General features: G+C 32.2%; 14 protein-coding genes, 1 long non-coding RNA gene and 2 other non-coding genes across 23 annotated transcripts; 13 read left to right on the top strand and 4 right to left on the bottom strand.

Moving 5' to 3' along the window:
* The first annotated feature begins 5,168 nt into the window (after window positions 1–5,168).
* LOC126677830 (dirigent protein-like) lies at window positions 5,169–6,171 on the top strand. The gene has a single exon (XM_050372627.2). It carries the CDS (start codon window positions 5,204–5,206, stop codon window positions 5,768–5,770), a length of 567 nt encoding a protein of 188 aa, XP_050228584.1. The 5' UTR covers window positions 5,169–5,203; the 3' UTR covers window positions 5,771–6,171.
* A 2,133-nt stretch (window positions 6,172–8,304) lies between these two features.
* Window positions 8,305–13,153, top strand: LOC126677754 (inosine-5'-monophosphate dehydrogenase 2-like). Its single transcript, XM_050372523.2, has 6 exons — window positions 8,305–8,416; window positions 9,931–10,466; window positions 10,552–11,144; window positions 11,492–11,671; window positions 12,430–12,687; window positions 12,831–13,153. Exons 2-6 carry the CDS (start codon window positions 10,070–10,072, stop codon window positions 12,900–12,902), a joined length of 1,500 nt encoding a protein of 499 aa, XP_050228480.1. The 5' UTR covers window positions 8,305–8,416; window positions 9,931–10,069; the 3' UTR covers window positions 12,903–13,153.
* A 457-nt stretch (window positions 13,154–13,610) lies between these two features.
* Window positions 13,611–15,764, top strand: LOC126677755 (uncharacterized). Its single transcript, XR_008790581.1, has 2 exons — window positions 13,611–14,078; window positions 14,486–15,764. It is a non-coding gene; the product is annotated as an uncharacterized LOC126677755 (long non-coding RNA).
* A 6,539-nt stretch (window positions 15,765–22,303) lies between these two features.
* LOC126676942 (uncharacterized) lies at window positions 22,304–27,269 on the top strand. Of its 4 annotated transcripts, none has more exons than XM_050371318.2 (3): window positions 22,304–22,476; window positions 23,824–23,924; window positions 24,626–27,269. In XM_050371318.2, exon 3 carries the CDS (start codon window positions 24,892–24,894, stop codon window positions 26,917–26,919), a length of 2,028 nt encoding a protein of 675 aa, XP_050227275.1. In that variant the 5' UTR covers window positions 22,304–22,476; window positions 23,824–23,924; window positions 24,626–24,891; the 3' UTR covers window positions 26,920–27,269. The 4 variants fall into 4 exon arrangements, with proteins under 4 accessions (XP_050227275.1, XP_050227273.1, XP_050227276.1 ...); XM_050371316.2 differs by having other exon boundaries at window positions 22,304–22,532; XM_050371319.2 differs by lacking the exon at window positions 23,824–23,924.
* Window positions 27,270–27,973: 704 nt separating this feature from the next.
* LOC126679407 (aluminum-activated malate transporter 9-like) lies at window positions 27,974–31,245 on the bottom strand. Its single transcript, XM_050374426.2, has 6 exons — window positions 30,871–31,245; window positions 30,640–30,780; window positions 29,824–30,093; window positions 29,330–29,469; window positions 29,087–29,233; window positions 27,974–28,668 (listed from the first exon to the last, which is right to left on the bottom strand). Exons 1-6 carry the CDS (start codon window positions 31,139–31,141, stop codon window positions 28,075–28,077), a joined length of 1,563 nt encoding a protein of 520 aa, XP_050230383.1. The 5' UTR covers window positions 31,142–31,245; the 3' UTR covers window positions 27,974–28,074.
* Window positions 31,246–34,010: 2,765 nt separating this feature from the next.
* Window positions 34,011–34,082, top strand: TRNAG-UCC (transfer RNA glycine (anticodon UCC)). The gene has a single exon. It is a non-coding gene; the product is annotated as a tRNA-Gly (tRNA).
* A 2,175-nt stretch (window positions 34,083–36,257) lies between these two features.
* On the top strand, window positions 36,258–40,420 carry LOC126679408 (calcium-dependent protein kinase 1-like). 2 transcript variants are annotated; one of them, XM_050374427.2, is made up of 9 exons: window positions 36,258–36,760; window positions 37,115–37,401; window positions 37,828–37,971; window positions 38,232–38,384; window positions 38,762–38,877; window positions 39,200–39,367; window positions 39,689–39,816; window positions 39,917–40,016; window positions 40,108–40,420. In XM_050374427.2, the coding sequence occupies exons 1-9, from the start codon at window positions 36,348–36,350 to the stop codon at window positions 40,189–40,191; spliced, it is 1,593 nt and encodes a 530-aa protein (XP_050230384.1). In that variant the 5' UTR covers window positions 36,258–36,347; the 3' UTR covers window positions 40,192–40,420. The 2 variants fall into 2 exon arrangements, with proteins under 2 accessions (XP_050230384.1, XP_050230386.1); XM_050374429.2 differs by lacking the exon at window positions 36,258–36,760 and adding an exon at window positions 36,795–36,946.
* A 681-nt stretch (window positions 40,421–41,101) lies between these two features.
* LOC126679406 (potassium transporter 3) lies at window positions 41,102–45,690 on the top strand. The gene is made up of 9 exons (XM_050374425.1): window positions 41,102–41,321; window positions 41,407–41,650; window positions 41,735–41,980; window positions 42,090–42,134; window positions 42,867–43,127; window positions 43,207–43,259; window positions 43,629–43,743; window positions 43,974–44,228; window positions 44,314–45,690. The coding sequence occupies exons 1-9, from the start codon at window positions 41,319–41,321 to the stop codon at window positions 45,414–45,416; spliced, it is 2,325 nt and encodes a 774-aa protein (XP_050230382.1). The 5' UTR covers window positions 41,102–41,318; the 3' UTR covers window positions 45,417–45,690.
* An 816-nt stretch (window positions 45,691–46,506) lies between these two features.
* Window positions 46,507–49,438, top strand: LOC126678779 (uncharacterized). The gene is made up of 4 exons (XM_050373682.2): window positions 46,507–46,952; window positions 47,090–47,254; window positions 47,958–48,029; window positions 48,439–49,438. Exons 1-4 carry the CDS (start codon window positions 46,791–46,793, stop codon window positions 49,105–49,107), a joined length of 1,068 nt encoding a protein of 355 aa, XP_050229639.1. The 5' UTR covers window positions 46,507–46,790; the 3' UTR covers window positions 49,108–49,438.
* A 380-nt stretch (window positions 49,439–49,818) lies between these two features.
* Window positions 49,819–49,902, bottom strand: TRNAL-CAA (transfer RNA leucine (anticodon CAA)). Its single transcript has one exon. It is a non-coding gene; the product is annotated as a tRNA-Leu (tRNA).
* A 3,973-nt stretch (window positions 49,903–53,875) lies between these two features.
* Window positions 53,876–56,384, bottom strand: LOC126678198 (GDSL esterase/lipase At1g20120-like). The gene is made up of 5 exons (XM_050373096.2): window positions 56,078–56,384; window positions 55,823–55,956; window positions 55,418–55,654; window positions 54,603–54,843; window positions 53,876–54,257 (listed from the first exon to the last, which is right to left on the bottom strand). Exons 1-5 carry the CDS (start codon window positions 56,337–56,339, stop codon window positions 54,061–54,063), a joined length of 1,071 nt encoding a protein of 356 aa, XP_050229053.1. The 5' UTR covers window positions 56,340–56,384; the 3' UTR covers window positions 53,876–54,060.
* Window positions 56,385–59,871: 3,487 nt separating this feature from the next.
* LOC126678828 (uncharacterized) lies at window positions 59,872–65,714 on the top strand. 3 transcript variants are annotated; one of them, XM_050373737.2, is made up of 16 exons: window positions 59,872–60,614; window positions 61,357–61,478; window positions 61,591–61,679; window positions 61,773–61,808; window positions 61,943–62,036; window positions 62,263–62,305; window positions 62,405–62,505; window positions 62,604–62,668; window positions 62,780–63,276; window positions 63,498–63,585; window positions 63,681–63,779; window positions 63,898–64,466; window positions 64,826–64,964; window positions 65,045–65,113; window positions 65,203–65,310; window positions 65,387–65,714. In XM_050373737.2, the coding sequence occupies exons 1-16, from the start codon at window positions 60,391–60,393 to the stop codon at window positions 65,498–65,500; spliced, it is 2,457 nt and encodes an 818-aa protein (XP_050229694.1). In that variant the 5' UTR covers window positions 59,872–60,390; the 3' UTR covers window positions 65,501–65,714. The 3 variants fall into 3 exon arrangements, with proteins under 3 accessions (XP_050229694.1, XP_050229693.1, XP_050229692.1); XM_050373736.2 differs by having other exon boundaries at window positions 63,681–63,818; XM_050373735.2 differs by having other exon boundaries at window positions 59,874–60,614; window positions 63,681–63,824.
* A 1,125-nt stretch (window positions 65,715–66,839) lies between these two features.
* On the bottom strand, window positions 66,840–69,038 carry LOC126677670 (reticulon-like protein B1). The gene is made up of 5 exons (XM_050372411.2): window positions 68,702–69,038; window positions 68,021–68,201; window positions 67,778–67,919; window positions 67,287–67,356; window positions 66,840–67,189 (listed from the first exon to the last, which is right to left on the bottom strand). The coding sequence occupies exons 1-5, from the start codon at window positions 68,910–68,912 to the stop codon at window positions 67,020–67,022; spliced, it is 774 nt and encodes a 257-aa protein (XP_050228368.1). The 5' UTR covers window positions 68,913–69,038; the 3' UTR covers window positions 66,840–67,019.
* Window positions 69,039–75,360: 6,322 nt separating this feature from the next.
* On the top strand, window positions 75,361–79,011 carry LOC126678169 (glycosyl hydrolase 5 family protein-like). Its single transcript, XM_050373061.2, has 3 exons — window positions 75,361–76,010; window positions 77,551–78,154; window positions 78,465–79,011. The coding sequence occupies exons 1-3, from the start codon at window positions 75,429–75,431 to the stop codon at window positions 78,902–78,904; spliced, it is 1,626 nt and encodes a 541-aa protein (XP_050229018.1). The 5' UTR covers window positions 75,361–75,428; the 3' UTR covers window positions 78,905–79,011.
* A 474-nt stretch (window positions 79,012–79,485) lies between these two features.
* Window positions 79,486–82,915, top strand: LOC126676825 (glycosyl hydrolase 5 family protein-like). The gene is made up of 3 exons (XM_050371114.2): window positions 79,486–80,128; window positions 80,312–80,912; window positions 82,360–82,915. Exons 1-3 carry the CDS (start codon window positions 79,547–79,549, stop codon window positions 82,797–82,799), a joined length of 1,623 nt encoding a protein of 540 aa, XP_050227071.1. The 5' UTR covers window positions 79,486–79,546; the 3' UTR covers window positions 82,800–82,915.
* Window positions 82,916–83,844: 929 nt separating this feature from the next.
* Window positions 83,845–90,710, top strand: LOC126676314 (glycosyl hydrolase 5 family protein-like). The gene is made up of 3 exons (XM_050370492.1): window positions 83,845–84,410; window positions 85,690–86,287; window positions 90,102–90,710. Exons 1-3 carry the CDS (start codon window positions 84,000–84,002, stop codon window positions 90,581–90,583), a joined length of 1,491 nt encoding a protein of 496 aa, XP_050226449.1. The 5' UTR covers window positions 83,845–83,999; the 3' UTR covers window positions 90,584–90,710.
* Window positions 90,711–96,541: 5,831 nt separating this feature from the next.
* Window positions 96,542–98,482, top strand: LOC126679153 (probable membrane-associated kinase regulator 2). Its single transcript, XM_050374093.2, has 2 exons — window positions 96,542–98,061; window positions 98,150–98,482. Exons 1-2 carry the CDS (start codon window positions 96,822–96,824, stop codon window positions 98,260–98,262), a joined length of 1,353 nt encoding a protein of 450 aa, XP_050230050.1. The 5' UTR covers window positions 96,542–96,821; the 3' UTR covers window positions 98,263–98,482.
* Window positions 98,483–102,132: the final 3,650 nt, after the last annotated feature.

The raw sequence follows: 102,132 nt of genomic DNA, 5'->3' as shown, positions 1-102,132 counted from the left end.
ATTTAGTTATTTTTTACATACTAAAAGCTAAATTGGAGATAATTTAGCTACCTATACTAATTAGGACTTTAATTACAATAGTGATTAATTAAATAACTAATTAGTAAATGACTATTAAACCTTTATTTAGTAGAAACTTAAAAGGATTATTCAGTAAATTTGCCTGTCCCCCCCCCCCCTCATCCGTACTTTTATATATAGTATAGATATCTCTCTTTTCAACTTTCTGCGATTATATTACAAACTTTTAAAACCATCAATTTTACTTTAATTTTTAATTTTCAATTTCAATTGTTCTCATTTTTTCAAATTTGATTTTTCTATTCCAAAAAAGGTTTAAATATGTCCGTTATATTTGGCACGTAAACTAAAATAGCCCTTAATATAATAATTCAATTTCTTTTTAAGTAAAGTTTGGAGTTTAAAAATCAGAAAACAAATCCAAGTTATAGTATCTCAATTAGGTTGAGACTCTCTTAGCGCATGTATTTTTTTCTTGGTACCAATTAAAAAAAATAGAGAATTAAAATACGAGAATAACATAAACACAAACAAAATCAAAGTTTAAAGAAACTAAAGACTGCTATAAAAAAACAAGCAATAGATAACGCGCTTTTTTTAAAGAAAAAAGATGACCTCGTTTTGCACTGATGTTTGAAGAGTCGAATCTGACCATTTGGTTCAACCGAATTGATAAAAAATCGAAGGTTAATCCCGTTTGATCTTTCCCTATTGAAAAATAGAAAATGTGATTTAACTTTGAATAGAAAACCTGCAAAAATTGAAAATTATTGAATCCACTAAACTATAAAAAATCATTTCTTTTTTTGTTTACTATCTTTTTATTCCTCTTTCTCTCTACACATACACGCGCGCGCGTGCAAATATATATTTCGAGATTTAATGGCGGATCTAAGATTTTTTTCAGCCCGGACTAAACTATATATGAATAACAAGTAATTTTGTTCTAAAATTATGATGGGAGTACCTACTTGATCATAAGAGTTGGTATTTTTTTGATGTTCTAACAACGAATAGATCCATATCCTAAGTTAACTTATTTTGAATAATTTTCATCAAATATTTATATAAAAAAATCACACAAAAATTTGAAATATTATTTTGTCAACAATTAATAATATACAATGAATTTTCAACTTTATAAATCAATTTAAATAACATAAAAAAAGAAATTTAAATAATTATGTATAAATATATATATTAAATTAATTTTTTTAAATGAAAAACAAAAAAAGTGAAAGAAAAAAAAGTTATATAAAAATGGAGGTGGTTTGATTTTTAAAGAGAAATGTTAAAAAAATTATTAGAATCAATAATTATTATTGAAAAAAATAGTTTGATTTTGAAAGGTAAAATTAGAAATATTTATATTAAAGAATTAGATTAGGTTAGAGATTTGAAGGAGAATTTAAGTTAAGAATGACTTTCAAGTATAATTTTATTGATAAAAGATACTTGGAAACTTTTAGAAATTTTAAATTTTTTAGAAAATGAGTATATGAATTAAGAGGAGAACAATTAATTTGAAATAAAGGCTATTTGTCAAAAAATTAATATAAATGTTGTATCTTCATAAATAGGCATGACCCTTTTTTGTTTAATATTAGCTACATTCATTAGGCCTGGCCCTGGCCCATCTATTTTTTTCTTGAAAAGAGGAACCACTTTAGACCTAAAAAGTAGAAGTCTTCTTCTACCTTGTGCATCCGCAACTCCATATTCCACCGTCTTTTACCGTACAATTCATCATATTATGTCTAATTTTCTGTTGGCAGCCACGGATCTCCATCTGATGTGGTATGGGGGTCGAAACGAAGACAAAGACCGGTGAAGTAGCACAGGTCCCTCGTTTTTCTCCGGCGGCGAGGAGGGTCGGCCGACCCTCCTGACTCTCCCGTAGTTCCGCCACTGTATATATTTTAACGGGTCCAACTTCCGCTAGTTCGACTTCAAAATACAAGTTCAAAATTGAGATGATTAAGTTATTTAATGCTAGATCAAGTAAAAAATTAGTCTATTTTTAAAAAAATTGGATGCCACATTTCCGACAAACTCATCAACCTAAAATTTTGAAATATATAGACTATAGTAGATAACTAACTTTTGGTAGGATGGATATAGGGACCTTAAATTTATTTTGAGTGTTTGAAAATGAAATTTTTCTCTTCATAGAAATTGTTAAATAAATAAAAGAAAGAAGAAGCAAGTCAGCAAAGTGTGGTTGGTTGGGTACCATGTCTTCCACCAAAGTTGTTAACAACTAATCTCTATATTTGAATTTTGGGTAATTAATTCTGAAGATCACTGAACTTTCAAATTTCTTCATTTCAGTCATTAAAATATTTTTTTTTCATTTTGATCACTGAACTTTCATTTTTTTTTATTTTGGTATTTTCCGGCCAAAATGCTTAGGTGGTAGCCGGAATTATTTTTTTTTTAAACTGAAAAATTGCCATATATGCATTATTTGATTCAAAAAGTCATTTTCAAAGTGAAATTATGTATGTGTGATAAATTTTTAAAATAAAACTTATAAAATCCGGATGTCACATGTCAATTTTCGGCTGCCACCTAAGCATTTTTGGCCTGAAATACTAAAATGAAAGTTCAGTGATCAAAATGAAAAAAAAATAGTTTAGTGATTGAAATGAAAAAATTCGAAAGTTCAGTGATCTTCAGGATCAATTACCCTGAATTTTGCAGGGATCTATTGAGTGGTGTATAACCAAAGTCCACATATTTAATTAATGTAGCAGCACTTTTATTTTATTAATCAAACAATACAGCTAACCTACCCTAACAAAAATAAGAAGTTTTCCTAAAAACTTTATAATCAATAGAAGTGGTTAGTTTGCTTTGTAAAATCTAAATGATTCTCTGATTATTGCAGGTATTTTTAGAAGAAAAGAGAAATTAATTAGTTTATATTAAATACTTTTTAATTTTCACAAAATACTAGACTAAATATTAGTAGATAATAAAATTAACATTTAATTACATCAAATTAATTAATTCTTATTGAGTACCACTAGATTACTTTATTTTTTTTCTTAATTATTCATTTTATTTACATTTATTTGTCAATTGTAATTAGCCTACTATTCTTATTATGGATGAGTAACTTTTAACTTTTTGTTGAGATTGTTCTAATTAATGAATTTTTATTTTTATTGTGGATATTTAAATACTAGTACAAAACCACTGATAGCTAAATTATACATTATTTGACGCTATATAAAATTAACGGTCTTTGAAAGTGTTAGATCAAATGACAAATAATAAAATTTAATTTCATTCCAAACCGCATCAAATAGGCATATATCAAACGTTATTCATTTTTATTTATAAATTACTTTATATTTTTATTTCTTTAATATAGAACCTATTTTTTTTTTTTGAAGATAGAATAATAATTAAAGATGATTGTGTTTTATTAAAAAGAAGGTGCATAATTTACCAAAACAATATATGCATACAGCATATAAGAGGACATAACGTCACCTTTGGATTTAGTTTTGGACCATATAACTTTAGATCATAGATATATACATATATATGTAGTTTGGTAGTTTAGTTTTGTACTACTTTTTAATTTCCTGTTTTAAATTGTTAAAATCTGATATGTACATTCCACCATACAATTTTAACAAAAACGAAAATATAAAATTTCTGTGGTTTTTCCCTTTCTTTTATTAACATTTTATAAAAAAAAATACCCTTTTTCATTTTTGTTGTTTCTTACTGGAATCATATGCATTAATACTTATATTTCATATTATTTCTTAATTATTTTATGTAGCTTTCTATATAATATATCACGGTTGAAGAGGAATATAATAAGAATATGAATACGTAGATCGAAACGAATAGCATGAAAATTACTTCCCATATTACAAGATAAAGCAATTTTTCTTCTTCTCTTTCTTCTTCTTCTTCTTATTAATAATAATATCGTCGTTGTTGTTGTTGTTATTATTATTATTATTATTATTATTATAGAAAGAAATGTAATCAAATTTGAGACTTACACCTCTAAATACAATATTTTTATCAATCAAGTTATGTCTGTCAATAATGTTATAAAAATTGAACTGATCAATTAAATCATTATTTTTAGTTCAACTATCGATTCAACAAGATAAATAAAAATATATATATATGTGTGTGTGTTTACAAACACATATATTTTTTTTAGTACAAGTCTATATGCACACATAAAATTTTAACTAGCAAACTACCAAGCAGATTGAAAATTACAAAAAATTCTTGTGTTAACCTATTTCGCTGCGTAAGATTATGGATCATCCGTCGAATGCATGACAAGTGGCGTAAACAAATGTCATATCCAATCAATAAAGAGTATTTAATTCTAATTAAAATATTATTAATTAAAGTCATATTTATTGATTGGATATGACATTTGATTACGTCATGTATCATGCATTCATTATATGGTCCATAATTGTACGTAGCATAATTAAGTTCACACAAGAACTTTTTTAAAATTGCACTCTAAAAGTTGGATATGTTTTACGGTTTAACCGAGTTTTTTCAAAAAATTGACACGCATTTTAATATTTTAAAAAAAATGACATGGAATAGAATTTTCGATTAAACCAGTTGAACCGGCGATTCTGGCTTGGTTATGAATAGATCGTCAGTGGGGACGTAGCTACAGCTTTGCATCGCATGATCTGTACTGTAGTACATCCAATGATTTTATAAGTCGTGGATATGAAGTTAAATTAAAGGATAGGGACCAATTAAAATCCACCCATAAAAACTTTAAACCCAAGCATCAACTATTGCTTTATAAAAAACTTCAAATTAATAGAAGAACCATGGCTGTATTGTACATTCGGTTTAATTAAATTAAAATATTCTTTTTTCCACAATTAAATCGCATATCAAAATTTTAAATAATTATATTATATTAGTCAATTCGGTCAATATTGTTGGTTTGCTTCAATTATTATTAAAATAAAACATAAAAAATTAATATTTAAAATGAACCGGGAGAAAAAAAATTAAATTTCTATAATATTTAATCAAACTAAACTAAACTAAATTTATCCGTTTGATTTAATAATTCATTTTGATTCAGTTTGCATACCCCTAAGCCTTCTATATAAACTCATATCAGTTTGCCTTATTACCACACATAGTTTCCAAACCCTATCAAATGGAGACTAAAACCCTATATTTATCTCTCTTTCTTCTCTTCTTACTCTCAATTACATCAAACGCTTCACCCAATCGAAAAATCCGAACCCTAAAACCATGCAAAAGACTAATTTTTTACTTTCATGACACTATTTACAATGGCAAAAATTTCAAAAATGCCACTTCAGCAATTGTGGGTGCACCAGCTTGGGCAGACAAGACAACCTTAGCTAAATATAATCATTTTGGCGACATTGTAGTGTTTGATGATCCAATTACGCTAGACAATAATTTACATTCCACGCCCGTTGGTCGTGCGCAAGGTATTTACTTGTATGACAAGAAAGAAATTTACACTTCTTGGATGGGTTTTTCTTTTGTTTTCAATTCTACCGAGCATAAAGGAAGTTTAAATTTTGCTGGTGCTGATCCATTGATGAACAAGACTAGGGATATTTCGGTAATCGGCGGTACCGGAGATTTTCTTATGGCTCGAGGAGTAGCTACATTGATGACTGATGCTTTTGAAGGTGAAGTTTATTTTAGACTTCGAGTTGACATTAAGTTGTATGAGTGTTGGCGGTGATTCATTAATTGAGTTGTTACGGGCGTTCGCTGTCGGGGCGGATGCGGAGTCGAGGGCGGGTTGCCCTCTAGGAAGCAACCACCGTCCCCTTTTATTAATGGAACCTTTATATTATTTTTCAGTTGTATCATTTTTATAATTTTAATAATTTTATGTCGTTGGGACCATTTTTGAAAGAAAAAAATGGGACCAAACGACATGTCTTAATTGTAATCCCTAATACAAGGGTTTCAAATTTTTCTTTCTTATTTGTCATGAGTCCCTGAAAAAATAAACTTATACATTTCGCCTCCATGGGTCATAAATCTGACTCAATTACTGTTGGTGTTGTAGGTGTGTTCTTTTGTTTGAGATTGTTTTTCCATCTTTGGTTAAAGTTATTAAGTGTTTGATTTTAAATACTATTTTCTTTAATGTGATTAATGATTAGATTTTGTTCTCCTTGGTCCCTATTTGATTTTATTGAATCTATTTTTTTTACTATTTTCAATTGAATTTTGATTGGACGTGACATGACCAGTAATAATATGTAATAACATGTCAATATTCATAATAAAATACTCTCCCCGTCACATAAATATATAATTATTTTATTTTATACAGATTAAAAAACATTATTAATGCTATATATTTCTATAACAATATTTCTAAAATAATTTAAATTTATTATAATTAACAAATAATAATTACCAGAATTAGAAATTTATTGAAACCGCCAATATTAGTTCATATAAAAATAAGCAAGAATAGTTTTATTAAAAACCTAATTAGAGCATTTAAAATTTATTTTTGTATATTTTAAAACAACTCAAAATATATATATTTTTTATATTTATGACGGAGGGTGTAAGAAAATGATTGTTTACATGATACATTATAAATAAAATATTTTTATATTAATCGGAATGATAATAAAATCTTAATTTAATTTTAAAAATATAATTAAATGAATAAACAGTGCCGTGATATATTATATTCTCTGTGCGTTTTAAAAGTTCTATTTTTTAGATGTTCCATTTTAAACGTTTTATTTCTATTTTTAGATAAAATTCAAATCAACATTATATATTTATCTCTTATTTTACTTTTCAAATAAAGAGTCAACACTTTACACAATTTACAAAGACATTATTAATAGGGATAAATGAGTAAAAATAAAAAAAATAATAACATTTTTATAAATAATATGTAACTTAATTAGACGGAAGAAGTAGTATATAGTATAAATTAGAAAGAACTCTATTGTCTTTTTTAAGTCCTTAATTATAACGTTACCGATAGCATAAAAACACTAAAATAACCGCATTCTTTTTATAGAAGTGGAAGTAAAGGTAGTCTCACTAAGATATTTTGCCTTTGGGATGAAGATAATTAGTACTAATTAATTAATTATATATATAGCCCAAAATAGTGCTCCTTAAAAGTATTAGCTCACGAGGATAAATCATTCAGTAGTCAATCATAAGGTGTTAGCAACTAGCATTACTATAATTCAGACTAATTCTTAAATTATATTCATTGCCAATATAAAAATATTTGTATCAGTGCGTAGTTTGTTACTGCATCATCACGTACAAGCCAAGCTTTGACAACTATAAATTTCTTATTTAAATATGGAAATTTTTGGTGAACCCTGAAAAGTTGAAAAAAATCTTACATAAAACATGATCTATATTTCATTTATAAATACAAGTTAAATATTAAAAAATGACTATTTTTCTTAGGTCTCATTTATAATATTTTATTTTTTTAAGGTCTGTTGGTTTCTTCTCGCACATGCCGCGATCTCCGGTGGCCGGAGGTCGTTTTTTTATTTTTATTTTTTAAATTAAAAAAAAAGAAAAAATATCATTCGGATTTCTAATTTAATTTTTTTATTAATATAAGTCTTTTGAAAGATTAGATTAAAAGATATTATACATATTAAGGACATTTTTAAATCTTTTCCTTAAAGGCATGTGAAACCATTAACAGTCATTTTTTAACGGAATGGTTTATTTGTTCAATAAAAAATTTTAAAGAGTGTTTTTGTTCAATAAAAAAACTGGAAGTTTGAATTGTACTCTAAAAATCAAAAAGGGTTGAACTATTCTTTTAAAAAAACCTCAGGTGTTTTTTTGTATCTTATGCCTTTTATTGGTACTTAAACCAAATCTTTATGTTTTTTTTTTTTTTGAATAACCAAATCTTTATGTTTATGGGGCAGATTTAGTATTTTGTCATGTCCAATTCAGTTTATGCCATATCAATCAATACTTTTAATCATAATTTATGACAAAAAAAAAATTCCATACAAGATGATGCAGCTATTTAAATTTAAAAATAGTATAATCCTCTCATAAGTACAAATTGAATAAATGTCATAATCCTCTCATAAATAAAAATTGAATAAATGTCATATAATCCTCTCATAAATAAGGTGGACTAAAACCGGGCCATGGCGGGCTTGGAGAGTAAATGATTGGACTAGGTACAGATTCTGGTGGGCCGGAAAATATTTGAGGTGGGCTTGCAATAACACTGTATCGCTCAGGGTCTCTTCCTCACGGTATCGCTAGCTCAGATCAGCTGGTACGGCACTAGACCCTAGACTTTCACCCAATCTCCGGTCTCCTCACCACCGGCGGCGCCGATTCCGACATCAAGGTACTCTTTCTTTTCAAAATTTTCTGTTAGACACTCATCTGTTACTCAGTTTAAATTTTTTGTTAAGTTTCTTGGTTTTGATTCGGAACATTCAGATATGCTCAGAGGAAAATCCTAGAAGTAAACAAATTCGAATTAAACTATCAATTTAAATTGATTAATTTGTACAGGTAGTTGCATCCTAATAGTTTGCCTGCTCCTTTTAAGCATATATTCTTTAACAGTAGTTCTTTATAGTAGATATTAGTTTAGTTCAATTTTATTTAGCTCCTTAGTTTTTTTTTTAACTTAACTCCATGTGTTCGCGTCCGTTATCATGATTTAAATTCAAGATTGCACATATAAGTAAGCAAGTATTTGTCTCTGGACTTGGTCATTTAAAATCAAAACAAAAAAATCTAGTGGATTATATCTTTAATGGTATTCTTAATTCTTATGTCTGATGCTATCTGCACGTTTTATTGCTGTTCATGCTGCCAAGTTGCACTCTTGGCTTATAAATTATTTTGTTGCTTTGAATATTCTTTTGTTATAAAACATGTTTTTGTTCTTTTATATTTCATATGAAATGCATGGCTACAGTTATAGGCGTATCTCATTATTAAGGCATTTGAACTCTTCACTTCTATTATTTCTTGTCTTTTGGTACTTTGTATTTGTTATGTTCAATTCAACGATTGTTTTTCCGTGTGTTACATGCAGCTTGTAATGGTTGTTGAACTAATTACACTTTCTTTTCAGTTAATTACTTTAATAAAAATGCATCTTAAAACATGGGTTGTTATTGATCGTTTACTATGATTTGATCATTAAATTGTTAAGAATCTTTTATTGTTGATTATTGGCTTAATCATGTTGAAATAAAATAGAAGATGCAAAACAAATAAATGGTTGTCATGTTCAACTGAGACAGCTTTAATCTTGATCAATAAACAAAATCTGCGTATAATGTGATTATCTAAAATTGATTAATGCAAATTTCAGAGGTATCTGCGTAATAATTGTGGACCTGCTCTTCTCAACTTTTTAATGATACTTGCAAGATCCCTGTTATAATTTATAACCAGAGGAGCATAGGCAGTTTCATGTAAATTCTGTTAGTCTGTTTGAAATGCAGTTGAGTGTATTTTAAGTTGGTTTGGCTGATGATGTGTTATGTCGAAGTTAATGTGGCGGACTTGGTACGAAATGCTATATTGTTTCTATGACACTACGGTTTAATTTTTTTATTTTTTCTAAAAGAACTATTGTTTTGTGGTGTTAATCGTTTTATGCAACCGAGAGAAAGCACCATTCTGTGGAGTGAATAATTGGCTGATTGCTTTGCTACAAATCAAATCAAACTAATTTCCCTTTTTCTAATAATCGATTAATGCTAAAACTGCCATGTTTTTTGCACTTTGCCTTGATTGTTTATATACACATATGCTTATAATTGCCAACAAAAAACAAATCTAACCCTTAACAAATAGAGACCTAACGCCATCTCTCATCTTCTTCCTTTTACTCTTCAGCCAGGGCTGAAGTGTGCATCTGCTGCGTTCAGCGGTCGTCGGTTGATTTATACTCCAATAAACCATCTCTGAATCTCTAGCGGCAGGCCGGGTAGAAGCCTAACCAAGCTTTCAAGTAGATCCACCACTGGGCATAGAAATGGAAGAAGACGGATATTCAGCATCAAAGCTGTTCAACCAAGGTTATTCCTACACTTACGATGACCTTATCTTCCTTCCTCACTTTATCGACTTCCCAACCGAAGCAGTTTCCCTTTCTACTAAGCTTTCAAAGAATGTTCCTCTCCATATTCCTTGCGTTTCTTCTCCTATGGACACTGTTACTGAGTCTTACATGGCTTCCGCTATGGCCGCTCTCGGTGGTATCGGGATTATTCACTGTAATCTCTCTCCTTCTCTTCAAGCTCACTTGGTTACTTCCGCTAAGTCACGCCGTGTTCCTCTTTTATCAACTCCTGTTTTCAGCTCTCCTGATTCCAGGATTACCCATCACTTTGAAGATCACTCTCTGCCCTGTGTTTTAGTTACTCAGTCAGGTACTTTATTCTCTTTTTATTATTATTATTTGAAAGAATTCAATTTATATAGTAGCTAAATGAATTCAATTTTATTGGGAGTCAGGTACTGCTGACTCCAAGCTCATAGGCTATGTACTCAAGTCTGATTGGATGGGTTTAACTGATAAAGAAACTAAATTGATGGATTTTATGCATACCACCAATAACCCTAATGTTTGTGTTCCTTGGAGTTATGAGCTCCACGACATTGATGCCTTTCTCAAACAAGAAAACCAAGATTTTGCCATTCTTCAGAAGGAAGGAGGAGAGGCAGTGGATGTCATTTCCAAGGAAGAAGTCGAGAGGGTCAAAGGATATCCCAAGTTAACCAAAGGATCCGTGGGTTCCGATGGCAAGTGGATGGTCGGGGCATCTATTGGTACCCGGGAATCTGATAAGGAGAGATTGGAGCATTTGGTTAAAGCCGGGATAAACGCCGTGGTTTTGGATAGTTCACAAGGCAACTCCACTTACCAAATTGAAATGATCAAGTATATTAAGACAACATATTCTGAGTTGGATGTAATTGGTGGTAATGTGGTAACTGTAAATCAGGCACATAATCTGATCAAGGCAGGCGTAGATGGATTGAGAGTTGGAATGGGGTCTGGCTCTATTTGCACCACCCAGGAGGTTTGTGCAGTTGGTAGAGGACAGGTAAACAATCAACTTTCTCTGTTTTTCATTACTCATTATTTTAGCTTTTATAATTGAGATATATAAACGATAGTGAAGAGCTAAAACTATGATATTTGTGATGGCTCTAGCAGACTCATGCATCCTTGTATTTTAAAATAGTATTCTGCTATGCTATACTTGTATGAATAAAAAGAACAGCAGGTGTAGTTACTTTATACAGAAATTGCTCTAAATGTAGAAAGCAACAACCAAAATAAAAGTTTTTCATATCTGAGAAAATAATGCAAATATCGAGGGGCTTGAGTTCACATTTCTCGTTAAGAAACATGACTCAAAATTGTTTTGGTTGTATTTAAACTTTTCAGGCTACTGCTGTGTACAAGGTTTCATCTGTAGCGGCACAAAGTGGTGTTCCTGTTATTGCCGATGGCGGCATTTCAAATTCAGGTCATATTGTCAAGGCTTTATCACTGGGTGCATCTACTGTAATGATGGGAGGGTTTTTAGCAGGAAGCACTGAAGCCCCTGGAGCTTATGTGTGTCAGGTAATCTATTGCTTTGGCATCTAACTATTTTTCCTTCTTATGTTTTTCAAGCATACCACTTTTTTTTTGTGGGTAATTTCATTAGCTAATTCTCTTTTTTTGTGATAATTTCATTAGCTCATCCACTTGAGGAAATTGCTTCTTTTTAAACTGTTTTAAGCTTTAGTTGGGTTGAACCTATATTTTAGACATATTTATATTCTTTTCTTTTATGAGCAGCATGCTATTTCTTAACTCTCCTTCTTTTGTGTACTTAATTTTCATTTTTGTGTATTTTATTTTCCTTGGATAGGCGTGTTGGATCTCATGGCTACCTTTGTTTATGGGGATCATAGGGACTTTTTTTTACCTATTGCAATAAAGAATATAATCAACTGCTTTGAAATTTTTTCTTTAGTATACATGTTTTCCTTTTCAAAGCTGAAGAACTTAAGAGAGACTCGAGTCATAAAAAAATTGTATGCAACATGTGGATCATACTATATAGCAAAATCGAATTATATTTTCCCCGCGTAATAATAGATTAATAATTTAGCGAAGTGATACATTATATCTATAATGCAAGTTGGAGCTTAATTGATTGGGAAAATATTGGTTTATACAAGATTTAATAACCTTAGTTTTGCGGGTATACTTAATTATTTGTTGTATTTATGATTTATTGCTAGTGTATTTGGGTGAATTTAGTGTCAGTCAAATATTTTTGTTTCTTATGTTTTTCAAGCATACCACTGTTGATAATGAATTTGTAAAAGCAGAATGGTAGTCGGATAAAAACATATCGGGGCATGGGGTCTTTAGAAGCAATGACGAAAGGAAGTGATCAAAGATACTTAGGAGATACGTCTAAGCTGAAGATTGCACAGGGAGTTGTGGGAGCAGTTGCTGATAAGGGGTCAGTGTTGAGGCTTGTACCGTACACCATGCAAGCTGTGAAGCAAGGGTTCCAGGATATTGGTGCTTCTTCTTTGCAGTCCGCTCATGATTTATTAAGATCAAACACTCTGAGGCTTGAGGTATGTCTTTATCCCTGGAGCATTTTTATTATTGATATTCAGTCTGGTAGTGGTTTCTATGAGAAGTTTATCTTTAGTCTCTTCTATACTGCTTTTCTGCTAGCATAGAATTGTAGAGAATGAGTTGATTTTGGCTGTTACAGGTACGAACAGGTGCTGCACAAGTTGAAGGTGGAATACATGGCTTGGTTTCTTATGAGAAGAAAGCTTTTTAAATGCTAATTATCTTCACCAATTTTGACATTTTACAACCACTCTATCTTTGGATGCCAATTTTTCCATTTGTACTTCTATTGTTGTTTTTAGCAAATTAGTCAGTACTTCATTTTTTTTTTCAATTCATCAAATTTCATTAAAACATTTATGTTTGTAAGAAATTCGAAAAGAATTTGAAAATTTAATCTGATGACCTGATATGTAACAAACATTCTGTACTATTATGTGTCATGTTTTATTTGTAGATTTACTTATGGAAACAAAAAATAAATTATCAAATTGTTTGGCTGATAAAATGCTGTCTTTGATAAAAACTTCTTTAACAGAGAAAAATGATTTTTAATATCAAAATACGGTAAAAAAAAATAACTAAATGAAGCATGAAACATACTAATGAGCAATTTGATAAATTCATCCTTCTCCCTCTCCCTCCTTTCTCTCAATTTTAACATCCTAGCCGTTTATAATTTTTTGAAATTTATTTCAGATGTCGTCAGTGATTTATTCTTACGTTGATGGTAGCTATTAGGCAAGTCAAATGTGACTATGTGAGCATACTTTTTGCTTAGTCCTTTCCACTTAAGCTGTACCTGGATATGTTTCTATCAAAACTTGAGCTGTAGCTCTAATATGGTCCACTGCTACGCAGATTGGGTGAGAATGATTTGCCAATTGATGATATTGCTGTTGTCTGCCTTCTGGTAAATGTTTTTGTCCATTTTTGCTTCAAATGATGTAAATGTCTTAGAAACCTCTTCAAACACGAGCAGTGTATACTCTGGTCTAAGTTCAGTAAATTCAGGTGTATTTTGGGGTTTCAACGCTGATTGATGCCAGCTCGAGTGATGGTTTAAAAGCAGAGGATGAGCAAAAGGAGGCGAGTTTTCAATTTTCTCAATTATCTTTTCAGAGTGAACTTGCTATGGAAGTAGTATCTACTTTTTGGCTTAATTTTTCTTCATATTTTTATTTAATGTTTGACAATGTCTATTAGCTACTCATTTTCATGTTACGAGTTAATATGATTGCATTTTGTGGTTATGCCATGAACTAGGCAGAACTAGCAGTCTCAGGAGATGGTGCAGGGATATTAGGAGCTGCTAGCACCATTATCAGCACATTCGCCCTGGTATTTGTCGCTGAATGGGGTGACAATTCATTTTTCTCCACAGTAGGTAAGTCACACAAGGATTAATATTTATGAAGATTAGATTTCTTTTAACTAGATTGTCCAGTAACAGATTTGGGGAAAATGACTTATTTTTAACTCTTAATCATGCTTCCAAATACTAGAGATGATTGTGCCCTTTACAATTGTCTTACTCATTCTTTCATATAAACTTGCACCATTCATAAAATCTAACAACTGATAACTTTAAAGAAGCCGGCACTGTGGAACTTCATGATAACTAAAAGGAGGAGCTCATTTCTGTAAGGTAGATCAATCATAAGTTTGCTTTGTGAAATAGATAAAGCTTGTGAATGACAGCTTTAAAGTGGAAACAATATCGTTGTACTAATGCGAGCATGAATTTTATTTTCTTGTGTTACTTGATAATAAATATTTCCCCTTTGTATGCAGCACTTGCGGCAGCCTGTTCACCTCTTGGTGTCATTAGCGGAGCCCTGGCTGGTCATGGCACCGCAACTCTGGTAACTATTTCCCGAACCAGTAATTGGTTCTCACATAAGCATATATAGTTGCAAATTCTTTTTGAATTTTAGATTCAGAAAAAGATTTTGGCAGAAGCTATTATGTGCCAACTATATTGCACCATTCAGTAGATAATTATTGGTTGCACTTGCAGTATTTTTTTCTTTTTTCACCAACAAAAAGATATTTAATTTCAGATCTCTTGTTCATATGTTCATATGTCAATAAACCTCTGTGATTGTCTTTCTTCAAATTGCTGTTTTGGGCGGTTCTTTACTCGGAACATTCTTACCGGAAAAGGTAGATTCGAATTAACACCATTACATTACATACCAGCAAAATCGCATTTCTCCACCTTCTCAACTACTTGAAATATTTATGCAATCTTTTGGCTTTGATAGATCATTTTTCTTAGTCTCTCGAAGAAAACATTTTGAAATTATCTAGGGGCAATATAAGTCAGAACTTAAAACTCGAGTAGCTATCAAGTTTTCCAAGGCATAGTATAATAATCTGCTTTTCCGCATAATTTGTTCCGATAATTCAGTACAAACTTATTGTTTTAACCCACTTGTCTGTTCAAAAGATATCCTTAGTTGCCAAAACCATCTTAGCCTTTTAAGTTTTAAGAATCACCTATGTTTCTTGTTTGTATTTTAATTCTAGAAATGCATACTATCCAACTAGCATGATACAGAATCCTAATCTGTACATCTTTGATGTCTATGTGGTGCAATGAAAGTTGTTGTAAAGAAGCCAATTCGAATCCGACTAGTAATTTTCATTTCTGATATGACAAAAATTGCCTAGTCGAGCACGAAAAGTCAGCAACATATTGATATTTGTACCATAAAAATGTGCTTTAGTTGGACCAACATGATCAAGCAACAGCATAAAATAATATCCCATAGTATATCTTGAGGTTGTGGGGCTATGTATCTTTTTAGTTTATTTTCATAGTTTGATATGATTTCTTGTGCATTAAGGATACTAAACTCCCCTTCTTGGACAAGTTATTGCATACACCGGAGATGTTCTGTTCCTCGTCTTTGCCGCTATAACATTGGTCGCGATTGTGAGTTAAAGGTTAGGAGAAGATTCAAATTCATATGTTTATAGGATATATTGTACGGAAACTTATCGAATTTCAAGTTTGCCGCATTTCTAAAAACTCTGCAATTCTATTTATAATCATTCTTTTTAAGAATATCTTTCGCGATTTTTTTATATCAGCATTCCCCGCTTCCGCCATAACATGCTATTGGGTTGTTCTTGTTGTGGAAAAATATTGAATCAAAAATCTTGAAGTGAAACAAGAATGGATTCTCCTGTTTATGCTTAAAATGTTGAACTTTAACTAAATTTTTGATGTGGAGTGAGAATTGGTACAAAATCAAGGGTGTGTGTAGATTTGGGGAGGTTCGTGGCATAGCAATGGCCATCCATCAGAACTTTATGATAAGAGAATCAAATCATAAAGTGTAAGACTTTAAATAAAAAAAAGAGGACACGAACCCCACTTTTCATTTTCCAAATTTTATACTTTTTGTGAGTACATTTGGTGATCTGTCCAATGTTACTCCACTTTCTTTAATGGCTGCAACTATACTGCTAAGGAATTGGCTGAATCTAAATAAACATACTACCAAGTGGCAATGAGAACTTGGTGGTGCGTACAGTTTGATTTGGTTTTGCAAAATTTATAATCAAATTATTCCATTATTCCATAAAATCATCTAAAAAGAAAGGTCAAATGCTGTAAAAACGCTAAATCTTTCACAAAAGTTCCACAAAAATCCTAACCTTTCAATTTTGTCGATTTTGGCCAGAAATCGATTATTTAGTTTTAATTGTGTCCAACACTCAATTGACATTTAATTTTGCTGATGTGGCGCCTACGTTGCATGCCACACAATATGCCACTGTGGCAATTATCAGGTTAAAAGTGCATTTAAGTTTTTAATGTTTAAAAAAATTACCAATTTTATACTTGTAATTTTTTTTAACATATTTTACCAAATTAAATACCACCGGCACCGTTTTCGACCGCCTCTCCCGTTTTCCGACCGTCCCATTTTTTCCGATCGATCTATCACAGTCGCCGGAATTTTTTTCAACAAAACAAATTTTTAAAAAAAATTAATTGATTTCATAAAAAATGGAGGAGCTGCTGCTCCTCCTCGCCTGAGTAGGAGCAGCGGCTCCTCCGTTTTTAAAAAAAATAAATTAGTTTGTTTGAAAAATAAACTCCGGCAACTGTGATGGATCGGAAAAAAAAGTTGGGAAATTTTTTTAGACGGAATGGTTATTTAATTAGTTTTAATATATAATTTTATTTTTTAAAGATCAAATAAATAAAGAAGAGGGTGAAAATATATTAATAAATTTATAAACATAAAATTGGTAAATATTATAAAAGTTAAGTTGAACTAATTTTAAATTAGAGGATGTAAATAGTTTTTTAAAAACATTTAAGAATTTATTTGTACTTTAACCTGATAATTGTCACGGTGACAGATTGTGTGGCACGCCACATAGACGCCATATCAGTCATATTGAAATTCAATTGAGTGTTGGACACAATTGAAACAAAATAATCGATTTTTGGCCAAAATCGACGAAAATGAAAGGTCAGGACTTTTGTGAAATTTTGTGAAAGGTTTGGGAAAAAAAATATTCCATAAATAATAGAATTATAATCAAATCATACCAAATATTTTTTAAAATCTATAATAACTTTCAGTTTTCAATTTTATAGTATTGATTTGATTAATATAGATTTTAGATTATATATGATAACTAGGTGTGAGCGAAATTTTGAGCCGGCCGAGGTAATCGACTGAACCGATAATTTTTGGTGGGTTTGGTTTATGTAGATGTTGGTTCAGTTTTAGCCTTCAATTTTTTTCGGTTTGGTTTTAAATTTTGAAAATCATCAAAATTAACCGAATAGAGCGAATAACCAAATATTTTTTTTTTTTTTTTTAAAGTTTCTCCGGCCTTTTTATCGATTTTAACCAAATCGACAAAATTTTGATTTTTTAACTGAGTTTGGATTTAAAATTTTCGGTCAATGTCGGTTTTGAGCTTGGAGGAGTTCGACTTGGTCGATAATTAAGCTTATAACCTACCAAATAACGGAATTTTTTATATTAAGCTTATTTGGTTTTAATTTATTACTACTATAATAAATTTAACTAGTTTAACTGAATTTCGGTTATTTAGTTTGGCTTTTGCTTGGTTCAAGGGTGAAACATTATTTCAATGAGATTAAGAGTAACACTCAATGAATGAGAAAGCAAAAAAGGAACATCATTTCATTAAAATTGTCTCACATGAGGAATATAATTAGGAATCAAAAAAGAAAATTAGAATTTCTTGTGCGCCTTGAATGAATGAGAAAAAAAAACCTTTAGAGAGGAAGATCTTGTGGGTCCTTTAATAAATATTCAATTATTTTCTACTCTCTTTTTATACTTTCTTTTGCTTTTTGGTCCTTTTTGTTTTCCACAACGATTGTACTTATTAGTGCTAATTAATAATCTAGTACTATTAATTAGTTGGACACGTGAATTTGATCAACATTTGCACGTGCATGTTTAAACTAATCGAATGTGAAAAAGCATATTCTTCATCGAAATATTTAGGAAACATCACATCCACTCTTCAATTCTTCCCACTAACTTTATTTTTTGCTCTTACTAAAGAAAATAATTGCTTTTTAGAATAAAGTCTAGTACTATAACTTAAAATTTAGTTATAAATTTCTAAAATATTGTATTTTACTTTAAATTGATATTCAGTTTGGACGGATGAAATATTACTATTAAGTATTAACTACATTAGATGGATCGATATTTTTAATGTATATTTCACCCAAGAAGACTAAAATATAGTAACAAAATTTAAATATATAATCATCCAAATTATAATCTATCATGTATTTAAAAACAACAACAAACAATAATAAATATTAATCGAAGAAAAGAAGAAACAATTATGAATCTCGCTAAAGGTGTCTTCGGAACTTTTAATGATGAACAAAATTTCGAGTATGGTACTTAATTTAACATTCCTCCAATTAGATCAACTCTTTGATTTTGATAATTAGCGTTTTTGTTCTTTTTTTTTTGTAAGCCCTTCCTGTTTCCAAGGTTTCGCCCTGACTAATCTGGATCCGACCCGCGTCGCGCACCTGATATGGTGGGTGAGTCTGCCAGTGGAAATTTTATGCATTTACAAGGACTCAAACCCGAGACCTTGTTTAAGCGATACCAAGCCGCTTACCACTTGGACCAACTCCCATTGGTAGCGTTTTTGTTCTTTGATAAAGAGAAGAAATGGAGTCAAGATCGGGCGGCTGAGATGGAATAAGATTAAGAGACCTGGCAAAATCTAGTGGTGGGGGAAATCAAATGATAAGATTATATGAGCATTCGTGAGAATCAAATTCTTTGACTTTATTATATAGTCGGTATAAATTTGACCCTCTTTTTTTTGTAACATCAAATATAAGTTAGAATTTTTTGATAATTTATTTAGCTCACCACCACTACTTTTAATGCCTTTTTCATGTTCCTTAGTTTGGTTCAACTTTTCAAAAAATAAAATACGATTTAACTTTTCTGAGATGAAAAAAAAATTAAAAATTATCAAATCGACTAAGTCGTAAAATTATTCTTTATTGATTAGGTAGAGTGTTTTATTTAATACTTTATCAATTTAATATTTATTAAAAAGTTATATATGTGTGTATATTTTTTTATTTAATTGGTTGAGCTAGTATTTAAATTGGTTGAACCGTAAATTAATGACTACTCTATTTCGATTATTAAAACAGTTTTTAAACATTGCTTCTAAAAAATTTAGATTCTAAATTTTGAAATTTCTAAAGGTGTCTCCATTAAAAAAAATTACTATTCCTAAATATAATATTAGCGTCCTCTTTTCAAATTTGAAAATTATTATTTTTAATGTTTTTCTTATATCGGTTACTTTTATGAAAGAAAGTGATCTTTAAACATTAAAGTAAAGCGATTATTAAAAATTAAAATTTATTTAGAATAATTTAATTAAGAAATATAGTAAGTAATCACTACAAAAATAAGACCTAATTTTTTTTTTCATTTATTCTAACTTTTAAAACTGTCAATTATGATATTTTTAAAATTTTCACTTCAGCCATACCCGTTATCTAAAATGGAATTATTTTATTTTAAAAATATTTAAATATTCCATATATATTTAGTATGTAGTCTAAATTAATTTTTAATATTTTAAAAAATTATTAAAAATTGAAATTATATAGTAATTATAAAGGATATTTTAAATCTTCTATAAGAGAGATATTCAGCCTAAAAAAATAAATACAATTAAAATTTAAAATTAGGAAATGAAATAAAATTAACAATTTTAAAATTTAATATAAATGTAAAAGATATGGAAAAGACCATGTATTTTGAATGAGTAATTCCTAAAAATAAGTGGACTACTAAATAGTAAATACCGCCCTTAAATTACTAAGTACCGTCTTTTTTTTACCTAAATAACTTGTTATCTTTTTTTAATTCTAAAACTCACATTCAAATCATGTCAGCTCACATTTAAACACGAACACGTTTATATTAATTTTTATTACTAATTTTTTATTAAAAACTATAGACATATTAATTTTTTATTAAAATATATATTTATATTATTTTTAAATACAGATATATTAATTTTTAAATTAAACTTTTTATGTGGTACTACTATGTGTTGCGTTTGCAATTTTAAAGAAAGTAGAAAGTGTAGTGATAGGGGAAAACCGCTAACCGCCGCCGTGAAAAGAAAGATCGAGAACGTTACAGAGAGTTCGTGCCTTGCTGGACCCATTGACGGAAGCGGCTTCATTACCGATGTAATCACTAATTAAGCGCGTGAAAAGTGGGTCCATGTGAGCCCCACAGCAGAGCACAAAGAACGGTGACGATCCGCTACTCCACTTTTATTACCGTCATTTGTCTTGTGGATGCGTCAGATATGGGGCCCGTTACTCAGTGTCGCTTCGCCACGCGCTACCTAACTTAACCTCTCTTCATTCTTGATTTCATGAATTACTGTCTCATTGCTTTAATTGTACGAACAATGTCCAGTATTTAGTCTCAGTTCAGTCCTTAACTTTCCTTTTATATCTAATTATCAAAAAAAAAAAGGTGTGAACATAGTAGTTTTTTATTTGATTATTATTGAAAAAAAAAAATTAATTTGATTAATTCTTAAAATCTATTTTATTTTTAAATAAAGTTTAGAATACAAATTTATATTGGAGCTAAAATCTATATAACCTATTAATTGATTATTTTTAGAAAATACTAAAAATATATCATGACTTAAACAATTTTAATGAATTTTTGAACTAAATGTAACACCATCAAGTCTATATTTGTAGCATTTTTTCACTATTATAAATAGGATTTAACTATAGCAGTTGTTTTTACAATGTTTTTAGTTATTCATTTTAAGATTTAAAATATATTCAATAGTTTAATTACTCCCTCCGTCCCAATAGAGTTGTCCACTTTGCCTTTATCACATAGTTTAAGAAAAGCAATCATTGTTTATAGTTTTTGTAAAATTTTCCTTACTTTTCTTGTCATACCCCTATTTAATGTAGTGTCCACTTGCAATTTACTTTTATTAGTGGACTTTAAATAGGGGTAATGTAGAAAAATTAAGTGTAAAGTTAGTTACTTTTTGAAAGTGGACAAGAGTTTTGGGACAAAAAAATTCTCAAAGTGGACAACTCTATTGGGACGGAGGGAGTATTTTTAAACTATAACAGCATAGTTAGAACAAAAATAATACCATACAATCAAATTGAGTAATATTCAAATTTTATATAACTAAAATAATGTAAACAATCTCTCTTTTTGGTCCATCTTTTTCAGAATATTCAACCAAACCTATTTAAATCGATCATCGTTTAAATTTAGATGGTAAGAGAGTAATAAAATCTGATTTTTTAGCCGAAAAATCATTATATATCTGTTGTGAAGATTTATGCATGCTTTTGGTGTTTCTAGTAGTTTTGAGTCAATCGTTGATTCATTTAAGTCATTTGTGTTTGTTCGAACTACAAATGCACGTTATTTAGTGATTCGTTATCAAAAAAATAAAAATACTGTAAGTGTAGTGATGTTTAAATATTTTTAGCATTTAAACTCTTAAATTTTATCAGCGGATTAGGTTTAATTTTGATTAATTAGGTTAAATCAATTATTCGGTTATTTTATTTCCTGATATTGTGTAACAGTATTTTACGTTGTATTTTATTTTTTGAGAAGAGAATAATTTAAATTCAGATCAAATAATTTTAAATGGATTTATATCAAATTACACTACTTTTTTTTAAGGAAAACATTACTTTTGTTCAAATGTATTTTCTAAATAAAATTTTTGCAAAAATGGAAATTGAGCATTCGAAATTGCCAAATATACATTACTGAATATGACAGATCATGTTTATCAGATATATATTCATCAAAATAAAAATAACAAAAATCTGTGATGGGAAAAATCCTGAAAATGGAATTATTTTAATTTTCAGATACTATTTTTCTAAATAGTAAAAAAATAAAAAAGGGAAAAAACATTTAAAAAAATTAGAAAAAGTCTGCAGAGAAATATGAGCACGTGCAGGATCACTGTGTTAAACACGTGTAAAATCAGTCTCTTTGCCCCCATTCGTTATTTCCCACCCTACACATCATATTTCATACACACTCTCTCTCTCTCTCATCTTTTTTTGTTTTTCTTTCTCTCTCTATTTCCTGTCGTCATTACACTTGCCGCCTCTTTCCGTAACCGCCGCCGCCGCCCGTCACTGCCGCGTCTAAGCGTCGCTTTCAAAATCATTTCTCTCTTCCGTCTTAAGATCTGTACGATTCCATACCACCGTATAGTTCCTGGATTTTAATTTAATTTTATAATTAAGGTCAGCTCTTTAATTTTAAAATTTTAATTCTCCTTCTCTGCTGAATATCTAATTTTTGCTATTATTTTATGTCTGTCATACGAAATTCGAATTGCATATCTTCCTTTTATATGTTATTATCTGCAAGTAAACGATATTTTTTGGGTAAAATTGGCTATTTTTTTTGTTTGGAAGCTGAATTTTACATGGAGCTTAAGGGTTTATGGTTTTTAATCTATTTTTTTTTGAATTATTGGTCGTTTGCTTTTAATATTTATGCTTTTATAATTCTTATATTTGGTTTTGTGATATGCAGCTTATTGAGTTTTTATTGACTTAGATTTATGCATAGAAGATTAGACTCATGAATAGTGTTGACAATTCAATTAAACGGGATTTAAAATGCTCCTGTAGGTATTTTAAAAACCCAAATAAGAATTTTCCTGCTTTTATTAACTTCATAGATTCATTTATGCATCTAGTGTAATAGGGAAACGCTCTATATCAAATTCCCTTCACCCGAACACGAGGTCCAGTTTCGTTTTACTATTCTTTGGATGGTTTACTTCACAGTGTTAGTTGCTTTATATCTATTATTTAATTGCATCTGCTTGTTTTCCACTACTGTTTATTCAATTTTAATGAGTTCAAAGAAAAGGAAAGTTTAGAATGTTTCATATACCAACTAGATGCTTTGCCTTAATGGACTCTAGTGTTTCAAGCTTTTTCAAATGATTTTTTTGGTATTCTTTTCTTAGCTACAGATTTACTGAAAAATAGATATTTTTATCTGACTTGCTTTGAATAAGCCCCGTGTTTTGTAGCATCATACTTTTGCCTTACTAATAGCACCACTGGTGGTCATATGAAACGGAAAATCATAACCATAGACCTCATTTCCCTTGTGGAATCTTTGACTATTAATCTTTGAAGGAATCTCTATTTATTGATGGAATTTATTGTGCCATTTGTCATTCTCTTCTCGAATAGAGGGTTGGACAGAGACTTCCAATAGAGAAGGGAATATTTTTTCGGAATTTTCATACTCTTAGGAATATGTTTCTACAAGCAAGTTCTACATTTGGTAGGAAAGATATTGCCTGGATATAAAGGAGAGAATAGAAACTCATTCATTTTGTTCTAATAGTCTTTACAACCAAGAAATAGTTGTTCCTTCCTTTTCCCTCTTTTTTATTGCGCGTGGACAGATTTCCTTTATTTCTATTCAGGATGTATATATAGCTCGCTTGTTTTAATTGCCATATAATGTATAATGTTCTTATCTTCTGATGCTGTGGTTTTCTCCTCCTAGATTTGAGGCGCCTCTCTATTATTACTGGTGGTTGTCGTCAGTGCTTGCAAAAATCTGCTGTTTGAAGAAAAGCTTTTTCCACTTTTTTCTCGTTCAGTTTGGTATTATTTTCAATAATTCCTTGTATATTGTTTGCTCAGCTCACCTTTTTGGATATATGTCATCTATACTAGCTCTTTTCTATTTAAGTAAAAGCAATCAGATTATGTCGAATTAAATGACTCATGTATTGTTGACTGCTTAGGTAGTATTATTATGTTCCCATATCGTTCCTTTTTCGCCTTGCAGTTCCCTTGATTTCCCTAATTTTAGATCATGAAAATTATGAATAGCATGTTGAGTATTCAATAATCTTTCATGCTACGAGCTTTTGTTATTGTCTTTTTATGATATAGATCCGCTTCTATATTAATAGAAGGGTTTTCAGGTTTTCTGATAAAGATTCTCTCTATCACTGGTCAGGACTACCTTCTTCTATCATATTGTGTCTATTATCTAAGCCATCTATGGTTTGTTATATTTAGTGGTATGAGATATGCTTTATTATAAGATCATCTGTTCATCTTCTGATGCATATTCAGGATAATTTGTGCTGCATTTTCTATTATCTTGTTTTTGAACTTGAAGTGCCATCTATCTTGGAGAATCTTTAAAACTTGTGAAATTGATGGGTGGTTGATGATAGAGTCAAAAGTATGTCTTGAGCACTTGACTTTTTAGTGACGCTGAATGTGGCGGCTGCATTTTATTCTCTGGTTAGGCTTCATTTTATATTATTCTTACTGTATGAATTTTGAAACAGGATGGTAGGTTGCTGCAATGTTGTCATGAAGGAACACATGCTACTCAGCATCCTTTTCAGCTGTAGCTAATTTGCAAGTTTCTGTTAAATTTACAAGATAATGGATCGTGCTGATACATCTGGATTTGTTAGCGGGGGTTGTTCTCTACTAGAGACAGCTAACCCTATTTTTTTAGCTAATTTTTTTTAACCCCAGAAGTCAGGTGTACTGTTCAATAGCATTGGTCTTAGGTTTGGAAATCGATTTGGATTTTAATCTTTGCTTCATGGAGGACAATTTTCGGAACCTGGGTTTCTCCGCCGCCTATTCGTCAAATGGGTTCTTAATTTCGGGAAGTTCATTGCAAGTTGGAGGACCTGTGGCTGAATATTCTGCAGATACCGTCTTACGTCTTGATTCTCTTGGTGCTTCAGTCACTTGCACATCTCCTCAAAAAGGGATTAAGCGAAAATGGGATCTCATAGATAGATCCATGGGTCGGCATGTTGGGTCTTCTTTATCTCTTGGCCTAGGTCGCTCATCAAGCTCCTCTGACAGCAAGGGCAGTTCAGGAACTGCTTGCACTACAATGTCTTCCGCCAAAGAAACTGATGAGGAGTCCTCAATGGATTTTCAATTGGATTTTGCCCTCCATCTTGGCAATGAGAAGTCTAGTCCAAAGAATTCCTCTAGTTCTAATCTCAAAATGCTGGAATCGCAGCCCAAAGTTGATCTGGAGTTGAGTCTTTCTACAAAGCCTTCTGAATCTGATATTATTAGTGTCTATCCAAGCTCCACCGTGCTGGATTTTGGCATGGATATTCCACATATTATTGGTGGGGCTTCAAATGTGGATGAAGGATCAATATCATGTGGTTGGAAAACAGGGATCGCGTTGCTTGCTTCACAGGACAAACAGGCTAGTTTCTTTCTGAATCAGGTTTCAAAAATTTGTGATCCTATCTCCATTCCAGACCTCTCATCAAGTGTGATAACAGCACCTATAAGTTCAGTCACCTGCACTTCTGGGATAACACATTGGCAACAGCCACATCAGCGCAGCTCTAGTTCCAAACTGTGTCAGATTGAGGGATGTGGCAAGGGAGCCAGAGGTGCTTCTGGCCGTTGTATTTCTCATGGTGGTGGTAGAAGGTGCCAAAAACAAGGGTGCCACAAGGGAGCAGAAGGCCGGACGGTGTACTGTAAGGCCCATGGGGGTGGCCGGCGATGTGATTTCCTTGGATGCACAAAAAGTGCAGAAGGTCGCACTGATTTTTGTATTGCTCATGGTGGTGGGCGAAGATGCAGTCGTGAGGGTTGCACTCGTGCTGCAAGAGGGAAATCAGGACTGTGCATTAGGCATGGTGGTGGGAAGAGATGTCAGAAAGAAAATTGTACAAAAAGTGCAGAAGGTCTATCTGGCCTCTGCATTTCTCATGGAGGTGGTCGCCGATGCCAAGCTTCAGGGTGTTCAAAAGGGGCTCAAGGCAGCACTATGTTCTGCAAAGCACATGGTGGTGGGAAACGCTGCACAACTCCAGGGTGCACTAAGGGTGCTGAAGGGAGTACGCCTTTCTGTAAAGGCCATGGGGGAGGGAAAAGGTGCGCCTTTCAAGGTGGTGGTGTTTGTACAAAGAGTGTCCATGGAGGGACTAACTTCTGTGTTGCACATGGTGGTGGCAAGAGGTGTGCTGTATCTGAATGCACTAAGAGTGCAAGAGGGCGAACTGATTTTTGTGTCCGACATGGTGGGGGAAAGAGATGCAAGAATGAAGGATGCGGCAAAAGCGCACAGGGTAGCACTGATTTCTGCAAGGCACATGGGGGAGGGAAGAGATGCTCTTGGGGGCATCCTGGTTCAGAATATGGCGTTCAGCCTAGTGGTCCTTGTACTTCATTTGCAAGGGGTAAGACGGGTCTGTGTGCACTTCATAGTGGTCTGGTGCAGGATAAGAGGGTCCATGGTGGTGCCACCTTGGGACCTATCATCCAGGATACCAAAACTGGCCAGCCTAGGAAGATGAAAGAACTCGTCATCGCCGAGGACATGAATGATGATGTTGTGAATGTAGGCACTCAAATTGAGGCTTCATCATACAAAACTACTGACATGGAACATTTTGGAGGTCCAAATGCTCATTTATCTTCTGGGGAAGCAGGCTTCAGATCAGTACCAGTCTTTGTGCCAGAAGGCAGGGTCCATGGTGGCAGTTTGATGGCAATGCTGAGTATTGGCTCGAGCAGCAACCGAGTTGTAGCCGGTAATCCATCAGACCCCAGAATATCTTACATGATGCCGCGGAGCTGGATGTGAGGTTTCCTTTTCCCTATGTTCAATTTGGCGTCTGCAATTGGAGAAATATCTAGAATTGTCGTGTCCTCTTGTTCTATTTGGTCTAGTTGTGTCGGTGTTTTCTACTTGTTTCCATTCATTTGTTCAGGTGGCAAGAAGTAAACGCTCTTTGACCACCTTGTGCAATAATTTGGCTAAATCGAGTAGGAGTTAGTTAGTTAGTTAGCATTGTATCAGGTCTTCTGGTGTTTTTCCTTGTACATATCTGCATATGTTTTGGCAGGTGGTTGGGTATGCAGGTTGTTACCTGCAATGTCGGTCAGTCTGTCAAAATTCTGGCGATAATAAATCCTGTTTGGGTATTATCTTCACTGTTGCTATGCATTTGATTGTGTTGTGTTACAGGTTATAAACTGTTTTACCGAAATAGTAAATCTATATAAAATAAAAAAAATAAAATACATGCAGCGTTTCTTTTGTTCTTTGGATGAAGTGTACTTTTGCTTCTTGGATTTCCTGTTGAATTTATACTGTTATAAATTAAATCAGTTATCATTTCTTCTTATGTATAAGATGGATGCCTTAGCAGGAATATTCTGCTTAATGGACTGCCGTGGCTCTAATAAATTATTAAATAGGAAACACAAAAATAGTTAAGATTTTAGGTGTTCTTACCAGAAGAATATTTCTGTCCAACTTATTTATCCAGGAATCAGTAGCTAGCTACTTTCTGTGGTGCCACACACTTTTGTTATGAATAAAAGGTAATCGCTATCATTGGTCACATTTAGCAATTTTATTTAACAAAATCTCTAATTTTTTATTAACCAATCTTGAATTATACAAATGAGCGGGCCGCGATGACTTTAGAAAGTATTACTTTTTATTAATTGAAATGGTTAAATCTGAGTTAGTTGATCATGATGTACAAGTTTAGAAACTATGATGGCTCTATGTTCGTTTTGTTATCTAGTAGCTTCTCTGTGTTTTGTCAACTCTGCTACTGTTTATTTCTTATGTTCCTTTTGCTATTTAGAAGATAATGCAAAACTCTAATTTGATTCAACAAATCTGGTGAAATAGTGAATTATATTTAGCTGATTACTTTCAGCAGTAATTTGTTGTACATGAGTATCATATCAAAATCTGTATGTGCAGACAATTTTTGATTCCGTACTATACACTCTCTTCTTTAAACTTAGCCATCTTTGACAGCTCATCGACTGCTTCAACCAAGTGATCAAGCCTCGCTACAAATTCTATCAGCAATGAAGTAAATGTAGCAAGTGATAGTGCTGCAGTACTCTCCAATGCCCTCATTCTCGTAACAACCTCCGTATCAACACCTCCTTCTTCGTAAGCGTCCACCTCCCTCGACGGCCATGAATGCAGCCTCCTCGATTGCTTTCTCATCATCTCATGGTAAGACTCCACAGGTTGTCCTATTGCTAATGTTCCCGAAGGTACGTTTTGAGTCGTTGAATCCAAAAAATTTGTTAAGCCATTGCCGTCGATAACAGGCAATTGATTCGTTTGGTCACACGGAATGGCTTGAGGCAGCTTGAGAAGGTCAGATATAAGAAGGTAAGAGTGAGTGTCGATGGCGCGCTGGAGTCTCACCGTGGAATTGTGAAGTTTCTTGAGCAGCAAGGTATTGAGGCTATGCCTCATATTGCTAATATCTTGGCCTAGATTTCTGACAAGCTGTGCAGCTTGTGTTGTTGCTTCAAGAATTTCTGATTGGAATGTTATGCGGAGATTGTAAGGCGCCTGTAAAAGATATTACTAGTGTTTTAGTCAACATTTCACGTCATCCACTCCTTAATACAGCAAATTGATAGAATATATGCTTTGGTATAATAATTCAGATTCCTCAGTTGTTAGCATATTTTGGCGCAGTCAGGATCTGATTCTCTAAATCAAGGAATGTGAATATCCCAACTCATAATTCACATTTAGGAGTCAATTTATTTGGTTAGTTATTTTGGTTCAATTTATATCATAAAATAACTAAAAAAAATTACTTCCAAAATCAAACCGATCAGAACTTCTGGGTTTTGCAGAACCCCTAATTACAACTATACATTATTCTGCAATTAAACGCCGAAATATAAAAGTCGAGAAGTTTCCGTGCAATATATGCAAGACAAAATGACATCTTTAACAACAGAGTTGACGAAAAAAGTACCTGAATCTCAGAATGTAGGACCCCATGAAGAGCCATAACTTCATAAGCACAATATCTCAGAACTGCTCCAACTCTAACATACTCCGACCATGGATAGAAGAAATGTCGGAACCTGCCGTGTGGTGGCTCCCATTTTGCTGATACCGCCTTCATTTTCAGTCAAACCATTTTAAAAAAGTCAATATTTGGCATATAGATATAATTTTGATTTAGAATTATCAAAAACAGAATAAAATTAATTACCAAAGATTCAAGCTTTGCAGAGGAATTCAAGGTCTTTTTACATTTCTTGTATGCTGGCTCATCAGGAAATTCATCCATCACAGTGTTGGAGAACTCTGGATGCTCGAACCCTTCATCTTCCAAATACTTCTTTACACATTCTAAAAGCAGAGGAACTCACATTAGTTCCTTTTCGGATGGGTGTGCAAATTATAATTCGGTTCGGAAGTAAAAATATCAAAATAGATCGGTTTTTTTTAGAGATTACAAACTAAATAGGGGTGCGCATCAAACCAAACAAAAAATTTATTTTCTCACCGAATAAAAATTTCAATGTAGAATAATTCGAACCTAACTCAACTAGTCTATTCCGTTTGTACGAAAACTATATTAAACTTTTTTGATTTCGAAACTCGATAGAACCATATTTAAAAAAAAATTACTTATTAAATCAAATCAATCCTATATATATATATATATCCTATATTGTTGATAAGTTAAATGAATATAGTCACCTTCAAGAGAGTCAGCCACAGAGTTAAAGCTGGTAACTAGCTCATTATGCAGTTGCTCGCCGGCCCAAATCGGAAAAACTAGCACATTCACCAGAACAGCTACAAAGCCTCCGATGGCAATGGAATAAAGACGATCCATGGCAGTTGTGATGGGATTCCCCATTCTATATCCCGACACTATGATCAAGCAGTACGTAAATAGTATAACCCTGAACCCGTATTCATACGGCACCAACGAAGGCCATAGTTTCATAAATGATGTTATTGCCCCTGTAATATTTCAATTTTCCATCCATTAGTACATTAGTATATAATTTTTTTCTGAATATTGCATTCTAGAATATGTTGTAGGACTTTAATTTCATTCTATTAGATTAAAGCCTATAGGATAGTTATTATGGTCAAAATTACCTTTTTCTATAACTTTAAATGATATCACATATTTTGATATTTAATTCTATTTAACTAAAACGTCTTCTATACCTAAATAACAAAAAAAAAACACCATTTACTTTTTTAGACTATATGAGAAAACAATAACTTAGATTTGACCTAATTTCAGATGATAATAATATTATTTTTATTATTTTTCTGTGTGGCGCGGAAATAGAAATATAAAACATTTAAATGAAAAATGTTGAAATGTAATGATGAAACGGGAAACACGAGAATAATTTATATATACATATATATAATAGATTATAAAGATAGATTTTTAAAGTTTTAGAACCGTTTCGAAAATAAAAACAAAATGCCGAAATGTAAGATTGGAAAAATTTACTTTGTATGTTGGGAGTTTTAGAAGGGAAACAATACCAATGAAGAAGATGCTAATCCCAATGATAACAGGCTCAGCAACTTTGCCACTACTTAGAGCTAACTGAGCAACAACAATAGCCAAAATCCCCGCAAGTAAACTCCCAAGTGCTCGGTTAAATCCTCGATTAAAAGTCGCACCTTCAAAAAATAAAACCATATCATCAACCATAAACATAAATTTTTAATATCCAAAAAAATAAAAAACATATAATATAAATGATTACGTACCGACTGTATATTCGAACATGATCGCAACAGTAAGAATCGACCAAATAATATTTGTTCCGAAAATATCATACGGAGCTCTAAATAATATTAGCAACGACACTAGAAGAACAGCTAATCCTACTTTTAATGCAAATATAACTCTATTTTTATCTTCTTTACAAAACTCCCATATTTTCATCCATGCATTTCCAGTTTTTTTTCCTTCATCACCTTCAAATTTCTTACTAAGTTTCGAGACGTCGATTACGACACTGCCCTTTTTTCCGTTCATTCTCCAGTCGAGAAATATCAACTTATTTGCCGTATTGTTGAAATTAAACTGATGAAAATTAGAAGAAATGTTGCTCAAAGTGAGAGCAGATTTAGTGTAATTTAAAGAGAAGGAAATGAGAATATTAATAAGACAATAATGGTAAGTAAACATGCTTAAGATAAAAGATGCCTAACTCAATAATGGTGGTGCATGGATAGGGAATTAGAATCTATTAATTTTGCATGGCTGTGCAATTCTCAGGTCTATTTTCTAACATTAATCTTTAAGTTCATGATTCATCACTCTACTGCCACTTGAATTAATTTATGTTAAATGCATATATATTATGTTACCTAACTTTTTATTAACACTTTATATATTAATTATTTATATTTATATTTGGACTAAATTAAACTAAAAACAAGTCCAGCAATTAGATTGTACTTTATTTATGTTAAATAAATTATTTAACTGAATTTAATAGTATGCGTATATTTTTTGCTAAAAAATTATTTCACGTAATCTTTTGTGATGTCAAAATTTTCACAAATACTGAAACTGCATGATAGTTCAAATGAACTTATACTTTTTTTTGTATAACTATGTTAACCTAATCGTTAAATATATAACTAATTCATCGTAAAATTAGTATTATTGTTTCTATGCAATCTTACACGGTCTACTAATTAATATCCAAATTTGAACAAATAATATTGTCATGGATAGACTAAATCTGTGGAAACAGTGGCCTATATGTTAGTTTTTATTATGCAATAATAATTAATTTCTTTCTTTATATTACATGGGGATATTAATTAAGAATTGAACAGTTACTAAACAAACATCGACCACAAATTACAAATGAAATAGTATGTAATGTTTCATCTCATTAATTAGTTAAAATCTTCAGCCACTAATGAAATTCTCTCTAATATGTGGTCATGGTAGTTTTACTCGCAGCTACTCCTTAAAGTTGACTCAAAATAAGGAAACACAACATTAATTTATTACAAGTTGACTCTGAGAATCACTACTACAATAAGCAATTAAACAGTCTAGCGATGAAGTTTCTGATGAATATAAAATTTAGGATGGTTTAGATTTTATATGTAGTTTAATTCACCAATTTGTAACACATTCTATTTCTCCTTTTACGTGTCAAATTCTAATTTGTTGAGCTCCTTTCCAAAAAGTGCATATTTAAAAGAAAAAATCTCCACTTATTATCATGTTAGACACGGTATTAATATAAAAAAAGAGTTAAATAGTATTACTTTTTTAAAAATTACTGGTAACTAGATTTACAATAAATAGAAAAAAGAATAGTCGTCGAACTTATTATTTGAAAAATTTGACGTCAATCAGCGACGACTGTCTTAATAAAAAGTGGAAAGATGTCACTAGTCGGCCTGAAATTTTTGCTGGGCGCCCGCCAAATTAGATAATTTTTTCAACCATCGTAAAAACAAAATAAGCATATGTGTTTGTTTAATCACGCTTCAAATTTAATAGACATACAAATGAAAGAATATAAACAAATATTGTTATTGTTAACTCCCGCTAACCCCGCTAACAATTAGAATAGGCTATCTTTGAAAAAAAAATCTCATAATTTTAAAGAAATGTGATATCTTTCAATTCGTATACGTCAGCATTAATTCTCTTTACATGTTCGTTCCTCTCTTCTTGATCTTTTTTGCCCTAAATAAAAACCTTAGGTTATATCTATTCATTCACAGACACAAGTGGTATATGCCTTCATTACCTATTATTCTTTGATAATTCTGCTTCAATCACTTTCCTTTAATTTTGCATGGTTGCATAATTGCATGCATGTTTTATTCATACACAACGTCATTCATACCCGAATAGATGCCTCCAATTTTCAGCAGTGGTTGATTTCTGGCTTATGCAATTATTTATATTCATTCATGACACCTCATTAAATACGTCCATCCAAAAGTTTAGCAACTACCAAACCAAATGCATTATTGTCTAAGATATATACAAATTGAATAAGTTCAATATGTGAGGAATATATTCAATATGTATATAGTGATGGCTAGTATTTTTCTTCTTTTTTTTCATTTTTCGTTCTTGAGAAAAATAAATGACCACTTAATTTATTTATGAGAAAATTACATTTTTCTGGTTTCAATAATATGCTTTTGCTACTAGAGTGTTTGAAGATGCATGCCATTGGAATTTTGAATTTTGGGCTTGGTAGATTATATTCCATTACCATTAAATTAGAAAAGGCGAAGTGTTTATTTATAAAAAGATAGATTATTATGATTTCAGAATTTTATCAGTTTAATTTATTATAATTTCGAGTCATGTTTAGTTTGTAACTGAGATAATATAGGTATATTTTTGACATATATGGAAAAATAACAGACTAAATTGCACTGAAATTTTAAAATTATGATATATTACGTTAAAAGAAAAAATGTGTATTAATTATCATGAAAAAGGTTTTGCCTAACTTTTATAAAAAAATTAATACTTGAATACTGCTACTGTTAAGGGGAATATTTTATCTGATTTCTAATCACATATTTAACTATATAACAATTATTAAATTTTCTTAATATTTCATTTTGGTCATCAGATTTGCATAAAAATTCAACATTGTTATAATATTTTGTCTTAGACATGCTGTGTTTGGACCATTGTGTGATTATGGAATACACCCTGATTGATAGACATTGAATCCAACCATATATACTTCCCTGTTACGATTATCATAAAGTTTGCAAATACAAATTTGGACCATTGCCTGATTGGAATTACATCATAAGCTTCCTTCTTTAATCAATTTTAAAGTCCAAGAATGAGCTATGACATCTAATCTATATTTATGTATTTCATCAACTTTGTACAACAAGCGTTTGTAGTCCAACGGTTAGGATAATTGCCTTCCAAGCAATAGACCCGGGTTCGACTCCCGGCAGACGCAATCCTTTTATGTATTTTTTATGTATTTCCTTTTATGTATTTCTACTTTGTTTAAAAAAGTGTAATCGTGTAATTAAATTTTTCATTATTTGCCATCACTTTTTTTTCTCTTACGGACAATTTGTTTTTTTTTTTCAAAGATTAAATCTCATATAATAAAATGTGAAAATAATAAGTTGAATGATCCTTTTATGTATTTCCTTTTATGTATTTTTTATGTATTTCCTTTTATGCATTTCTACTTTGTTTAAAAAAGTGTAATCGTGTAATTAAATTTTGCATTATTTGCCATCACTTTTTTTTCTCTTACGGACAATTTGTTTTTTTTTTTCAAAGATTAAATCTCATATAATAAAATGTGAAAATAATAAGTTGAATGGCACCTCAACAATTTTGAGTGAGTTATTCCGGAAAAAGACGATGAATCGACAAGAGAATTTCTAGCAATCAAATGAGTCAATTACATTTGCGATTAATATATTCAAATCTAATTTTTGCAAATCGAGAAATTAGGCTAAGAGCGTCTTCTAATACTACTGACATTTTTATCAGAGGAAGAATTGACTACATTAATAAGAATTTGACATTTTCTTTCAAATATTAAATAACTATATTTTAAAGTCAAATTAAATATCCTTCATTGATGTTCAAAGCGTGAATGCCCTATAACAATTGGTTCAACAATGTCAATAAAACATCGAATCTAAATCAAGATAAAATTATCTATAAAATCATTGACTATAATGATAATAACTCTTATAAGTAAATTCATATCAATAGTGTCATCAAAATTAATTTTGTAAAAATCTATTGATTTGTGGAATAGTTTGCACAATTTAAAAAGCACTAGCATGTATTTATGTGAAGTTTTGTCTTTTTTAAAAGTATTTATTGGAATATTTATGTTGTACTTAATTGATTAGTCATTTAAGTTTGAGAGTATTCTTTATAAGTGTTAATTAGAGCACATATCCTAGTACTTAATTAACTAGTCTTTTTGCTAAAAAAATTAGTCTTTTAAATCATCTAAGTTGATTTTAGAATTAGGTATGAATGTGCTGAAATGTCCTTCTAACTTTACTCTACTGGAATGTGCTGAAATTGCCGACGGATATCAAGTCCGTCAGCAATTTCATATTTGGCGATAGATTTTGACGATAGACCAACAATCCAATTGATTAGATTTGCCGATGGATTTAACAAATTGATTTCAAAGAAAGAATACAACTTCTGAAAAGCAGAAGTAAAATCAATTATCTAATTATTATACTATTTCTTAAATTCTCACAACTACTTCTCATCTCATCAACATTTTTGATCCTATCAGACACATCACATGGTCATAAAAAAAGCTTTAATTTTCTGATTGGCATTAGCTCATTCATAGCACAATAGTTAAAACAGCACCACGTAAATTTAACTTTTTAAAACGAGCCATACCAAATTTTTCTCTAGTTCTTCTTCTAGCAAAAAAATATATAACCTTTTTTCCCCCAAGTAAAACCAATTCTATAAAACCTAATGAAATCAAGAACCTTCCTCCATATAACATTAGAATAAGAACAGAACATTCAAAGAACAAATGCTTTGCAATTTATGGATTCATGCATGTTACAGAGATAGCAAGAATTCGATTGAGCTATATTCTGTCTGAAGAATTTATCCTTAGTTTGAAGTTTCTTAAACAATGCTAACTAACCAATAAGTTTGTAGTTCAAATGATATAACATTACAGCAAACTGCTAAGGTCGTGGGTTCAATTTCTTATATAAGTGTTCTCCTTTTTCAATTATTTATATCAAAAAATAACACTAATCAGATAATATAGGAATATATGTATCAAATTAGATTGCATCAATTTTTTCCATACACTGCTTATGGAGAAGAAAACATTATTGTTAGCTTTCCATAATATTTAAATTAGTAGTAGTTGTATTTGTCTTAAATTAAATATTAATTTGGAAGGGAGGGACTAATTTGCAAAAACAAAATCTTAAATGGTGAATAGAGAATTTTATAGTCAATGCAGTCCAATATGTATCGTGTTAGGTCCCGAGTGGACGGCCAGCCAAGTCAACATAAAAATTACCCTTTACTCCCTTGCAGCCTTACACAACCAACAACCTATCTTAAAGGGCTGTTTTAGTAAACTCACTCTTCTAGCTTAAGACAAGACACTGGATGATGATCAAATCCAACATCATTTAATTTTCTCTCTCTTGTTTTTCTCTCTCCTCTGACTCACCATTGACCAAGAAACTCTCAAATGGGTAACTGCAGCAGCAACCTCCCCTCCACCTTCAGTGGCGGCGCCACCTCAGACCACCGTACCACTCCTTCCACCGGAATCACAGTCCACCCGCCGAACGCCGCCGCACCACCTCGCCCTCCACCTCCACATACACTGCAGCAGAAACCCAACAACCGTCCCTCCGCCGCAGTTCCTCCGGGATCAGTCGGACGTGTTCTCGGACGGCCGATGGAGGATGTTCGGAACACCTACACATTCGGCCGCGAACTGGGCCGAGGTCAATTTGGGGTTACGTATCTCGTAACTCATAAAGAAACTAAACAGCAATTTGCTTGTAAATCTATAGCTACTAGAAAACTTATTAATCGCGACGATATTGAAGATGTCCGTCGTGAAGTTCAGATCATGCACCATCTTACCGGTCACCGGTAAATCTCTGTTAATAAGTAATTGATTCATTTTTTTTCTTGATATTTAGATATGTCAACTGTCCGCACGGGTTTGGTTCAGTCATCAGCGCGCAATGGTCACGGGTTCAAATCCCGGCTATGCCCTTACCAAAAAATTGGAGTGGTCGGGCTGAGCTGCTAAGCATTATAATCTGGAATTTCCAGGTATGTGGGCTTGCGGGCGATCCACATCCTGGAAGTGAGTCCTTGTCATAAAAAAAATGTCAACTGATTTTGACTTTGATTGAAATTTAAGTGATAATGTCAATTTTCTTGAAAATTGAAGTGAATGATTTTGAAGTTTTTTTTTTTTTTTGATGTGGTGGTTGATAGGAACATTGTGGAGCTAAAGGGAGCATATGAGGATAGGCATTCGGTGAATTTGGTGATGGAATTATGTGCCGGAGGGGAGCTGTTTGATCGGATTATAGCGAAAGGGCATTATTCAGAGAGAGCAGCAGCTAATCTGTGTAGGCAGATTGTTACTGTTGTTCATGATTGTCATTGTATGGGAGTTATACATAGAGATTTAAAGCCTGAGAATTTTCTTTTCTTGAGTACTGATGAAAATTCACCTTTGAAGGCTACTGATTTTGGACTGTCTGTGTTTTTTAAGCCAGGTAAGTTTGTGGTTGTCGTTTGATTGTTCTGGAAAATAGTCTTGATGCTCTGATGATTGTGGAAGGATAAATGTGAAAATGAAAATGTTGAGATTGGCTATTGTTTCAGACTGACAGAAACCAAGGAAATGAAAATATGTGATATTTCTTAACTTTACGATCGTCCAAATCTACACCAATGTGTCCGATTAGCAATTTGATCATGTAGTTCAGGAATTTTAGGATGTTAACTGTGATACATTGAAATAAAGAATACTTATTTCTCTATAAAAGGATTGAGAAATTATTACTTGCTTGATCATCTCCATGCATTTGTCTTCCTTACTGGTTTTATTTACATTTTAATGGATCTTGCAACTAGTTTTAACGGCTGTTTTGAGGCTTACAGTGATGGTCTTGAGTTCTAAAGCCCACTCATGATTGCAGGTGATATATTTAAGGACCTCGTTGGAAGTGCATACTATGTAGCTCCTGATGTATTACATCGACGTTATGGAGCCGAGGTTGACATTTGGAGTGCTGGTGTTATACTGTATATTCTTCTAAGTGGGGTCCCACCATTTTGGGGAGGTAAAAGTTTTGCTACTCTTGATTGAGGTTTAATAAACATTTGAGAAAAAATATTGATGTTGATGTCGTCCATGTAATTAGAACCCTGTGAAATAGAGTACTAATTTAAATTCATATTTATGCTCGATTTCTTGGGTACACTTCACCATGTTTAAACTTGTTGACAGTACGAGCAAGAGGTGGCTGAGTCATGCCTCTTATATCTTTCTTTCTTCATTCTTCATCTACTTCATGAAGTAAGAGTTTTTTTTTTTATGCAGATACGGAACAGGCTATCTTTGATGCTGTCCTCCGGGGACATATCGATTTCTCCTCTGACCCATGGCCTTCTGTATCCAGCAGTGCTAAAGATTTAGTGAAGAAGATGCTAAAATCTGATCCCAAGGAAAGAATTTCAGCTGCTGATGTCCTAAGTAAGTTTCCATTTACAAAAGACTCTGTAGAGTGTACACATTCAACTTCTTCTCAGTTCCCTTCCCACTCCTAGAAAAATGGGAAAAAGTATATAGTAACCAACACAAATGCAAAAGAGGATTTATACTAGTCTTTTTCAGTATTTTAGATCATACATTGGTGACTAGACATTATGATTGTGTGAACATTTGGCACTTGGCATTTCACCGCTTGTAATTTTTCTTGTTGGCTGGCCGTGGCACATGATATGTCCAGGTTTTCAACTATTTTCTTCTTGCTAGTTTATGCTTGTGTGGTTCACATTTGTTTAGCTTCTTGACTTTTGAGATTTTGTAAGTGAAGATTGAGTCTTGACGAGACAAAAAATACACTGCAGGTCATCCATGGATGCGAGTAGACGGTGATGCATCCGACAAGCCTCTTGATATTGCTGTTTTAACTAGAATGAAACAATTCAGAGCAATGAACAAGCTCAAGAAAGTAGCTCTAAAGGTGAGTCTTTATTTATCTTATCATTGGTATTGTTTGAATAGAAGATTACTAGAAGCTGAGAAGAAAGCTCGGGATAAGATGTTAACAATTTTAATGAAAGAAAAACAAAGTCGAGTTATACGATTTTCTTCCATATTGAATCCTAATGGGAATCGAATTAAAACCGGTTTCTACAATTTATACCTTCTTTACTTGCGCAGTGCCACCCAAAAATGTTATCATCGTCATTATTATAATTCAATCGCTAATTTCAGTGAATAAATCAGTGTTATAGTCCAATTATTATTCTTCTTTTAATAAGTCTTTCTATCTGCACTTTTAGGTCATTGCGGAAAATCTTTCCGAGGAAGAAATTATTGGATTGAAGGAAATGTTCAAATCCATGGACACGGATAACAGTGGAACCATCACTTATGAAGAGTTGAAAGCTGGGCTTCCGAAACTGGGTACCAAGCTTTCTGAGTCGGAAGTGAAGCAATTAATGGAAGCGGTAACATCTATAATCTTATTATTATTATTTTAATTCTGCCTGAGCTCAATGATGCTTTTGGAATTGGCTAGCTATAGAGAAGGCTTCCATGTTCATCCTCCTCGAAATCTGTCTTTTTCTTACTATTTCAATCGATCTGTTTGTCTCGCTCCCAAAATGCATATGTTCCTCGTATTGTTCTTCCTTCATCGCTGTCCACAGATTTTTGCACATCTCCCTTTAACATTTCATTTTCCTTGTTTGGTTTTCTGACTTTTTGGATCACACTTCAAATTATGTCCAGCAGCTCAACTAAAGATAACATGTTATTCTGTCTTTTAGGCTGATGTGGACGGAAATGGAACAATTGATTACATCGAGTTCATAACAGCTACCATGCACATGAACAGAGTAGAAAGAGAGGACCACTTATATAGGGCATTTGAATATTTTGACAAGGACAAGAGCGGGTAATTGCTTAATTCTTACCAGTTGCTACTTAATCTACAATTAGGACCATTTATCACCTTTGTTTATATGAACTCGGATCATATCATTTTCTCATTTTAGGTACATCACAATGGAAGAGTTGGAACATGGCCTTAAGGAATATAACATGGGTGACGCAAAAACAATAAAAGAGATCATTGCAGAAGTCGACACTGACAATGTATTCTTCTGTTGTTTTTTGGGGATTCCTTGGAACTGAAGTTTACAACAATATACCCATTCCTGAATCTGTTTTTTGTTTTGTTTGCCAGGATGGTAGAATTAACTATGAAGAGTTTGTAGCCATGATGCGAAAAGGAAACCCGGAGGTGGCCCCTAACAGACGGCGAAAATAAGGCTAACGAGTTTGGCATTCTGCTGGGTTTTGTTAACAATCTGGACACTTTCATATTTTCACGTTTGTTGTTATTGAGAGCCATTTTAGTTGTCGGAGTAGCTGCCCCGCCTTGAATCTTACGGCGGTTGATGCTTTGTGAGATCCTTTATGTTTTGCCATTCTTGCCATATGCACAGACAAATAGCCTTCAATGGTATATATCTCTTGGAAAAATTTAACCTTTTGTAGTTCACTGGTTACTTTTGTTAGACTGTTTAACGATGATGTCTGTATGAATTGCATAATAGAATCTAAAAATAGTCCTTTTAAAATTCATTATTGTTGAAAGGATCTTAAAAATTAGATTCAGATATTTTAACATAAATGAAAGAGTTATTTGATTAGTGATAAAAAAAAATTATGACTAAATATTCTATTAATATCTTGTGTAAAATATTAAATATTTGGATATATTGTTAGTTCATTTGTTATATATTTTTGGATTCCATTTCGTTTGTCATTTATTAAGACATGAATATAAAAAGAGTTTGATAATGATATATGATAGGATCGGCATTTTCTCATGTTCACTTAAACATGAGAGGTCATATTTATTAAATCTACACCATTCATTATAAAATAAATAATATAGATTAAAAAAATTTAAATTTAGTTAAATGTATCTACATTGTTCATTTGTGTAGATTATTGAACATGAGGGATCCCAATCCAAAAAAATATAGTTAACATTATAATTATTTTGTCAATACGAGTTATACAATGATGATGAACATCAAAGAATAAACTATCTTTGTTGTATGATCTACAAAAAATATTTTAAATAAATAAATTTATTTATCATTAGAAATTATAGTCAATACTCATAAATTAATATTAACAGAAAATCTCATACTATAATTCAATCGCAAAAATGATTATCAAATATTTTCCAAGTAAAAAAATTGCTTTACCGTTGATTAAAATCAGCAAAGAACCTTGTTTCCCAAAAAATAAAATAAAAAATCAGTGAAGAAACAAAACACGCGCCAGATGGGGATCAGTTGGGGCAAAATCAAAGTTTCATATGAATTTCAAAGCTCATAAGATCTCAAATCTTCCATTCTGGTTTCTCTAATCAGAAAAGCCATGGTATCTCTAGTTTTAAGAAAACATTAATTTTCTTTAATTATTTTGATTGATTGAGTTTAATGTTTAATTTCCATTTCTTGAGCAGGTGGAATCAAAATTTCCAAGAAAACATCTCCTTTTATTAGCATATCAGAGTTTCGGGATCGTCTTCGGTGACTTGAGCACTTCCCCTCTTTATGTTTATAAGAGTATATTTTCTGGGAGGTTAATCCATTATTCAAATGAGGACACTGTTTTTGGAGCTTTTTCGTTAATTTTTTGGACTTTGACATTTTTTTCTCTGTTTAAATATGCTATTTTAATGCTATTTGTGGATGACAATGGTGAAGGTAACTGCTGATTTGAGTGAAAATATATGTGGATGTTTACTTGTTTTGTATGTGTATGGGGGTAAAGTGTTGAGTTATTTGCAGGGGGGATTTTTGCTTTGTATTCACTTCTTTGCCGGCATGCGAAATTTTGTATGCTTCCTAACCAACAGGCAGCAGATGAGGAGCTATCTGCTTATCATATTGAGGGGCAAGGTAATCGAAGTTTGACGACTTCTCTGTCGAGGAAATTTGTGGAGAAACGAAAGAAGAAAACTACTTTACTTCTCGTTGTTTTGCTTGGTGCTAGTATGGTCATTGCAATTGGTGTCCTCACGCCTGCGATTTCTGGTTAGTTGTTGAAGCATGTCGTGCTTTTTTAATTTCCGCTATAGTTTGGCTTGGTTTCACTTCATTTATCTGTGTATTTCTGTGCTGATCGATATGTATTGTTTTGCAGTCCTTTCATCCATTGAAGGGTTACAACTTCAAGCCAGGAATCACGGTGAGTAAACTTTTTGTTTATCTTTGCATATGTGTTGTATGTGTATGTAATGTAGTTTTTGGTATCTTTATGATTTTGAAATTTGAATTTTATCAGGTCAAATGTTGCTAATATTACAGTTGAAAAGTAGAATTGCATCTTGTAAAGATCAGGAAATAGATGCATATTTGCAATTAATTTTGAAAAAAAAAAAGAGAGGATTAGAAACAAGAAATTATCAACCAAAATGAAGTTCTCAATGACACCTTTGTTAGAATCTACTCTATTATCCTGACTTGGAAGGGCCATATATAGGTTTCTTACTTGATTTGCTTGTGATAGCAAGATTTTCAAAATGCCTGTGTAAAGGTCAAGGAAATTATCTTACATCAATTAAATAAAAAAAATTGGCACGGATTAGTGGGATGTTTATGGGCTTTTCCACTTGTTAACTTGAGTTTATAAGTTAGGGAGCTGACTGCAGAACTCACTCTGGCCTCACTGGACAGGCCCCAGTGGTTGCCAGCTGGAGCTGTAACTGTTTATAGCTAGAGAAATATTTAACATGGTATTGGGATCCATTTTGTGGATTTTAATATGAACGCTTCAGTTTTTCATTATTTCAGTTGAATCTTCTTCACATTCGGACAGGCAGATGTAGAACTTTAATGGAACTTTGTGATGTTAAATTCTTTCAGCTAAAATGAAAAAAACTAAGATAGAGAAGATGCTAATGCTACTATACTCCCACAGGGATGGTGGCTCTCCTTGCCTGCATTGTATTGATTGGCCTTTTTGTTCTGCAATACTGCGGAACGCATAGGGTTGCCTTCATGTTTGCTCCCATTGTGATTGTATGGTTACTGCTGATTGCCATCATTGGGATCTACAATATTATTTACTGGAATACAAGAGTATACAAAGCTCTTTCTCCATTTTATATTATCAAGTTCTTCAAGGACACTGGAAAAGATGGTTGGATGTCTCTCGGAGGGTTGCTTTTATGTATAACTGGTAGTCTAAAACTCATATTTTCTGTGGTTCAATAAGCTCTTTTAAGGTCAACTAATTTAATTACTTCTTTCAACTACAGGAACTGAAGTTTTACATGCAGAACTTGGCCAGTTCTCAGCTTCATCATTAAGGGTATGTAATTTTTGCAAATTAAATATTGGGTTAGTCAGAACTTAAGGGTGGTGATGTTGAAGAAGTGAATGTAAAACTTGACCAAATGTTTGGTGATATAACCTGCGTACATCTTCGATGGCAACGTTTTATGCTTTTAAATTATATTTTTAATGGATATTAAAATCTATTTTCGTATAAGCTATAATTTTTTTCTGCCTTAATATTAATTAGTTCCATCCAGTCATCCACTAGGTAATGTTTCTATTCAACTATTTATAGATGATGCTTCTATTATCCAGGCAGTAAATATGCATAAAATTTGCTTTCTACCATTTAGGCTTCAATATGCACAAAATTGCATTAAACAGAACTTTTTGCTCTGTGCAGGTTGCATTTTCTCTTTTTGTGTACCCATGTTTGGTGCTGCAATACATGGGGCAAACTGCATTTCTTTCTAGAAATCTTTCTGCAGTATCCATCAGTTTCTTTTCATCAATTCCAGGTAAATGTTTAATCGTCAAACTATATTTACTGTGAAAATATAATTCTTTGTAAACTGTGTAATTCATATATTCAGAATTTTGATTCAGTTGCATGTTGCTAGCTTTCCTTTTTTGAACAAGAATTCAATTATAAGTCTCTTTAGGATTTTTACTGGAGACGTAATTGTTAAAATTGTTATTAATATCTGTCTTGGTTGTTTAAATAGAGCTTTTATCTACGTGCTTGTAGATTTATTATTCTGGCCAGTTCTTGTGATGGCAATTTTAGCTACAATTGTTACCAGTCAAGCTGTAATCTGTGCCACATTTTCGATTGTCAAACAATGCCAATCATACGGATGTTTCCCTCGGATCAAGATTGTACACAAGCCAAATTGGCTTGATCGCCAGATCTACATCCCAGAGATAAATTGGATTCTTATGATACTCTGTCTGGCTGTCACAGTTGGCTTTCAAGACATTAATCGTATAGGAAATGCTTATGGTTAGTCTTTTCCTCTCAAGTAAATTTTGTCCTTCACTGGTGCATCTTCACATTAGGGAAGCTAATGTTGCCACCTTAATTTCAGGGATTGCTTTCATGACTTTGATATTTGTGACTACGTGTTTGATGTCATTGGTCATCAAGTTTGTGTGGCATAAGAGTGTTGCTGTTGCCCTTTCGTGCTTCTTATTCTTTGGAACAATCGAGATTATCTTTCTATCGGCTTCTATTATGAGAATTCCCAAGGGTGGGTGGGTTCCTCTTCTGCTTTCTGCGGTCTCTACATTTATTATGTTTGTTTGGCATTACGGTAGCAAGAAGAAGTATGTATATGACCTCCATAACAAATTACCCATGAAGTGGATTCTCACTCTGGGTTCTGATCTGGGTATTATAAGGGTTCCTGGGATTGGCCTTATCTACACCGAGTTAGCTAGCGGTATCCCATCTTCATTTTCCCATTTCTTAACAAACTTACCGGCATTCTACCAGGTCATTGTATTTGTCTGTACTAAGGTTGTTCCTGTTCCTTATGTTCCCCAAAAGGAACGGTACCTTATTGGCCGGATTGGTCCCAAATCTTACCGGATGTACCGCTGCATCATTCGAAATGGTTACAAAGATGTACAGGAAAAAGAAAATGAATATGATGTTGAGAATGCACTTGTCATGAGCATAGCAGAGTTCATCCAACTGGAAGCTGAAGGATCTCAGAGTATGGATGGCTCAGTGGATGGTATGATGGCAGTTGTGAGGACATCTGAAAAGTTTGGAAAAAGATTCATAATTTCAGAATCTGATCGTAATGCAGAAAGCAGCAGTTCAAGCTCTGCAGCAACTGTGAGCAGCAGTAGGTCAGCTGCATTGCGGAAATTACAATCCATGTACGAACAAGAGTCGCCCCAACTCAGACACAGGCGGCGGATCCACTTAAAGCTTACAGATACTATATACAAGGATTCACAGGTGAAAGACGAGCTGCAGGGGCTTCTGGAAGCAAAGCTTGCCGGAGTAGCATATGTGATGGGTCACTCGCGTATCAAGGCAAAATGGAGTTCCCCATTTATGAAGAGACTTCTGATCAATATCGTCTACTCATTCTTGCGGAAAAACTGCCGTTCTCCTGCTGTGATCTTGGATATTCCTCATATCTCATTAATTGAGGTTGGCATGAACTATACTTTATAGATCAAGCAGGTCTGCTTGCCAAATAATAGTCTAAAAGAATAAAACACAGAAAACAATTTTTTTCTTTCTGATAAATGTAAATCATTAAGTTGAGTCTATTGCAGTATTAGCAGAAAGTTAATGTTTGGATTTTAAAAATGCCTAGTTTGCTACTCATGTTAGAGGAATTTCATAATTCTTTCATATCTTGTCAAGTAATTCTGTATATATTAATGTCAAAATGGGTACAATTTTATTCATTTTCAATTGAATTGATGCAACAATTTCAACTCTAGCACACTCTTGCTATGCTGGTTTGTAGCCAAATGCCAAAAGAGGTCTCGGTCTTCTCCAGAATTTAAGGAAAAAATATATTGTAGACTTAAAATTGATTTTTAGTTTATTTAATCATGCTATTAAGTAAGAGAAGTTTAACTTCCCGTACTATTTTTATAATTAAGTTTGATTTCTAAAAAAAACTTGTTATTTTCCCTTCGAGATCCTACATGCTTTATGCTAATTAAAGTCCTAACTTCACTGGTGTATCTTTCTCACTAAAAAAATCTAGTTTTATAAAACAGTACTCCTAAAATTTCATAAATTCTCACTACATTCATTATATGAGATTTGTTAGTTCTTCTAAAATGAGTAAAGGATTCAACATTACGCTTGAGATTTAAACCGACGACCTCAAAATGCATATGGAGTTACCTAATGTGTACCGAGAGATACAAATGATTAGTATACACCCTCGTTTGCAATGACGGGGGTGGTGGTCTGGGAGGGCAATAACAACTCGACTAATAATTGTTTAAATTAGTATCTAATTTTTTTAGATATTGTGATTTGATCTTTCTATCTTCAAAAATTATTTTTTCATTTATGGTATACATTATGATCTGACCTTCCTATTATAATAATTCTGGTTGCACTGATTAATACACTAAATTATACAATGATTGATAAGAAACGTGATGCAAATTTTTTTAAATCAAAAGATAAAAATAAAAATAGGGGAATATTGACAAACCAACAATATTCCAAATAAATTATATATATACTATAAAAATTCAAAAAAAAAAAAATTAAAAAATATGAATGACAGAGGAGAGAGATAATTGCATGAAATCCACGTTTCGAAACATCCACCTTCCCAGAAAATGAATTAACAACCACATTTCAAATTCCCCAATCTTTAGGTTAATTATTAAATTAATTAAATCTCCATTTCCAAGTGGCTCTTCTCCTTCCAATTATTTCTGCCTCTTTCCCAGCTCCCAAACACTCCCTAATCTCCTCTCTCTCCTTTCAGTTGCCTTTCTTGAATTTCTTTTTGTCCAATTCAAACTTTCCTGTGATGTAAATTACTAGGGTTAGGGTTTGTAATTTATCCCAATGTTGAGCTCCTGTTGCTCCCAATCTCTATCTCCACGTGGCTCAGTTCTGCTTCCTTCAATTTCCAGGCTTAGGGTTATCAATCGACCCGGGTTTGTTAATTATCCTGTTGTCACCCGTAATTCTCGGATCTTTGAATCCAATTCTAGGTCGTCAAAAAATGTAAGTTCTTTCTTCAATTTATGTTCTTTTTTTACATTTGGGTTTCGTTATTTGATTGAATAATGTATTAAAGATTGCAACTTTATAAGATTTTGAAGCTGTTAAGTTTTTTAACTGCTGGGTAATTGTTTATGCAGAGATGGAAAATCTCATGTTTTAGACATGAGGATTTTTCTTCAGTTAATCCCAAGTCTGATGGTGTTGAACATAGTTTACCTGAGAACTTGGTTAAACAGCCGGAACCTGAACCCGAACCTGGCAATTCGAATGGTGTTAAAAGGGATTGGATATCGATTCGACAGGTATTTTTTGTGTTTCAGTTCTTCTTTCCGTTCCATAAAACTTACTCTCAAAGTTAATCTACATCCGGAATTTGAATGCTGTATATGGTTTGAGTTTTGCGTGAAGTAGTCACTGAGGACTGAGGAGAGCATATACATATAGATGATATTAGTGTTAAGGTTAGAGCTTTGGTGAATATTAGTACATTTTTGTAACGTGTTGAGCGCCTCGTCCTTGTTTTTAATGAAGTTATTCTGAGCTTATGTTTTTAATCTGATGTGGTTTAAGTCCATAGAAGGTTCTAAGTTCCCTCTATAAACGTTGCTTCTACAATGCTGTTGAAGCAGTTATTTCTTAAAGAACTTTGTTGGAGTATTTGGTTCCGATATGAATCATATGGTAATGTAAGATATCTGAAGTAGCTGACTGATAGTTGACTTGTGATAATGCATGCATAATTACCCATTTTGATCTTTTTCAATGACTTTTTCCTGGAAAACTGTAGCTTCTCATTTTATATGAAGATGGTTCTAAAAGTATTTGTATTGTGTTCGAATTTTTTTGGTATACATAATTGATTTCTTTAAGAAACTGATTGAAGGACGAAAATTAAGAAACTAGGAACATGATTCTTGATTGCATATTTTAGTATTCAGAGAAAAAAATGGCTAGTTTACTATTTTAAGTTGTATGATGCAATTTTCTAACACTTTATGTGGTCAGATTGCAGATGTAGTATGTAAGGCCGTTGGGAGCCGGTGGACTGTACCCTGGACAGCAGAGACCATAGTGCAGGTCAGCTTTCTTCACTTTATCTAGTAATGACACATCTAGAAAATAAGCAGTAGACAGTTATTTTTCATTTAATATATTTTACTAGGCTGAAGTGATAACTGTTGAGAAAATGCAAAGAATCTAGAAAGCAGCCTGAATGTTAATTGCTGGAGATATTATCCTACTAATAATGGCTACAAATACTACTCGTTTTACGAGCAGGTTCTACAGTTTGTAGTAATTGTTTTTGTTTGTATATTATGAGGATTCATGTGGAAGTTTAATGGCTTGTAGAAGTTAACTCTTTGTTGAAACACAGAACCTGGTCCTTATTTATGCAAACTACTCATTTTAAGACTGAATGATACTTTTAGAATGAGCTTAATGATTGAAACTAAATACAAGGAGCAATCTGTATATGGTGATGCAGGTGATGCTTCTTTGGGTTGTCTCATTCTGGTTTATAGGGTCCTGGGTAATTCCTTTTGCAGCCCATGCGGCAGGTTTTAACAAGGAATCTCTAACATTCAGAGGACAAGCTTTGTTCAGCCTAGTGACCGATGTAACAGAAGGCCTTGCTGGAATTGCAATCCTTCACCGATGCCTATCTCGATTCCGCCCGCTCTCATCCGATTGGTTTAAGTTTAGTGTGAAAGGTAATTGGGTATTTGACGTGGCTCTCGGATGCTTCATGTTTCCATTGGTCAACCGGCTTTCACAGTTTAATATGAGCCTATTGCCAATCCTGCCATCAACACCAGTCACTCTCTCAAGCGTTGAACAATCAATCGCAGCACGAGACCCGGTAGCAATGGCACTGTATGCAATAGTGGTTTCAATATGCGCTCCTGTTTGGGAGGAAATTGTCTTCCGGGGTTTCCTTCTCCCGTCTTTAACCAGATACATGCCTGTATGGTGTGCGATCCTGGTGAGTTCAGTTGCCTTTGCTCTAGCGCATTTCAATGTACAGAGAATGTTACCGCTTATTTTTCTCGGGGTGGTGATGGGGATTATATTTGCAAGGTCCAGGAATTTATTGCCGTCTATGCTTTTGCATAGCCTTTGGAATGGCTTTGTGTTCTTAGATTTAATGAGATAGCTTATTAGCATGGTACTTCCCATATAGATTTTTAATCAGTCGATTGCATCGCATCACACGGAACGGATATGTTTTCAGCAAACGATGATCGACAGCCATAGTCAGAAAGCTTTATAGGTCAACCAGCAGAATGCAAGTAGTACTGACAAGAGATTGATAGGCCATTTTTATAGAAGTAGTCGGAGTATGTAGACGTGTCGTGTTGGGTCGTGTGTGTAAGTATACGAGGGGATAAATGAATAAGATTGTCCTTTTGGCTTGCAGAGCTCCTTTGCTTGCCAACATTGTAAAACTATTAATTCATTCAAATGAGTACCTTCATTTTCCGTTACATTTTTGTTTGAACATTTTGGAAAATAATATGGCTACAGCATCAAATTATGAACTCTTTGTAGATTAAAAATGACAAGGGTTGTTGGCCTTTCCTTATTAGCTTAATCACGTAAAAAAAGTTATATTTTTACGTGTTGTTTTAATTCTAGAAAAAAATTAAGATCATCAATTTTAGTTTTGACATGTTCATTTTGAAAAATAAAAAAGCTAAATATTTTTGCTCTCTCTCAATTGTAATCGAATTTAACATTTTTTAATCTAAAAATATATTATAAAATTATAATAAAATTTACGAAATTATAATTGGAAAATGTCAAATAATTAGCAGATAGCGCTGGTATATGAAAGTGGGATTACAAGACAAAAAAGAAAAGAAATTGTCAGAAGTGGGATTTGAACCCACGCCCTCTTACGAAGACCAGAACTTGAGTCTGGCGCCTTAGACCACTCGGCCATCCTGACTTTGTGAGATTATGCATCATTTTATTAAATTATACCGTAAATTTAATTTATTTGGTTTATATGCTTAAAAAAAGAAAAAATAGAGTGATATATGTAACTTGTAAAGTTCCATGGACTTCATGGTAAAATATCCTGTGAGCAGTCGGCATAAAATTCTCTCTCAGTTACGTAATGAATCAAATTAATAAAGTATACGTGCTGTACAAATCTAACCAAACAGATGCTTGAACTTTATATATTTGTATGATTGCTTCTAGTACGTATTCTGTAAAAAAAATCAGTGATGGGTCATTCCTTGTATGTATGATTGATCCACTACTGCATTGTGGCGCTCTGCGTGTCCGACAAACATATAATACACAGACAAGATTTAGAGTTTTATAAATGCACGGACATTTATATATTCTGTTGTACAGTTTTTGAGATTCCGTGATCAAATCATAAGAGACACTTTAACAATTAGATGATTGCTATGCTAGTTGCTAGTTGCTACCCGCAGCATGCACAAGCTGATTCACCTAGTACTACAGCACTACCCATTATTGTGAATATCCAGGTAGCACGGATATGGACACGGGAATACGGGACACGGCGAATTTAAGGTTTTCTATGGAAAAAAAAAGTTTCCTATATGAAACATCAATTGTCTGAAATATTTCCGAAACATTAATTGAATGAAATGTCTTTGCTACCTAGTGAATATCTATGACGGGGTTTATGTGCCATAAACAACGACAATCACGCTGAATATATTTACTAATTGAAAACTTACTACTTTATAATATGCTGACAAAGAGTATTGCATTTCTAATCACTAACCTAATTCATTTTAGAGATAGCAATATTAAAAAATTATTTTTTTCAACTTTTTATAAATTTATCTCAATTTAATTACCTTGTTGCAATTTTATTTAAAAAATTTATAATCATTTTAACTATTTATTTTTCAGTTGAGTTTATATACTAACTCCTTAATTAAATTTACTTTTCAAAATTATAAAATTTAACTCCTAATTTTGAAAAATAAAAAACAACGGCAAATTTTAACTATAAAATTGTATATATTTAAGTAGTTGGAGTAAAAAATAAAGCAAATATAACATTTAAAATGAATAAAAAAATTTATATTTTTTGAAATGAAAATTTGACACAATTAAAATTAGTTCAAAATGGTTCAATATCAACAAAATTATCAAATTAGACTAGAATTTTAAATTTAAAAAGTTTTGAATAAATGTATGATCAAAACAAATAATTCTGTCATATAAATAAATATATTGTTGTTTATTTCATTTTGATTTAATCTACTCTTCATGAATTTATTATTTCTCTGGAGTATTTTCTTCTCAAAAATGGAGTTTTTGTAAGAAATTGTATACTTGAAAGGTTAACTACAAATTTATTTATTTTTTTCAACTTGATTATTGTTCTTTAAATTTTATATCTATGACTTTTCTTATTAAAATTATTTAAGTTTGTAATTTATTATTCTTTTTTAACTAGATTTAATTTTTAAATCTAGTTATTTTGCCTTTTGTATTTGGGTGATTTTTGTTGGTTAGTTTAGCCCTTTTTGATGATTATATTTTACAGCTTTCATCATAATTTAAAGAATAGTTTACTCAATTTATTGAGAAACCGTTTATATAATTTTTGTTATTATATATTAATGGAAATTTTGACCTTACACAAAAAAAAGGCCCTATTCTTGACTTTTATAGAGCATATGCAGGACATTTGGCCTATAGACATTACGTAAAAAGGTGTGGTTAGCCCTAGCTATACTCCATCTTTATGCAAATGCGATGGGGACTCGGACGGAAGAAATGTGGACTACCCCTTTATTTCTACCAAAGCTAAGCCCACTTACCAATTTGGTAGCTTTATATCTGTAAAGCTGCACGAAGCCAGAAATTAATATAATAAGAGCAAAAAAAATTTAATTTATAAAAATATAAAATTAGGTAATAAATTGTTAATTGCTATTGGATGAGCTTTTCATTTGTGTGTCTTGATAAAAAAAATAAACAAAAGTTATTCATATTTTTTTGGCCTAATGGTAAAAAAAATCCAAACCTTTACGACTTGTTGCAATTATATCCAAACCTTTTAATTTTTGCAATAATATCCAAATTGCATTTTTTGTAGCAATAATAGTCAAATTGATGGCTAAATTTGTTGTTTTTAATTAAGATATTAGGCTATTATTATTTTTTGATGTATAATAATATAATAAAAGTCCTAAAAAATGGCAAAAAACTCAAAAAAAATCACATAAAAAGTGCAATTTGGATATTATTACAACAAAATAATGTAATTTGGATATTATTGCAAAAATTAAAAAGTTTGGATAAAATTGCAACAAGTTAAAAAGGTTTGGTTTTTTTTTGCTATTAAACCTATTTTTTTTAAGTTTTAATACCGGTTACTTTGTTAGACTAGATTGTACTTTGTCCATAGGGCCTTTAACCAACTTTGATGTTCATAAACGGTTCAATGTTCAACTCGATAATAATTCAGCTCGAGCTCATTCATAATCTAAATTAATCGAGTTTGAATTAAATTTTATATTCTATTATTTTAACGGGTTAAACTTGAGCTTAATTTGTTTACGAACTCGATCAATAGCTCGTGGCATGATTAATTATTACTCCTTCAGTCCCATTTTATAATTTTCATTTTCTATTTTGAAATGTTCTTATATTACCCTATCCTTTTATAAAAAATAATTATGAAACGGCTCAGTACCACTAATAAGGGTAAAGTATGACAGAAAAACATTATAATGAATACTTTTTGTAGTCTTTTTTTTATGAATACTTTTTTAATCTTTATTAAATACGACTTTTAAAATGAGACGGAAAAAATAATCCATAAGCTCAATGTCGGATGACTTTAGATATTTGATAGTTTTCCTTTAATATTTGTTTGTTGTTAATATTACTCGGAATAATGGTTGAACTGGTGTGTGTTTGAAATATTGCTTTGTTAAGTGCTAGTATTATTTTCCTTGATTTGTTAATATAATTTTTTAAATATAAATTTAGCTCATTTTTTATTTAGGTGCTAAATTAGTTGAGTTTAAAATTACTTTAAATAAGGTTGAATGGTGTGAAAAAGCCAACTTTTTGACTTTTTAGAAATATAGTATTCAAACCATCAAATAAATTTATCCAAATTTGATAAATTTCTTGCAGATATATCTATTTTACCAATTGATTTAATTATACCTATAATATTAATTGACTATATGAAGTTTTTTCAAAATTAAAAAGAAAAAGAACTGTCAATTACATAATTTAAATATTAATAAATTTTAAAAAGTTCAGATATATTTTCAAAAAGTTGAAAAAAATTTGACTTTTTAATACCATTAACCCTTAAATAAACTGAGCTCGTACTTGTCTTTTTAGTACTTAAATTATCTGAGCGGGAACTCAGTTCATGCTCGTTCGATCTGAATATGAACCTCTCATCCATATAATGAGTTGAATGAGAAATTCTTAGATAGGTCTACCACGTCATCCATAAGCTAGTCTATCATATTATAACACGTCATTATAATAGTGCATTATTGTAATTTTGTTTATTACTTTTTACACATTTGAATAACAATATTACGATAGTACCACTATTTTAATGACGTGTCATAATGTGATAAACTGAGTCCACAGAATGGCGTGGTAAACCGAGTCTACTTAAAAATTTCTTTGATTTGAGCATAAACACATTAAAATTCAGTTTGACTCGATTATAGTTCTATAATTGTCATTCATCAAAAAAAATCTATAATTGTCTACGTATCAAAGTTAAATAACAAGCATTTTTATCTAATGTTACACACTCCGACTTTCATATTGGAAACCATACAAGTGCTGAAATATAATAAGACCATATTAATTTTTTACTACAATTTGCAATTTAAATCACAACAGAAAAAAACACAAAATCGTCTCCCACATACGTCGCCAAATGAAAAAAAAATTATTATAATTTGATTTGAGAATTTTAGGTTCGATTAAATCAAGAGGTGGATGAAATATTTTGCAAAACAGAAATAAAAATAGGCAAAGAGTAAGCAGACAGCAGTATACACTAAAAGAGTAACAACCTAGTTGAGATGTTCGTGTGCGTTTTCTGATTTTTCGACTCCAAATTTTACTCGTATAGAGCAATATATGGCTGGATGAATCTAGAAAGCATCCTATGTCCATATTCTGTGGGATGAAAGCCATCCCAATAAAAATGATGAGGAAATTCTTTAAAAGCACAAGTGGTTGGATTTTCTTTATCACACAAGTACGACACATCTTTATTTCCTGTTTTACAGCATGTTTGATTTGCATTAGAAAAACCTGCCACCAAAATTCATTTAATTAGTTCATCAATAATTACTTCATATTTTATTTTTTAAATTAAATTTTCAAATGGTCATTGAACTCTAAATTCATTTACATAATCAATATTTGCTTATTAGCAATGAAATCATTGACACGTAAGCAAATCAAGATCTGAATTGTTATTTAACTTGCCATTGACGTGAAAATGAAAGTTCATACATCAAAAAATAACAAATTAAATGATACCAACCGTTCTATAAGCGACATACGGTTCAATAACCGTAAGAAAACTCTTAACCCTTACATTTTTTTCCATTAAAAAGCAAGCAGTTTGAGTGTAATAATTATATAAATAATTACCCCAAGTTTTAAGATCCGTTATGGTGTCGACATAAACTCCATAAAAATCCATGTAGAAAATCTTGCTTTTTTTTAATCGAGTAGCAAGCTCAGGAATTCTTTCAGACAATTTGGAGTTGAATAATTCTGCTCCTTGGTTCATATTTCCTGCACAGCCTGCCTCATTTCTATGCGTCGGAAAGCATCCAACTGGTGGCACACCCACAACTCCAATATTTCTTGCTCCATTCTCATATAACACCTACCCAAGTATATACATACTTAATTACCAATTAAATTAATTTAAACAACATACGGCTAATTTATTAGTATAAATTATTGACATATTCAGTCATATCGTTATATTTTCTTAAACTAATGCAGCAGTTGATATTTTTGTTACGATATACTATACTGTTGTAATAATTTCAAAACTGTTGCTAAACTTTGCAACGTGTATTGGTGAATTCTAACGCTTAAATAATTAAATGTTCATGAAATAGGGTTTGGTCCAATAATATCTAAAATGATTAGAACTAGTAATTCGACTAATTATCCCTACTCATTATTTTTATGATAGCATGGTATATTCATCCATAATTACTCCCATTTTGATATTTTTTTGTTTATATTATAAATTTTTAAAATTGTCAATTTTATCGTATTTTTTATTTTTCAGTTTTAAATGTACATATTTTTAAATACACATGAAAAACGAAAATTTAAAAAATCAGACTGTATAATAATATGCTAGAATTATTATGATTGATAGATGAGAATGATAATTAATTATAAACAGAATTTAAATAGCACACAAGATTATGAAATGTACTTACTTGGAGGAAACTAGCAGCGGAGTCATACATAAGATTAGTGTAAGCATCCAAATCATATTGTGATCTTCTAGGACTGTTTGAACCAAAATAACTCACAATGTCTTCAGTTCCTGCTACCACCAAATGTAAACTTGTATTGGCAACCAATGTCGCCGCTGCACCGTCTCCGATACGTGCTATCAACTTTCCTCTATATTCTTGCCAGTTTTTTAACTGATCAGCTAACGATATCGATGACTGTATCACCCGAATGTCAAATAAAGTAAATTCAAAGATATAAACCGAGTCTAGATAAAAAAGTATATTGGATATATATATAAGGTTTAGAATTTAACTATGATTTGCGAGTTTAATGGAAAAATGATTTACTATAAATTAAACTCTCATAAAAGAAAATTAAGTTACCCTTGACGTAGATGTTAAAATATCATATCCTGCGCCGGCTGAAGCAAATGATATTCCCTTTATGAAATCTTCAGGTGATATATCTGGTTGTAAATAAGGGGGCACTTTTGCTAGATTAATTTCTAATCTATCCGCTGAAAAATAAAAATTAGTGTCATTTTACATATATTTCTTGATTTTTTGATTTTCTAACATTTGATTAGTTAAATTTATAAATAAATTGTGAATTTGATCTAAATAAGCATTTTCCGATACCTAAATGATCACATAGTATTCTCCCGTTAGAAAATCTTCCGGTTGCAACCCCTAAATTAACGCCGTAAGGGGCGAAATTACTCTTCATAATTGTTAAAGTAAAATTATTGTTGCCTGTATCTACCATAGAATCACCATAGGCGAACAATGCACGAAATCGTGGAGTATCTTGTGCTGCTACACTCCATATGTAACTACTGTTTATTACAACAAATGAAAAAATAATAATCGAAAAAGAATTTCTCAAACAAAGAAACTGCATGATTTTTATTATTTTGTTATTTTTTTTTATCGAATTGCTGTATCAATTTAGTATTGTTTATATTTATAGACATTAATTAATTTACCTCCATGTTTTATAGCAACTGGACTTCCCCTGAACCAAACAAATGACCCCTGTTGACCAGGTCAATAACAACTATTTCTAGATTTACTATTATTGTTTATTTTGCTTGGATAAATTTTTCCACGTTTATTCCAATCCCATGTAGAAATAGATATGCTATTATTATGGCCTAATTACTTAAAAAACTTCCACCTTATAACATTTTTTTGTTTATACTTTCACCTAGGAGAAAGTTTATTTGTACCCTTTTTTTGATTTTTCGTTTTCATCTCTACCCTAAAATTTAAATTTTTGACAATTAAATTAATTAAAGGATGAAAACATTATAAATGATTAATAATATTCATATTTAATTAGAATATAAGCTAAATATAAAGGATCATTTTGAATATTAGACCAAATGAAAAGAAGTCAAATTAGCTCCTTAGGGTAGAGACGAAAATGAAAAATCAAAAAAATGGTACAAATGAACTTTTTCCTAGGTGAGGGTATAAACGAAAAAATGTTATAAGGTGGGTTTTTTTTAAATGTATTAGGCCTATTATTATCAAGAAAAATAGTTATTTTAGCTATACGGAAATCTTAAAGTTTCTATTACTTTAAAGTCAAGAAAATAAAAAAAAATCTGATTTTATTAATATTTAAAAACTTTATAAAGATTTTTAGAAATTTTATTCTCAAAATTGGCTTTCGAATTGCTAGAATGGTCAAAATATCTTCATATTATAAAAATTTTGGCTTACACATTTTTCATTAAATTTGTAAAAGAAAAGGTTAACCAAATGTGTTAAAAAAATTAGTTTTATCGATAGTAATCTGTTAAAGTCAAGAAAATAAAAAAAATCTGATTTTATTAATATTTAAAAACTTTATAAAGATTTTTTAGAAATTTTATTCTCAAAATTGGCTTTCGAATTGCTGGAATGGTCAAAATATCTTCATATTATAAAAATTTTGGCTTACACATTTTTCATTAAATTTGTAAAAGAAAAGGTTAACCAAATGTGTTAAAAAATTAGTTTTATCGATAGTAATCTGCATACTTTATGAAGAAAAAGTATTTAATATATTACATTGAAACAAACTAAACACATAGAATGTTGTTTGCTCTTTAAAGATACTACCGATATTTGAGATTCTTAGTCTATTTTTGATTAATGAAAGAAGATACTTATAGTCTTTTTACCGATGATTGATAGCGAAGAAAATAGTTATATGATAGGAATTTTCAATGAATTAGTATAATTTTTACAGTCTAATATTTATAACATACTATAATTTTTTAAAAAAATGTGAACTAATTTATTTATATAATTTTATAATTAATATGTAATATTTTCAGTTTTAAATAATAATTTTTTATCATATTATTTATTATGTTTTTCGTACTATTTAGCTAAAAAATAATGTTGATATAGATACAAATAAAAACATAAAAATTCGACAATATTTTTTTATATTTTTGAAACAGAACGGTCTCAATAAGATGACAACTTTAAACATTTCACATTCAGACTAATTCTCACTCGAATACGTGTACAAAAATAAATTCACATCGTTAAGTGATATACTAAATATAATTAAGAAAAATATATATATCAGCTTTTTTTTTTTTTTTGATGAAAGAAGACGGCCAAGGCCGGAAGCAAAGAAACACTAAGACCCTCTAACCATTCGAGGGAAGGAAACCCCAGCATTATCATCTGCTAGCAACATGTATATGCTCTCCGGGATATCATTGTAGATCATCAATCCTAAATCATGAGAGTAGCCAAGGTTAGCCATACGATCCGCGCACCGGTTGCCTTCTCTATGAGTATGACGAATTGCGACGGACCAGTCCCTGCACATCAACTCCTTGATAGCACAACGAAGATATTCGTTAGCATTAACTTGAATAGCATCACTCTTCAAGCTATCAACAGCAAGTTTGCTGTCCATCTCTAAAATAACGAGGCGATAACCCTTGTTCCAAGCCGCTTCTAAGCCGTCAAAAGCGCCCCAAAGCTCTGCTTGAAGAACCGAGCACCTGCCAATATTTCTGCTAAACCCAAAAATCCACTGCCCGCTACAAGTACGAGCTAAACCACCTGCCGCCGCCATGTTCTCAGGAGGATGAACTGCACCGTCTGTATTAATTTTCAGCCAGCCACCGGGAGGTCTTTCCCAACCAATCAGGTGTTCAGTTCTAGGACTCAACCCAGGCTTTGACAAGTTCGCGAATCTCTTTGCTGCCGTGGTATACTGCACCATTTGAATGATGGACTGAACTAGCATGCTTGAGCTCCACCTTTCCTCGTTGAAAATGAATTTGTTGCGATGGCCCCATAAGGACCAGCACGTGACTCCAAACGTGATTGCCCGCATCTCGCTGTCCTCATGATGATTACTACTCTGCAAATTATCAAAAAACCATTTATCAAAAGGTAAAGTAAAGAAGTTGTGATCAGAATTAGTAGGGAAAATTTTAGTCCACACTTCCCTTGCAAAAATGCACTGCCGCAAAATATGGTCTCTGTCTTCCTTTTCTTCGCCACAGATTTCACACGTTTCGACCTCAACCATATGCCTTCTCCGACGCTCACTGTTTGTTAAGAGTTTATCTTTAGCCGTAAGCCAAAGCATTGTTCTAATTCTTTGAGCCCCTGGCCATTTCCAAATGATCTTCCATAAGTCACTTTCTTCTTCCAAATGATCAGTTTGCTGTAACTTATACGCCGAGCTAACGCTGAATGCACCAGAGCTGGTAAGACCCCAATAGAGTTGGTCTGAAGCACCCGAGATGGCAGGAGGTCTAATAGCCGCAATGCGGAGTAAAACAGCACAAGGAACTAAGCCAGATATATAATCCCATTGCCAACTGCCATTACTCACCACATCACTTACCTTCTTAGCAAGATCATCTTCAGTAAGCGGAACAGAAGCCAAAAACTTCAGGGGACCAAGATCACCTATCCAATTATCACTCCAAAACTTAATCTGATGACCAGTTCCAAGAGCCCAATGCGAATTGTTAAAGATTTTATCCCAAAGGCAACCGAGATTCCTCCAAACAATGGAGCAATGGCCTTTAACAGGCTTCGGATGACTATTAACAACCCATTTATATTTGGAGCGGATAACTTGAACCCATAAGAGATCCGGCTTCGTGATAATAGAAAAACCTAACTTCATAAGAAAAGCGTTATTTTGATTTTTTAAATCACGAATGCCGCCACCGCCATGGTTACAGGGAGAACACATTTCCTTCCAATTTACAAGACTAGGCTTATTGGTCCCAGAAACATGTTTGTTTTAAGAAAACATTTACTAATTAGATTGGACCAATAAATGTCAGCATTAGAAAAAAGACATCAGAAAAATAGAAATGGGCAATGTAAAGATTACAAAAAAGATGCAGTCATGAGATGTTTATCCGCGGGTGCAGTTCGCAAGTGGCTCTAACCACTTGAGACCATGTTATGTTTGGGAACTGTACAACCGAACCTCAAACCCGCCAAATCACTGACACGTAACCCCTACACTCATCACCCTCTCACCAATCCCCTCTTTTTAAATTCCCCGCTGTATTCTTCACTCTCACTCTCACATCACCATCCCCTGAAAAAGCGGGAAACTAATAACCTCTCTCACTCTCTCTCTCCACCGCCGCCGCTCACAACCACCGTCCACCGTGTCCGAAGATCCGCTTCTTTCGTTTTTTGAAATAAAAAAACATATGAAGTTTTAAATTTATTACAAAAACAGAGATAGAAAAAACGGTTGAGGCAAATCGTGAAACTCGGTGTATATATTTTCGGCTGCTGTCTGAATCACAAAATATCAAGGAAATTTATCTTGTCCAAACAAAACTTAAATAGCCTAATTTAATATTTTATTTTCCCTTAACTGCAAGTTTATCCGTTTATTTTCAAATCGTTTTGTTTTGTTAATGTTGTTGTTGTTGTGAGAAGAGAGGTAAAAAAACATGGAACAGAAGCACATATTATTGTCAGCGTTGAGTGTAGGGGTAGGAGTAGGGGTAGGATTGGGATTAGCGTCGGGGCAAACGGTCGGAAAATGGACCGGAAAAGGGTTAGTGTCGCAGGGGAATGCAATAACGGCAGAGACTATGGAACAGGAATTGCTCCGACAGGTTATTGATGGCAGAGAGAGTGGTATCACCTTTGATCAATTCCCTTATTATCTCAGGTTTTTATCCTTCAAACGTTTCTTTTATAACATAGTTTTTTTTAATGTATTTTGTACATAATAATTTGAGTTGAAATCAAATATTGAAATTCTTGAAAATGAGAGTGAGCGTCAAGTTTTTATATTAGCGTTCAAATGATTTTGTTAGTTTCTTGCTTTGATGTTTTTTTCTTTCTTTATGTAGTTGATTAATCTGCAATTAGTTTTTAATTATAGAATTTTTTTAGTTTTAATTTATAGTTTTTTTTAACTTATGACTTGAATTGATTTTGGGTTTTACCATCCTTTTCAAACCTAGGACAAAACTTAAGTTTGAATTTCTTATGTTTATACGAAATTTCGAACAAATTGTTAAAAATTAATGGAAAAAAAGCAGAGGATCATAGACTAGAGGTGATTTGATTTTTCTTAAATACTTTATTAGTCAGTTTATGTCTACAAAATTATGTTGCACGCAAACGGAAAATCATCAAACTGAAAACGGGCAAAATGATTTTTTTTTTTCATAAGAATATGTTGGAAAATGTAATATGTCTGAGTTGAGTTTTAGAAGCATTATTTAAAACGGAAATTGAACCGAATTTCCAAGCAATTTAGTCTACAATGCAATTATTACCGTGTATTATACATTCAGCCTTTGTTTCTCTTTTCTTGGTTAATTAAGTTCAAATTTATTTTATTTATGGTGAGTAAGAGTACTATTACCACTGATGTAAATTTACTCTGATTATATTTTTAACAGCGAACAGACGAGGGCATTACTAACAAGTGCGGCCTATGTCCACTTGAAGCATGCTGAAGTTTCAAAGTATACAAGGAATCTTGCGCCTGCAAGTCGTGCTATTTTGCTCTCGGGACCTGCAGGTTGGTTATCTGCAGTTTTCATGGTTTAGAATTTTGCGGAATGAATCGAATTATTGCTTAATTCAGTTATGTCAATATGAATTCTAATTGCAAGTTTTTCACATTCTTGCAGAACTTTACCAGCAAATGCTTGCCAAGGCTTTAGCTCATTACTTTGAAACAAAATTGCTGCTGTTAGATGTCACTGACTTTTCTTTAAAGGTTAGCTGTTATCGTGTTTTGCACTTCGTTCGCTTTGGTTTCTTGTTTTGTAGTAATATCTTAAATGTTCTAATTTTCTTTTCCCTTTCACAGATTCAAAGCAAATATGGAACTGCAATGAAGGAATCGGTAAGTTTCGGAAGGTTTATGCTGACCATAGTCTTTGCTGCTGCATGTTTTATGCTTCGTTGCATGTGTGTTGAATACTACTGATATCTAGCAACTTCGTTTTTCGTCTTTAAATGTATGATCTCGTATTTCAGCCCTTCAAGCGGTGCACCTCAGAGTCAACACTAGAACGGCTATCTGGCTTCATTGGATCACTTTCAATGCGTGCTCAGAAAGAAGAACCTAAAGGTAGCTTCTTTTTATTTTAATCAAGCAGTTGCACAGGAAATGCCTGGGCAGGCGAGTGCTTATAAGTTATATCTGTAATCATTGGTGCAGCAGTAAATAGATTCTATTGCTGAAACATTGCATTGTATCGTTGATATAAGAAAGTTTTTTATTTAGTCAGCTCAGGTCACTATAGAGGTCCTATTTTATATTTTCAATGATATATTTGTAAAATGCTATCTTGCAGGAAGGTTAAGGAGACAACACAGTGGTGTGGATATTGCTTCAAGGTATTGGAAAGTACCTTCTTCTTAATCAATTCAACTTATTGGGTTAGATCATGTTCACTTTATGTTTTGCTGAAAATAATCATTTTCCTATTATTGCAGGGGAGTGGAAGGTTCTTCTGATGCTCCTAAGTTAAGAAGAAATGCTTCTGCAGCAGCTAATATAAGTAACCTAGGATCACAATCTAATTCTACAAATTCAGGTTTTTCCATTAACAATTACTATTTTTGAAGATATTTCATTGAACCTTGAAGAATTGTTTCACTGAATATTATTATATGATCTTATTTTTCACTAAAGTTCCTTTAAAGCGCACGAGCAGCTGGTCTTTTGATGAGAGGCTTCTAATACAGTCTCTTTACAAGGTAAATGATTGACGGGTTTTTGATTAACCATCAACAAAACGCAAACATTTAGCTTAAAATCTCCAATTGTTTGTTCATGTTAAGGGCACTTAACGTTCTGTTTATATGCAGGTTTTGGCATATGTCTCTAAAGCCACTCCTATCATTCTATATGTTAGGGATGTCGATAAGTTCCTATGTCGATCCCAAAGGATATTCAACTTATTCCAGAAAATACTGAATAAACTTTCAGGATCAGTTTTGATCCTGGGTTCTCACATTGCGGATACGAGCAATGACAATAGTGAGTTTGATGAGAAACTTCTTAGACTTTTTCCTTACAGCATTGAGATTAGGCCGCCTGAGGATGAAACCCGTCTCGTCAGCTGGAAATCCCAACTGGAGGCAGATATGAAGATGATCCAAGTTCAGGATAATAAAAATCATATCATGGAAGTACTTTCATCTAATGATCTTGATTGTGATGATCTTGATTCGATCTGTGTGGCGGACACGATGGTTCTAAGTAACTATATAGAAGAGATTGTGGTATCTGCAATTTCATATCACTTGATGAATAACAAAGATCCTGAATACAGAAACGGAAAGCTAGTTATATCATCTAAAAGGTGACATTAGAAGGCTATGTTGCTTTTTCTCTTATTCTATGCTGTACAAAAACTTGTTGAATCCAACGTTTTAGTCTTTTATTCCGGAAACGGAGATGCTTCTCAAACTCCAAATCTGTGTATTTAGAACGTCTATTAAAATTATCCTTTCGCCATTTCTCGCTTTGGTTCTATATCTCACACTTCAGTGTTCGTGTGCTCATTTGTTATTTGTGAAACAGTTTGTCCCATGGATTTAGCTTATTCCACGAAGGCAAGTCTGCCGATAAAGATACATTAAAGCTGGAAGCGCAAACTGAATTGTCTAAGGTATTGAACTACGGCACTTAGACTTGATTTTGAGAGAAATTGTGCAGGCACAGAACTAATATATAGATCTCGTACTTGTTGTTGAATGATTTTAGGAAGGAGGAAGGGTCGAGACTGTTGCTATTAAGACAGAAACAAAAGTTGATACCGGAAAGCCCGAAAATAGAACTGAACCAGAGAACCTTGCGTCAGGGGTAAAGACAGACGGCGACATTTCTTTAGCAGCATCAAAAGTTCCGGTTTGTTTAACATATTATTTTTTACATTTATCTGAATTTGCAGATATGTACTCAATCATATGTTAATTTGCAGGAAGTTGCTCCTGACAATGAATTCGAGAAGCGTATAAGGCCAGAGGTGATACCTCCAAATGAGATAAATGTAACATTTGCTGATATTGGTGCATTAGATGAGATCAAAGAATCTCTTCAGGAACTGGTAATGCTTCCTCTTCATAGACCCGATCTCTTCAAGGGCGGACTTTTAAAGCCTTGTAGGGGAATCTTGCTGTTTGGGCCTCCTGGCACAGGAAAGACAATGATGGCTAAGGCCATTGCCAAGGAAGCGGGAGCAAGTTTCATTAATGTATCCATGTCAACCATCACTTCTAAGTGGTTTGGCGAGGACGAAAAGAATGTTCGAGCTTTGTTTACATTGGCAGGCAAGGTTTCTCCAACTATTATATTTGTTGATGAGGTGGATAGCATGCTTGGACAGCGGACTAGAGTGGGTGAGCATGAAGCCATGCGGAAGATAAAGAACGAGTTTATGACTCATTGGGACGGGCTTTTGACGAAGCCAGGTGAGCGTATCCTTGTTCTTGCTGCAACCAATCGACCATTTGACCTCGATGAAGCAATTATAAGGCGTTTTGAGCGGAGGTATTTTTTTATCCACTAACCTTTGTTTTGCCTAGGGTTGTCAAAATATTTATCACCAGTGAACACTATTCGTGTAAATGGAAAATAATAGGTTATTGTTGGGGGTAAATGTTTTTGTGTCAATAAATGAATCACCTCGTTTTTGGAACATCTTAAAACATATCGTATTGTAGATTGATATGTGAACTTGCCCAATCTGTTTAACTCGTTTAGTTTTTTGTGCTGTGTCATGTTGATCAACACGTTTTTCAGACCGCGTTATTTTTATAATTAGACATGAACTCAAACCACCAACCTGCTTTCACACTTTGCCGTGCATTTCTATACATCTCGTACTGAAACTATACCATACTGCACAGAATCTTGGTGGGAGTTCCTTCACCAGAGAACAGAGAAATGATACTTAAAACTCTCTTGGCAAAGGAAAAAGTGGAAGAAGGTATAGATTATAAGGAGCTTGCTAATATGACTGAAGGCTTTACAGGAAGTGATCTTAAGGTCTGCTTATCTTACAAACTTTATGGTCTTCTCATGAATCACTAGCATTTTGTTGACCATTTTCATCACTGTGTAAACAGAACTTGTGCACAACAGCAGCTTATCGGCCTGTTAGAGAGTTGATACAGCAAGAACGACTCAAGGATCAGGTAACAGCTTATTCCATTTCGAGCTGGTCTATCAACTCTAACTCTATGTCCTGTATTGTCGAAATTAATTTGTTTTTTGTATTTCAAAGGAGAAAAAGCAAAGAGCTGCAGCGGGGCAAACTGAAGATGGCAAAGAGGAGCGGGTAATTACACTGAGGCCATTGAACACGGAAGATTTCAGACACGCGAAGAATCAGGTAATGTGGAGGCAATGATATGAGTGTTCGCTCATTCACAATATGTTGCTGATTAGGATTTTTGTTGGGCACTCAGGTTGCTGCTAGCTTTGCTGCCGAGGGATCGATAATGAATGAACTGAAGCAATGGAATGATTCGTACGGGGAAGGTGGTTCAAGAAAAAAGCAGCAGCTCTCTTATTTCTTATGAGAATTGGCTGAGAAGCGGGAAATAGCGACGACAAGCAAAGTGCTTAATAGTTTAGAACTACTTAATCTCTCTCATTTTCTTCTGAACTTGAATCTGGAGCATTTGTACATATTTGCAACTGGCAGCTTTGATTTACATTCAGATTGTGTCCCTGCGGGCGATTTGCTTTATTTTGTAACTTGTATAATAAGTCAAAAAGATCTTGACTTTGAAATTTCTACTTTTGCAATCTTTAAATCATAACAGAGAAGCTAAAATGTTCATTAGCTAGCTAATTACCAGAATCTGAAATATCTTAGCAAGATGAGAAGAAGTAAGAATTAAGACAATGCTAAGAAGCAGTTGGTGATTACCAATATTTATTTTAATTTATGTGAATTTTAAAGTAATATTCATTTTAGAAATGTTATCTCAAATGAGTTTCTTATAATAAAAAGTATGATTTCAAATGAAGTACATTGAAATTCATAGAGTCAAAAACGTAAAATTTCAAACCAATATTTTTCAAATAAATCAATTAAAATTTGTGAATCTTTCAATTGTATATGCTGTTTCATCGTTTAATTTAATCTGTTAAATTCCAACCAATTATTATAAATATGTTCAGCACCACTTTTCAAAGTGATCTCATGTCAAGTCTTTTTTATTTAATTTTTTTGATAGGATTACCTGTCAGTATTGAATAGGCAAGTTTAAACCATAATGTTTTGTAGCAGACTATTCACCCTCTTGCAGATGATAAATTCAAGAAAATAACTGTAACGATTGCTGATTTCGGTGCATAGGATGAGATTAAGGAATACAATATTGTTACTGCCACAAGCAGACGATGATGGGCATTTCCATCAACAGCAAAATGCAAGTTTTCTCGACCTATCCATGTCATAGATAGTGGTAACAGAAGGAATCCATCCGTTCAGGATGAAAATTAACTTTCCGACTTAATTCACGACATAATTTATGTCGACCTTGAATCTGGCCTTAAATCATGTTAAAGCACAGATGGAGGATAAAAGCTGAGGTTCTCGTCAGCACATCTTCTCCTTCAAACCCGACACACTAGAGAGCTTTTTGACAGCAACAATCAAAATTCAAATGGTATACATTACTTTTAGACCTAAACACATGATCCAAAATAAGTGACCTTAACAAATGATCCAAAATAAGTGACCCAAATTAATTTAATAATTCAATTCTACATATTAGAAAGCACTCGAACTATCCCACACTTTTGATGTGGGATGTTTACATATACAGATTCCAAGCAAATGCATTTTCAATGGAAATCAAAAGCAATATACATAAGCTAATTAATGTGTAAAAATATGTCACAGACCACTTATAAGGGACAAAAGCTGTATAAAAATTCCATATTCATCCACATTATGAACCCAACAACCTAAGAATCCAAAAGAAGAAGAGGGATCGATGATAAAATACTCCGGACAGTTTCACAATTTCACAGAAATACAAACTACCAATTTTGTCAGAAGCTAGTAACAGCACAAGCAAACATTTTCTAAGCCTTCTTCTTGTCCTTCAATGGCCCCTTGGGAATCTTACTTAAAACCTTAGCATCAAAAACAGCATATTGCTTCTTGAATTCAATCATTGCCTTCTCGGCAAATGCATCAACCTTGTCATCATACTTCTCGTAGAAAACAGGCACTGTGTGCAGCAACACAAAAGCTGCATGCAAAAACCACAAAACTTCACTAAGAACAAACATAAATTCTAAATCTCAAAAGGTTTTAAAAAATCATAATTGGGGCTATGTAGTTCATACCAATATAGAATAAGGTCAGGAAATTGCACCAACTTCCCACAATAGACAAGACCCATAAGCCAGCTATAACCTGATCAAGCATAATTCCATCAGCATTCATGATTACAATGATATTAAACTCCATGCGGATGACTACAAGAAAACCAAATTAAAGTAACATACAACCAAAAGCAGCATAAACAACCCGCTCAGCAGTGACAACATTTTAGCAAGTCCAGCAAATTGTATTTAAGATATTTACAAGACCATAGAATTTCAAGAACTTTACTGAATAATGCTATAACTTACAAAAGTTACAGAAAATGCAGTCAATCAACTAAAAAGGTAAATGCAGTATACTAAAGAGTAAAGACCATGAAAATATCCAACTGAGAATCCTCTACTAAATTGTCACAAGATATCTGACATCAAATAGATTATGAAGCATTTGTCAAATACAACTAATAGCTGGGTATGAAAATTAAATAAAATTATTAAGAGAATCCACTTACGGAGAGAAACTTCTTGAGATCCCTTCCTGATGCAATGTCCCGCAGGATATCAAAAGCCCAATTGATCTCCATCCTAAGTGCAGCTGCAATCTGAAGAACAGGCTCCTCAGGGATGTGAATTTCTGGGATACGTGGAGGGCTCCTGAAGAAAACCAAACAACCAGAACGTAAGCTAAAAACAACCATGAACAAACACAACATCAATCTCATAGTACTACCAAATACCAATTATCAATTTCTTACTTATTAATGAAAGTGGAGGCGTTGGACCACAAGAAAAGTACTGCAAGAGCAAGGATGGATCCATGGCAAAGTAAAGTAAGAAGATGATACTCAATCAACTCAAAGAGAACCCATATAGCAGTTGCTGCACCGAGCACTCCGGCTGATACCTTCTTATTCTTCCACAGAAAAATGTCGGCAGCTATTTCCCCCAATTCAAACAGTACGCAGAAAATCAGATAAAAAATATGTCGATAGCTCATAGTTGCAAACTTACACATACACATTAAATACAACATCTAAAGAATTCAATATAGCGAAGCTTAATTGCTAATACTGAATCAATTAGATAACATAACAAGTGCTATTTAAGCAAGTCAATAAAATACTATTCACATGTAATCATTAATCTTAATTAATTAAAAATAATCCCTATGGAAAAAAAATTAATATGTTGCTATAAATTTAACTCAACTCTATCAATCGCATCAAATATATATGTGATATGAAATTAGATCTAACAACACATAGTCCAGATCTAGATCTAAACTAACCAAGCGAAGAAATCAATAACTACAACCAGTACAGTTCAAAAATAAATTGAAAAATTTAATAAAAACAAAGATAATCAAGATCAAGATCAAAAGCAAACAAACACATCAAGAAATGATAATAAAAAATGAATAAAAAATGGATCCATACGTTTGCCGCCACCGAGGACATGGTGAACAGGCTTTTCACGGCCAAATAGACGATAAATCTTAGATTTGACAGACGAGGGAGAAGACGGAGATTTCACTTTGGATTTCTCGTCGTTATCGGAATCCGACGAAGAAGACGAATCGTGACCGTGGATCTTCTCCGATATCTTATCCATCAACGATTCTCCCTTTGGTTCCTCGTGCTCAGCCATCGTTTAAAACCTCAAAAACCCTAGAAACGTTTCGAATCGAGATATGACGCGAAACTTCAAGAAAAACCTCTTTCTTAATTTTTTTAGTTAATTTAGAAAGCACACTCCGCACTGTCTCTGTATGTATATACTTGAGAGAGAAAAGTGAAAAGCGTTATTTTATTACCAGAAAGAATAGCAATCGTTGATTTCAAAAATTTAATCTCAGCCGTTGGTAGGTTTGGAAACCGAAGCTAGAGGCTTGGTTTAGTAAAACGCCAGGTGGAAAGATATAAACGCATGGGTACATTTTTATAGACCCGAGGCTTAACGTCGGTTAGATTTGACGGGTGTTGTGTGAATGGGACTTCTGATACGTGCAGTTAGGTTACGGCGTTAAAATATACACGTGTCCAGAATAGAGAGGTTAGGAATTTGAAATTGTTTGCGGCAAGGAAAGTCTGTTGTGTTGTGGTTGTTAAAAATAAAATAAAAGGAAAGTCTCCTGTATTAGTACAGTATGCATAGTGATTTAGTTGGACCATTGATATGGTGACACTTGTCATGATGATGGACCCTTGATTCTTAGATGATATTTATTAGATAGCAGTTCTAGAATATAAATTTTGATTTTGATTTTGCCTAAATAGAAAACTTTCTTGTTAAGCAAACAGCAGGGAGGGAAATAAAGCCTTCTGATGGAAAATAATTAAAAATTGAAGCCCATCTGTTGACTATTGATGATGTGAAATTGTTATTTATTTGGATTTATAATATTAATAGTTTTTTTATGAATAATATTAATAGTTATATTTATGATATAAGTAATATTAAAACTAAAAAAACAATTTTAGTTGTTTTAAACTAAATATACTAAAAACAAAGTCAATAATTTCACAATGGTTCCCACAAAATTACCATCCTTTAGACATTTGTGAAAATGTGCAAAATATGGGTTTTTGATATTTGAGGCACCCAAATTTCCATTATTGTGCTTCTTTTGGAATTAATTCCAAAAGAGTGCCTGGACCCACATGTTCCGCATTCTAGAAAAGCGGAACATGTGGGTCCAAACACTCTTTCGGAATTATTTGCGAAAGAGGCACTGATCCGGAAATTTAGGTGCCTCAAATATCAAAAACCCGCTAAATATACTAAAAACAAAGTCAATAATTTCACAATGGTTCCACAAAATTACCATCCTTTAGACATTTATGAAATTGTACTTTTATCAGTTTATGCGTTCTAAATAATTAAGGTTCATATTGCTCCCTCCACTTGGCACAAAATATCAATTAAAAATAAATTTACAGTTTTGCAGAAAACAATTACTACTTGACTCTTTTAACTTATTTGGTGGCTAAAAAACCCTTGTGGATGACTGCTTTGCAGTTCTCATCATTTACTTATGAAATGGCTTACTCATTAGTGTTGAGGAGTCATTTTCTAATTGTATATATCATTCTTCAATTAATGAAGTTTAATCTTTGATTAAAAAAAAACGTATTTCACTCATTTAAGTGAGGCGTTATACAAAGTATTTTGAGCAATTTGAGCTGAAATGAAAACAAAATTATTGGAACATTTGAAGTTAAAGGGATAAAACGAGGTAAAATGTTTATTTTGAAAATATTTTTATTCAAAATACATATTTTAAAAATGTTCTCTTCAAAATTATAAAATTGGCCTTTTGTTACAAATTCGAGGGGCAAAACTAATTTTTATTGGCATTCTAACCAGGTAAAACCTTAATCTTTCCCCTCTTATTAAGATGACAAAATATTCATGTGATAAGGTATATAAGAAGTGATTTCAAATTCACACAACATAAACCAAAACAGTCCACAACATATGTATGCAATGCACTATACATTCAAAAAACGAAGGCTACTTAATAGTTAAGTCTAGAAGTTTGCAAACATCACAGTAATACATGAATTAAATGTCACCATGCAATTTGAGCTGCTTAGAAGTTTTGCATTATCAAACCCACAAATTTTGCATGTATAATCATTCTATGATGTAATATATACTTGTAGGGTAAGGAATTAAGATGTGAACACTATATTAGTCTTAGCATTTTTTGTTGAGGAGGAAAATGATGTTTGTCTCATGAAAGCAATTAAAATTTCATCATGTATTTTCTTTCCTACCAAGAATAAACCAAAATAGCATCACTACCTCAAATAAAATAGAAATTATTTTTAAAGTTGGGAAGGTCTAATTTTGAATCCTTATAGGAGCTAATTTTAATTCTTAAATTGAAGTATCAAGAATACTCTAACAACCGATAGATAAATTACTAATGCCCTCATTTCAACGGGAATTGATTGAAAAATAGCTTTGACGAAATCCATGTTTAAATGTTTCTTCTTTCAAATTGAAGTTTGGTGTCAACTTTTGGACCATGTACATATAAATATTTTAGTGTTTAATAGATCATTGGCATTGGAAAAACAATATTTTGATTTTAAACATTAAAAACAAATCCTAAGGATATGGTAGCAAATTCTTGATCAACTCAAAGGCCAGGGTTACCATATCCTGTATAAATCAACCCCATCACTTCATATCATTAAGACTCTAACCACATGGAACTGACCATATATGTGAGCCCACAAAACAATAAGATTTTTTTAAGAGACAACAAGATAGTACAGAAGCAGGAGACAAGAACAAGGATATAAAAGCAAAAAAGAAAAGGAAGAATTTTCAAATTTTCGTTAAATTTCTAAATTTAAAGCACCTTTTAGATTAAGGGTTTTTTAAAATTTATGTATTTAATAAAACTAATAGATTTAAAAAAAATACCATCTAAATTGAATATAAAAATTATGAATTTATAGAAATAATTTAGAACAATAAATTACGAAAACAACCCATCATGTTTAAAAGAATAAGGCATTTCTTTTTACCACTATATATAAAATTAAATGAAGAATTTTGAAGGAAGGTGAATTTTCAAAATTTATAAATTTTTATCACTTTTTACTATGTCGAACATTACATTTTTTGCTCCTTCCGTTTCATTCTAATTGAAGAAAATAAAATTATTAGAACATTGTTTAAAAAATTCAGTAACTTTACTTTCATATCCTCGTATTATATTAAATGTATCACATTTTCTGAAAGATACTAAATGAAGAAGTTAAAAGGAGGAAAATTAGTGTAAGACATAACATAACTAAAAATTGTCATTTAGAATGGATAGGAGGAATTGTAAATTTGATCATATGGATGGTGTCTAAAACTATTTTAAAGTATTTTTTTTATAATTAAAACTATTTTAAAGTACGAAACGAAGGCAGCATAACTTTATTGACCCTACACCAAGTTACTACAATGCAACAAAGAGAAGCATTTATCAAAAGGCACACACATGAATGCAAAACAGGGCATTGTACTCTGTAGATTCAAAGCAAGGCAACATAGGGAACCCAAAGTCCTTCAACATGGCAATGATTTCAATAAATTTTTAGACCATCAGACTTTTTTTTAATGCCAGCTATAAAATGACAAAAAAACTTTAAAAATGAAAAAAGTTAGACACACCAACCTGTTTAAATCTTTAATCTTGAATATAATTTGATACTAACATTTCATTTAATTTCAGAATTCACCTCTTCTGAGAAAGAGCAGAGGATATTTAGTGAAGACGTTAGCAATAGTATATAGAGATTGAAATGAAATCTAGTGAAATGGGAATGTAGAGAGACTAAATTCATATGGTTAAGTAGTCAATTTTTTAGATTTCACCAACTAAACCACCACTATAATGCTAAAAGAGCTCAATGATTGAAATTGGCTGCAGGCTTCTTTGAAGTTAAGCATAAGGAATGAAAAAATTTGGTATTTAGTGCTTTTTTACTCATCCTTAAAGGGTAGCTAATTTATAGCAAAATCAATCCAATCGGCTGTGAGATATATGTTAAAGAGTAACGCAATAAATAATCTCTTATATTTGGAGATAAACTTCCATCTAAATATATGAATGCGGTTCGTGTAAAGTTCAAACTCGAGTTATCATGTTTTAATTCTTTTTTTCTAAAGTTCAAACTTAAGACCTATGTAGATGTTCCTCGATAATATCAATCGGACTATTTTCTTATTGATACTTTAATAATACTACTTTTTAGTTACTAACAAAGGTAAATCTTAATTTAGCAAGTGATAGCATATCCTGCATATCTAGAAACTCTTGAATCTAATAAAAAAACAAGTTAGAAAGTTATCTTAGAATACACTCCCATATTCCAAAATTACCAATACATTTAAGGCCCATAAAACCCAGCTGACCCATCAATTTCATCGCATTGGGCCTCATTAAACATTGTCCTACTAGAACAAGAAATTTCCATTAGTTACAGTTGATTTTTTTGTTGCAGGAGCTAGTTATTGGTACTAGTGAGACACAAATGGTAGTGGTAACAAACAATAAATGAATGTTTTGTGATCTGCTAAATTTCCTGAAAAGTTTTGGTCAAATATAGACTCAATTCATCCTGTGCTCTAGTCTAGAATCATCGCATTGAACTAAAACGTTTGGAGCATTTTATCAAACAGGTAATATACAGCAACACAGAATACAAAAGACAAATTTGAAGATTAATTTGCAGATGCAAATCAATCTCTCCTGGTATAGCATAGCTTATTTTATCTCCATATTCTAAAATCAAGAAATTTGATCGGCTCATCCCAAGCAATTAAGCATATAAAACTGTTCAACTTATATAACTTAACACAAACACATATCAAATACGATTCAAGATTTTTCATCTGCTGAGCTATTTAAAGCAATGCAAAATAGAGAAGCAGTAAGAGCTACACATTACCTTAAACAATTGAATCTCTCATCATTTTAATCAATGCTTGCAGAAAACGGAACCGGAACCGGAATCAGAAAAGGAACAGGAACAAGAAAAACAACTTGCCGTGCTTCGAGTAGATGGATTGAGGCTTGTTTGCTGACTACTACTATAGCAGTTTGTTTATTTTTATGTTTGGACAGTTTTGACCAAGTATGATACTGTATTCTATCAGTTTCAATGCTTTTCCATCCATGGTAGCAAGGGTACTTTTGATATTTTGTCCAGTGTCGTCAGCTTGTTTGGTTGCCATTAATCTGGAGCAGAAAACAGAACATTCAGACGAATATTCATTTGGGTGCGATATGCCGCCCATTTGGCATATCCGCGTCACATTTTTTAGTGGTAACTCAAATATCAACGGTAATTAATTTAAACTTATCATTGGACCGGGTAGCCGCTCCGCCCATCCAGATCCGGCCCATGGGCCAGGATTGAACACTTCAATTTCGTATCAAGCTCAAGTCCAATTTTATATCTTTTTTTGTAATATTTAATGTTTATTATTAGCTATATCAAAAGTAAACAAAGAAAAAAACTAGAAGACAGATTATACTATACATAACAGTCTTCAATTTTCAATATAAGCTGAATTATTAGGCTGTAAATGAAATTTGGGCATCAATTAAATTCTAATAATAGTATGTAAAAATTAGGGGCAAGGCATAGGTCACATATTGTTGTTTTTCCATATTAGAATTAACTTATGGCTTGAATTTCCTTTTTTGCACAATAAATTAATAATAGCTAGTAACAAGAGTTGGACAATTGGACTTTATTAAAAAAACAGCATTATTCTCTTATTAATGGAAGGTAACAAGTCATTAAACTCAATTTCTTTCTAATTGTGTCCAAACTCTTCTTCTTTGAAAATATTTAGGACCACATCATGACTCTCTTTTTTTCTTAATTGGCAAATCATTGCAAATTTCAAATTTAAAACTTCATATTCTCCATAATTAATTTTCAATTCACTTAAAAATTGTATAATTCAAATATTGATTTTTTCTATATAATAATAATTTTCTAAGCAACAACCAGACGTTTTATACAATGATAAATTTATGTAAGCTAAAAACAGAAAATCTAATGAATAAAGAGAATTTTTTATGGAAGGAGAATCAAACTTACTATTATACACATGCTTATAGTTAGTTAAAATATTAAATGGCGCCAAATATTTCTCTCATGTATCACTTTAGTATCTTACTTTTAATTTATATCTTTTCAATACCATATATTTTATTTTCATTTCATTTGATGGTATTTTAAGTAAACTCATGTCAATTGCTTCTAATGTGGCGTTCGTCTACCTAAGTTGCAACATCAAATTCGTAAACTAAAAATAAAATACCAAATTGATATATATCAAGAGAAAAATTTGGTATCATCCAATTTTTTTATAGATCTTGTGTAGCAATTGAGGTGGAAGTATATACGAAAACGTCACAAATAAATGCTATGAGTCTAATAAAGTATCGTGGTTTCAAATAAAATTAAAACAAAATGGTATAAAACAAATATAAACTAAAAATAAGGTACTAAATTGATACAAAGCAAAATGGTCAATGAGTGAGATATATAGGCTAGCATTTAGCAATTAAGTAAACTTTAATCTTGAAGATGATATATAGGCTAGCATTTAGCAATTAAGTAAACTTTAATCTTGAAGATGGCTATCATTAATTTTGCTTCTAAAACTATAATCCTTCTCTCATTTTTTCTACTTGTTCTTATTTCTTACTCATTGCCATTGTCAACAAACAAAAGATGGATAATTGATGCAAAATCAGGCGAACGTGTGAAGCTAGCTTGTGTCACATGGGCTTCTCATATGGAACCAATGTTAGCCGAAGGTCTAGACAAGAAGCCATTAAGCTACTTAGCTTCTAAATTATCTAACCATCGCTTCAACTGTGTTCGACTCACATGGGCGTCTTACATGTTCACTCGCTACCATAAGCTCAGCGTGGCTCATTCTTTCGAGTCATTAAATCTAACCAAGGCTAAGGCAGGGTTAGCTATTCATAACCCTAATTTATTGAATATGAGTGTTGTTGAAGCTTTTAAAAGTGTTGTTGATGAGCTTGGGGCTCATGGTTTAATGGTGGTGCTTGATAACCATGTTAGCCTGCCTAAATGGTGTTGTCCTCAAGATGATGGAAATGGGTTCTTTGGTGATGTTCATTTTGATCCTACAGAATGGCTAATTGGTTTAGCCATTGTGGCTAAGCTCTTCAAGGGTAAACCTCAGGTTTGTTTTTTGGATTTTCAATTTTGCTTCACTTCTGTATAATGTGACAATAGTTACACCAATATAATAGCCATTTTTTGTCAAATAAATAAATAAATTTAAGGGTTAATTACATATAAAATCACCACCTTTACACGAAATTGCAAAAATAACACGATCTTTAAAACGTGGCAATTCAGGGCACCACCTTTCATTTCTTTTCAAAAATAACACGGGCGCATTTTTAGTGGCATTTTTGCTGACGTGGCGTGACACGTGGCACTCTCATTGGGTGTCCAAGTCAGCAAAATTTTATCAAAAAACGTGCCCGTGTTGTTTTTGAAAAGAAATGAAAGGTGATGCCCTGAATTGACACGTTTTAAAGGTGGTGTTATTTTTGAAGATTCCTGTAAAGGTGGTGATTTTATATGTAATTAACCCTAAATTTAATAGCCATTTCAAAATTGTTGCAATAGATTTAAAATATTGGTACATTCAGTAACAACTGGCTTTAATAAAACCAAACTTTTGTTTTTCAAAAGGCTTAATTTCTTAAAAACCCCCCACCTTACACTTTTTCTTCGTTTATACCCTCATCTTGTAAAAACACCATTTGTACCCAATTTTGAGTTTTTATGTTTTATCCCTACCCAAAAGCATTAAATTGTACTCTTTTCATTTGGAAAAGAGTTTAAAACATACTTTTTTCTATTTTTAAAAATACAAATAAATCCTTAAACTTAAAAAATAATCAAATACATCCAAATAATTAATTAATTTTTTTCATTTTATAAAATAAAAAAAAATTATTATTTTAAATTTTTTTGTCGGAAACATTTTTTAAAAAAATAAAAAAAATAAAAAATTTAAAAAAAATTCGGAAATATTTTTTAAAAAAAATAAAAAAAATTAAAATTATTTTTAATTTTTTGAAGAAAATGGTATTTTTGTACTATTAATAACATTAATATCTAAATAGTATATAAGTTAAAAATAAAGGATTGTTTTAAACTCTTTTTCAAATGAAAAGAATACAATTTAATGCTTTTGGGTAGAGATGAAACATAAAAACTCAAAATTGGGTACAAATGGTGTTTTTACAAGGTCAGGGTATAAACGAAAAAAAATACAAGGTGGAGGTTTTTTAAGGAATTAAGCCTTTTCAAAAACAAACTGAACTAAATTAATAAGGGAGTAAAGAAATTCTAAATGAACCAAACTAGTAGGTTCAATTAAATTTTCAGTTTGTTTCGATTTTTTTAGTTAGTTTGATTTTATTTTTTATCTGGAAACTTAACTTAAATGTTTATATATGAAACCAAATCGAACCAAAAAAGTTCAAATTCTTTAATTCATCAACCCAAACAGAAGGCTGTAATTGTTTGCATAATTTAAAGTGAAATAACAATCCGTTTTATTTTTAAACATAAGGTACCAAACTATAAAATTATGACATATAGTAATTTGTTCTAAAATTTATCTACTTTCAAATAGTTCCTTGCTTCGCCCCGCAAACATGGGTGTTTTTGAAACAATATTAATCATTATTGACATATTGTAGGTGGTTGCAATGAGCATGAGAAATGAATTACATGGTCCATATCAAAATGAACTTGATTGGTATAAATTCATTCAACAAGGAGCAACAATGGTTCACAAACTAAATCCTCAAGTACTAGTCGTTGTTTCAGGGCTAGTTTGGGGCACAGACCTCACCTTCTTAAAGAAAAAGCCCTTAAGCTTGGGATCCAATAACTTGGATAACCAGTTAGTGTATGAGACACATTGGTACTCATTTGCTGGGGATCCAAAAATTTGGGAAGTACAACCGTTAAACAGGATTTGCAACCTTAAATCCCAAATACTAACTGACCTGACCGGATTCGTTATAACCGGCGAGAACCCGGTTCCTCTGTTCTTAGGGGAAGTTGGGATTGATCAAAGGGGTGTGAATGAGGCAGATAACAGATTCTTTAACTGTTTTTTGGCCTATGTTGCTGAAAATGATCTTGATTGGGGCTTGTGGGCATTTCAAGGAAGCTATTATTTTAAGGATGGTGAAACTGGACATGAAGAGACTTATGGTCTTATGAATTTTGATTGGGACGAATTTAGAAATCCAGAATTTGATGATAGATTGTGGCTTATAAAGCAGACAATGCAAGGTATGATACCTTACCATTTTGATTTCATTTTTTAACAAGAGATTCTAATTTTGATTTCAGTTGCTTAATAGAAATAATGTAATTCATCGCGTTGAGATTTTTAATTTTTTAAAAACTCAGTTTGGTTCGATTTTGAAATTGAGAAATTTCTACTTGGTTAGGTTTTAACCAAATTGACACCCCTACGTGATGGTGAGTTGCTTGACTAATTTTCCGGGGTTTAGTTCATATGGTACGAAAAACCCGTGGAGATGTTTTCCGTTACTAAATTTTTTTTGTTATTATATCCATTTTGAATTTTTTTTTGCAGATACAAAACCAAAATTTTCAACCTCATATCTGATGTATCATCCACAAAGTGGCCGTTGTGTAAATGCTACTGAAAATAATGAAATTTATGCAACTAAATTTCAAGAACCAAGTCTGTGGAGTCATGATGGAGATGGAGCTCCATTAAGGTTAATGGGTTCTGCTCAATGCCTAAAAGCTATTGGTGATGGGCTTGAGCCAGTCCTCTCAAGGGATTGCTTGGGCCAACCAAGTTCTTGGATTTCACTCTCAAACTCTAAGCTTCAATTAGGCGTCAGAAATGAAAATGGTGATTATTTATGCTTGGAGATGGAATCTTTCAACTCTTCCAAGATCTTGACTAGAAAATGTATTTGTATTGAAGATGATTCTGATTGTCAAGAAAATCCACAAAGCCAGTGGTTTAAGCTTGTTAAAAATAATGTAAAAGTGGCTAATTAGCACTTTTTGACATAATGAAAAAAATAAGATTAGACATTGATGGATTTGAATAGAAAATGTGATAAGGCTTGTAATATATTATATGCTTAACTATAGTATTCCTTAAACTTACTTCTCACCTAGGGTTTGTGAAAATCGATCTAAATCGGTAAACTCAGTTCGGTTCTCTTTGACCATATAAGAAATTTCATATTTTGGTTCGACTTTAGATATTATGTTCGAAAGAAAAAACGAAACCGAATTGAAACAATCAACTGATATAATTTGTTGAAAATAAAACCAAACCAAACTGGATTTTCATAAATTTGGTTCGGTTCGGCTTGAATGTACACTCCTACAAATATGGGTTTATATTTTATAATATACAAATTAATTGATGTATTACCCCAGAAAATAAAGAAGTGTTCTCGGAGTTCATGCATAGCTAGGTCAACTACAATTCTTTTTCTTACTAAACTAAAGTTCTTGATCAAGCCTAATAACATTCCACCTCTATAGCTATTACAAAATGGTGTAAAAAGTGTGCAGACAACGGAGAAATTTGTGTATAACCAAGTTAATAAACACATAAAGATTAAAAAATCACTGTAGATGACAAATACCAAAAATCCACTTTAATTTTTCTCTCAAAATATTCAAATCATGGCAGAAAAAAGAAAATCAAAACCCATAATTTTTCTAAATTTTTCATTATATTTTCTTTTAACAGTCCCTTGTTTTTCAATGCCATTATCAACAAATGGAAGATGGATAGTTGATTCAATAACAGGAATCAGAGTGAAGCTAGCTTGCGTAAACTGGCCTTCTCACATGGAAACAATGTTAGCAGAAGGACTTCACGAACAGCCATTGAAAAAAATAGTAGCTCTTCTCGTTAAGCAGAGGTTCAACTGTGTTCGATTAACATATGCAACGTACATGTGGACTAGGTACGCTAATAGGACTGTGTCGGAATCATTCGACTTCTTACCGGATATTAAAAAGGGAATTGGTAAGAACAATCCTGGTTTCTTGAGCAAGAAGTTACCCGAAGCTTATGAAGCTGTTGTTGATGAACTTGGTGCACAAGGTGTAATGAGTCTTCTTGATAATCATGTTAGTAAGGCTAGTTGGTGCTGCTCTGAAACTGATGGAAATACTTTCTTTGGTGATGTTTATTTTGATGCTGATGAATGGATTCAAGGTTTGACTGCTGTTGCCACTCGATTCAGGGGTAAATCTAAGGTAAGATTGCTTCACACTCTATTAGACCTATTCATGAGTTTGGGTAACCTCACGGGCCCGCCCAAGCCCGGTCTTTAGGGCCGGACTTGGGCAGTGATTTCTCGTCGCAAGCCCGCTAATATTTTCATTATTTCTCAATACCTAATGCCTTGTTTATTTGGCAATACGTTTTGGGGAGATTAGGTTATGGCAATAAGCACAAGAAATGAACTAAGAGGAGCATTACAAAATCAAGAAGATTGGTACAAATACATCCTCAAAGGAGCATCAGCAATTCACAAAGCAAATCCAGATGTCCTAATTTTTGCATCGGGCCTAAGTTATGCAAATGACCTAACTTACTTAAGAAAAAAAACATTAGGGACCAATTTTGACAACAAATTAGTCTACGATGGACATTGGTACCCTTGGAGTTGGGAAAATGCAAAATCTTGGGATGTTGAATTTTTGAACGATGCTTGTTATAATAAAACTCAAAAATTCATTAAACAAACCGGTTTTACCTATGCTCTTAAAAACCGACCGGTTCCTTTGTTTATGGGTGAATTTGGTATGGATCAAAGAGGTTTGAGTAGAGGCGATGACCATTTTTTGAGCTGTTTTTTGAGTTTTGCAGCTGATATTGATTTGGATTGGGGATTGTGGGCTTGGCAAGGAAGCTATTATTATAGACAAAATAAAACCGGTTTTGAAGAATATTTTGGTGCCTTGGATTATCATTGGAGTCGGCTCAGAAGTCCTCAGCACATGAGCAGATTCGATTTTCTCAAGAACAAGCTCATAGGTAATCAATTTTCTACCTGGTTTATTTTTTTAGGTATTACATAACTAAAATCCCTTTTTATGAAACTAAAAAATTAACGAGAGAATGAACATATTTAAAAGGCTTAACCCCTAAAAAAAACCCCACCTTTCAACCCCACTTCGCTTGCACCCTCACCTTTCAAAATCTCCAATTTTACCCAAATTATCACCTTTCATTTTCAATTGCACCCTAAAAGTATTAAATTGGGCTTTTGTCACTAGAAAAAAATTAAAATCGATATTTTATATTTTAATTCATGTTCTAAATAGTTCTAAATGTTTAAATTTCAACAACGAAACTATATTTAATGATATTTTTAATTGATTTTTATTTTATATAAAAAAAATTAACTTTTAAAATTTTAAGAAATATGGTTTTATTGTTGAAATTTAAACATTGAGGACTATTTAGAATATGAATTAAAATATAAATTATCGATTTGAACTTTTTTTATAGTGAAAAAGGGCTAATTTAATATTTTTAGGGTGCAATTGAAAATGAAAGGTGAGAATTTTGGTAAAATTGGAGATTTTAAAAGGTGAGCGTGCAAACGAAGGGGGGTTGAAAGGTGGGGGGGTTTTCAGGGGATTAGCCTATTTAAAATTCAGCAAAATATAATAATTTTGATACTATCTCGCAATACTGATTGTAATTGTCAATGTTGTAAAGATCAAATAAGCATGCAGTTGAACCAATATGGCCACGGTTCACGGTTTAATAAATAATTGCTTTTGTCGGAAGTTTAATAATTAATTGACTCTATAAATAAAAATAAATATATTTATTATATATTATATAAGACTCTTAAAACATAAAAAAAACTATAATTAGACGATATAGGTGGACCTTTGTTGTTTTAAAAAAATTTATAATTAAATTTTAAAAAAAATTGCCGGTTTTTATGATTCAACCAGTTTAATGGTTTACCGATTTGTATGATTTTTCTGGTACCCAATGATCATCTATAGGTTTAGTAGCTAAAATGAATACCCAAACTTTGTACCTTATATATATCAAAATGGTACTCAATCTTTAATTTGCATCACTTTGATACCATATCTTCTACTATTTATTTCAGATTGTTTTTTTTTTACAATTTCGGCTATTTTTAATGACGTGGCGACCAAAGCAGGGATTTTATTTTATTTTTTTTCCACATCAGATTGACACATAAGATTAATTATATCATTGAATTTGTACTTGTTAGTTTATCTAATGCGTCATCTGTGAAAAAAATAAACAAAATTCTTACCAAAGTGGCCGGATATTGTAAAAAAACTGATTTAATACTAATAATAGAAGTTATAGTACCAAAAAAATCAAAATTAAAGATTAGGTACTATTTTGATACAAGGTTCAAAGAATGGGTACCATTTTGGCTAATAGCCCTCAGCTGTAGCTAAAACTTCAGATATTTTTGTTGCAGAGCCTAGTTCAAAATCTCCAACAACCTTAGTAATGTTCCATCCACAAAGTGGTACTTGTGTCTACAACAATGGTGCAAAAGAATTGCTTACAGGAAAATGCAAGAGATCAAAAAGATGGAGTTATGCAGGAGATGGAAGTCCAATAATATTAGAAGGAACTAATTTATGCATACAAGCTATTGGCGACGGACTCCCGCCAATTCTTTCTAAAAACTGCTCAAATCCACTCAGTTCTTGGACACTTCTTACGACCACTAAGCTACATATAGCGACAATGGACGAAACAGGACGATACCTTTGCTTACAGAAGGAATCACCTCTCGCTAAAAGGGTTATTACTAGCAAGTGTGTTTTAACTCTTTCAACTCCAGAGTGCCAAAGAAATCAGCTTCAAGACCCAACCATGCAATGGTTTAAGCTCACCAATACTAATGTCTAGTTAATTGGTTTGTTTTTAATCAGCACTAAATTTGAGTCAGATTGATTGTTTCTGATGATCATTAGGCGTGTTTTCAGAATTAATACGTGCCTCGTAATATGATTTATAATTTAATATTTTATTAATAATTATCTAAAATAAGTTGAACGGGTATATTATATTTTCTTAATATTAATTGGCCCTTCAACTGATTTTACTAATGAGATTTATTTCACGGGACCTTTATGATATAAAAACATTCATCAAACCCACTCTATCAAAAGTCAAAACCACAAGATAGTTACATAAATGTATCCATATATAAAATACGGAATATATTTTTCTGACCGACACAAAATTTGCAACTAATTTTTCTTTTAGCGACGAATTTATCCACCGTTTAATAATAGAGATGGCTCAAATGTTTACTAATGGATTACCGACAAATATTAGTTAGCAGCCGCTAAATCTATCAGCAAATAAGGCATTCGACACTAAAATTGACCGATTAATTAACTTAGCAGCACTTTTCTAGTGGTTTCAGAAAGCCAACTAATCGGTTGAAAACTATGGCCAATCTTTAAGAAAATAATTCAGGTGAATCAAGTTTACCATCTAGAATTTATTAATTGGTAGTTATAAATAATTACGTGACGTTTTATGTTTTAAATGGATGATTGGTAATTCTATATGGTGGACTAGCTTCACCTAATAATATTTCCATATTTCTATAGTTGTAAGTAATTCATCAAAAGTAGTAAATAAATTTCAATTATTGTGAAAATCGAAAGACCCTACTTATTGAAACCTGAATTCTCCAAATTAGGAGATGCACCTAATCCATAAAAATAGATAAAGAAAGAAAGTGTATGGGAGCAAATAAATATCTGTATAACTGCATTTCTTCAATATTCTAGCAAGCAAAATCATCTACTGATAGGAAGTTACCGGATAAAATTATGGATAAATATTAGTGATCATAATCGATATTGCAGCCTATTGTTTATCTCTAATCGCCTATATAAACCATACTTCACTAAATTAACTTAGAAAATGGCAGAAAAAATGAAATCGATTCTTTTATTCTCATTATTCTTTGTATTAGCAATTCCATGCTTTAATTGTTTACCATTAGCAACGAATGGGAGATGGATTATAGACGAAACAACGACGAAAAGAGTGAAGCTAACATGCGCAAATTGGCCATCACATCTCGAATCAATGCTCGCGGAGGGTCTCGACAAGAAACCGTTGAAATATCTTATTCATAAACTTGCTAAAAACCATTTTAATTGTGTTCGTTTTACATATGCAGTTCATATGTACACTCGCTACGCGAATCAAACGGTGTTAGAAACGTTTGATTTTCTGAATTTAACGGATGCAAAAGCAGGAATTGTTAAGCATAATCCTTCATTTTTAAATATGACCCATGTTCAGGCTTTTGATGCAATGGTTGATCAGTTTGGACAACAGGGTGTAATGGTCGTGCTTGATAATCAAGTCAGTAGACCAACTTGGTGCTGTGGCTATGACGACGGTAATGGGTTTTTTGGCGACAGGGATTTTGATCCTGAGGAATGGTTACAAGCTATAACTAATGTGGCCGGACGTTTTCAGGGTAAATCTCAGGTTTGTGTCTTACTCACTATACTAGATTGATATTTTATGTTCGTGGTGTTTCTAATTTTTAGTGCTTTTTATTTTAATTATTTCAAATTTAACTTTTTTAGAAATTAGAAATTGTAAACTAAAATATAAATTTTTATTGAATAACAGTTTATTTATAAATCTAAAGATAAATTGCATGAAATTTTATGGGAAAAAAAAACTTATATTCTCAGAAATTTATGTATACTAATTTTATTTATGTGTATGATGTTAAATACAATTCATTTATAATTTTATCAAAAAAAATTCATTTATAATAATAAAATATAATCTTAATCATTCAAACATATCTCATCTTTATGATTTTTTTGTCTCACCTTTTAAAATCCTCAATTTTAGCCTATTTTTTAATTTTAGTTTCAATTATAGCCGTTAAGTTTATTAAATTGGAGTAAGAAAGGACTCAATTTTACCTTTCATATTACTTTACATTTGAATTTTTTTTCAACTCCAATTTGAATAAATGTCTACAATTGAAATTGAAAAATTAAAAATGTGCTAAATTTGAATATTTTAAAAAGCTGGCCCGAAAATGAAAAAAAAAAATCAAAAAATGAGATATTTTTAGACGATTAAGCCTAAAATAAAAAGAATAAAAACATATATGAATTTATTTAATATTATTCCTAATTTATATAATAAATTTTAAATTATGTTGAAGTAGTAACAGTTTAATTTATCATATAATGTAATAATTTTGAAGTTATAGTAGTTTATTTTATCAAGTAAAATAGCAATTTATCTGAGTTAATTTCAAAGTAGTTTCTCTTAGTTACATTAACATTAGTTTATCTAACTTAAATTAATATAGTGTAATTTTTTAATTTATAATTTAAATTGAGAAGATAGACAGGATATAAATATATATATTTCACCTACTGTACCTAATGATCTTTATGTCACGTTTTGCATGCCTCTAAACATGCAACATAGTTTCTTCTTCTTTAGATCAGAAACATTTTCCAACAAAAATGTTTCCAAGAAAAACGCAATCTAAATATGAAACTTTAATAACAAGAATAAAAAAGTTAAATTTTACAAAATAAACATAATGTATTATAATAGTTAAACTTAAGCTCAACTATAGAGTAACAGTTTCTAATTATCAGAAAAAAAGGGTAAGAGTTTCTGTTCATTGTTTCTGCTCAATTAAAATATGATCAACTTTGCTGACTGAATTTAAGTTTATGAATTCTATTCTGTACATTAATTAACTGTTTAAATAACGTTAATTAATTAGGTCATAGGAATAAGCACTCGAAACGAGCTACGCGGTCCGAATTCAAACCGCGACGACTGGTATAAATACATCCTTGAAGGAGGAGAGGCCATTCACAGAGCCAATCCAGACGTACTAATCATAATTTCAGGTTTAGGTTACGCTAGTGACCTAACTTACTTGCAGAACAAGTCACTGGGCACTACCTTCGACAACAAGTTAGTGTACGAGGCTCATTGGTACCCTTTCAGTTGGGGAGTAGGAAAAACATGGGATTCAGAGGACATAAATGGTGCATGTCATGACAATACTGAATATTTCGTAAACCATACCGGTTTTGTGATTAATGGCGAAAATTCATTTCCGATGTTTTTGGGTGAATTTGGGATTGATCAGAGAGGTTTAAGCAGAGGTGGTGAACATTTTATGGCTTGTTTTAATGCGTATGCTGCTGATACTGATATTGATTGGGGTTTTTGGGCGTGGCAAGGGAGTTATTATTATAGAGAGAATCAAACTGATATGGAGGAAACTTTTGGTGCTATGACTTATAATTGGAATCAATTTAGAAATCCTGAGTATTTGAGAAGGATGGAGATTATTACTCAGACTCTTCAAGGTATTTGTTTTTGGCTAAACCACTTTTTAAATTCTAGCGTTCACTATTTTAATTATAAATTACCATCAAATTTTTTTAATTTTATAATCATATTTCAAATCGAAAGTTTGTTTTAATCATGTCCATTTTTTAATTATAAAACTTAGGTTTGTTTACATGGCATGTCATGTAAAGTCCAAACCGACTTACACGGTCTTTAAAGGTGTTAGATAAGATTGATACAATAAATATATAAAAATGGACATGATTGTAATTAGAGTTTGTTAAATCGCGAGTATTTTGTTGCTCGAACTCAACTCAAAAATTTACTCAAGCAGCTTAATTGAACCGAAACTTGATTCACTAACTGTTGAGTTATGGCTCATATTGTTCCTATTTTGATTAGGATATATTGTTCCTATTTAGATTAGGATACTTAATCCTTTGTTTAGCATTGTTTTCCTTTTAGGATTTATAGTCTAGTTCCTTATTGGATTAGGACTTAAATTGTGTCTTAAGGGTTCACTATAAATAGAGGTGATGACCCTATTGTAAACTCACAACAAACATATAGAATAAATTCTCTCTCTGCCGTGGAGTAGATCGCATTGATCGAACCACGTAAAAAATCTTGTGTGATTCTTTTCTCTTCTCTTATTTATTTTCTGCTGCGCTAACAAGTGGTATCAGAGCCTAGATTTCAAATCTGAGATTTTAGGTATTTTGTTGATTGAAGATGTCGCTTCATAAATTTGATATTGAGAAATTCAATGGTTCGAATGACTTTACTTTGTGGAAAGTCAAGATGAAGGCTGTTTTGGTTCAACAAGGATGCGTAGCGGCGTTAGAAGGAGAAAGCAATTTACCGGAAGGTTTGTCTGTGGGAGAGAAGGCAGATATTATGTCAAAGGCACATAGTACGATTCTATTGAGTCTTTCTGATGAGGTGTTGAGAGAGGTTATCGGTGAAGGAACTGCTGATGCTTTATGGGGAGCGTTGGAGAGCAAGTTTCAGAAGAAATCTCTTACAAACCGGTTGTATCAGAAACAACGTTTGTATACATTGAGGATGACGGAAAATACTCAGGTAAGAGATCATGTTAATAACTTCAATCGAATTGTTATAGATTTACAAGGTGTTGGTGTTTCGATTGAAGAAGAGGATCAAGCCCTCATTCTTTTATGTTCTTTGCCCAATTCATATGAAAACTTTGTTGATACAATGTTATATGGTAGAGATTCGATTTCTGTTAGTGATGTAAAGGATGCTTTGCAATCCAAAGAACTAAAGAAAAAGGTCTCTAACTCTAATGAGGAGGAATCGGTTTCTGGTCTTGTGGTGAGTTGGGGCAGGAGTCATGAGAGAGATGGTGGGAAAGGAAACAGGTCGCGTTCCAAATCGAAGTCTAATGGACGACGATGCTATCACTGCAAGGAGAAGGGGCACTTTAGAAGAGATTGTCCGAAGCTGAAAAAGGGTGGCGAAAACAAGGAATCAAGCGGTAATGCTAATGCAGCTGTGGTACAGGAGAGTTCTGATGAGGAAGAAAGCGGTGATGTTTTGACTGTGAGTACATCAAGTTCTGATAGTACCTGGGTCCTAGATACTGGTGCATCTTATCATATGTCTTCTAGAAAGGAATTGTTTAATTCTTTCAAGGAGTGGAATGGCACTGTAAAGGTGGCGAATGATAAGGAGCTTGCTGTCAAGGGTAGTGGTTCTGTTCAGATCAAGATGTATGATGGTATGGTTAGAACATTTAATGCTTGGTATATTCCTGAATTGCGGAAGAACTTGATTTCTGTGGGTACACTTGACAAGCAAGGGTACAACCACTCAGGTGGAGATGGACAGATCAGAATTTCTAAAGGTGCATTGACTGTGATGAAGGGTGTGCTACAACACGGCATTTATATTCTCACAGGAAGTGCAGTAGTGGGAACTGTGGCGGTTGCTCGGTCCTTGGAGGTACATGATGGTAAAACCGAGTTGTGGCATCAGAGGTTAGGTCATATGAGTGAGAGGGGGCTATCCATATTGAGTAAACAAGGGTTGTTAGAAGGAGCGGAAACGGGAAAGCTGAAGTTCTGTGAAACTTGTATTCTTGGCAAGCAACGCAGGGTGAAATTCACTTCTGGAAGGCACACTTCGAAAGGCATCCTGGATTATATTCACTCGGATTTATGGGGTCCTGCTCGGGTTGAATCCCACAGGGGACTCAAATATTTTGTGACCTTTATTGATGACTACTCGAGAAAGGTGTGGTTGTATTTTCTGAAATCGAAGGATGAAGTGTTTGGGCGGTTCAAGGAGTGGAAGACCATGGTTGAAAAACATACTGGAAAACAGGTCAAGACACTCAGGACGGACAACGGGTTAGAGTTTTGCAATGCACCATTCGATGACTTCTGTAGAAAGGAAGGTATAGTGAGGCATCACACTGTACGGTACACGCCACAGCAGAATGGGGTTGCAGAGCGGATGAACCAAACACTACTACAGCGTGCTCGGTGCATGCGGTTAAACGCGGGTCTTCCAAAGCGTTTCTGGGCTGAAGCAGTTAACACTGCTTGTTATCTGGTGAATAGATCGCCATCTACTGCAATTGATTTGAAGACACCTCAAGAGGTATGGTATGGTAAACCCTCTGATTATTCTGGCTTGCGTGTTTTCGGTTGTGTTGCCTATGCTCATGTTAATGATGGTAAACTTGAGGCGAGGGCAATGAAATGCATATTTCTAGGGTATGCGACTGGAGTTAAAGGGTACAGACTGTGGTGCACAGAGATGGATAGAACTCCAAAACTGATTATTAGTAGAGACGTATCCTTTGATGAATCTACTATGTTTGGCCAGAAAGAGGAACTTGGTGATCTTGCAGGAAAAACTGATCTGGGTGCTAGCCAGAAGGTGGAGTTTGTAGCTCCAAATAGGATTACTACTGATCCTATAAACGAGCCTAATGAAGAAGTGGTAGAAGAGAGTATAGCAACAAGGAGAGGAAGAAGGCAAATCAGAACACCAATGAGATATGTGGATTGTGTTGATACAGTTGATACTAATCCTATGGCTTATGCTTTGGCAATAAGTGAGATCATTGATTCTGATGAGCCGCAGTCGTATAAAGAGGCAGTGCAGAGTAGAGAAGCATCTGACTTGGTCAATGTACGCAGCGCATGAGGCCCTTAAGGGGCATGGATGGCAGAGAGAGAGTTGGTCTTGGTTAACTTTGACTTTGGAGTAATTTTAAGTCAAGGTGGAGAGTTTATTATGTGATGCAATTTGGTGTCCTTGTGATTTGCTGAAGAAGGTTTCAGGATTAATCTTGTTGGGTGTATTCGCCAAGGTGGAGATTGTTGAGTTATGGTTCATATTGTTCCTATTTTGATTAGGATATATTGTTCCTATTTAGATTAGGATACTTAATCCTTTGTTTAGCATTGTTTTCCTTTTAGGATTTATAGTCTAGTTCCTTATTGGATTAGGACTTAAATTGTGTCTTAAGGGTTCACTATAAATAGAGGTGATGACCCTATTGTAAACTCACAACAAACATATAGAATAAATTCTCTCTCTGCCGTGGAGTAGATCGCATTGATCGAACCACGTAAAAAATCTTGTGTGATTCTTTTCTCTTCTCTTATTTATTTTCTGCTGCGCTAACACTAACATTTGAGCCACTTTTAAATATATCTAAATAAATCGAACCAGTCGTGAACGCGATTACTCCTCCCTTGCAGATAGAAAGTAACATTCAATAACACTTTGCCACCATTGATTTAAGTCATTTACGTAGATTCGTTTTCATTTAATTAGTTTGAAAATGTGATGTAGATCCGAGTTCAGAATCTCCAACATCCTATTTACTCCTCCATGCACTCAGCGGAACCTGCATGCATACCGACGGTAAAAATGGAATATACGCAAGAAGCTGCAAATCTCCCCGCTATTGGAGTAATCAAGCTGGCGATTTGGTCCCAATGCAATGGCTTCACGACATTAACGAAGACGGTGGTCCGATCAGGCTAAGAGGATCTAAACGATGTCTTCAAGCTGTGGGAGAAGGACAAGAACCTATTCTTAGTAAAAACTGCTCAAGCCAGCTAAGCACTTGGAAATTTGTTTCGAAGTCTAATCTTCATTTGGCTGCCATTGATGAATCTGGAGAATATCTTTGCTTGCAGAAAGAATCTCAATATACCTCCAAGATTCTTACTAATAAGTGTGTTTTCATGCACGAAAATCTTCAGTGTGGGAAAGATCCTCAGCCAGATCCAGTCAGTCAATGGTTTAAGTTTGTTAAGACAAATGTGTAGTTAGTGTTCTTGCAGTTCAGTTATGTTTCTTTGTTTCCTCAACTAAAATTAGTTTGTGTTCTCATTTTGTTGAAAGCGTTTACTTGATTAAGAGCATGACTTCATTTGTGAAACAACTTTTATTTCATTTTCAGGCCAATATTCAATGAGATCGGTAATTATAATATACAAATTCTTATCTGAATGTTGAGTTTATCATGTAAAATATTTATCAATATAAATTTTTCTTATTTTAAAAAAATATGAAAGTCATTTATATTAAAAGAGTTCATCATCAATTTGATATTGTATTTAATAATATAAGTACTGTTCATAAAAAATATAAGTAGATTAAAAGATTTACATATTTAGTCAAATGATAAGTGGCGGAACTAAAGAACATGGCGGGCAATATATATCCTCTATCCGTCAGAGTATGAACCTGCTAAATAAGTTTAAATTTGATCCAAGTTCGATTTATATTTTATATTTATTATTCAACGTTGGCTCATACATTATATTTATTTGGGTTTGAAACAAACATTTTCGGAGATAAATTACTATTTAAACAATTGAGAAAGTTCAAATCTGCTCATAAAAAGAAATCGAACTTGTTACGAATTTAGATTCAAATTGAATTTGAGATAAAAAAAAAAAGATTAACTGTTTAATCCTGCACAAGTCGTATGGGCTTGGACCGACCGTGCAGGTGCTCAGCCCATTAATTTGTCGATCTTTTCTTTCTTTCAATCTTGCTTTTTTTTATTTTTCATTTACACGGCCAAAACAATGATTGGTGTTCAAATCTGAAAGGGGAAAGTTGGTGAGGAGGCTGATAAAAAAAAGAACAAAAAGTAAGCAAAAGAAGACAATCATGGGCCACTCTTTCTCCTCAAAAAGGAAAAGTTAGGGGGCAAAAAATGCCGAAATTTTGATTACACTCATCATTTTTACGAGAGTTTTGCAAGATTGAAAAATCAACATTTTGGATTCTATTATCTTATTTTATAGCTGCCTCAACATGGGGCACTTCCTTTTTCTAAAATCCCATATTCTCATCGCAAATTATTATTTAAATTATTTACTTTTTCTTGTTTTATGCTTTGAGAAAATTCACCAACCAATTCAGAATTTGAACCATCAATTTTCATATTTAAATTAATTTCCTAGCCATTTCCTTTGGATTTTCTCATGTCTCTATTTGGTGAAATGGTCCCATATCTCAACGTATACGGCAAATTAACGTATTTCGTACTAATTGGGGTGCTATAAATTCATTCATTAGATTTCATTTAATTATCCGAATCAAATAGTTATTTTGAATGCAGATTTTCACATGAGGGCACTTGTTTAAATTATTTCTAAGACTTAAATCAATTGAATTATCATTATATTTTATAAATCTTTCTTTTATGGACATATTAAAATTTTATATGAGTATATATATATAAAAATTTGATCTAAATCAAGAAAAAGTTTGATTTAGCGATTGATTTAGATAATAAAAAAATATATACATAGCGACACTTTTAAATATCCTACATCTAGATTAATCTCCAATCGAGTTGGATAGGTCGCTTGCGCAAAGTAAAATTTGATTTCAAATTTTAAGCATCTACTTATATAAGTTTGATTTGAAATCGTAACTCTATTTAAGCTATTAGAATATCTTCAATGTTAATTACATTTTTTAAAACATTAATTCAATTGATTAAATCCTTCTAAATCACAAAAAGTCACGTTATTTTTTATTCAAAAATAATATAATTAAAAGGTAAATATCCAAAATATAATAAAACTAATATTTTTAAGTAAAATTGACTACATTGAAAAAATTATTATTTATAATATTAAAACAATAAAAAAATGATATTTCATTAAAAGAAGAATTCCACCACCTAAGGGCATCTCCAACCCAAAACCCACTTTTAAGTTTCAATTTACCCACTTTTGGGTTTGCTATAGTGTTTTTACTCCAACCCATTACCCCATTTTTCACACCAAAAGAATATTCTCTATATATTCTCTTTTATATTTAATACTACTACATTTAACCATCTACCATTTCACATCTATATTTATATTTTAAACACATTCATCCTCATCTATTCATTTATTTAATAATGCTTAAATAATATTAGATTAACTATTAATTTTTTTTAATATTATTTAATGTCCAATTATTAAAAAAATAAAACAAATAATAATTAAAATTGAAACAATAAAATTAAAATTATAATAACACATTATATTTAAATATTAATAATAAAATAACAAGATAATTATTAGCCAAAAAAGAGAGCAGCAACAAATGCAACCGCAACAAGATAATTTTAGCCAATATTTTCATGATATTGGTGGATTGAGGGGCAATTTAACAGATTATTAATTAAATAATTTTAATTTTAATGTTTAATGATGTTTATTAACTATTATTTTAATTTCCGTTCTAGGATTAGTTTAATTATAATATTTATCTACCCGCTTTAATGTTTAATGTAATGTAATGTTTATGTTTAATGTAACGTAATTTTTATATTTAAATAAAAAATATGTTGTTTAAATTTTATATATTTAATTTAAATAATTTAATTTATTTGTTTTATTTTACCAATAAAAATAATTTGGATTACATTATTAAAAATTTAATTGATATTTAATGAAAAATTGGACCAAAATGAATATTTACAAAGTTAGCTATATAAATTGTAATTAAAAAATAAATATTTAATTAATCAAAAAATAGGTTTGTGTAAATAGTGCATACCAAGAAGTGGGTTGCTACGTACTATTCACAAACAAATAAATGGGATGGCAAGTAGGTATGGGTTGGAGTTGAAAAATAAGACCCAAACTCAAAAATAGGTATGGATCGGAAATGGTCTAATTGGCTAATTTTTAGTTCTATATGGGCATATAATAAAATTAAAACTCGAGAAAAATTGATTTTCTTTTGCACAAACTTAGTAGCATGCATATGAATAAGTAGATTAGGCAGTAAAAAAGAGCTTTTCGAGCTCTGGCGACCTACTTTACTCCTGTTCTTCTGTCTTTGACCTGCTTTCTCAAAAGTGATTAATTCTTTGGCAGCAAAAAAAGCATGCAATTAAACATATCCTCGCTCTCCTCTTCTTTTTTTTCTCATTCAAATTGGAAATGTATTTTATTTTATTTTTATTTTTAGGGATCTCGATATATAATCAAAAACGAAAATTAATTTATGGGATTAAACTTTTGGCGCCAATGCATTATATTAATAATGTACTTCGCTAATAATCATGGCCTAATTGTTTTAAATTTTTTTATCACTTTTATGTATTTTAATAGAAAGTTTTAACTCTATTAATTATAGTATGATTTAAGAGTTTTTGTTTTAATTACAAAATTTTAATTATTATAGTTGTACTTATGTAGCAATCACTGAATGGTACATAGTTTATTAACTTTAAATTTATTCAATTAAGTAAATAAAAAAGACAAACATATGAAAAATCAATCATTGAATGACTGACCCGTGAGCATAGTAAAAACGATTGATTCAACTATAATTGAAATAAAGCTCTTCAATCAAACTATAATTGGTAAAAACAACAAATTGTTATGATCGATAGAAACTAAAAATGTTTGATTCTTTGAGTTTTTACGCTATAAATCATTCGTCAAATGAACTTGTATATTTATATAATTAAAAAAACTAGCATGGTATTTTGATAAGTTTTCAATTTAAACAAAAATTGTGAATAAATGAATAATAATTTAAAGAGACATCATTCATTTATTCCTAAAGTTTCATATGAAGCTGCCTAATTTCCAAAATTATCGGCTTTAATGTGAGGCTATTGAAATAGCTTTAACACTAGGGTTGCCTATATCCTACTATTATTAAACTTAATATCTCATTAAATAATTAATTCTAGAAAATTAATTGAAACGGTAAGTTTTGATCCGTCTCTTTCAAGATAAGTTGAGAGACTTAATTTCATAGTGTTTTAGAACAAATAATGTACCTTTCTGAGAGTACAAAGACAGTTTCATTGATTTGTATCAAGGATGATGGATCAGAGCTTCCCATGAGCTTTCACTTTCATCAACCATCATATTAATAATTGTTTTTGTACGATCAAAAAAATAGATTTTGCCATTCATCTTAAATAATTAACTTTCTCTCCATTTCATATCTATTCACCACATCGAGATCAATCATCTCTGATTCAAGCGTATATAGAAGTTTCCCGGTCAAATTTTAAAATTGATGTATTATTAGAATATAATGAATATGATTATGGTTTGGTTACAAGTAAATAAATGATTAGTAAAAATAAACACTATATAAGATGGACAACAATGCATATGATGAGTGACCTTCATTCTAATCTTTAAACTTGTTAGACAGATAAATTTAAGTTAAACTATCATATTTTAAAAATTTAGTTCATAACATTTTAATAGGTTAAATAACATGCATCTATTATTTGTAAAGAACAGACGACAATCATATTACGTATAAACATATTGGTGTCAAATATTAAATATAAAATACATTAAAATCAAAACTAATATTACATATTAAATAAAAATATGTTCATAGTTACTTTTATGCGCTCTAAGAACCAAAAAGGTAGATGTAATTATTCTCGTTTTAAAAACTTATAGATAAATTGTGAAATATAAACTAAAAATTTAACGAATATAAGATCAGTTTATAAGTTTAAGACCGAAATGGCATATGATTCATAATGATTGGAGTAATTAGTCATGTTGTTTAAAATGGATAATGAGCCATTGGGCTGAGAGTATAAGGCCCATAAAACAAATTAGGAGTTAATTAGTCACTTAAGTAGGGTCTGTAATAGAATAGGTACCTATATGAAAGAAAAATAGGTTCTTTGTCCATATATATAAGACGGTAACAATCAAATTTCATAATCAGGAAATAATTTCACAGATTGGACTTTCTGGAAATCCACCACTCATCTATAAGTCTTAATAATGAAACAGTCCTTATCTTTGAAGTGTATATGGAAATCAACCTTTTCCAAACAGAAAATGGACCCAATCTTCATTACCACTTTAATTACAATGACACACAGCCCAATTCTGTTTCTATCTTTTCATTTTTTTTAATGCATAGAAGAGGATAGGGCTAATTTAAAAGGAAAATGTGTTTAGGGTAGGGGTGCCCTATTTGCATGTATGCCACGTCAGTTTACTAGTGGACCTATTGAACCAATGACTCAACTCGGAGTTATGGGCAATCTTTTCAAATGCATTTATTTTTAAATTCCTATTCAGTTTTAATCCATTAGATTTATAAAATCGATTCAAATTTTCTTCTTTTTTAAATTGTAATGAGCCGAGCTGCTCACGAGCTATTTGATGTATGACTTGCTAAAAATTCGGTTTCAATTTATTTGTCAGCAGTTAAATAAGTTGAAAACTGAGTCAAGCTCAAACTCAAACTCAATTCATATTTATTAGTTTAGATGTTGAGCTTGATTCTTATTTATTCATTTAAATGTTAAACAACCTAGCTAAAACTCAATTGTTTAACATTTATAAATAAACGAGTTCAAATTTGTCTCATTTAACTTATCAACGAACAAATACGAGATGAATTTAAATTAAACATTAAATGTTATAAATTTGAATAAGCCTATATCGAATTTATAAAGCTCAAATCGAGTTCAAAATTTAGTTTGGATTTATTATGGTCTTATTAAAGTTTTCTTGACAGAAAAATAACTAGAGTTAGTTATATTGAAGTACTTATTTGTCAAAAAGAAATTGTGAAGAGTTAAAGCATTTAAATTTATACTATTAACAAATCTGGAGTAACATTTAAAATATAAATAACATTTCATTTTCTTATTCTCCGAAAAACCAAAGAACTAAAAAGTAAAAAGTAAAATAAAAATAGTACAAAAATGACAAAAAGATTCAGTAAAATTAGGGTATTGACATAAATATAAATTGATTATTGAGAAAGCAGAGCAGACTGGTGCTCTCACATGACTAACCTGCTGAATGAAGACAAACTGGACCAAACTTTCCTCTTCTCCCCTGCTTACTCTTCTCTTCTGTCACTCCATTTTCATCGCAACCGCCCCATCACCGTACTCCTACCCCTACCCCTAACCACCTAACCCTAATTTTCCCCTTTTTACCCTCTACGAAGCTTTTATCATCTTCTTCACCCTTTAATTTGCTCTTCATCTTCTCTTTGAACCAACTCTCCTGCATTATTCTGGCTCTCCCAACCATGGAAGCTTTTAGTTTACTCAAATACTGGAGAGGGGGCGGCGGCGGTGCCGGAAATGGAGTCATTCTTGGCTCTGCGGATTCTACACGCGCCACCACTGTTCTCACTGCTCTTGCTCAAAACTCCATTGAAACTGACGATGACGACGACAACGACGACGGCCCCTTTTTTGACTTGGAGTTCACCGTTCCCGACGACGACGAGAAGGAAAGAAATGACAGTGAGTCTGACGAAGACGACGATGACGGTGCAGATGATGAGTTCAACTTCACACTCTCCTCCGGTTCGAGCAATGACCGAGTTGATCAAACGCTTGCACTGTCACCGTCCGATGATTTGTTTTTCAAAGGAAGACTAGTGCCGATTGAGCCGTCTTCCGTACTCATTAACGGTTCAGATCCTAATTCCAAGCCTCAGTTCCCGGTTTCTCTCATGAAATCCGCTACTAAATTTCGAGTTTTCATGTTAGGGTTTAAAAAATCCAAATTAGACAAAACCGCCGCCGCCGCCGCCGCAGAGGCTAATAACGAACCTGCAAATAGTTCTCAAATGGCGGAACCTGAAGAAGAGGAAGAAATAACAAAACAAAGTAACAGTAAGTTTTTTACTGTTAAGTTCAAGGTAGAAGAAGTGCCGTTAGTTTCACTGTTTACTAGAGACAACAGTAAAAGCGCTAACAAATCTCACAAGCAAATCAATAATAATACAGAGCATACTGCCACCTCCGCTGCCGCCACTAATACGACGTCGTTTTTATCTTCCGATGACAAACGGTTTTCAAAAGATGTAATGCAGAAGTATTTAAAGAAGGTGAAGCCGCTCTACATTCGCGTTTCGAAACGGTACGGAGACAAATTAAAATTTTCCGGTCAGTTAAGCTTAGTTTCCGGACTGAAACAATCTGCTGCTCCGCCACCTTCAACGGCAGCCGCGCCTCCTAAAACATCACCGACTGCTGAGAAGAAACAGCCAGAGGCGGAAATTAAGGAAAGTGCCACGTCAGCTACATTGAGCAGTAATGTGAAGAGCTTAAAACAAGCAGGACTGAGAGTTGTGTGTAAACACTTGGGGAAAAGCCGGTCAGCTTCTTCTGCGGTGGCGGCGGTTCCTCCGTCTTCTTCATCGTCGGTTGCGACGGCTCCGGTAGTTTCAAAGAGGAGAGATGACTCGTTGTTGCAACAACAAGATGGAATCCAAAGTGCTATTCTTCATTGTAAAAGATCATTCAATGCCTCTAGAGGTAGTTTAAGTTAAATAAATTTAATTAATTAAACATCATTAATTATTTTTGTTTATCATTAGCTAAAAGTGATTAATTTCTTAAACAGATTCAGATTCATCTCTGTTATCAAGATCAGTAAGTGACCCATCTCATGAAAAATCAATTGAATTTTCAAGAAAATCGTCAGGTGTTAAAGGGAAAGTTTCTGTGAATCTTTGAGAATTACAACTAGGCGGGAAAAAGTGGCTGATTTAATCAGACTTTTTGTTGATAAATATTGTAGCATATAATATGTTTCATTTTCAGGTTTATATTTGGAAAATGATTCTCTCTAGTAGCTAGCTAGAATTTAATTAATTATCAGTTTATCAGAACATCAATATCTACCTTCCTGATATGTATATGGGTACTTTTTTCTAATCTTTGTGTATTTTATTTATTTTTGGATTAGGAAAATTAGTAGAATGTTTTGTATTATTAAGTAGTATGACTTGCTTGTTTTATCTAGGGGACTACATCTGTTGTGCTAGATTGATTTGAAAAACTAAAAATGACTCGAATAGATTTGGAGGTTGGCATGTAAAATTCAATTGAGTTCGAGCTAAGTTTGAGTGTCAACTAAACGAGCATTTTGCATACATGGAATATTCTATTTTTAGCTTTATATGAATGTCATTGCATACAAAGAATATCATATTTTTAACTTTAGATAGGTTGAATGTAAATTTTATTATAACAAAAAATTTAAAATATATCAAATGTAATAATTAATTTTGTTCTTCAATTTGATTCCAGCTTGAAATTGAGCTAGAAAATTTATGTTCATTAGAGCTCAAACTTGTCATAATTTGAATTCGGGTTTGCTCGTCTATACTTTTAACTTTATCCCATTTGAATTTTAAGATAGCTATTTATCATAATTTAAAATGAGACATAGTTTAAATAGTTTTCCTTGGTGGGTTAGATGAGCTTTTAGAAAAACTACACAATGTCAGAAACAAAACTATCAAGGAGCTATAACTCAACTCAAACATTATAAACGCTAAACAGTAAATTATCAGATTGTGAGTTCGATTGCCACAAGAGTTCCACTTTCCAATTATACTCAATTTTTGTTCTTCAATTTTTTACATTCAATTTTTCTATATTATCCCTATTTAAAATTCACTAATGAGTAAATTAAAAGTAAATTGCAAGTGGACCCTATATTAAATAGGGGTATGACAAGAAAAGCAAAGAAAAATTTATAAAACCTACAAACAATAATTTTTTTTTAAACTGTGTGATAAAGACAAAGTGGACAACTCTATTGAGACGGAGAGAGTATAAAAAACGATGAGAAAAATATCTGAAATGATGACTGATATTTGTCATTGAGTTATGAGTGGAGGGATGAATAATTGATTTGGTAATAGTAATAATGATGGGCTTGGGATTATATATGGGTTGGCGAGTCAGAGGAGTGAGGAGTGGAGGGGGCGTCTTTAGCGGTCAGAGAAGTGAGGAAAAGTGGGAAGAACCCCAACAGTAACAAAAGATCAAATTTCTTTTCTTTTTCTTTTTCTCAAAGAAAGAGATAAAAAAGAGGAGTGGACAAACACCAGGGTTAAAGATTAGGTCAGGTGTTTCAGAATTTGGTTTATTAATTCAGGACTCACTTCTCTTTTTATTTCTAAATTTTTTGACTTCGGTAATTAATATTTAAAATAGATAGAAAAACTAAACTATTGATGAAAAAAAATGAAAGACTATATTATTTAATTTTTAAATCAAAAAAATTAAAGTGTGAATTATATCAAATATGAGGGATCCCATAATAATTTGATCAACTATCAATATGTAGACTTGTTTTATAAAAGCTCGTGTTTTTTTTTAACTTGTATTACGTACCTTTAGTTTAGATATATTTTTTTTTCCAATTTTTTAATTTTAAAATTAATCCAAACTAAATAAACGGAATCAATCATTTTAATTTAAAATGATTTAATTTCCGGTCGACTTGGTTTGGCGTGAGCACCGCACCTGTGCTTACCATACCCAAAGCAAGCTTTGTTTGAGCGTGGCCTATAGAAGGTGAAATCATAAAATCTTGGATTTAGAGAAGGGTTCATATGATTTTGTGAAAATAACATATGGGATTCAATCTGTCTCAAAATGTCATTGTTTGGGTCCTATAAAAAAATGCTGCATGTATTGGTTACTGCTATGTTTTATAAGACCAAACACTTTAATTTGTCGTTTAGGGCTTTTAACCAGTAATCACATTCTTTTTCAATGCCATTTCTCTTTGCTTTCAAGACATAATATAATGCTTTTTAGCTGAAATTAGGGCCCAAACACTTTGCTTCCAAAGTTGAGTTGCTCCGGGTTTCCTCTTCACCCTTCGGCTATAAAGTTTGTGCTCTTCAACTACTATTGGCCACCATGCCCATGATAATTCAGCATCGCATGATGTTAACGGTAGTTGTGAGTAAAATTTAGGTTAATTTGATTAATTTGGATCAATTCGATTAAAGATTGTTAGTTCGTTTGATTATAACCCTAATATCTCTAAAACAATTATAACCCATAATCTCTGCAGAATAGTGCTCAAATTAGGGCCGAAACACTCATCAACTTTCACGTGTTTTTGATATTCAACATAATTTTTTAATTTTGACATATTTAACATGAATTTTTCAATTTTTTGCAATTAAGACCACGTGTGTGTTCTTTTGAAAAATAGTGTAATTTTACATACAAAAAACACTGTTGTTTTAATCTAAAATGCTATCATTTTACATCCAAAACAATGCCGGTGTCATTAATTGCAAAATTTTGAAAATTTATGTACTTTTTTTATCAAAATTAAAAGATTATGTCAAATACCAAAAACACGCGAAAATTAATGATTTTTGGTGCATTTAGGCCTTAAGAATTTAACACTGCTTTAATATTGTTTCTACCTTTATTAACTTTAAAATGAGAGTGAATTTTGAATATTAAAGCTCAATAATAATAATTTAATTGTTTATTCCACAGGACCAATCCATAAAGCCATCAAAACTTCATCTGAATTGGCCTCAGCTCAACCTAATCTTACTGATCCATCAAACTTAGTTTAAAGCTAAGATTTTAGTTGATCAGAGTAATCAAATTAAGGACTTTTTTTAAGAATTATTCTTTATGTTTTTATCGGTTTAACAAAATTAATGGAATTGGGTTATTTTAAATTTTTTAATTAATTCCATTGGTCTGGTAACACTACAAGAAATTTTGTATTTAGCAATAAATACTTTTGCAGCTAATTTTTTTTTTGCTGCTAAAAAACATTTTGCAGCATTAATTCTGAAAGTTGCTGCCATTAGTTTAGTTATAATAGCATTTTACAGAAAATTTTGTTACCAATTACTTAAGACAACGTTTTATTAGCAGCAATATGCCACAATTTATTTTTGTTGCTATATGTTAATAGTCACAATTTTAGTACTATTAGCAGTAAAAATGTTCGCTGCTAATTTTAGTATTTCTTGTAATGTAAAAAATATAAAATAATTTTAACTAACTTGGTTTTGACTAACGTGATCAATTTTTAAGCAAATCGACTTTGCTCACTCCCAATTAACTAAATCATAGTTGGAAGTTGGACTTAAAGTCTGCAAAAGTCAAACCAAATCCAGTATCAAATTGAACCAATAACTCAGTTTAATATAATAAAAAAATTAATTCTCCAATTTGATCCGTTTTAGGACATAAAAAAGTTTTTTTTTTTTTTTTTTTTTACCAAAGGCTAAAATTTCCATTAATAATAACGAAAATTACATGAACGGTTTCTCAACATACTGAGTCAACTATTCTAGAAAAGATGATGAGAGCTGTAAAAATACAGTCATCGACTAGGGCTAAACTAACCACCAAGGGTCACCCAAATTTGTAGACTAAAACTAGATCTAATAATAAAATCTAGATTTATTGAACGTTCTAAGGAAGTCTAACTTCGAATGCACGACTGATCACATCTTCTGTGATACATCTGTTCTCTTGAAGATTAACAAGAACATCGATATTGACGCAAAACATACCTGTTCTTGATGAAATCCGTCGTAAGAT

Source organism: Mercurialis annua, linkage group LG4, assembly GCF_937616625.2.
Source record: "Mercurialis annua linkage group LG4, ddMerAnnu1.2, whole genome shotgun sequence".
Taxonomy (NCBI): Eukaryota; Viridiplantae; Streptophyta; class Magnoliopsida; order Malpighiales; family Euphorbiaceae; genus Mercurialis; species Mercurialis annua.
This window is presented reverse-complemented; position numbering and strand designations above follow the sequence as displayed.

Coding starts and splice junctions, on each gene's coding strand:
- LOC126677830 (XM_050372627.2), top strand. CDS start 5,204: ATGGAGACTAAAACCCTATATTTATCTCTCTTTCTTCTCTTCTTACTC.
- LOC126677754 (XM_050372523.2), top strand. CDS start 10,070: ATGGAAGAAGACGGATATTCAGCATCAAAGCTGTTCAACCAAGGTTAT. Junction 10,467..10,551: donor TGTTTTAGTTACTCAGTCAG/GTACTTTATTCT, acceptor ATTGGGAGTCAG/GTACTGCTGACTCCAAGCTC. Junction 11,672..12,429: donor CTGGAGCTTATGTGTGTCAG/GTAATCTATTGC, acceptor TTGTAAAAGCAG/AATGGTAGTCGGATAAAAAC.
- LOC126676942 (XM_050371319.2), top strand. CDS start 24,892: ATGGAGGACAATTTTCGGAACCTGGGTTTCTCCGCCGCCTATTCGTCA.
- LOC126679407 (XM_050374426.2), bottom strand. CDS start 31,141: ATGAACGGAAAAAAGGGCAGTGTCGTAATCGACGTCTCGAAACTTAGT. Junction 30,094..30,639: donor GATTAGCATCTTCTTCATTG/GTATTGTTTCCC, acceptor GAAATATTACAG/GGGCAATAACATCATTTATG. Junction 28,669..29,086: donor TCCTACATTCTGAGATTCAG/GTACTTTTTTCG, acceptor TATCTTTTACAG/GCGCCTTACAATCTCCGCAT.
- LOC126679408 (XM_050374427.2), top strand. CDS start 36,348: ATGGGTAACTGCAGCAGCAACCTCCCCTCCACCTTCAGTGGCGGCGCC. Junction 38,385..38,761: donor TTCAGCTGCTGATGTCCTAA/GTAAGTTTCCAT, acceptor AATACACTGCAG/GTCATCCATGGATGCGAGTA. Junction 39,817..39,916: donor TTTGACAAGGACAAGAGCGG/GTAATTGCTTAA, acceptor TTCTCATTTTAG/GTACATCACAATGGAAGAGT.
- LOC126679406 (XM_050374425.1), top strand. Junction 41,981..42,089: donor CCTCACGCCTGCGATTTCTG/GTTAGTTGTTGA, acceptor ATTGTTTTGCAG/TCCTTTCATCCATTGAAGGG. Junction 43,260..43,628: donor TCTCAGCTTCATCATTAAGG/GTATGTAATTTT, acceptor TGCTCTGTGCAG/GTTGCATTTTCTCTTTTTGT.
- LOC126678779 (XM_050373682.2), top strand. CDS start 46,791: ATGTTGAGCTCCTGTTGCTCCCAATCTCTATCTCCACGTGGCTCAGTT. Junction 46,953..47,089: donor ATTCTAGGTCGTCAAAAAAT/GTAAGTTCTTTC, acceptor TTGTTTATGCAG/AGATGGAAAATCTCATGTTT. Junction 47,255..47,957: donor ATTGGATATCGATTCGACAG/GTATTTTTTGTG, acceptor TTATGTGGTCAG/ATTGCAGATGTAGTATGTAA.
- LOC126678198 (XM_050373096.2), bottom strand. CDS start 56,339: ATGCAGTTTCTTTGTTTGAGAAATTCTTTTTCGATTATTATTTTTTCA. Junction 55,957..56,077: donor AATACTATGTGATCATTTAG/GTATCGGAAAAT, acceptor TTTATTTTTCAG/CGGATAGATTAGAAATTAAT. Junction 54,258..54,602: donor AACGGATCTTAAAACTTGGG/GTAATTATTTAT, acceptor TTTTGGTGGCAG/GTTTTTCTAATGCAAATCAA.
- LOC126678828 (XM_050373735.2), top strand. CDS start 60,391: ATGGAACAGAAGCACATATTATTGTCAGCGTTGAGTGTAGGGGTAGGA. Junction 63,825..63,897: donor TAGCAGCATCAAAAGTTCCG/GTTTGTTTAACA, acceptor GTTAATTTGCAG/GAAGTTGCTCCTGACAATGA. Junction 64,965..65,044: donor TTACAGGAAGTGATCTTAAG/GTCTGCTTATCT, acceptor CTGTGTAAACAG/AACTTGTGCACAACAGCAGC.
- LOC126677670 (XM_050372411.2), bottom strand. CDS start 68,912: ATGGCTGAGCACGAGGAACCAAAGGGAGAATCGTTGATGGATAAGATA. Junction 68,202..68,701: donor TGTCCTCGGTGGCGGCAAAC/GTATGGATCCAT, acceptor TGGGGGAAATAG/CTGCCGACATTTTTCTGTGG. Junction 67,190..67,286: donor CCTGACCTTATTCTATATTG/GTATGAACTACA, acceptor TTTTGCATGCAG/CTTTTGTGTTGCTGCACACA.
- LOC126678169 (XM_050373061.2), top strand. CDS start 75,429: ATGGCTATCATTAATTTTGCTTCTAAAACTATAATCCTTCTCTCATTT. Junction 76,011..77,550: donor TCTTCAAGGGTAAACCTCAG/GTTTGTTTTTTG, acceptor GACATATTGTAG/GTGGTTGCAATGAGCATGAG. Junction 78,155..78,464: donor TATAAAGCAGACAATGCAAG/GTATGATACCTT, acceptor TTTTTTTTGCAG/ATACAAAACCAAAATTTTCA.
- LOC126676825 (XM_050371114.2), top strand. CDS start 79,547: ATGGCAGAAAAAAGAAAATCAAAACCCATAATTTTTCTAAATTTTTCA. Junction 80,129..80,311: donor GATTCAGGGGTAAATCTAAG/GTAAGATTGCTT, acceptor TGGGGAGATTAG/GTTATGGCAATAAGCACAAG. Junction 80,913..82,359: donor TCTCAAGAACAAGCTCATAG/GTAATCAATTTT, acceptor TTTTTGTTGCAG/AGCCTAGTTCAAAATCTCCA.
- LOC126676314 (XM_050370492.1), top strand. CDS start 84,000: ATGCTCGCGGAGGGTCTCGACAAGAAACCGTTGAAATATCTTATTCAT. Junction 84,411..85,689: donor GTTTTCAGGGTAAATCTCAG/GTTTGTGTCTTA, acceptor TTAATTAATTAG/GTCATAGGAATAAGCACTCG. Junction 86,288..90,101: donor TATTACTCAGACTCTTCAAG/GTATTTGTTTTT, acceptor AATGTGATGTAG/ATCCGAGTTCAGAATCTCCA.
- LOC126679153 (XM_050374093.2), top strand. CDS start 96,822: ATGGAAGCTTTTAGTTTACTCAAATACTGGAGAGGGGGCGGCGGCGGT. Junction 98,062..98,149: donor ATCATTCAATGCCTCTAGAG/GTAGTTTAAGTT, acceptor TTTCTTAAACAG/ATTCAGATTCATCTCTGTTA.